Genomic DNA, 144,179 nt, shown 5'->3' on the forward strand with positions numbered 1-144,179 from the left:
ATTTTAATTTCGAACTTTATTAGCTTTTTAGAAATGGATTTATTCAAGAGGCGACTTTGCTCTCGAGATGTACTCCTTGGACTTTTGGTTTCATATCTTTTATCCGCTGCTAAAACTACAATATCACTAATTAATCTACAATAACTCTAGAAGAACTCGATCCGTAAGTTTTAACTTTAAAAAAATTTTTTCTCGTGCCTTTATGACATCTTGGTTTAACTCGGGTCCTGCTTGGTTTTCTTTTAAAATATAAAAATATCCGTTTTAACGATCCGAGTTTTTCCGAGATGTTATAACTGGTATCAGAGCGGGAGTTCTATTCTAGCGTTATACGCATAAGTCAATAGGCTATAAAAAAATTAATAATAATAATAATAAATAAATAAATAAATAAATACATATAAAAGTTGTGAGAGTAATGGGTAGAAATTAAGGGGTATTTATGACCTAGTTTTAACACCTTAAGCTAAGTTTCCGAGACAAGTTTTAATAGTGTTGTGTGCTTGTTAGATATTTTGTTGATGAATTATGATATTATCTGAGCTTGGAAATTGATTGTTCCTTTGCTCTTTCTTTCTTTTGTGAGTCAGGGATTACGAACATTTTTTTTATCTGTCATGGATAAAGGAAAAAGACCTGCCGAAGGGGAAATTGGTACCCTAGAAGAACCATGGAGAGCCTTAGTTAATGTACCAGTCTGGGCAGAGATAGAAGCATTAAAAATTTGGGACAGGAAAGAAGGAGAGAGTGAGCTAGATTATAAGCGTAGGATGGAGATGATCTATAAAAAGTCTCAACATGTTTATGAGGGAATAATAGCTGAGGAAATTGCTGAGTTGAATGAGAGAATTGCTCAATTGGAGTGAGAGTTTGACAGATGGGATAGAGGAATGGATGTTGTAGATAATGAGAGATGTGAGAATGCTGAAGCTAGTGGCGCAAGGGCTGAGATTGTTGAGGAGGATGTTCCAGTGGTCGACCCTAACTCAATTTTGTAGATAGATTTTGATGAGGAGGATTCTGAGGAGGATCTAGAAGAAGATCCCAAGGAAGTCCCCGAAGAAGGTCTGGAAGAAAATACAGGGGAAAATTCCGAAGAGGAGGCTGAAGAGTTTTATGAGGATAGTGCAGAAGGGGAATATAATGCTGATATGGAGGTAGAAGCAACTGATAGGGAAGATATTATGAGCGAGAGTGATAGAGATATTGTGATGTGGGGAGGAGAGCCGACAGAACAAGAAGACAGTATGAGTGAGGACGATAGTGAAATTACAATGTGGGAAGAAATATTACCCGAACCAGAAATTGTTGAGCTTTCAGATTCTGAGGAACAACTAGATATGAGTGACTCCCTACTCATAGAGACACCCACTGATTCTGATAGCACATCCAGTGACGACTCCGGGGATGCTGATTTTGACCCTGACTTATATGAGGAAGATCGGGACCGTATGGATGCGTCGCCTTTTACTATATGATCTTGCTTTTGATTGTAGTATTTATGCTTATGATTTTATATGACTATTTCCACGCTAATAATGATATATGGACATTTGGTCGAGAAGTTTCTTCTGTTTTGTTTTGACAATATGGTTACGAAGAACGGTGATTATTTGGGATTTTGTATCCAAGTATTTTGGAATTTAATAATATGTTATGGCAGAGTATGCGGGTTGAATTATAATATCATCTTGATTTTCTGTTTAATTATTTATAACCTCTTCTCATTGGCTGAATTTGTGAATTTTGATATATTATGATATTGAAATTTTGTGAATATCGAGCATTAGTATAATTAATTAAAATAATTGTTTTTATTTGGCGGAAGCTTAAGAGCCGATTAACAGGCTCAACTTTTTAATTCTACCAACTATTAGGATAGACCTTCTTATCTCTAAGAAGTTATATTAGCCTAAGTTTTGTTTAACCTCAATGATGGAAATAGAATATTTATATATACCTTGTTTATTAAAATGTTGTATACCTTCCATCATGCCTCCATTCTTGAGAAAGAACGAAAATAGAGGTGACTCCGACCGTATACTTCGGAACCTAGTGAAAGCCCTAGTTGGTACAAGAAACCCCAGACAAAAATCCTTGGAAGAGAAGGCTTCATCGATTAGTAAGAGAATAACCCAGAGTAAGCCCTCTACTTATAATGGGAAAGGACAACCTTCTGCGCTGGAAAATTGGCTTCAAGAGTTTGACAAACTCTTTAGTGTAGTTCGATGTCCCGCATAATTTATGGTCGACCAAGCTGCATTTTATCTGGTCGAAGATGCTGACTACTGGTGGACACATAGTAAGGCGAGGCTGATAGTGGAGAATGATGGTGAATAAAGCTGGGAACGTTTTAAGGGAGAGTTAAGGGATCAATTCTACCCACCTCACGTGAGGAAGGATAATGAGGAAGGATAAGTCAAACGCGTTTGCTAGGTTTGAAATGGAGAATTTAACAATGGATGAGTATTATTAGAAATTTATAGAATTTCTGAAGTTTTGCCCCGAGGACGTCCCGACTGAAACAAAGAAAATGCAACGCTTCGAACTGGGTTTATCGTACTAGATTCAAAAACACATTGAGACCGATAGGTACGATACTTTAGACCAGTTATATAAGAGGGCAGCCCAGATAGGAAATGTTATTAGGAAGGAGCAGGAGAAGTTGGCCCATAGTGGGGATAAGAGGAGGGAACCTATGTTCCAGAATGCAGAAAGCGAGAGTAATCTTGCACAAAACCACTTTAAGAAACACAAAACCTATGGGGGTTATCAAGAAAAAGTGTGCTAGCCAGGATAGTCAAGTAAAGGTGGGAGAGGTTCGACATTTGAGGCCAGGGTACAGAAACCACTTTATGACCGCAATGGAAAGGAAAGAATTTATAACTGTAGGAGATGCCAGAAAATCATCCAGGGAGAGATTGTCGGGGAGCATTAGTGGACTGTTCATACTGTGGTAAATCGGGTCATAGAATGTATGAGTGTTATGCTCAATTGGGACAACAAGAACCTCAAGGGGGAATCACCGAGGTTTTCCACAACAACGCTTTGGTAATGGTCGGAGTGGCAATGACACGGGAAATGGAAATCTAAAAGGTGGTGGTTATGGTAGAAACCCTGGGGGTGTCTCAAACCTTAGGTTTCAGAGAAATCATTCCGGAATTCAGCAACCTCAAGGGAATGCTAGGAATGAGAACTTTCGTGGACAACGAGGTAGTCAAGAAGGCGCTACCCCAGTCTTTCACAATAATGGCAGACTATCAGCAGTTAATGCTAGGGAAGCAGCACAAGTGTCCGATGTGGTCACAGGTACTTTTTGCATCAATTCAAAGTCTGTTAAAGTTCTTTTTGATTCTGGTGCATCGTACTCGTTTATTTCTAAGTCTAGAATTAAAGACTTAGGATTGGAAAATCCCGAGAAAACATCTTTGTCAGTCGCTATTCCTTCCGGAGAGACCTTTCATTGTAGTATGTTATTTCGTGGGGTGTCGGTTAATATAGGAAAGACAAAATTCTCGAGTGATTTGTTTTCTTTGGAAATGGAAGGTCTAGATGCAATCCTTGGGATGGATTGGTTGGGTAGATATAAGGCAGTGATAGATTGTGAGGGACAATCCGTAACGCTAAGCGGACCCCGAGAAGAGAAAGTTAAATATAGGAAGTTTCCCAAGGGACCCAAGGTAAAAATTGTGTCGTCCTTAGAAGCAAGGAAGCTAATCAAGCAGGGACAACCGTGGTTTTTCTGTAGTATAAGTAAGGTGGAGGTGCGGAAGGTTCGAGTTGATGATATTCCTGTAGTCCGTGACTTCAAGGATGTATTTCCAGTAGAGCTTCCAGGCATGCCACCGAAAAGAGACGTGGACTTTTCAATCGATTTGGTGCCTAGAACAGGGCCAATTTCAAAAGCCCCTTATCGTATGGCTCCAAAGGAAATGGAAGAATTGAAGGTGCAATTAGAGGAGTTGTTAGAAAAGGGTTATATAAGACCTAGCGTCTCTCCCTGGGGAGCCCCGGTATTATTTGTGAGGAAATAGGATGGAACGATGCGTCTCTGTATTGATTATAGAGAACTCAATAAAGTCACTATTAAGAATAAATATCCGTTACCACGGATTGATGATCTTTTTGATCAGTTGAAAGGGGCAGGAGTCTTTTCTAAGATTGATTTACGGTCAGGATATACCCAGTTGCGCATTAAGGAGGAGGATATTAATAAGTCAGCTTTCCGAACCAGATATGGACATTTTGAATTCACTATAATGCCTTTTGGATTAACCAATGCACCCGCTGCATTTATGGGGTTGATGAATAAAGTTTTTAATGCATATCTTGATAAGTGTCTAGTGGTGTTTATTGATGATATCTTGGTATATTCTAAGAGTCATGAAAAGCATCAAGAACATTTAAGGGTAGTCTTGCAAATTCTTCGAGAAAATGAATTATATGCTAAGTTTTTGAAGTGCGAATTCTGGTTAGAACAGGTGGCTTTTCTAGGTCACCTTGTTTCTAAAGAGGGGATCTCTGTTGATCCGGCAAAGATAGAAGTAGTCCGAGACTGGCCTACACCCCAAAATGTTACGGATATTCGAAGTTTCTTGGGTTTGGCAGGGTACTATCGTCGTTTTGTGAAGGATTTTTCTCGTGCAGCTCGTCCGCTAACATCCTTGATGAAGAAGGAGAAGAAGTTCGAAAGGACCGAGGAGTGTGAGAAGGCATTTCAGTTGTTGAAGGAGAAGTTAACAACAGCTCCAGTGTTGACCTTACCTGATCCATCTTTGGAATATTCCGTCTACAGTGATGCTTCCAAACATGGATTAAGTTGTGTTTTAATGCAAGATAGGAAAGTAGTGGCGTATGCTTCGCGTCAGCTGAAGACTCATGAGGTGAATTATCCAACACATGACTTGGAATTAGCGGTTGTGGTTTTTGCATTAAAAATCTGGCGTCATTATTCTATGGTGTCAAATGCAAGATCTTCACGGACCATAAAAGTTTGCAATTTTTGTTCACTCAATCCGAGTTGAATTTGCGCCAGCGACGTTGGTTAGAACTTATTAGTGATTATGACTTGGAGATTGCTTATCATGAAGGCCGTGCGAATGTGGTCGCTGATGCTTTGAGTAGAAAATCGAGGCACTCAGTCTCAGCATTAATGACCTCTGAGGAGTTGTGTAAGGAGTTTGAGAGAATGAACTTAGAGATAATCCAACAAGGGGAGTTGGAAGCCAAGTTGAGTGCATTGTCCATTCAACCTACATTTTTCGAAGAGATTATGGCTAAGCAACTGGAAGACCCCAAGTTCATTAAACTTTGGGAGCAGATCAGTGAAGGGAGAGCTGAAGGTTTTACAATTCATGAGGATGGTAGTCTTCATTTTAAAGGACAGTGGTGTGTACCGGATGGGTGTGACTCTTTGAAGGAACAATTATTGAACAAAGCTCATAATTCTAGATACTCAGTTCATCCTGGTGGAGACAAGATGTATCAAGATTTAAAATGCATGTTTTGGTGGTCGGGTATGAAAAAGAATATTGCAGAATTTGTTGCTAAGTGCTTAACGTGTCAAAAGGTCAAGAGTGAGCATAAGAGACCTGCCGGATTATTACAACCTCTAGAAATTTCGGTCTGGAAGTGGGACGACATTTCCATAGACTTTGTGTTGGTTTTGCCAAGAACAAGAGCCGGCAATGATACTCTTTGGGTTATCGTGGACAGACTTACTAAGTCGGCAAGGTTTATTCCAATGAATTGTAAGTGGGATATGGAACAACTTGCTCGTGCTTATATCAAGTACGTGATTCGTTATCATGGAATACCTCGTGCTATTGTTTCCGATCGGGATACTCGATATTTGTCACATTTCTGGAAATCACTACAACAAGCGTTGAGGACCACCCTTCTTCATAGTATGTCCTTCCACCCAATGACCGATGGTCAGACGGAACGTGTCAATCAAATACTGGAGGACATGTTGAGAGCGATAGCCATGGAATGGCAAGGTTCATAGGATGAACATTTGGATCTGGTAGAGTTCTCTTATAATAACAGTTACCAAGCTACGATTCAAATGGCTCTGTTTGAAGCACTTTATGGTCGTAAGTAGGGATGGTCATGGGTCCAGGACCCTGTTGGACCCGCTCCAGACCCGCCCCTTTTTTAAGGGTCTGGGTCTTAATTTTTGAGACCCATCGGATCCGGGTCGGATCTGGATCAGGTAAAGACCCGGACCTGGACCCGGACCCTAAACATTTAAATTTTATATTTTGAATTTATTTATCAATTCTAGTATTATGATTTATGACACGGAGACAATGAGACATAGAGTAGGAGTACGCTTCTTTCTCATTCTCAAAAGGCAGCCTCAGTGCCTCACACACTCACAGCCTCACACACCAGTAACTATGTAATTTGTAATTTGTAATATTAGGATCTTGATGAAGTTGAAGAAGATTGATCAAAATTGATTGTAATTTGTAATGTTATGGAATATAAACTATGTTTCTCATTTAGTCTTTTATATTTGATTTTTAATTATGTATTTAGACAAGTGTTTTTACATTTTAGTAATTATTTTGTATTTGAATTTTATGGACTCGAACAAGTGTTTATAATACGATAATAAGTTGCTTACAAAAATACAAAAAGACTCGCAAAGGGTTCAATTTTGACAAATCAAAGAAGCTTTGTATTAGACCCATTAAGGACCCATTAAGAACCCTAGACCCGTCAGATCGGTAGGGTCCGGGTCTGGGTCTGAAAATTTTGGACCCTTAGGGTCCGGATCCGGGTCTGGATCCATAAAAAATAAAAGGGTCCGAGTCCGGGTCTGGCCAGACCCGCTCCAGACCCGCCCCATGACCATCCCTACTCATAAGTGCCGTAGTCCTGTATGCTAGGATGATTTTACTGAATCTGTCACCTTAGGACCTGATATGCTTGTTCAAATGACTGAACAAGTAAAGTTAATTCGCGAGAAAATGAAAGCAGCCCAAGATAGACAAAAATCGTACGCCGATCTCCAACGTCGGCCTGATGAATTTGAAGTGGGTGACAAGGTTCTACTTTGTGTGTCTCCAATGAAAGGAGTAGTTCGCTTTGATGCTCGTAGAAAGTTAAGCCCACGTTTCATAGGTCCTTATGACATTATGGAGAAAGTAGGGAAGTTAGCCTATCGATTAGCATTGCCTAATGCTTTGGGTAAAGTGCACGACGTTTTTCACATTTCTCAGTTGAAACGTAACGTCGCAGCCTCTTCTCATGTATTAGATCCAGAGGCGTTAGAACTTGATGAGAGCCTAACCTATAAGGAACAGCCTGTCCGGATATTGAATAAGAAGGTCCGTAGGACTCGTCGGAAGGATATCACCATAGTTAAACTATTATGGTCCAATCACCGCTCACATGAGGCAACCTGGGAGACGGAAGACTCCATGCGAGAACAGTATCCTCACCTTTTCTCTCAGGTTAGTAAGTTACGGGGACGTAACTTCGTTAAGGGGGGTGGAAGGCGATAGGATTTTCGCGCGATTCATGTTTTGGGTTGCTTTGTGTATGTGGGTATAGTGATTAACTTTGTTTTACTTGTTTTGTGGTTATGTGTTAATATAAGTATGGTTTTGGGGTCAAAACCTTTTTAAAGGGGTAGTCTGTAACACCCCGATATTTTCCCGATATATTTAATAATTCACTAGTAATATATATATATATATATATATATATATATATATATATATATATATATATATATATATATATATATATATATATATATATATATATATATATATATATATATATATATATATAAGATTTATTATTGGGCTTGGTCATGAGATTTGCAATCCTTTTTGGCAAATAGAATTATTTGGGCCCAAACTTTTCCTTAGCCCTAGTAGGAGGGAAAGTGGCAGGTCCTATGGGACTCTTGGGATGTATTTTTCTATCTAAATTGATGAAGAATGTTTCTTTTTAGAGTTTTTAGATATGTATATATGTGAAGAATATGATTGGTTTCTGTGATGGGTGATTTTAAAATTTATATATAAATATGAATGTTCATGTAAAAAATGTGTGTGTGTTTTTTTTATATTTGGTGAAAAAGTTATTTATTTTATTGGCTAATATGAGAAATTTATAATTTTGCTGGAGAAAAAAAAAATATACAAATATGTTTAAAGAAATTATTGTTGAACGAATTTAATCTCAAAGATGGTTCATAAGAATTATATAAATTTGGTCATTTATATTTGATAGGCAATGTACCATTTGGAATTCATTTGTTGATGAATTTTGGTGAATCCCGTAGGGTTAAGAAAATGGTAAAAAAATCTATTTTTTGGACACTTTTTGGCTTGAAAATAGGTTTAAAATACTTAGAGTACATTATGAATGATGAAAATTGGTATCCGAAGGTTTTGACGCCTTCCGGACGCAACGGTGAAGTCGGAATTTCATTTTGGCAGTGTTAACATACTGTTTTGGACAGAATACTAAATCTGAATTTTATTTGATGTTATGTTGTGATGAAGTATGTTGTGTGATCATGAATTGTTTGCAAGTGTGGCTTGATGTTAGATGTGTGTGTGTTCTTCTGCGCCTTGGTTGTGGTTTGAAAAAGTGTGAATATATTATGTACGATTGAATCGTGTAGGAAGTCGATTCGTGACGGGAAGTTGATAGTTTCATTTAAGATTTGCTTTTGCTTTCTTAAGGTACGTACACGCAGTAAAATTTTATACATCGTGGATTGGTTGTTATAAAATAATAATAATAATAATAATAATAATAATAATAATAATAATAATAATAATTATAATAATAATAATAATAATATATTGAATAAAGTGTGAAGGTGATGTTATGCTTTCTTATTCAAGAAATATAATTTCAATAACTTGATGAGTAGAGGTAGTATGACCTCACAAACTTTAAAGTAGACGTAGTATGATGTCGATTGGTGGAAAGATTTTACTCGCGGTTTGTGGGGGCATTATGAGCCACCGCGGGGGTATGCATACTTAACCATAGGCACCGAAGTAAGGCGTGTTGCCTATGGTAGAGACTTGCTTAGGGGTTAGCTCCCCCTAATGTATTGTCTTACTCCAGAAGTTTGGGGTTTGATTCGGCAGTATGGCCGGAAAAGTACAGTAGTATGGCTGACTGACTCAATGAATCATTTGAAATTTATTAAAAAGTAAATATTGAACTGTAGCCGACGTATGGTAAGTTGCCATTGTACTTTATGTTATAATGTTAATGTTATAAGAGATGTTTTTGCTGACGTGTACCTTTGATCTTAACGATCCTGCGATGATGTTTTTTTCCTTTCGGGGTTAATAACAAGCAGTGAGTTAAGGTGCAGGCTGGGGAGTGAGGATTACATCTGAAGAATAAAAGAGATAGAGTACGTAAGGATTTTAATTTCGAACTTTATTAGCTTTTTAGAAATGGATTTATTCAAGAGGCGACTTCGCTCTCGAGATGTAATCCTTGGACTTTTGGTTTCATATCTTTTATCCGCTGCTAAGACTACAATATCACTAATTAATCTACATTAACTCTAGAAGAACTCGATCCACAAGTTTTAACTTTAAAAATTTTGTTTTCTCCAGCCTTTATGACATCTTGGTTTAACTTGGGTCCTGCTTGGTTTTCTTTTAAAATATAAAAATCTCCCTTTTAACGATCCGAGTTTTTCCGGGACGTTACATCAAGATGACAAAAGATCGTTCTTGTATGTATGGAAGCATTGAATCATCAGAATTTATTGATGGCATATTAGAATTTTATAATGTTGCCGTTGAACATCAAGTAAAGACGGAGGAGTTGGTTTTTATTGCCCATATGTCACTTGTGGCAATGTATCAAAGGTAGATAGTGTTCATATCCTTACCGAGCACATACTTCGACGTGGATTTATGCCTCAATATCATGTTTGGGTTTGGCATGGTGAGGAGGGAGTTTACAAAGAGAAAAGTGTTGTTGAGGACGTCAATAATGTGGCTGATGCCAATGAGGATGTAGTAGATCATGTTGATGGGTATGAGACAGATGAAGAGAATGTCGATGAGGATGTGGATTGTGTTGATGAGATGATGGAGGGAGTCGAGGATGAGTTAGGAAAACGTCCTCGTGTTTTTGACTTGTTGACAGAGGCTTTTCAAAAGCCTTTGTACCCTGGATGTACAAAGTTCACCAAACTAACAGTAACTAACAGTAGTGTTGACAATTTTAACAATAAGTCAAAGTTCAATTGGAGTGATGCTAGTTTCACAAATGTTATTAGAAGCGTTAGGTGAGATGCTTCTTGAGGGAAATGAACTTCCTAAGTCAACATATTATACCAAAAAGCTCATGTGTCCTTTCGGCCTAGAGTACCAGAAGATTCATGTGTGTCCGAATGATTGTGTATTGTATCAGAATGAAAACGAGAACTTAGAAGAGTGTCCTAGGTGTGGGTTATCGCGCTACAAGCGTAATGGGGCTCGGGATGCTAAAGGGCCCCTGGCTAAGGTATTGTGGTATCTTCCAATAATACCTAGATTCAAGCGCTTGTTTTCTATAAAGAAAGATACGTTAAATTTGAGGTGGCATGCAGATAGGGTGAACAAAGGTCACTTGTTCACAAATCCATCTGATTCTCCGGAGTGGAAGAGTATTGATAGGTTGCACAAGACTTTTGGGGATGAGGTTCGTAATTTAAGGCTCGGACTGTGTACGGATGGAATGAACCCATTCGGCTATCTTAGTTCTTTACATAGTACTTGGCCGGTACTGTTAGTGATCTATAATTTGCCACCTTGGTTGTGTATGAAGCGTAAGTACATTATGCTTTCACTTCTTATCTCGGGTCCTAAACAACTTGGCAATGACATAGATGTATATCTTGCACCTCTCGTTGAGGATTTGAGAAAGATGTGGGATGAAGGCGTTTCTGTATTTGATGAATATGCTAATGAGGTGTTCATGTTGCGTGCAATGCTTTTATGCACCGTTAATGATTTTCCGGCATATGGCAACTTATCGGGGTATAAGAACAAAGGCAAGAAAGCATGCTTAATATGTATCGATGACATGGAATCCACATGGATTCCTAAGTGCAAACACGTATTCATGCACCATCGAAAGTTCCTCCCACGAGATCACCAATATCGCAAGAAGAAGAAGATGTTCAACGAGGAGGTTGAGGACCGTGTAGCTCATCGACCGTTGACCGGTTATGAGGTTTATGAACAACTTAAGGGAGTTGAGATTGTATATTGTAAAACAGGGCAAGTGCAAGGGGGTGAAGACCGCTTATGGAAAAAAGAATCAATCTTTTGGAAGCTTCCATATTGGAGAGATCTATAGGTTAGGCATTATCTTGACGCTATGCATATAGAGAAAAATGTATGCGATGCCATACTCGGGACTCTCATGAACATTCCGGGTAAGACAAAGGATGTTAAGGCCGTGCGAGATTGATTTGAATGTAAGGGTCTTCGTCCGGAGTTGTCGGCACATGTTAAGGTGAGTAAAAAAAGAAATAGAGCTGATGAAGTTGGCGGTAGTAACAAGGGAAAGGGCAGTAAGAAGAAGATGAGTAATGACAAAGTTTATTTGCCTCCAACTTGTTATACATTGTCCAAAGCAGGGAAGCGGACATTTTGTGAGTCTTTGTATGGCATTAAGGTTCCGTCTGGGTACTCATCCAACATGAAGAGATTTGTGACCCTAAATGGTAAATTGAAGTTGAGAAGCATGAAATGTCACGATTGCCATGTAATGATGCAAGTGTCCTTACCAATTGCAATCCGTGGAATACTACCAAAACATGTGAGATATGCTATTACCGAGCTATTTTTGTTTTTCAACACAATTTGTAGTAAAGTTCTTGATCCCTTTAAACTTGATGTTCTTCAAGTCGACGTGATTGTAACTTTATGCAAGTTTGATATGTATTTTCCACCTTCTTTCTTTGACATAATGGTTCATCTTATTATTCATCTCGTTCATGAGATCAAGCTTTTGGGTCCAATTTTTTTAAGGTGGTGTTATCCTTTTGAAAGACACATGGGTGTTTTACAAAACAAGGTGAGGAATCCAGCACAACCCGAGGGGAGTATGATTCAAGGCACTGTGAGCGATGAGATTAGTAACTTTATAGCCGAGTATTTGGCAATGGCAAGGCCTATTGGATTTCCCACCTCTCGACATGAAGGAAGGCTTTAGGGAAAAGTAACAATTGGCTCCAAATCGATCACACCTCCTCGAGACAGTCTTCTACAAGCACACTTGTATGTGTTGCATCATATTCCGAAGTCCATCCTTTTTTGAGTGAGCATTTAGATATATTGCGCGCAAAATATCCTTGTAAAGGGGATAGCGGATTGATGCAGTTGCATAACAAGACGTTTATTGATTGGTTTCATAATCGAGTAATAAGTGAAAAACTCAAGGGTGTATCTGAAATTGTTAAGTTGTTAGCTTTTGGTCCTCGTGATGATGTCAACAAATATGAGGGTTACGATGTCAATGGCTTCACATTTTGGACTGAGGGTCAAGATAAGAAGTGATCTTATCTACAGAATAGTGGGGTTTCTATTTTAGCGTCATCTACATTTTACGCAAGTGCCAAGTATCAATCACCAGTTAATGCTAAATTGGTATACTACGGGCGGGTACATGAAATATGGGAGCTTGACTACTCTACTTTCACTATTGGTCTTTTCAAATGTAAGTGGGTAGATAATAATCGACAATGCATAAAAAATGACGACCCTTGTGGATTCACTCTTGTAGACTTAGCTCGTTTGCGTGATAGTGAGGAGTCATTCATAATAGCCACACAAGCCAATCAAGTATTCTACATTATAGAGCCGTCTGATAAAAAATGGTTTATTGTTGTACTGGGAAAAAGAAGTATCCTTGGTATAGGTGATGTTGAGGATGAGGAAGAATATGAAGCTTTTGAAGACGCTCCGCCCTTTATCAATCCAAAATCAGTGGATCAAGTTGATGTAAATGTTGGTTATATGCGTGTAGATCACACGGAAGGAATACATTTGAAATAGTGATTCACAAGGTATGAATTTTAAGTTTTTTTAAGCTTTTTTGGCACTTTCGCACATAAAGTAGCTCAAACTTGGTTTGTTTTGCACGAAAGTTTGCACACCACATTATTGGTATATGTTATTGTGTTGAATTGGTTAAAATTGAAATCATAGTCATATTCTTAAAATTACTTTGTAAGTTGCGATTTTAAGGTTTTTTAAGCTTTTATGGCACTTTCGAGCATTAAGTAGCTCAAACATGGCTTGTTTTGCACGAAACTTGGTACAAAACACTATTTGGTATATATTATTGTGTTGAAGTGGTATGGTCTAATATATTTCTATTCATACTCATTCAGGTACTCATCTACAATGCATCTATTCAAAGACGAAATTCTCCCCGAGATTGAGACCTTGGATAATGAGCATCATAGTTATGACACTGAAGAGAACCAAATTGTTAGATACGAGAGTATGGCTCAAGACGCCCACCACTTAACAATGGTTATGATATTGAAGACGCCCAAACAATGGATCCTCCCACTACCACTAAGAAAAGAAAAGGGCGAGATCCTACGAAAAACCTCAAAGTCACTGAACCCATGCATTGGGTCAACCCTGTGGAAAATGGCGTAGGCAATATGGAAAACAAGTGGGCCTATGTATCTGCAAGATTTTCATATTACACGCATGGAATGAGGTTCCAGAGGGTTTGAAGAACTCTCTATGGAATGATACTGTGGTAAGCAATTTTACTATTTTTATTCATTTAGTTTCATTTTAAAATTAATTTAATTGACACTAATAAATGTATATTTTTTTTGGTAGAATCTTTTTCACATCGAGAACAATGAGGAGAAGAAGAATGTGTTTCTTTCAGCTGTAGCTGAAAGTTTCAGCGATTTCAAATCTAAGCTAGTAACTGGCTGGATCACGAAGAAGCGTGCTTGTGCGACCAAAAAGGTCAAAACGGAAAACGGCGGTGGAGAGCAAACACCTTCGAAGATGCCCTATGAAATATGGGGTCACATATCAAAGACTGAATGGGAGGCTTTTGTTGCCAAAAAAACAACTCCCATTGAAGTTGTAAGTATTCCATATTATATTATAGCTTTTGATTTAAATTTACTTCTTTTGATTCAATCATTAAACTAATATATGACATTTTATTTTTATTGATTAATTGAGCCTAAAAACGTACGATGAGGTACGAAAAGAGTGGGTAGATGCGGGTTTATACCCACACCCTCATCTACGACTACCTCTGCATCCATGAATACTCCTGCTGGAGATCGGATGTGAGATTGGTATTGCGGTCTTCATTCATGAGATGCAAGTGGTAAATTTACCATTATTGATCCGGGAACGAAGAAGGTTGCTGATGTTATGGTCAATTTTGAAATTATTAAGTATATTCTTGATTTGTTTTGTATTTTTTGGCTTTGATTTACTTATACTAATTGTTATATATGTTTTTATATGAACAGATGGGCTGGAAGGAAAAAGAAGCTACGGGGGAGTTCACCCCAAGAGGCAATGTTGATGCATTGCATATGGTCTTAGGGAAAGACCATAGAGGGTGGGTAGTCGGAAAAAGAGGCGTCCGCGTGGGGTTAAAGAAGGCATTCGGCAAAGAGTGTGTTGCTACTCAATCCCGAATGATGTCACTTGATGAAGTAGCAACCCTCGGAGCAGAAACTACGAAGGACGTTCTCACCAAAGTGGCACGCGTATTGTAGAAGATGGGAGCACCCACTGTTGACTTGGCAAATCTGATTGTCGACGATCAGCAAAGTCAACATGGGGAACCTAACGCTATGGTCAAGCCAACACCCGAGCCCATTACCCCCGTAGCACCCCAGCCCATTACTACCCCCGATGGGCAAAATCCTACACCGGAGACCATGAACTCCGTTGCTCAAAATCAGGAGTCAACACCCGAGCCAGTGGTAAAGGTACACAGTTTTTAAATATATAAACACTTATTAATTTAAATTGCAACATGTTTTAATATTTTATTATGATGCTTATTATACTAAACGACACAATTTTCAGGAGGCGACTCCTTGTTCTCTTTTGCTGCCTCAGTTAGGTGTTGCTAGTGATGGCGACTTAACTGAGGTTGCATATGGTGTGGCACAGTCAACCAAAGAGGGCCAAACAGTGCATTTCAGGCTTGTTACAAGTGGCCACATTAGTGTGACCCTGGAAACTATTCTAAAGGGGTTTGAAGATTTCTCACTCCCGGTTCCAATGCTAGAATAGAGCCTTGAGAAATTATCAGACGCCCTAGGTAGTTTCATCACATGGCCATATGCTTGGGTCCGATTCACTACCATGGTAATAATCATTTGTTTCTTATTTATTTTTATTTTTTAATTACATGCTTACATTACCTTAATTGTCTAAATTGAAATAGCAAAAGGGTCCAAAGGGCTCTAGGAGAGAGATCGGTTCCTCATCTAAGGTGTCGACTGGATCAAAGTCGATGGCAATCACTCCAATTTTGACTGATGCAGAGCTAAAATATCTCTCTCAAGATTGCAAATGGCTGCACACATGTGTAATAAATAGTACTTTGTGACACTATATTTTTGTAATCAAGATGTCTTTTTATACAATTTTATGAATTACACTATAAAAACTTTAGTTAGGAAGGGGGCTTTTTTATAATTTTCCTAGGACCTACCAAATCTCAAGAACGGCACTATTCAAAACATGCAATTTGTGTAAAGTTTTTAAAAAAAGGCTAATTAATCATATATCGAATTATGTTATTATAGGCACGTTTTTAAAAATGAATTATTACCCTAAATCAGTCTATAAAACAATGTAATTAGATATTTTATTATCAAGAAAAATATTTTTTATTACTTCAACATTATCTCATATACAAATTAAATACTTTTAAAAATTCAAATAAGACAATTACCAAAATTAGAATGGGTATAATTTGGAAATCAAAATTGCGCACACTCCCACTCTCCGAGTCCCACGAATCAAACATTTTATTTTCTCTTTCCACATGTTCATCTAACTTTTCATTTTTTTTATATGTAATTTAATAATATTTTTTTCGTAATTTATACTCGTATTAGATTAAACCATATATAGAACTAATATTAAATTATCATTTTTTTTTTCTAAAAAATGAGAAGGATGAGGGTAGAAGGTGGGATAGACAAAGCGGCATTAACGTGGCAAAGAGAATGATGATAGCATGACAAGTGTGCTTTGTTTTCAAAGGAAGATTCTGGGCTTTAAACGTTCATTAAATACTGCTTCCAAAAATTAAAACAGTTTGCAGTTTGATTTTGCAGTGAATCAAATCAATCAAGTAAACCAAGTAAATCAACTACGAAAAATTAATAATGGGTGAAGGTGAAGAAGTGAAGACTAAGAATGATCCACAAGTCGATATTCAGGTCTGCCTTTCTTCATTGCCCTCTCCAACTCTTGCCACCCTTCTTTGAAATTCTTTCACTCAAAATAACCCTCAATATTACTCTTCCCTCCGTTTTTTAAATTTTAAGTTTTAATATTTCTAAATAATTATTATAATAAATTATAAAAAAATATATAGTGAAAAAGTATATATTATAAAATGAATTAATAAAATTTCATATGATTATATTGTATCATCTATATGTGTATTATTTTGAATCGATTATTTTGGGTATTTTGAGTCAATTAGCAATAATTAGGTATATAAATTTAAGTAAATACTTAAAGGTATGCAGGATTAAATAATTTTTTAGGGGATTTTAAGAAGTAGTCGAGATTATTATTTACAATTATATATAATTAGTGGTGTTCATTCGGGTGATCGGGTCGGTTTCAGACGGGTTTCATTCGATTCTGTTGTATTTCGGATCGGTTATATTTCGGATGCGTGTTACAACGGGTCATACTCGGGTCGAGTCAGTTAGTCACGGTTCAGTTGAAGATCAGTTATTCGAGCTATCGGGTAAGCATCAATTCGGTGTCGGTTGAAGTTCATATCGAGTTTCAATCGGTCTCGGGTTGTCATCAGTTAATAATTGGTTTGGTTCGATTTTGCTGGGTACAAATCGGGTTCGGTATCTTACCACGCGATGTTTTTCTCTCTCAAACTCAAACTCTAAAAAAGGTTGTGGCGCAAAAAAAGTGAAGGAAGCAAACATTACTGAACAAGAGTTGTTTCTTCTGACCAGAATTTTGCTTTCTGATCAAAATATTCAATAGCAGTACACATTAGAGGCCTATTTCCAGAGAAATATTTCAATGAATTTTTTGGTTGAATTCTTTTAGTTCTTGGTTAATTTTTTTTTGTGTTTTTAATTAAAAAATGCATTAAAAAAAATTGTAGAGCAGATCAGATCGTTCTGGTCCAGTCCGTTCTGTTGATTGGTCTGGTTTGGTCTAATAAATTTCTAGACCGGAATTTCTGGTCTGGTCTGATTTTTGTATCAAACCAAATCGGACCGTGTATAGCCCTATTTATATTGTTTCATTGTTTGGATTGGATTCTATTGTTTGTGTGAAACTCTCTTGATTCTTGTATGCTATCACCTCAATTGTCCAACTAAATTTGCTTCGTAAGCAATTAATGAACAAAAAAAAAGGTAAATTAGTAGTTATTGGAAAGCGTATTCATTTAATAATTTTTCGATTTTAAATTAGTTGCAATATTTACTATTTATTCTTATCTTTATTTTGTGACATGCGGATTTTGGATAATTCGTGTCAATAATTATTATTATTGTTAATTTTTATAATTTTATTATGCATAATTAAAAATATTAAAAATATATTAAATTAGTACATTAAACTACGTGGCAAGTATTTTGAAACTAAAAAAATATATTCTATTCGCTTTACATCACTTCTATGTTGCTCAAAAATTATAGCAAAAATAAGAGTAAAATAGAAAGTTAATTAGATAAATATTTTTATAAGAATTTAAAAAAATAAGAGGAGTTATAGCAAAAATTAAAAAATAGTCAATTTCCTTGGACATACTAACAAGGAGAGTAAAGCATATTTCAAGAGAAGTAAATTGCACTTATTTTAATCAAAATAGATTTATCTCTATATGGAAGATGGAAGAATTTGATAGATAGGGCTTTTACAAATTTAATATATTTTTTTGTTTTCTTTACTTTATTAACATTTGTTTTATTTTTTTTTTTTAATTTACAAGTTACGATGATTGATTAGGAATTTATGAATAAAAATATACTTCTTTCGTTTCTAAGTGATTGCATCATCCATAATTAGCAGCCTTATCACCACTTATAAGGCATAATTAGCACAAGTATTAAGAAATTAATTGGAAAATTAGAGTAAGAGAAAATTAAAAACATGTGGATAAAAATAAAAAAACGTGTGAAAAAAATGTGAAAATACTTCTTAAAATCAAAATGTCTCAAAATTCTAAGGTTAAGAGAGGGACTAATGTTCTTTTCCAACGGGCAGGAAAGAGGGGAGATATTTTTCTTCTACAGGCCCAAAGTGAACAGAGAAGAAGCTCATAGTCCAGATGATGTACAAAGAATGTACATTGTGTTACGCCCTGAGTCTGGTGAAAGACTAGTACAGGAAAAACAATCTCCTGATTCTGGCAAAGAAGGTGCTAAGTCTGAGCATACTTCTAGTGCAAACAAAGGTGAAGATGATGATGAAGATAAGCGTCTCAAGAAGCATCCTGAAGGCGGCCATGGAAACAAGGTAATTGACCTTTGTACCATCATTTTGCGACAAAAAAAATACCTTTGTCGCCAAGTTTGACGACAAATATGGCGACAAAACGGCTTTGTCGTCAGCTAGCGACAGACATGTTTTGTCGCCAACTTTGGCGTTCGTGAGAGAGTTATTTTGTTGCCTACTTTGGTGGGCGGAAAGAAATTTAAATTTTAGAAATACTTTTTTTTGTCATCAATATTGTCGCTTAAGTGTTGGAATAAGTAATTCATTCGAATTTCTATAGTTGGGAATTTTCGATTATAAATGGAGATGAATATATGTTTTAGTAATAAGCACAAATCCTTCTCAATCTATTATTTTTAAAATTGTATTCCTTAAAAGTAAGTATTTCTATTTTCATCTGTTTCGCTTTGCAACATCTCGTTTTGTTGAATCAAGTACCAAATCGATTACTCCTTGGCTTGCACGTTTGAGAACGAGGTTATGAGTGGAAGGAAGTATAAGGGCTTATGTTTTGGATCACTTGATGAAGTGATCAAAGTGGGAGACTTTGTGTGCCTTGATGAAGGCAAGGGAGTGCTCATAGAAGGTTGTGAAGCCTGCTCGAATGGTCGAGCTTTATGGGCTCGATCGAGCCAAGCAGGGGCAGCAAGACAGAAGCTACTGGACTATCGCTCAGGTGGTCGAGCGGCTGCTGCTCGGGTCGAGCAACGACAAGCTCCTCACAGTACACGTTTCTGTTTTATGTCCGATTCTTTGTGGGCTTTTGTGGGTTTGTCCTAAGGCTCCCAAATATGTTTTAGGGCTATATAAGGAGTTTTAGAACATCATTAGGGGTTTAAGGGAGGCATATTTAAGAGAGTGAAATTAGGGTTCACACCATAAGAGTTCTTCCTCTTTGTATTTGCATATTTGTGAGAGATTGAAGTAAAGGTTCAATCTTTGCTTTGGGAGATTGTTCTTAAAGCTTTGTAAGGTGAGTCATTAGTGTAATGTGTTTATATTAATGATAAGATACTTTATTTGAGGGGGAGGTATCATTAGATACCTCATATATTCTTGTGTTTTTTCATTGTTGTTGCTTGCTTTGTTTTTGGATGTTTACTTTGCATTAGTTTGTTTATTGTTCTTCATTAAATATAATAGCTCATTACCAACACGTTTTATGAAAATCCTGCATGTAGGAAGTCAACATCGAAAAACAGCCATTGTTGCGTTTCATTGTGATGGGAAGGAAGAGTCTCCCTGATCCTACTAAAAAAAGTAGACCATTTTGGGGGTTTGTGGAGTTGGTCACTACTAAGATAGATGACATTAAAGATGCTATTCGTGGAGGTATGTAAATCTTGTTCTTCGTCTTCTTCCTATGATTTTCATTCGGATGCTATTGCCTTTATTTGCTGATCTTTTCCAATCAATTCAAGTTACTGTAGACATTTAATTTGCATATAATTGGGTGGAATATGTGATGGATACTAAGCTTTAACAAATGTTTAAGTTGATAATTAGTATTTGATGAAAAGTTCAAACTCATAATTGAAACTGAAGAATTTAAGACAGCGGAATTTAGGGTTAATGAATACTGTTTTGTATTACTTTGAATGAATATTACAACCCTAATTTATACAACTGATTACGAGTTAACTAAGGAAACAACTATTCTAGGAAAAGAATATTACCCTAATATTACAAGATAACTAAGGTAATAAAATATTTGTGAGAATAAACTAAAATATACACATTTATTCTAACACTCTCCTTCAAGTTAGGTTATAGGGTTTTAAAAATATACACATTTATTCTGACACTCCCCCTCAAGTTAGGTTATAGGGTTTTCGATGCCTAAATTGAATAACGTAGTCTCGAAGGCTTCAGCTGAAACTCCCTTTGTAAGGATGTTAGCTAGCTGATCTTCTGATCTCACGTGTGGGATGCTGATGATTTCCTTCTCTAATTTTTCCTTTATGAAGTGTCTGTCAACCTTCATATGTTTCGTTCGATCATGTTGGACCGAATTCTCTGAGATATCAATAGCTGCTTTATTGTCACAAAATAACTTGCATGCTCCTGTTGGTGGAAAGTCGAGTTCGTATAAGAGTTTTCTTAGCCATAGGATCTCTGTTATTCCTTTTGCTATCCCTCTGAACTCTGCTTCTGCACTTAATAATGCAACTACATTCTGTTTCTTACTCCTCTAGTAACCAAGTTACCCTTTACAAGAGTGAAGTATCCAGATGTAGATTTCCTACTGTCTTGATCGCCTGCCCAGTCAGCATCTGTGTAAGCAACGAGGTCAAGGTGATGGTTTTTGCCAAAGAAGACTCCTCTATCACTCGTGCCTTTCAAGTATCTCAAGATTCTTACCACTGCTTCCATATGTGGATTTTGTGGTAAGTGCATGAATCGACTCACAACCCCAATTGCATATGATATGTCGGGTCTAGTGTGAGATAGATAGATCAGTTTGCCTACCAGTTTATGATACTTCTAACTTGTCAGCTGGTTTTTCTCCAAATATTGTCTGGAGTTTATGATTTGCAACGATTGGTGTTTCTGTTGGTTTACAATCAAGCATACCTACCTCTGCTAACAAATCTAAGACATATTTCTTTTGATTGATGAAGATTCCCTTCTTGGACCGGAAAACTTCTATACCAAGGAAGTACTTCAAGTTCCCTAAATCCTTCATCTCGAACTCCATGAATAATTTCCTCTTAAGCTCCTTTATCTCCCTTTCATTACTTCCGGTAATTACCATATCATCTACATAAATCATTAGACATGTGATCTGACCATCCCCTTTCTTCATGAACAGAGTATGGTCGGAATGGCTCTGTTCATATCTAAATTTCTTCATTGCTGTGGTAAACCTACCAAACCAAGCTCTTGGAGACTGTTTTAAGCCATACAACGCTTTTTTAAGTCTACATCCTTCTCCTGGAGCAAATTCATCTGAAAAACCGTGTGGAGCATGCATATACACCTCTTCTTCGATCTCGCCATGTAGGAATGCGTTCTTTACATCGAACTAGTAGAGGGGCCAATCCTTATTAGCAGCTATGGAGAATATGACCCTGATGGTGTCTATCTTGGCAACCGGAGATAAGGTTTCGGAGTAATCAATCCCGTAAGTCTGTGTATACCCCTTTGTCACAAGGCGAGCTTTGTATTTCTCAATAGTTCCGTCAGCATGATACTTTATTGTAAAAACCCATTTGCAACCTACCGATTTTTTCCCTTTAGGTAATATGCACCCATGTGCTATTTTTCTTTAAAGTCAAGATCTCCTCTTCCATTACTTCTTTCCACCTTGGGTTTCGGAGGGCTTCTTCAGTATTGCAGGGCAGGGAACTTGAGTATAGACTGGCTTGGAATGCTACAGCTATCAGTGCCAAGTTACTCATCTCTCGATTAATAAGATACCGAGATCTCTGTGATTCGAACTCTGGATCATACCTTCTTGGAGGAACACCTCTTGTGCTCCTTGGAGGTAATTCATATCTGCAGGGTGAATTAATAATACCAGATATATCATCATTAGTTTGAGGTTCAGGTTCAGTTAATATCTTTTGAGGCTCACAGACAACTTCTTGATCATTAGATGCTTCAGACAAGGTAGAGGAGGCCTGAGGAGAAAGTAATACTGTGTTTTTCGTAGCAATGTCTGTGGGATTACCTACTTGCTCTTTGGGGTTCAGATCATTAGTTACAGAGTGTGTAAGCCAGCTCAAGTCATCACATGTAGTCTCCCCCTAAGGACGAAGCCGGGAGTAAAAATAGGACTGCTCAAAGAAGTCACAATCCATTGTGGTATACAACTTATTCTAAGTCGGATCAAAGCAGTGATATCCCTTTTGATTGGTACCATAGCCCACAAAGATACACTTAACAGCACGGGGTTCCAGTTTATTCCGATCAAGTTTGGGTAAATGGACATACACAACACACCCAAAGATCCGAGGGGGTAAGGAGTGGAAAGGGGGAACAGTAGTGTGGGTACTAAGGACTTCGAGAAGGGTTCTGAACTTAAGAGTTTGGAGGGTAGTCTGTTTGTGAGGTAGGTGGCAGAGGCAATAGCTTCAGGCCAAAAATAAGATGGGACATGGGCTTCAAACATAAGGGCTCGACCTATTTCAAGGAGAGTACGATTTTTCCTTTCAGCTATGCCGTTTTGTTGTGGTGTGTGGGGACAAGAAATTTGGTGAATGAGGCCATGGGTGGTAAAGAAATTTTCCATATGTTGGTTCATGTATTCCCCCCCATTGTCGGAGCGAAGTATTTGAGGTTTAGCTTTAAATTGCGTGACAATCATATATATAGAACTTGACAAAAACATCAAAAACCTCAGATTTGTGTTTTAAGAAATATATTCAACACTATCTAGCATCAATAAATGAAACAAAATATGAATAACTTTGTTTACTAAACTCAGGTGCAGGGCCCAAACGTTAGAATGTATCAAAACAAAAGGTTCACTGCTATGATTAGAACTAGGAAAGTAAGAATGTTTGTGACTTTTCGCAAGGACACAAGCTTCACAATCCAAGACTACATTACTTTTAGTTAATGACGGAAAAAGACGTTTCAGATACCCTAATGATGGATGTTGTAGACGTCGATGCCAAGTCCATAACGGATGATCAGAGAACCTATGAGCAAGCAAAGTGTGACCCGTTTGAATCGCCTCATTCACATAGTACAAACCATCTCGTTCAGTACCACGCCCAATAATCTTCCCTGTCTGAGCATCCTGCACAACACAACCAGAAGAAGACATAAGCACAATACAATTTAATTTCCACGTCAACTGGCTAACAGACAACAACTTATGAGATAAGTTAGGAATTAAAAGACAATTGTTAATTTTGAGAGAGGGAGAAATGGTAACGGGCCCAGATTGATCAACACTCACACACTCCCCATTAACCGTTTGAATGTAGGTGCGGGTTTTTGGATTAGTGGATAAAAGATCACAAGGGTCAAAAGTCATAGTATCGGTGGCCCCCCAATCAAATATCCATTGGGATGAAAAACAAGGTTTACATAAGAGACCAAGTTTATGGGTGTCACATGAGGTTTTGGGTTTTGCGAGATTATGGGTGGATTTATAAATGTGCCGGTGGTTATTTGTGGGCTTAGGGTTGTGGTATAAATGAGCGGGATTGGGAGTGTTTTGAGGACTGTGTTGTTTCTAGACTCTTCCCCTTTTCTCTCTCTTCTGGTCCGTCTCCTTTTCTCTGTTCTGTTTCTCCTTTAACGCCATTATTTCCTTCCTTTGTCTCTATAGTGGGTTGGTTCGCTGGTGGGAGGGGGAACGCCGGTGACCAAGTGAGCCTTGCCACTAGTTCTAGCTGACTAAACCTTGGTGGCGACTTTCCTTTGCCGGTGTTCCTCCTACCACTCCGGGAAGCCGATTAACTTGAAACATCCTTCCTTTGTGTGACGGCTTCCTCCACAGTGACTACATCTCAGGTGATTTTTATCCTCTATATCACACCGGAATGAGACATCCGACCGGCGTTTAACAGCCAACCCACTACCTATTTCTGAGGGAATTTTTCCCGATGACGAAGTGTGGGTCATAATTCCACGCCTTGAGATTTCACGCCTAATTGTAGCATAGGCCATTTCAACTGTTAGGAGTGGGTCTTGATTTAACAAATCTTTTTTTCTTTGTCAAAAGTGTCGTGAATCCCGGCCAAAAACTGGAATAATCGTTGCTTTTGAATGAAAGTGTTGAAGATTGTGATATCTTCAGCATGTATCATCGGATTCGGTTGCCATCGGTCCATTTCCTTCCAAATTGTGGTTAGTTTTCCATAGAAGACCTCCAAAAGGTCTTGATTCTGTCTTAAACTGTTGGCTTGAGAACTCAGATCAAAGATCTGGAGTTCGTCCCTTCCACTGCTAAATAGGACTTCAATCTCTCTCCATAAGTTCCTTGCAATTGTGTAATCTAAGAACTGGTTTATGAGGTCGGTGTCGATATTTGAAATCCTGGACAGAACTATAGAGTCTTTTTGCTTCCATGCTCTGTAATTTGGATCCAAGATGCTAAGAGGATCGTTTATGATGTGACTAAGATGTCCCCTGCATTCTAAAGCGATTTGCATCATTTTACACCAAGTTGTGTAATTTTGGTAGGTTAGTTTTTCGGCCAATTTCAGTTCTGGTGATATAGTTTCGAGGGTTGTGTTTCTGTTGAAACAATTTGAACAATTGTTCCATCTGTTCCATGGTTATGAGTTGTTTTGGATCGGTTTCTGCCATTGTTCCTGATGAGGTTGTTTAAGGTAAATGATGATAACCAACGGTGTTGCCGGTCCCCAAAAACACCTTTTGCTCTGATACCATGAAGAATTTAAGACAGCGAAATCTAGGGTTAATGAATACTGTTTTGTATTACTTTGAATGAATGTTACAACCCTAATTTATACAACTGATTACGAGTTAACTAAGAAAACAACTATTTTAGGAAAAGAATATTACCCTAATACAAGATAACTAAGGTAATAAAATATTTGTGAGAATAAACTAAAATATACACATATATTCTGACAGAAGCCTTGTCATGTTGAACTAGAGTATATGTTATACTTTCTCCGTTTTAAATTACTAGTGTTAAAAGTATAACGTATTTTATGGTCAATCAATGGCTAAACTTTTGATTGAACTGGTTCCTTGATTTGGTATATTAGAAGTAGATTTGAATCTCAACTATCCTTCAATTCAAGTGGAATATTTCTCGCACGATATAAGGGGGAATGTACACTGCATCCACACTTTACCCAAAGGGATTTCATAAAGGGGGTATGTTAGAGTATATAACATATCTTGGAGCCTTAACCATTAGCTTGAGTTTTTGGTTGAGTTGGTTCATTGATACTTGCAACATTTCTTTTTATGTGCTATTTATTTAAAAACTATATTTTAAGACGAATCAAACAAAAGCTTACATGACTATATAATTTATTATGCGTAAGTATTGATTACGTAAACTAAATTGTTAATAAATAGTATTACTATACAAATGTTAGCAAGGAATTTGAAACGGAGGCATGTAACTTAATATTCTATCATTTTCTCATGCGCTTAACCTTGTGTCCCATTGCCCCTTACTAAATGCTCAATCACTACACTATTCATCAGAATTACTATTATTTAGTTATTGTCATCAACTAAATAGTATATACTAAATAGTATAATATATATCCAGAGGAATATGATACCAAAACAAAAGGACATAGACACAAACCTACAGCTAGGGCTTTAGGAGAAGGTGTGTACCGCTTACTAAGGCACAAGTACTCCAACAACAAGATGCACACCCATCTGGTGTACAAGCTAGAACTTCCACCTGAAGACAAGAAAAATGAACCTCAAGAAGAGCTTAATGTAGAGCGAGAGGCGTCTTTTATCATCCAAGTAAAGAATCCAGAACAAGGTGGTAGCAGTAGGTCCGACTTTCAAGGTGTACAGAACAAACGCAAAGCCGTGTTTCCTGCGCACTTGCAAGGACAATTTGGAGCTAAGCGGTATGGCCCTGTCGATCCTCCTGACCTACTAAACTACGAAGGATGTGAATTCCTCTTGATATCGGCATCCGATGACATAGAAGAAGAACTAGGTTTGGAGATTCGCCCTGAGATCGATGTTCCTGATCCTAGGTGCTCAGATTTGGTTAAGACCTTCGGTGCAGACGTCGCTCCAACTACCCCACTTTTTGAAGGGGCGTGGTGCTGACCGCTGGCCGCTGGGTAGTCTAATCAATACGTCATCTGTCTCTTTGAGTTTGCACCTTAAAATTTTTGAGTCTTAGAGTGCAAATTCAAAGGAACAGATCGAAGGATTTGATAAGTCGCTAGTTGATCTTTTCTTGTTGCGTTGTAAACTTCAATCCATATGTACTAGGTATAAGGTGGTCTATGACATACGTATCTTGTTTTAATATTAGTGCAATATAATGTATTTTGCTACAGTAGGTTCTAGTTGGAACGTTGCAAAATGGTTTATTTGTATGTATGGTACAAATTCTAGACTTTCAGTTTATTGTATATTGCTTAGTTTATGGTAGAAATTTTGGATGTGACTATAATTTATTGGGTCTTTTTTCTTTGCACCAAAAGTGGGAGTGTTCTTATTGTTAAATGGGGTTTTTGTTAATTTGTGTTGATACATTTGGGATAATTAATGGAGAAGAAAGGTCTTTTGTGTACCACTAGAGTCGTTGAAATGTGAATCGACTCGAAATCCGAACTGAAATCGAAAGTTAATCGATTCGAAAATATGTTTTTTTTTTAGATTTATCGAACCAACATTATCCGAACCGAAGTTGTACGGAACCGATCTACGACAAAAAATTGTAAAATCGAACCCGAACTGCGACTTTATAACCGTTAACCGAGATTACCTGAACCTAATAGTGATCGATCCAAGTCGTACCCGACCCGAATCATGCTCAAAACCGAACTCGATCCGGCTAAAATTGACTTAACCCGAATGAATTTTTAATCAAAATGTTGTAAACCTGAACCAATTTTTAACATAGAGGTATGATCAACTTATACTCAATTATCTTATTAGTTAATCTAATAAAGTAATAGAAATTTTAATAAATTAAATTCTATACATACATGGTTTTATATATTTAGATTAGTAATCAATGGTCAATGTTTATTTAACTATTACGAATCAAATTAGATGAAAAATAATAAAACTTTAATTTTAATTCACAGTCAAAAGTAATAATCACTAACTGATTTGCATTTTAACTATTTTGCTTTAACTAAAGGGAATCTTATCATCAATTAACAAATGTCTAACAACTTAATCTGATATTGACTCGATCTATAGTAATTAGTAATTCGTAGCCGAATTCTACTTGAAAATAATACCTGAACCCGATCTGTACCCGGTAAAACCGAACCAATTATTAACTGATGACAGTCCGAGACCGATTGACTACTCAACACGAACTTCAACCGACACCGAGCCGATGCTAACCCGATAGCTCAAATAACTGATCTTCAGCCGACTTTATACAATAGTATTTTACGGGTATGTTAGGACCCTTCTATTCTAATCAAATAATATTGGATTTGGCACCAAAATAACAAAAATAGGGAAGGAGTACATAGGAGCACATAAAAAACATGCACTCTCTTGACTCTTGAGACATGGTCTCCCTAAAAAAATGCCTCTTAGAAAATCCAACCCATTCTTAAAATATTTTTAAAAATGGCAATAAACAATTTTTTTACAACTTGCGCATGTTTTCTAAAATGACTTTTTTCTTCTCTCACGCGAAACTACTTTCTAAAATTGTTCTCAAACAACTTTTTTGATATTCACAATAGAAAAGGAAGATTTAATGCTAGAATTTGCATCTCAAAATCAATCAAAAAATAGTACAAATGAAATCACAAGTATAATATTTTTTATGGTATGTTTAGTATGAGTTTAGAGTTTGTTAAGTATGTGTTTAAAGTATGTCAAGTAAGGATTTAGGATATGTTAAGAAAAGACTTAGGGTATGTCAAGTAGGTGTTTATGATATGTTAAGGAGGGCTTATGGTATGTCATGTAGGGGTTTATGGTATGTCAAGTAGGTAATTAGGGTATGTCATGTATAGGTGTTTAGAATAATTCAAGTAAGAGTTTATCGTAGGTCAAGCAAGGTTCATTATGTATCTCTGGTGTTTGTGTCTCAATTAACTTTTTAGCTTACCCCATAGGTAGGGGGATTCAAAACCGGGTACTGGGTCGATCCGGATCCGAAAATCCGAGTACCTGGTTATTCAGGTATCTAAAAATACGACCCGGTTCCGATCGGGTTTAAATCGAATCGGAAAACGGATATCCAGTTTGTTTATTTCCTTAAACATGTGTTTTTTTTCTCTTATTTGTTTTAGAATATTTTTTTATATAAAATTCAAATACTAAAAGATAAACTATTAAAATTTAAAAGACTTAACTTAATTAGTCATAATTCATCAAAGACAAATCATGCGGTAGGGATAGAGGAAGTTTAAAAATTAAAATACAACCATAAGTCAATTGATGAAGAAGATGGTGATGAAAAAGACAGTATTCGTGCGCCATCGTCACTACTCGTCGGCCGTGAAGAAGATGGTGATGATTACACAGTTAATAAATTAACACAGGTGATGAAGAAAGTTTTCACTGTGACTTTGGTCATTGATGAAAATATGAAAATGGTGAAGAAGACTAGAAAAGGTAGGTATCGTGTGCAGCTAAGAGATTAGGGTTTTTATTTTCCAAAACAAGTATAAAAAATTATATATATATATATATATATATATATATATATATATATATATATATATATATATATATATATATATATATATATATATATATATATATATATGTCAAAACCGTATACCGGGTACCTGATTTGTTAAAAAACGTGGCTCATATCCGACCCAAATACCCGGTTTAAAAACCGAGTACCCGACCCGGATTACCCGGAATTTGTTAACCGGGTAAATTATCCGATTTTTAAATTCGGATACCGGATTATTCGGATCGGGTTTTTTAAATCGAATATTTTTTAACACCCCTACCCATAAGCCTGGATGATTGAATCTTTTATCTAAATTCTGGAGAACTGAAGCAACTCAAATCTTGGCAACTGGAGAACTTTCAGGCTTCCCAAGAACATGATAAAGAAAGATCATATATACTTTAGTACGTTGGCCTAAATTCGGGATGGACTAGACTCAAATGAATATGGGTCAGACTTAATAATAGTGACCTAATCCCCAACATTAATTGTTCTAGATCAACTACTTAATGAAACATTGATCTAAATACATTTCATGCACATCAAAAGAATGCACATAGTTCATATTCAGGCAAAATTGGCAAACTTTACACAATCGGCAACAATGAACAATCATATGAATGATATGATAGCGCCATTAAATAGCAATTTAAAAAGGTTAAAAGTGTTACAAAAAAGTAAATCCGAATCAACCGATGCCACAAGAAGATCTAGCCGCACTACAATCACGGAACTAAGTGGGCCATGATAGACGCTAGTCATGAAAACCGTATGATATACGGCCCGACTGGTCTACCAATACGCAACAATGAACATTCGTATGATAGTGCCACCGACACTACTAAATTTTTTAGTAATAAGAATGTGGCCCAAACTTGATTGTTTTTATTTATCCTTTCGTCCTAGTGCAAATCTTGTACTCCCTTGTATTCTATTAGTCTCAATTTTATTACACTTACTCGTATTACTTTATTACAATACATCTCATGAAAAATTATTAACAATTTATTTATTATTCTTTTTCTTTTCTCTCTAAGTTCTCACAAGCATTGTTCACAAAAATTAAGAAAAATAAAACATTTTAGATGGTCAATGTATTATTTTATTGGATAATAAGAGGCCATATAAAAAATATTAAAAGACAGTTAGAGGAAAAATATATGGGGATCATAATTCGTAACTATTAAAAAAATATTTTAATAAAATTAATTAGTTGAAATATCTAAGGATAATAAGTAATATAAAAATCTTAAAATAAAGTTAATAAAAGATATATGAAACTAGAAACATTATCTAAATATTAAAATAGGGATAAATAAAGTTAATTTTGCCATGAAATATTTTTAAATAAATAGACTAACCATAATATTTAATTTCATTATAAGGTTAAGTTTTATAATTTTTATTAGTAGATAATGAAATATGTCTAAGTTGAAAATTATTGGACAAAAATTTGAAAATAAAAAATGCAAATGGCATATAAAAAACAGAAGAGGAAGTAGATTCAAATCGGATACAACATTGTTTATAGTATATCACTTGGAACAAAGAGAACGACAAAGATTCACCCCAAAATTTGCACAATAAAAAATAGTGAGGTAATCAACGCAACAGTTAATAATAATAATAATAATAATAATAATAATAATAATAAATAATACTCTTTTGTCTTATTTAATTTATCTCATATTATATTTTATTTGGTCTCACTCTCACATGATTTGTCTTATATTTTTTTTATTCCCATCGCAATTTATTTTGCGTATATGACTGTATTACTTTTATTTTAAACCCTTTTTTATTTTTAGATACTGTACTACATTAACCCATTTTACGTAAGTTTTGGACTCGATATCAAAAACATATAGGGTAAAATGGATAGTAATAATCATAAGAGCTGCACTCAGTGAGTAATATCTGTTGGTAATATAACCTCAAAACAACAAACTCATATAATTTTATATATTAGTTAAACTATTTAATATATTAGTTAAACTATTTAATTCAGTGCGACTTCATGTCTAATAATAATAATAATAAACCCAATAAATAAGAAAACCAACATTTCCGTGAGCTACAACTGTAAAGTCCAGCTCCTGTCACAATTCTCACCTCACTTCTCACTGTCCTTTTCTCTGTGGCCCACACTCCAATTTTCGTTCTTTTCTTTTTTTTTTTTTTGTGCCTTCTTAACTATCAGTTCACATTGCTATGGAAATCTCACAATCTGGTTTTATAACTCATTTTCTTAGATAATCAAAGAATTTGTAAGGTATTCAACATGGGTAATTTGAGATTTATGCCCATGAAAATGGACTTTTTCTGGGTGATTGCTATTTTTTCCATAATTGTGTTTGTTTCCCTGCAAAAAGTTGAAAGCTTTGAGGGATTAAATGTAACAGAGGTTTATGATGCTCAGGCATATGGGTTCTTTGATAAACCCCTTATGGTGGGTCTCACTCTCATTCCATGGGCTGCTACAAAAGGAGCTGGTATTATTCTTCTTTTCATTTGTCTTTTCTAACATAATCTTGCTTTTGTTGATTTTCTTTTGCCCAATAAATTGTAATTGTTTACAAGTTTGTTTCTATATTGCATGGATGATTTCTCTTTTGGATATAATCTTCATTAGTTTGCATTAATCTCAGTATTTTTCATGCATTCTGATTCTATGATCTATGTTGGGCTTTTTGAATGTGCCTTTGGCTTATTAGAGTTCCAAGGATGTGTCTTATAGTAAAGTGGCTAGTTTTGATCTCAAGTGAAATTGTTATTTTGGTGAAAAATTGTTTGGTGAACATGATTGATAGTAGATAATCAAAATGAATGGAGAAGAAGAATTAATGTGGGCGACTACTGGAACTCATCTATTGGTTTATTTAGCTGCCTTAATCTTTTGGAATCAAGGGTTTGCCGATGTTGTTTCCATGTGTGAACATAATTTTACCAGCTTAATATTAATTGTTAATGTGTGCTTATATCATAATTCTTCAAGAACTGATAGAGTAACTATGTCTTGGATAGTGTCACATGATTTGCTAATCGCCTTGTGAATTGCGAATCGAATAAAGCGAATTATGGTCGGTTTTAGGCTATTATTGAACCATTTTGAGCGAATCGTGAATTTAAAAGGCGAACTAACTAATGAATTATGTTTTACTAGTCTTGGATGTTGACTTGTGATCAATAGCAGTCTAGCACATTGATTCCCTTGAGTAAAAATGTGATTGTTAGTAATGTACTGAATTACAATCACTTTTCAGTGCCTTGTGTAACTGAATAATCCCTACATGGATGCACATATTTTCATTTTAGTTCAAGTAATGTTCTTTGTTTGGAAGTCCCAAAGGGCTATTACCTTTGGTTAAGTGCTTAGATGCATGACTGAGGAGACTTTGCAGACTAATAATGGTGTACCATAACCATCAAAAGTTGAGGGTTTTTTATATCAGTTGTAGATCTATATCCGAGTCCAACTAGTCCAAGAATTTTGAATGCTAGATCCCTGACACTCAGGGTAGGTTCTGAGCATGTTCAACATGTTCAACTGCATAGGGCCCCAAAAAATTAAGAGTTCTCAATATTAAATTACGTAGTAATGTTAAGTGTTTAATGATACAAAGTTGTTAGAAAAATATGCCTTCAAAGAATTTGTCAATTTTTGCTCCGCCTCTGCTGACACTGTCATTGGAGAATAATATTTTCTTTCTATGTTATATACCTTATTGGTATTTGATTGCAGTGTGCTTGGATGGATCTGTTCCGGGTTACCATTTCCACCGAGGATTTGGATCGGGAGCAAAAAACTGGCTAGTAGAACTTGAGGTGCGTGAAAACTTGAAATTAGAACGACATGTTGCTGGCATTGCTGTTCTTCAACTGCATGCTCTACAAGTTGGATTCAATAATATCCCCCTTGTTGGATGCACTTATGACTTTGTTGCTTGAGATGATAACAGGGGGGAGGATGGTGTGATACGATAAGAAGTTGTGTGTTTAGAAAGACAACACGGCATGGTTCTTCAAGGCATATGGAGAAGTTCATACCATTTTCTGGGATACTTAGCAATAAACGTTCTGAAAATCCTGGTAATATGCTTGATCATTTAGACTGGTTTTTCGTTTCGTTCTATAGGCTTCTAAAATCTGTTTGATTTATATTTTAACAGTGAATCGAATTGATTTCTGCAGATTTTTACAATTGGAACCGGGTAAAAGTTCGATACTGTGATGGTGGCTCGTTCAGCGGGGACAGTGAACACAAGGTTTGTAAATATGTTTTTAACTCATCGGTATAAAAGGAACCAAAAGATAGAGAAGTGGAAAGAAACTTGTGAAATAATTGTAAAATGTATGCATTCTGACCAGTGTTACCAGGATCGATGGTTTGGCGGGCATACCACGTTCCAGGTCGAACGTCCCGAATCGTTGGTGTATGGCGACCTAGATCGATGGGATTCCCCACTTGGATCGCTTCTTCTGTCGACCCAAAGTAGGAAGTAGCAAGTCGAAAAAAATAAAATAAACAATTTGTGACCCTTTGTCTCTTTAAAAGTCATTCATTGCATACCTTTTCTGCAGGGAGCACAATTGTATTTTAGAGGACAGCGCATATTTTCGGCCGCTATGGAGGAATTGAAGTCGCTAGGAATGAGGTACGCAAATCAGGTAATGTATTTCCTTCGTTTCAGAGAAACACATGCATATTTGGGATCTGCATAAGCTTATTGTTTTATGCTGTAGGCTCTTCTTTCTGGATGTTCAGCTGGGGGTGTGGCATCAATTTTTCACTGTGATGAGTTTCGAGCATTATTCCCAGGCCATACTAGAGTCAAGTGTCTAAGTGATGCTGGGTTATTCCTTGATGCGTAAGCTCTTGTTTGAGTAATCAATTAGTAATAATCATTCATGAATGCAAATTTATATAAATTCATTTTATGAGTTTATTGATAACTCATCAGATCATTATGTGTTAAAAAGATTTATTACATTAACGGCCAGTTGCCTGTTGGCACTAAACAGTGGTAACGGGAATAATCTGGAGTGTGAATTTTCATGAAATTCACAGTGTCATTCTCATGGTGATGAAACTTAAATTATAAAATAGTTATTTTGTTCATAATTTTCGTTTACCACTTAATACCACCTCTCCAAATTATAAGGCGTTAGAATGAAATTTGTGAAGAAAGTGAGATGTTTGAAGTCAAACAAGCATGACTGCATGACCAATAAACTTGTCAAGAGATTTCCAAAATTATACTAACTTTTTATTATTATTCCCACCATTTAATACTAACAACCAAACTGACATATCCCATTAACCCGACAAAAAAGATAATTAGTTGAATAGTACTAACTACGCAAATCATAAGATAGTATACAAGAATGGATGAAAGTACTTGTTCACAATAGAAAGGAAAGAACGAGACTCAAATGATCTGAGCTGAGTTAGTGTGTATTGACACAAATTCCGTTTTACATATTTTCCATTCATTATCGTGATATTTGGTATCACAGACTTGACGTGGCTGGTCATCGCACTATGAGAAAAATATTTGGGGGTCTTGTCCGCTTGCAGGTATCTCATAGTTCAAAAAAATACTTTTTTTCAATTGTTTAAGCTAAATTGCTGTCCTTTTTCAGTTTGATCAGAATAAAATGAAGTTTTTGAGAGCAACTATGACCTATAAGTTCGACCGATTTCTCTTTTCTTTCAGTTTCACCTTTTTACTTCACATTATGTTTATTGTATATATTGCAGGGAATCGGGCCACACCTTCCTCGCACATGTACGAATCGTCTTAGTCCAATTATGGTACGTACTACCTGCTAAAACTATATGAATGGAGTCGATAAAGAGTGACAAGGTTTTTTGTTGACTATGACTTAACTTCCTCTTCCAACAGTGTTTCTTCCCTCATCGTCTAATAGCAGATGTTAGGACACCATTATTTCTCGTTAATGCAGCATATGATGCATGGCAGGTGAGCCGTTTTATCATTTTGATTTTAATTTTTTATTTGCAGAATGTCTTTCAACTGGCATCCGTGTGCATTGTAATATAGTGCATTAAGCACTGCACTGATCTTTGTTTTATGTTCTTCCATTTCGTGTGAGTACTAGTAATTATAAAATTTGGAGTTTAGTCCTAGAATCCATGTGGACATGCTTCCCATTTGATCTTTTGGCTAAAACATCACCCACAAAATGATGAGCTACATACAATTTTATGCCGCGGCATTTTAAGTTAGGTCTATCACACATTAGGACACCATTTTAAGTTAGGTCTATCATAACTGGAACAAACTTATGGCGAATGATCCAGTTAAAGGTGTTCATTCGGATCATTGGGTTGATTTTGGGTTAGGTGTTTCAAATCGATTTGAAATCGGGTATTTTGTTCTACATAATTGTAAATCATTTTGAAGTCGGGTCAAATCGAGTTCGGGTACAGATCGGGTAAATTTCAGGTCATTGGATCTGTATTGAATACTTATAGATTCTAATTTATATGCTTATGTTCAAACATTATTTACTCCTATAATCCTTTTCAACATTAATATCCCAAGTAAATGACTTACTCTCACAATCTTGCTTCAAACCAGCTGCAAGCAAGTTTAGCTCCGGCATCAGCTGATCCTCACGGATACTGGTATCAATGCAAATTGAATAATATACACTGCAATGGTCAACAGATCCGTTTTCTCCAAGGTTCACTCCTTTATTTCCTTAATTGCTTACGACCTACAATTTTCGTTTGTTTCGTCGTTTTCCTGGCTGGCTTTGCACTGAAACAAATAACTGTAAATGAACCAATTTGAAACAGGTTTTAGAGGACAGATGTTGGGTGCAATTAAGCGTTTTGGTAAATTTCGGAAGAACGGGTATTTCATTAATTCATGCTTTGCTCATGGACAAATTGAGAAACAAGATACATGGCTTGCCCCTAATTCACCTCATATTGGAAATAAGGTATCATACTTCACCCTTTTGGTCTAATTGTATCAAATGAACATAAAAAAAATATACATATATGATTGTCTACTTAGTTCTTATTAATAAAGATTTGAAGCATGAATTTGATTGTGGGTATATAGGATAAACCTAAGTCAAAACCGTCAATTGCTCATAGGCCAATAATCATAATTGGGCTTAGAGGTGTGCAATGGGCAGAGGGCCCATTGGGCCCCCGGGTCCGACCCTTTATTAGATGGGCTTTCAACGGGTCGGGCCTTAAATGGGCTGGGCTTTTAAAGGATCAACTTTTACTATATATGGAGCGGGTCCTAAAAAGACTTTTGACGGACCCTAAATGGGCTTTACTCTTCTGGCATCTGGAGTTTTTACAGATCCAATGTATATTGATTGAGTAGAGGCCCATAATGATCGAGACATTGATCTCAAAGAACCAAATCAATCTTTGTTGAAGATTCGAAGAACGTAAAAGTAGACCTGGACAATTTCATGGAAGAAGATTAAGGATGAGGGAGTCATTGATGTGGATAATGGAGATATGGAGGACAATAATGTTGTCCCTGAAGATGATTTTTTAGCAAAAAATGCTTAGCAGGTGGTATTTTGACTTGTTAAGTGATCCTAACATGCAGACGATGTCCAAAACAATGACATAAAATTTGAAGAATTATAATGAACGGGTCGGGTGGGTCGAGGCAGGCCAGCAAGCCCGACTTATTTAAAGCCCATTTTATGTTTTGCAAGACCCGGCCCATTGCACAGGTCTAGTTGGGCTAAATACACCATGGTACACAAAAAAAATCTCAAATATTAGGACTGGAGGAGATATAATTTTATAAATGGCGAAAATAACTTGTGTCTTTTGAATATGCTTCATTTGATTTTAACTTACCAGACGTGTTCCCAGTCACACATTACGATTTGCGACCCCTTTGTATTTTCACCTAAGGTTCACTGAAAATATTTTTCCCGATTAGAATTTAATTTCTGATTCACGTTTTACATAAGTAAACTGTCTAAATTTTACGCAGTGAACAAGTTATAGGTTATGGTTTTATGAATTATGATTAGCTCCAAGAAGCAATGATCTGAGAAATCCTTGTAGATCCAGTGAAAAACATGATGCTTACTTGTCGGAAGCTTTCTACTTTCACCAGCACTCTGACAATAATATTGGGTCACTTGACTCTTCTTTTTTATATGCAATACCTCACCTAGGAGCCACCAGATAGCGTCATAGTGCAAAAATGCTGTAATTGTCATGATTGTGGTACCTAACACTGTGATGTGGTAACGGGGATGTTGTGGTTGCCATACCGCCAAATATTGGCCTAAACTAATAAATATCACTTGGAACAGCCTACAACACGGTTTTTTATCACCTTTTGATGCGGAAAATACTTGTTCGATAAATTTGAAAACCTTTACGATACAGTGCAGCCTTGTTTTTGCTTCATAGCATTGAGTTAATGGAGCAAACTCACGGGGCGGAGAAGTATTTGTTAATTTTGTTAAAACTTGCTTCAATCCAGCATAGTTAACATGAGGTATTCATTGATGCAGGGTCTTGCTGAGTCTGTTGGGAACTGGTATTTTGATAGAGCAGAGACCAAAATTATTGATTGTCCCTATCCTTGTGACAGAACATGCCACAATATGGTTTTTTCACACCTTTAAAACTAACTCCAATTTTCTTTCCCATTTTTCTTACAGTAATATAGTCCACCAAATTACATTTGGCACATTATATCTTGGTGCTTGTTAGAATTTTAAATCATGATTATTCATATATATGATAAGAGTATAGCTCATATTCAGTATCATTATGATCTTTCTTTGGAATGTCATCGCAAATTGTAGTCTTTTTCCTTGTAATAATGTGAAAGGGGTGTAAACCATACAAATATTTAGTCTATATGATTCAAAATTTTCATTTTTACTTACTATACTCGTGTCACATGACATCTCATTTGTATATTTATATATAAAACACTGCATTTTAAGCCAAATTATGGACATATTTAGTGAAAAGCCATCAAGACATCCGCTGCCTAAATCAATTTATAATACAACTGTTACATGGAACGTGAAACGTAGCCAAATTTCAAGTATGTTTGTCCGCAATCTCCAAGAAACGCAACCCAAGTTGCTCAAGGTGGCGTTTTGGTGTAGCAGACTTTTTTAAAAAGTATTTTTACCTTGATTTACAAATTAAATAAAAAAGGAAAAAACGAGATGAAATCTAGATAACTAAAAAAATCCACTTAAAAACAATTTCTTAAAGCAAAAATATCATTTTAACTTAATTTATTTTCAAACATTTTTTTCATTCATAACATATCTCGCACCCAATCGTTCCCGAGTGTTGTGTTCCTTGTTCCCATTTCCTTCCGAACCGAATATCATTCCAGGCAACAATGCCCACAAGCATCAAAGTATTATGTCGTTTATGATGTTACTATCTTAGGATTCAACTTAACATTTAGAAAAATAATAAAAATAGATTGACTTGCACAATTTCCATATTTACAAATTTTCACCAATTTGGCTCCCCCAGAATTTCAATCAAGCAGAATAACACATTTCCAGTTAATCAATGTGCGGATTAAATAGAGCTGATAAAAACAGATAATTCCACGCGAAAAGAAAAACATAAGGAATTAGAGATAAACAAAGACGATGAGAAGTGCATCAACAAGATGTTCTAAGCAAGACGGATCAAATGCTAGTCTTGTTTGGTAGTTGCAGTCACATCTGGTTTTGGCTGGCCAAAATCAGGGCGACATAAAAGCCTCTCGACAGGTACCTTCATCACATCACGCCTCACTCCAATATCGGACACATACCTGCTAACACAGTACATGCTGCATCCCACTGCTGCCAACCCACTGAAGCTAGTGGTCAAGAATCTAAGCGGGGATGAGACGACTGCGCTCACAGCAGCAACAAAAGATGTAGCTTGTCCACTTCGCCCGACGCTGATGTCTGTAACCACGAGTAGACCCGTCTTGCAATAAATGGCAAAGTCTTCACAGTTGTTCTTGAAAATGTTGTAACCACCAAACCCTTTTTCAAGGAGAAAAGAAGCACGGGAAAGAACGTCTTCTAGAGAGTCTGAGCGAGCAAGTGTGCAGGTCCCACCACGTGCCTTTGCGAGGAAGAAAGCAGGAGAGACCCCATATTCAAAGAGATAAAGGTCACCGTCCCAGAGGAAACAGTCTAGGCAGGATGAGATGACACCACTGAGGTTTGATTGGTCACCACATACAGGACACGGGCATTGTGAGCGATCCGGGGAAATTGATGAACTGAAGATAACATTGTCTAGAAAAGTTCCTGTGCCTATTTCCTGGCCTGGTCCTCTTGTAAAGTGAATGACTTTTCCGTCACCTGCATATATGCCTGTCATAGATTACACCAAAGACGGGTAAGCAATTGAAAATTTGAGATAACTAAATCGATGAAACGCGTAGGTCTGCAACCAAGATTCCAAAAGATTCATGTGTGCTGAATTGATAATGGTCGGAAAATGAAAAGAGAAACTGCAAATACTGTGACCTCCATTAGCAATTTGGTTATACCGCAGATATTTTCTATTATTAGGCCTAAGAAGAGTTAAAGCATCATAAGAATGTCAGATTGCTGAGGATACGATATGGGTACTAGAGTTAAAATGATGAATTCATGAATCTGAGTAACGTAAGATCTAACTCCCTATATATAAGCCTAAGCAACCTACTATAATAATCAGAGAACAAAAAAGATCAAAAAGAAGGAAACCTGAACTAAGTCCAACATACATTTTCCTGAATTTACAATCATGCAAAAGACAATAGCTAATCAACTCGCAAGATTTTGAATGAATTGACAAGCTTCAAGGTACTTGTCTTGGTCACCCCAGTGCGTAAAAAAATTTGCACAGAAGCTCGTTAAATATCTACTCAAGAACACATATGCCTCGCATATCCAGCATCAAACTCCGTTAATACCTTCAACTGGTCAACATACAACAAAACCTCAAAATGTGGACGTTTAGAGCAATATCACAGGCTACGGTAAAAATCAAAACCCCCTCACCCCTTAACAAAAATCATATCGAAAGTCGCAATGCAGGCTCAGGTGATATTGGTTACTAGAATCTAGGGGCACAGGAGTGGCAAACACCTCATCAAAATGATAAATCAAAGCAGTTCAGTGTGCCCAAGTATTCCTTGCTGTGCATCATCCGAAACACCTTACCCAGACACAACTAGAAATTTAAGCAGGTGCACCTTAAGTGTCTGCACTACCAAACTATACACAGTCAAAGATACTGATTACAGATTTCGCTGCAACACTTTCATTCAATATCACCACACTGATTCCTTGTGACAATGTTACCCAAGAAATAGAAGGAACAACTACTCCAAACTAGCAACAAAAGCTCAATAACTTAGACAGATTTTTATATATGACCCACCATGCAATACCTTTGAAAATTTAAGGATGATAGAGACTATGAAAGCCCTGCTACATTGGTTCAAAAGGCAAAAATATAGAATAATTTAAAGCGTAATTCCTATTGCCAAATTATTGATGTCTAATTGCATTTATTTCCCATAAATACCTTTTTGTTTTAGCTAATAACAATATATTATTTCCAACACAAGATCCTTTTGCACTACAGGCCCTCAAGAAAATATAATGATATTATGATGTTAATTATTCTACCATTTCCTAGGTTGAAAAAGCACTTCAAAGTGTTATGTCCTATGTCAAACACCGATACAACATTACACTCCTATTTATATCAAAACTCACAAAATACTTTGTGTATTGTACACTTGTAATTAATTTACAATTATTTTTTTTTTCGATTGAAAAAAAGAGGGCAAAGGAGCAGGATTGAGGTATTTAGTGACTCCCATCATAAAATATCGTTATACCTCATGACATGAGTCCACTTAAAAAATTAACATGGAGAACTCCCTACTTCGTGTCCCGTTCCTCCGAATCTAGTGATAAGTATGTACGGTTTCTGGGTCGTTGCCCATAAGTGGTGCACAACATCCATTTAATGGGGTGTCAAAATGAGCAGTCCACCCTGGTTGTTGTGTTAGTAATGCAAGGGCTGCTTGGTCAAGCTCTGCCTTGTGCCACACCACATCTCTCAAAGAGTCAAATTAGCAAAACTATTAGGATTTATGGATAAGAAACTAAAGAAAAGATTTGAATCTAAGCTAAAATAGATATCTTGGAACTGTTCTAGGGACGTACATAGATGTGATAGATAGTACTGAAAAACATAAAATTAGCATTATTTGCATGGAAGAGACAATGGGGGTTAATGGAAAAGTCATGACATTCACAAGATAAAGAAAATCATGGTATTTTGGGTAAGATAACAAACAGAGTATGCGTTTTGAATTTTGATGGATGCATTATTAGCCAATGATGTGGTTGAAACCTGGAAGAGGAAATATTGTAAGTGCCTCACGTGGGAGCAAGGCAACACTCAAAAACAAATTCTAAGAGGACTTAAATGATTTAATGTTCGGCAAATACACTTTAAGAGTCCATGGAGGTTTTGGATATCGAATCAGAAATGAGGAATGAGTCTAATCTATACTGTGCACAAATATATGATTTGTTAGTAGTTAATATGTGGTACAAGAATCATGTGGACGACCATTAGAACTGATATATTGGTTCTAAAACCGGCCCCGATCTTTTGGGAATAAGGCTCCAACGTTGTTGTAGGAAGCGTAAACAACATTTGTGACTTAGAGCAGTAGACTGAATGCTTCTTACTTTTTGACTATGAGAAATGATAATGGTAGTTACCTCAACTCTAAGGAAGGTTATAGTGGGTGCAATTAAATCCGTACAAAAATAAAATATGAGGATAAGGAAAAATCAAATGTGAAACCTAAAAAGAAAAAGTAGATTAGAAAAAAGAGGAGAATGTGGATTCAACATGAGCGAAGTTAAAAAAATTGCATCACTAGTACAACTAAGGTCCGTTTTAGAAAAGCAAAGGATGGTATGGTTATGAAAAGGTACAAGATGTGGTGGAATGAGAAAGTAATGGCCTCAAGAAAAAAAATATTCAGCTATAGGGAAATGTAAGCATAAGACAAGCATTGAAAAATACAAGAAAGTCAAACCCAAGAGAAAATAAGCATATACAACAAGTTGGACTCGAGAGAAAGAGGAAAGGTTTTTTATAGAATGGCCAAAAGCAAGAGACATAGATGGAAAGGTTGGAAGAGAACAAAGACATTATGAGACAAAAGAACAAAGAGGAGAGAGAAGCTTCAAGAAAATGAAGCAAAAGAAACCACACCATTATTCATACAAAGCATGAAAATAATACCATAAAAGATTGAAAAATAAGCAACACAATACACAACAACATAAAACTGGGATGCACAAAACTATTCTAACTACTACATAAATAAGTTTATCATACACACCATGAAATTAAGGGCGAAGGTGACACAATCTGCAAAGAAAAGCATTTTCAAAAACCAATTTGGTTTCCATGGAAATAATTCATCATATAGAGGCTCAAAAATGTTTTCACAAAAAGGAACGAATTGGTTAACTAAATTCTTTAACAAGAGAACAAACAAAAGACTATAGGCTAAGAATTATAGCTCCTATCTACAAAAACAAAAGGGTGCAAAGGCCTATAACAATTGTCATAGTATTAAGCTTATGAGCCACATCATCAAACTTGTTAAGGACAACAATTTCCAATAACAAACTTGATTTTAGGCGAAAACAAGTTACCATGAACAAATGGAGTACTACATGGTAAGTTAAATTTATTTGCACATTATTTTTGTTGATTTGGAGTTTGTTTGCCTGCGCTCGGTACCAAGCCCGAGTAAAGGAGGAAGATGAGCGAAAGGTTAGTAGCAACCAACTCAGCAAAACATAATCACATCCCATGATGTAGTTTGGTGGGAAACGACAAAGGGTATTCCCAAGAAATACATTAACATAGTGCGATATGTATTGAAAAGAGAAGACAAATGTTAAGACTTGTGGTCAAAACAAATTTCCCAATTGGTCTTCACTAGGGCGCTCTAAGTTTCTTTCCTTTTGCAATGATCCTAGATGAGATGACTCGATTAATTCACTGAGACATGCCTTCGTGCGTTGTATGCTAACGACATTGTTTTGGTGTATGAGACTGAGGGGCATAGTTACCCGAAAGGCCAAACGATTCGGGACGTGGGATGGGAACGTGGCTTAAGGTGACTCCGGAACGATAGGGACGATCAACATTTTTTTATTTAAAATAAAAATAAACAATGCATTGTTAAAAATTAACATTTAAATAAATAAATTGCATTACATGAAATTGTTTACAACAATGCAAGTACACATTAATCCTTAAAAGTTCTACCATTTAAATAAAAAATTTATCTTTTTCTCTTACTTGAATCAACTTCACTACCCTTAAGAGTTAAATCAATTAATCTAATTGTTGAATCCTCTAATAATGAACTTTTGGGATCAATATCCCATTTTCTATAAGGTCCTTCGTTGTAGCTGGTTGTAAATCGTGATATTAGTCTTAAATTTGAATGAATAAAGACTAATTTATCAGCACGAGTGGCATTGAGGTGATTCCTTTAAGTGTTGAGAATGTATGAGTATGTGCTCCACGCTCTTTCGGCCGAACAACTGCTAAACGGTTGGGACAACACTTTCAATGCAACTTCTGAAAGTTCAGGTGTTTCCGATCTGTAAGTAGACCACCAAGATATAGGACACATGATTACGGCATCAACTTGCATTGTTGCAAACAATTTTATGCAATGCAATTTTCATGTAATGCAATTTATGATTTAAATTGTAATTTTTATTAACGCATTTATTATTTTTATTTTTATTTTAAATAAAAAAAATGTTAATTCCCCATCGTTCCGGAATCACCTTAAGTAGCGTTCCGCTTTCCCGTCCCATGTCCCGAACCGTTTGGCGTTCTGTGTAACTATGTTGTGGATACTTTAAGGGAAATAATTAAAAAGGACGACATAAGAAGAGATTTAAGCATCGTAACAATTTAGAATAAGTAGAAAAAGAACTGCCTGGTTTGAACATGTGCAACAACAAGAACCAATAAGGAAAATAGAAAGTTGAAACTTAAAAATTTTAAAACAAGGGCGATGAAGATTGTAGATAATATAGAGGGCAGAAGTGAAAAATAATATGAAAATTTTAGATTTTGAGGTTGATATGGTAAAAAACAAAATGAATGGCAAAAGATAATCCATATGGACGACTAATAATATATTGATTCATGAAATATGAACAAGATGTATGACATAGTATCAAAAGAAGTATATGGAAAAGATAGGTACACCACTCAAGTATATGACCATAGTCCAAGATATGTATGAGAAAGAACAAAACAATGATAGAATATATGAAGGAAAATTTTCTTATTTGTAGTGTTTCAAGATGAGATAAAAATCTAAGGAAAACTTTCATGGTGCATGTTGTTTGTTGATATAAGTGGACAAATTAGAGATAAGATTAATGCTAAGCTATAGATTTTGAAAAAAGTAATCAAAAGAGATATTAAACTAAGTTGAAGTAAGAAAAAGTATATGGAACATCGTTTTCGCACGAAGGATTCCAGAGGCGCAACAAAATTAGTTACAAAGAAGCTCTTTTCAAGTATGTGTGTTTCAAGCACCTTAACTTAATCATTCACCCGAGATTTTGATCAAATCAAGGTGAGCCACTACGATTAACGATAAAATTCTATTTGAAACCACATGTCAGAATATCTAGAAGAAATTAAGAATAGAGGTGTAGAAGAAGTGCATGTTAAGAAGGATGAATGGTTATACCCTAAATATAGAGCTCAAAATAAAGACATTAAAAAGAGTCTTAGAGTAAGGACTGGCAAAAAGAATACAAATTTGCACGAGCATGAAGAAAAATAAGGAGAATGTATGGATGATCATTGTAAGGATAGGGATGAATTTGAACTAACTACTCTTACGATGGGGTACATGTATGGTGTGTTTGTCATCTACCGCCGGACACTAGCTTTATAAGCGCGATTTACCTGGTATGATGGCATGGTATGGTACACCAGTTCCATTGTTTTCTACCGATCTCTTAAAATCAACATCAAGACCCTATTAAACACATTCAAATGGTATCTAGGTTCCATTTGCATTACTAATCACTGGCATTGATCTTCATCGTTGTAAAAAAACTATTGAAAACGGAAATATCTTTTATGGCGACACTTTCACATAATTTTGTTTTGGTTCATGTAGAAGATTGGATTCTGTAAGATTAAGGATTCATCAAAGACCTCAATATAATTTTATTATTAATTCTGTTGCACTCACTTTTTAATTATAAACTAGTATATCTAATGTCAACTTTGAGTTCATCTTTATTCACATACCCCAAACCATTCAAATATGCAACCTAAGGCTATACAAAATGTTCTTCCCCAATTCCATATTCAGGCAAAAATTGCTTCTCTATAATCTCAACATCCAAGGGTAGAACTATAAATAACCCAATTCTAAATCAAAAAACAGCAATTTTTCCAAACATGCGAATTCACAGATACCACATTTACCCATATCATCATCACTAAAATTCCTCATAAGGGTTTATCAAAATAGCAGTTACAAAACTTAATCGGATTATTTCAAAAATCAAAACAACCCAGAAAAGATAAAGAGAGAAAAAGAGAGTAAAACCATGATGGGAGTAAAGATATGCATTCCTCCAAGAATAGATGTGATCTCCGGGTTTGAGGGCATCCCTTGAAATCTTGTTGGATAAAACTCCCATTTGATACCCGACTTTTCCTCTCCTGCTTTTACTTTGATGGCGATGGGAGCAAGTAGCAAACCTGTCAAGACAAAATTGTAAAGTACTACGGTTATGAAGTATGATACACCTTTCCTTTTGATTAAGGCAGCAACAGAATTACAGAACACGGTTAGATTAAACAACGGATAATTACGAGTTAATTACGTGTATGAAGAATAAAAGAATGCTTTTTTGATGAGGAAATATTAAAGATGATGAACTTTTGTGTACGGATTTTTATTGCTCAACTTAGTTAATTACTTGGAATGTTTGGTAATTCGAGGTCGACGATTAGCTATTTGTTTTTTCCATTGATTTATATTTGTTGTTTTTATTGGCTTCAAGCTAGTTGAAAAAATCAGCTTTTAGGGAGATATTTGGCTATTTAGACATTTGTTGTTAGTTGTTGATTGTTTTATTAGTGCAACAAGCCAAAAGTAAACAATAAAAGCTACTTCATTTAACTTTTTTATTTTCGCTTAAAATTAAAAGTATTTGTTAAATACTTTTTTTATTTGTTTGACCAACCAACAAATCAAAAAGCTAATGTAAAAGTCAACATTCAAAAATTATTTGGTTGTCACTAGAATTGATTTTTTATAAGAATTTACAATGTAGGGGAATTTAATTCTTCTAATTGCCTAGGAATAAAACAATCATGTTTAAATGGCCGTAGTTTTTTTAAATTAATACAGGAATTTGTAATTACTAAGGGTATTATGGTGATTAATTTTCTACAAGTCATAGAAATTAACTTCCCTTGAAATTTTAATTTTCTATGTTAATTGTTAAGCAAACATAATCCATTTTGACATTTCCTAGAAAGTTCAAATTCTTATGATATTTAATGTCAACCATTCTAATATTTGCACAAATTCGATGATTTTTTGCTCAAAGTAACGTTTGAACTACAAGTGTTGTCAACGATTTTTATACTATTAAACAATATGTAATATTTAAGTGAATATTTTTCTATTAATATTTCCGGTACTCAAGTGGATATTTCTATTTATGAAGATTGTTGATTTTGACATTACTTTGAGTAAAAATTCAAAAATTTAAAGCTTATTATATTCTAAGTTTAGTGTCAACCAAATAAGTTCTAATATGTGCACGAATTTTATAATTTTTTGCTCAAAGTAATATTGAAACTGCAAGTATTGTCGGCGATTTATACTATTGTAATGTGTAATATTTAAGTAAATATTTATCTATCAATCTTTTGAATACTTAAAGAGGATATTTTAATCTTTGAAGAATGCTAATGTTGGCATGACTAAAAATTCATTTTTAAAGCTTAATTACATTCCAAGTCATGATTTTCATAAATGATCACTACAAGGATTTATAGCTCTCTAACAATCTTCATAGCACACAAAATTATTTTGGGGGCCATACAGAACAGAGTATTTCATGTAGACTCAATGATCGTAATCGTAATTTTTCTGATTATTATTTAGCGTTTGTTTTATTCAATTTTATTGAAATTGAGATCCTACTTACAATAAATGAAGGGTTGAGATTGAATTGATATACTTTAATTGTCAATTTATATGATCCTACAAATAAATTTAAATATACTTGTCATGGTATATAAGGTAAATTGAATATTGTTATATTGTTACATAGCTTTTTTATTTGAATATTGTTATATTTGTTTCGTTATGAAAAGCTGGTTTTGTTTCATTTTTCTGTACACATATATAAGTGTACTGATTTTTTCTTTTTTTTTTCGAAGGAAGTGTACTAATTTTTTCACCACATGGATAATTGCAAGTATTCTAATTATATTGATTTTTCATTCCATATAATATATAAGGTAAATTGAATACAAACATTGTTGAGAGATTGTCTCTTAAGTCTAGTAAATTAAAACTTAATACTTAATTACTGTATTCCTAATGCCTTTTTATATTATCCTTAATATATACTTATAATATTCTTAATGCCTATTCTACTTATAGTATCCTTAATGCCTACTTACATGATTCTTAATACCTACTTACATTATCCTTAATGTCTACTTACCGTATCCTTATTGCTTACTTACAATATCCGTAATGCCCACCGAGTAAAGCATGCAATACTTATAATGTCTTAAATGTCTACTTATAATATCCTTAATGTCCACCGAATAATTACTTTACATTTTCCTTTATGGACCGACCCAATTAGAGATGGTAACAAGAATATTAGTATAAGTGTTAAACATTCAACACTTTCATACTTCTAAATTTCATATAACATCAATTATTAATATCTTAATATCTTAAAGATCAATTTCAATTATAAATCACATCGTTTAAAAATATCTTTGTATAAACTATTTATTGTGCATGTAAAATTATTTCATTGTAATATGCTAATTTTATAATATTTGAATACACATTAAAGGCTTGTTTGATATCCATTTTTTAAAGGTCACTAATGGAAACGTCTAACTCAAACCGTTACATATTATTTGTTTCAACTCTAAAGTAATCGTTTACGTTACTTTCAGGAAATGGAATCCTCTAATTTTTTACCGCTCGTAATAGTGGTGTAAGGAATTCCCTTACCTTATTCCCTTTGCTCTCTTCATACCAAACAAATAATAGCAACACCACTTACCATTACCTTACCTCTATTTACACATTCCCTTTTCATTACATTTTAAGTTGTCATACCAAACACCCCCTAAATATATTTGAAAAAATAATTAAAATTTTGCAACCCCCATATAACTAAAAAGTTTCTAAAGTTAAACATTAATTTTCAAATAAGACGGTCTTGATGAGATCACTTCTATTAAGCTAATCTCTTTTCAAAAGAAAAAAAATACTAATCTAATACCCATGAGAAAGTCTTAGTAAATAACGCTAATTTGTGAAATTAACTTTTCTAATTATTTATTTTAATATTATAATTTTTATTTTTTTATGATAATTTACAAATTACAATTATTAATTAGCAATTATCGATGAATACGGACGTTAGTGATCACCTATAACTTAACTCTAAGTCCACAATTATAACCTAAACTCATTGCTTACCATTTGAAGTGAACCCGAACTAATTACAACATAAATACTAGGGCTGTAAATGTGGTCAGAAACCTGTTTTACCGACTTGTTACCGACCGATACCGAACCCGTTTTTGACCGAATACAAGTGACCAGATACCGACCGCTAACGAACCCGAATGGTGACCGAAACCGTTTCCGACCTGTTTTACACATACCGAAACCGACCGGTACCGAACCTGTTTTAAACCGAAAACCGTTTTCGACCTGTTTTTATCATACCGTGACCGACCGATACCGAACCTGTTTTCAGACCGAAACCTGTTTTCGACCCGCTTAATACCCGTTTTTAACCGACCGTTTTTGACCGAATCTATATTGTACCGAACCTGTATTATACCGAACCTAGAACCTGTTTTGTACCGAACCTGTTTTGTACCGAACCTGTTTTGGACCGAACTTATCTACATAATTCTTCTAAGTTGTCAAAATATAATAAAATTTTATATAAAATAATTAAATTAAACTTAATTATATTATTTCTATATGATGAAAATTAAATTAAATATAAATTTTTATAAAATAAATATATAAATTATAAGTTAATATATATTAACTCAGTAATTTAGTAAAGCCTTTTTCTTTTCTAAAAAATTAAGTATAAATTTTACAAAACTCAGAAATTGCAAAATTGCATAAACATAGTTCATACTTTGCAACCAATATAAGTACCAAGTTCAGGTTAATTTGCTGACTAATTAATACTGTATTAAAATCAACATATAACAATATAAACCAATACAAAATATTAACCTATGAAATTGATAAACCACTTTCATTTGGTAAAAAACCCAAACATTCATCATACGAACAAAAACGACTTTAAAAACATCTTGGTAAAAAACCAATACAAGATATGATAATTTGGTAAAAAACCCAATTACAAGAAAAAAATCTTCATAGAGCACTACACTTACCTGAAGCATTATCATCATGATCAGTGTTATTTTCCTCAATAACACTTAATATCTCCTTAAAAACGACTTTAAAAACATCAAGAAGATAAACAGTACATTTGAACATGAACATTCATCATACAAAATACCTGATTTTATTTGCCAACATGAACATGAATCTAGCAACTGATTTAGCAAATTAACCCAAACATTCATCATACGAACAAAAAAATAGAAAACAACCCACCTATGACATGTCTCCAAAGCAAAGCACGCTTAAATCCCAACAATTATACAATTATACAGATATCTCCAAAGCAAACAAACTAATTACAACAATTATACAGATGACACACTTAAATCCCAAAATGATGATAAACCCAATCACAATTTCCACGTAAAGCACGCTATAACCACCTATGACATGTCCAACAGCTTAATGAATGAAATTCAAAACAACAAAAATAATAATAAAACTCAATCAAGATCAAAACTTGCAAACAATTAATTAAAAAAATAAAATTTCAATTCCAATTATAACCATATAATCAACACAAAATCAATCAACTCAGGATAGAAAATTATCCGAAAATGCAGCATTTAACAATGAAATTATCCGAAAATGACAAAAAATTGTAGGAAAAAAAAAACAGGATAGAAAATCAATACTTGAATGAAAACAATTATAAAATTTGAATCTTACAGTGAAATGAGTGGAAAACTGCAGCTCCGTCCGAAGAAACAAAACCCTAACAACAAAATCTGAATAAAATGAAATCTCCATCAAAATCAAAAACTGAAATCAATAACAAAAACAAGAACATGAAACCAAGTATGAAAACAAGAATAAGAAATCAAAAATCAAAATAAAAAGTAACCAAAATAAAACCGAATGATACTAAAAAAAAAAGCACAAAAACGCTAATAAAAAGTAACAAGAACAAGAATGAAGAATGAAGAACTAAATTAAAACAAAAACGAAGAATGAAAGCCAGAAAGAAAGCACAAAAACAAGACAAGAATGAAGAACGAAGAACTAAATGAAAGTCAAAAAAATTCATAAGAACGCAAATAAAATCAAATGAAGATTAAGAACAACCCAGATTAAGAACAAAGATTAAGAACCGCATTTTATATCTTTAGACCGAACCGAACAAAGATTAAGTATTGCAAAATTAAGAACAAAAAAACTCCCTTAAGAACCGAACAAAGATTGAGACCGAATAACTGATTTTTGGACCAAGATTAAGAACACGAAAACGAAACAAAGATTAAGAACAAAAAAACTGGAAGACTAAATCGAACAAAGATTAAACACGAAAACCAAAGATTAAACACAAAAAACAAAGATTAAATACAAAAAACCCTAAATCTAACCCTAAACGAACACATTAAACCCATAAAATTAAACACAAAAACAAATCGAACAAAAAAAAAGTGGAACAAGACTAAATCGAACACGAAAACGAAACAAAGATTAAGAACAAAAAAACTGGAAGACTAAATCGAACAAAGATTAAACACGAAAACCAAAGATTAAACACAAAAAACAAAGATTAAATACAAAAAACCCTAAATCTAACCCTAAACGAACACATTAAACCCATAAAATTAAACACAAAAACAAATCGAACAAAAAAAAAATGGAAGAAGACTTACTTGGACGGTTGGACCGGCTGGAGAGGAGTGGCGGTGGGCCGGTGGCGAACTGGCTGGAGAGGAGCGGCAGGGATTAGGCGCGGGATTTAGAGAGAGAATGAAAAAAAGGGAAGGGGTTAGGGGACGGCGCTGCTGAGTATCAGAGAATTAGGATTAAGGGTTTTTAGGTTTTTAGGGAGAGAATCAGAGAAGGCGCGGAGCAATTAGCGAAATACACTTGGGCTTATCAACGGTTTAGATTAGATCCCTTGATCTAACGGTTCATATTAGTTTTTTTTTTTTTTTTTTTTAATATATTAGAGTATGTTTAATCAATGGTTTAGATTAATTGATTTCAAAATGAAGGGTTATGATTTATCATGCCTTTTGCCAAGTTGACAATCCATGTATTGAGGTTGTGCACCAATGGGATAATCTTATGTGTTTTTTTTTTTTTTTACAACTAAATTTTTTTTTTAAATATGAGTAATTCATTGATTTAATGGTTTCTAAATAAACTTCTTAATTTTAATAAATAAACCTCTTTCTTTCTTATTTCTAAAATATATATATATATACTTCTAATTATGCAACTATTATTTTATTTGCCAAAAAAAAAACAATGTTATAATGTTATTGGTATTTATATAATTCTATATTGAAATTGAAAAGTCTATAAATTACACCCAAAAAGATAATCGTTAGAATAATTCACGAGTTGATTTATCAAATAGAAATAATTAACATGATATGATCAAATATATTAATTAATTATAATCGATTTATCAAGTTGAAAAATTAGACTTATGATCAAATAAATTAATTAACTTAAATCGAGTTGATTAGTTTTCGAAAACCTCATTTAAAATCAAACATATCAACGTAGATGGATTTACATGTTAACTTGTCATGATTGACTTAGATAGGACGAAATAGAATGAAAAACCAATCAATTAACTTAGATCGCTGGCAGCTAGATTGATTAGATAGATTGATCACATTAGCTTAAAATAACACACCCATGGGCTAACAAGGGTCAAGTCGATCAATTAACATGTTATGATCTATTAATTAACTTAGACGGAGTTGATTAGTTGAATTTGATGTCATAAAACTCATAACCTAACGACATCTATAAAACTTGATGTGAGGTTCCACCTTCTATATATCATTCCCATCATGGATAAACGCATGATCAATGACATTATGAGGCAACACGATGCGATTTTTTACCAAATTGGAACAGAATAATTGGAACATAATTGAACTGAATTAAATCATGGTTTAAATGAATTGAACTGAACCGATATCAACCAAATTAACCGGAATATCGGTTTAACTGAATTGAACCGAACCGATACCAACCAAAACTGAACTGAACAGAACTGAATCCCGGTTCAACTAAATTGAACTGAACCGATACCGACCAAAACCGACCGATTGTGACCGACCGATTCAGACCCGCATATCGATTGTGACCGACCGATTACCGATTTTGACCGCCCGGTTATGATCTGTATACCGATTACGACCTGCAAAAAACCGTTTTTGACCGACCGAATGTGACCTGTTTCCGGTAATGACCGGACCGATAAATACCGGACCCATACCGACCGACACCCGCCAAGGAAAAAAACCGGATTCGACCGGATACCGAATAAACCGACCGATACCGACCGGTACCGAAAGACTTATACGACCTGCTTTTGACCGACCGTTTTTTACCGAACCTGTTTTTGACCGACCTGTTTCCGACCTTTTAACCCGTTTTTACAGCCCTAATAAATACAAACACTAAACACATTTCCTTTGTGTTCCTCTCCGACGACTCTACCCTCTTCTTTGCTACGCCGTTTCTCCTCTTCGGGACATCACCACCATTAGCTCAACAATACGTTTCTTGTTCCTGGTATTTCTCTCCTTTAATCTCTATTCGTTTTCATAGGTTTTCGATCAAATTCAACAATTTTAGAAAAATTAAAACGAGTTAATTACAGTTTTGGAATTCTAGCGTATACTTGTGATTAATCCTATTGAAAGATGGATACTTTTCGTTTTGATTTTTACTTGTAATTAAACTTAGGTTTACAGAAATGGAGAAAGAGAATTCTAGCATGGATATTTCAGTTGGAGAAAAAGTCGTTCAAGAACCTACTATTGATAATAATGAAGTGAGTTCAAAGCTCAAAGATGTTAATGTGGAAAATTCTGAAGCTGTTGATGATAATGATGATGATGCGGAACCGTCCGCTGAACAAAAGGGAGGTAATGAGCGGAAATTCTAATGATTATTATGCTACTTTTATCTAGTTTTAACCTATTGTGTTTTGTCTAGTTAGGGTTCCTCTTTTTTTGTCTCCGTTCCTTTTGTTCTAAAGTTGGTAACGATTCACATCATAGTACTAGTTGGAACATGTTATTCATATGGGTCGCCGAGGATACAACCAACAATAATATAGCCAAAAACAAGGTTTTTTGAGGTTATTTTAGGGTGTCCCAGTGTCATGTTGTGTCATGTGATATCATGTCATGTGATTTTTATACATGATTTGTGGGTTGAGTAGGAGTCTTGGAGTAACATAGGTTGATTTAAGGAAACGTAATGTATTTCATGCTGAAGCAAAACCCTAGTTACTTGTGCTCATTTGTAGATTGTTAGGAATGGTGGACACTGCAAATGTGTTTTGAAGAATTGAGATCAAACTTTGGAGAGATAACAATATCAAAATGTAGCCACACTTCCACATTTTGTTCTGCATCTATGGAAATGACACTAGTCATGGCAATACAGATGTATTTGCAATCAACTGATATTAATGGGGATTGAAGATTAAATAATGGAATGTAGAACTGAGTGAGTTGTGTGGAACTTGATGATTTGCTGTCAACATTAAACGACGAGTTGGTTCCGTACGATGACTACTAGTTTTATTATTGCTGATGTGGCATATGTTTTTTAATATTAATGTCTTTTTATGAGTGACTATTGATTTGTATTGAATTTTGTGGGTGAGAAAGTTATTAAGAGCTTTGTTATCATTATGATTCCGTTGAGTTGTGTTAACTGGTTGTATTATTATCATCATTCTCTTCTTCCGTTATGTATTATGTAGTTTTCTTATCGGGTTTGGGAAATGACACACTTTTTGGTAGGATGAAGTTGTTCTTGAGGTCCTTTTTTGAGGGTCCAAGATCCTCTCTTTTTTCCTAAATGGAAATGTCTTTTGTTCCATGAATCGACGATTGGAAATGTATGAAGGGGAAAATGCTTTTATATGAATTTTTTTTGTTGCTAGCTTAGGTTTCATAATCAAAAGTTACTAAATAGAGGAAAGGATATGAAGAAGTTCATTTTATTGAAATTTGAAACAAAGTAGTCTCTCTATATAAGTTTTTTCTATGCACAAATAGGCTTATATATTGTAACCTTATTGAGAAAAGAACAGTGAGGGTGTCACCTCTTATTATGCACTTCTTAGTGCATTCAGTCTACATTTTTGGCATTTCCTTTTAAATATAATATTTTTGGCACACTATATATGTGTTTGTGGCTTATAAAAACTATTCATTTGTTTTTGCAATCCTATGTATGAATATTACGTTATGAAGCCTTTTGAAATGAAACTAATGATGGAATTTGTTATTTATTTATTTGCCAGAAGTTGCTAAGAAGAAGAAAAAGAAAAACAAAAGCAAGTGAGAATCTATGCTTGTTTGTTAAATAACAACAATTTCATATTGCTCTTTGCATATCATTTGGAGGATTAATTTGTTAATATGATGTTCAGGAAAAAGAAAGAAGTGCCCCAACAAACAGATCCCCCATCCATTCCTGTTAAACAACTTTTCACATCTGGGGAGTTTCCTGAAGGGGAAATCCAACAGTATAAAGATGAGTAAGTAACCTTACTTGGATTCTTCACAATCACTGTGCATTATGTGTATTTACCAAAGGATTTATGGATTATTGAAATTACTCATTGTTTCCAAAATATTCATTTGTTATCTTGTTATATGCTTTTTTGGTGGAAAGAGTTCTTAGTGCTATGATGAGGTTTGTCAATTTTTGGTTATTTCTGTTGGATAATGAATGCTTTGGATTTGGAAGTATAATCAAGGATGTGTGAGTGGAAAGATGTTTATGTGTTTTGTATCCTGTATTCTGTATACTTTACTATTTCTTTCCACTATTTAGCTTATATTTTTCATGTAAAATTTAATCATTTGGATTGTAGTAGTTTAAGGGGTGGATAGAACTGGGATGACATAAGTATGGTGAAGTTCTATTTTGAAATGGGGTTTTGTGGGCGCAAGGTGTGGCAAGTTACTCAAATTTTCCAACATCATGACATACATAGTTCTAGCTTTAAGGGCTTTGATTTAAGATATTGGCATTGGTACAATGATATCCCTATTGTGTTGGTAAACAAACCTCATGAAGTTAAAGAGGCAAAATTCCTTCATATTCCATACACATTTAAAGTGCTTTACCAGATTATGTTTATTTGTTGGGACTTGGGTAATAATTTCTAGGCAGCTAAACTGCTAGAGGTAAGGTTCCTTGGCTATGGTAAGCTTTGTTAACCGTAACTCATTTCTACGAAGTTACGTGCCTAAGTGTTCTATTCATATCAGCTATGGAAAATACAAATTTTTTTGTTAAAAATAAAGTGTCCATGTCATATCCTTGTTCGAGTGAAGAGGATTTGAAGAAAAATAAGGAGTTCAGGTGACAGAGGTGATAGACATGGATTAAGGTCTACAAAATCCGGCCTTTTTGCTTTGGATCAACAACATTATTGATCTTTGCTTTAAAGAAATCCTTAACTAGAACATTTTTTTTATGCATTCTATCTTATCTAAATACATTATGTTTTTTGTTAGTTTAGTTTCCATCACTTTGCTTTTCTTGGGGCCAACTTTAGAAGGTTGGTAAAGTGTCATGTCTGCTTAATAGGTGTAGTGCTTTGGTATCAAATTAAATTTTAGTTTGGTTATTTATTATTGAGCTTAATTTTGTGAGTGCTCACGCTCACTATCGATCGCAAGCCTTGATTAAGGATGAATATGAGTGGTAACCACTCGAGTAAAACCTAGCCACATACTCACATCTCATGATCATAAGACGTGCCTTGGTGCATGTTGTTTGTAGAGTACATTGCTGTGGTAGATGGGACCACAAAGGGGGTAAATTCTCAGTTAGAATGATGGAGCTAGACCCGAGTGTTGGGGTCTTGAGGGTTTAAATTATTTCGAAGTCAGAGGAAGTACATGAAATCTCACTTTAGCACCAATGAGTAAGTAGAGACACTATCAAGTTAGAAGAGAAAAAATTTGAATCAAATAGGTACTTAAAAAATATTGGGTCCATATTCTAAAAGAGTGGACATATCAAAAAGAGATGACCCATAGAGTTGGTATTATGTGATCGAAAAGTGCCTCTAAAGCTTAAGGGGAATTTTTCTCAAAACCAATATTTAACTAGATCAAAATATTAGCCTTTTAGAACAAATATGGTAGGAAGATAGGATTAGTGAAAATGCAAATGTTTAAAAGGATGAATGGAATACTTTAGAGATAGAATTCAAAACGAAAATATAGGAAAGAGCTTAAGAGTCGCAATTATTGAGAAAAAGATGAAACAAAATTATTTAATATTGTTTGGGCATGTACAAAGACGGGGTATTATTGAGCCACTAAGGAAAATAGATTTTGAATCTTGGGGATTTTGCAAAAGGATGAGAAAGTTTGAAAAACTTAGAGGGGAAGGATGGAAAATAATTTGAAAGATTTAGATTTACAAGTTGAAAATCGAAATGAATGGAGAAGAAGAATTCAGATGCGATCATATATATTGGTTCATGTAGGTTTGGATCAAGGTTTTGGCCTTATTGTTGTATTTTTTATTGAGCATAATTTCTTGTACTTGATTCAATTTGATAAGATTTTGTGTTGAGTTTGAGTTGATCGTGAGCCAATTACTCTTAATTAATTTGCCTAGATTATTCACAATAATGTTTCCTTTTATTTTAATAATTGATTACCTTATGTATCGGGTATAAGATTCTAATTTGATAAGCTTGTTAAGAAATTTACCCATAATTAGTTTAAAATTTAAACCTAAAAATAATTGAGATTTGATATTGTAATATTCATAATTATTTAAGTTATTGAGCTAGTCAAAAGTTTATGCGTATTTCACTCAACTACTTAATGTATCCGGTGAGTTTAGTCTCTAGTCAAGTGTTGGCCCCTACTCTCTTAGCGCAACACAATGGTATCAACAATTGTTGTGTGCTTTGTGTTTGTGTCACGTTAGATGCACTTTTCAATTCTAAATTTGTCTTGTTCTTATCTCATACTACATGTTTAAGTGTAGTTTGGGCACACAAAACAAGGAAAGATGTGAGAAAGTGCAAGTGTTTTTTTAGATGTCCGGGTAAATAGTTTAGATTGTGTGATCGTCATGTCAGTAGGTATAGTGTGAACATGGGTAAACTTAACCATTATATGTCCAAAAGTGTCCATAAAAATGGTGTACTTAATTAGATATTTCTCAAAATTGATAACAACACACTTTAAAAAGCAGGGAAGTATTATATACTATGTCACTTGACTCTTCATAATTTTTTTTTGTGAGAAACTATATGATTTAGGTGTGAAAATATTGCAAGGAGTGATAACACTTATAAAGCATATTTGTCCTTCTAGGGTTTGAACTGTCAACCCTCATGCCTTGTTTGGGTTGAATCCCAAAGAAGGAAAACTATCAAGATTATCTATTGAAATCAACTTATTTGGTGTTAAAACAAAGATGGTTTTGCACTCTTCATCTGTCTTTATAGTGTGGAAGTGTTTTTGTAGTTGCAAAACTCTTATCAATAACTCATAGCTTTGAAAAGTTAACTCAGTTAGGTATAAAATCTAATACTATTTTGTAATGCAATGGATTTGAGGCCATTGCAAGGTTATTGGTTTTTGTCTAATAGTGGTTGTGTGGACAACTAATGTGGGGTTTATAGAGTAAATGAGCTCTCACCTACGAGGCTAGTCTTTTGGGAGAACTCTCTTGCTTGTCCTATAACAATGGTATCAGAGTCAACTTGGAGTGGTGTTCAACCGAATGGTGGCCTGCACTAAGAGGCAGTCGTGATGAATGAGTATCCGACTCGGAGTGGTGATCCACAAAGTGGTGGTCTAGCTTAACTTAATTGTGGCCAACGTGCCCAGGAACAACGAGGATGTTGGGCCTTATGGGGATTTGAATGTACTGGAATGGATTTGAGGCCATTACAAGGTTATGGGACTTAGTCCCACATTAGTTATATGAGCAACTAATGTGGAGTTTATTGTGCAAATGGGCTCTCTTACCTACAAGGCTAGTCTTTTGGGAGAGTTCTCCTATTTGACTCATAAAACTTTTTGTTATATAACTTGCCCACCATAATGATAATTGGAACTCCATATGGATAGCATGGCCCTATTACATTGCCAATTTTTGCATGAATTTTCCCTATGTTTATGTATTGTTTTTTTGAGGCTTCATTTTGTGAATCCTTTTTCTTTTACAGTAATAAGAAATTAAGATAAGGTTTTGATGACGATGAGCTTAAATTCTTGTCTCTTGAACTAATTCTTGTTTGATAAATTTTATGTATTTGTCCCTTGAAGCTTTTTTTTTTGTCCTTTCCTCAAGTGCTTAGACTTAAGGCATTGTATTTACCATCAGAACTTAAATTAAATTAATTTGGATTAGGAGAAAATTTATCTATTCTATGTACAAAAGTACTACTAGAGTAGCTGGTGGATGAGGCACAATCATACCGTTGAGGATTTCAAATGAAAATGTACTTGTAGACTATTTGGACCATGAGTTAGATGAATAAATTTTGAAAGCACTGCTGTGGGGATGTTTATTGAGTACTGTAAATATTATTGCTTTTGAGAAAACTTAAAAGTGTCGAGGTTATATTTTTTTGTTCAGCTATGATATGATTGATTTAGAAGTTTAGATGAATATTGTAGGAAAATGTTTTCTATGATTTGTAGGAATGTAAGTATTATTCTTTATTCATTGTGCTAATTGTCGTGTAGCCTTTCTGAGCTAGGGTCGAATTGAAGCCTCATTACTAATTACAGGCTAATGTCAATATGTCTGAGCTGTCATTGCTCCAAAGTAGGTGGGGACTTCTGAGGAGTACTATGTTAAATTGATTATGTCAAAGGGATGTCGTAGTGTAGTTTGGTTGAGCTATTCTTGATGTCCCTTATCTGTGAGTTGCTAGTGATTTATTTTTCCTAAAATCTACAGTTAGTTTTTATTGCTTTGACTTCTACATATATGAGTCCGTTCATCAAGTACGAGTTATGCTAACAGTATAACGATTGGCTGTAGTTTCTGTTCTACTGGATTTATGATATTTCATGGTTATTACCATATTACCATACACTAAGCTTTTGAACTCGGCTAAATTATCTTCCTTATGATGTGGTAGTAACTTATGGAGGGTGACATCTGAAGAAAAGAGGGAGTTAGAGCGTCTACAAAAGCCCATATACAACTCTGTTCGGCAAGCTGCTGAAGTTCATCGACAGGTATTTCTGCCTACATTAAGGATTTTTTTATACTAGTATGATTTTGGGCTTATTTAAAACTATTATTGGTTTTAATGGCTATATGTATGGTCAGGTTCGGAAATATATCAGAAGCATTGCGAAGCCAGGGATGTTGATGACGGACTTGTGTGAGACTTTGGAAAATACAGTTCGTAAATTGATATTGGAAAATGGACTACAAGCTGGCATAGCCTTTCCTACTGGTTGCTCTTTGAATTGGTAACATTTTTGGCAGCATAGTCAGAATTGTTGGCACTTGTAGTTTTATCTTAAGAACCATTCATTGATCATTTTGCACACCAGGGTTGCTGCCCATTGGACACCAAATTCTGGAGATAAAACTGTGCTAGGAGAGAACGATGTCATGAAATTAGATTTTGGAACTCATATCGATGGTAATAATTTGATATCATAGTGTAACTAGAATTTTCTGCAATTGGCCTCAATTTGTTATTGCTCATATTCACTAGATGTGGATGATCATGTATTCCTCTTCTATATTTGCATTACAGGATACATTGTAGACTGTGCGTTCACCTTAGCATTCAATCCTATGTATGATCCGCTATTAGAGGCTACACGTGAAGCAACCAATACAGGGATTAAGGTAAAATGTTACGTCTTAATTAAATGAGTCTGCAATAGCTATTTGTAAAGTTGATTTTCTTGAGCACTATGAAAACGACTAGAAGTGAATTTCTTTTTGATAGTTATTCATCCTGATGTTATTTATTGGTTCCTTGTGACTATAAAGTGGAATTTCAGAATATCGGAGTTAAGTTGCAAGTCTTGTCATTGAGGTTTATAGTTTTTTACTAGTGTTATTGCAACTAGAATTGGTGGCGTTATTACCTTTTTTGTAAATGATAAACAACTACCTTCTCCCTTGCAAAAATACAATTCATAGTTTCTATGATAAAATTCTCTAAGGCTGAAACCAAAAGCTCCTAAGACAGACTAATGAAAAGAAAGGTTTTTGACAAGACAAGAAACAAACTTCCCCTTTGATGCCAAAGAATAAGAGCTATTTACTATCCTCCATGATTAGTATTTTTAGTTTGTGTGTTTCTGCTTTTCCTACTTAAATATTCTTGCAAGATCTCTATTATGAACTAAATTAGCCAAGACGGTAGATCTTGACAGATTAGTAGAATTAGAAAATTGAGCAAAATTCTGTTATAGGACAAACGGGAGAGCTCACCCAAAAGACTAGCCTACTAAGTGAGAGAACCCATTTGCCTATAAACCCCACACCAATTGCACTTTACAACCGATGTGGGACAAGTCCCATACCTTGCAATGGACCATAACAATTGACCCCCTATAAGGCCAGCGTCTTCGTTGGGTCACAGCTGGCTTTTCCAAGGCCACCCACTCCGAGTCCGGCTCTGATACCACTGTTATGGGACAAACAGGAGAGCTCACCCAAAAGACTAGCCTACTAGGTGAGAGAGCCCATTTGCCTATAAACCCCACACCAATTGCACTTTACAACCGATGTGGGACAAGTCCCATACCTTACAATGGACCATAACAATATGTCATGAAGGGCTGGGAAGGGGTAGTATAAGAGTTGGTAATAATACGTAGCAATTAGTTAAGTTGGGGGAATAAAATATAGAGATGATTAGTATAAATAGAGGGGAAGCGAAGGGAATTAACATTCATTCAAGTAATAGTTTTGAGAGGAGTATTATACTCATTGGGAGAGAACAAGCGTCTCGAATGCTTGTATACTATCTTTTGTAATTGTCCTTTGTTTACATTCAATCTTTCCATATACATTTACATTTTCATACAATACATTACATTTTTATACATTTCTCTTTTGTCATTAGTAAAATCAGTCCTATGGCTAAGTCAGTCCATAACAATTGGTATCAGAGACGTTCGATTCTTGGTGATCGAAGACACGTCGGAGGTCGAGATATACAGAATCTGCATTCTGATGGTGTTCTTGAGTCCAAGAAACAGCAACATTCTAGGTCCGAGTATTGCTGGAGTGCGACAATGTCAGTAATCCTCCAATACTTACGTCTTTGAATCGTATGGAGGAGTTAGTTGCACGGATGCACAACATCATTGACAATCAGTCTTGGAATATGAGAGAAATTTCCAAACAATAGAACAATGATCTTGAACAGATCAGAAACAAGTACTTACAGAAAAAGAAAAAATCAGATGAGATTTGGGAGGTTTTATTCATAAAAATGTCTGCGCACGATTCAAAAGTAGCTCATCATGAAAAGAAAGCTGTAGATCTAGAAGACTGTGATGACGTCATTGAGAAGGAAGCAGAGCATGAGGATTCGACTAAAATTGAGGTTGCCAAGTGTACTATAGTGGATCAAACTGTTGTAGATATAGTGGACAATTTGGTGAATCTTGAAGGAGGAGAAAACAAAAGCTCGGTTAGAAAATTTAACAATAGATACGACTTCAAGCGTGGTGTTCGTAGATCGGCCGGAAAATCGAAAGATGTATATTTAGGATTTTGGAAAAAGAGATAAAAGAGGAGAGGAAGAGTGAGAAGACGGAAGCAAAGATCTACTAAGAAAGTACCGGTTGTTTTTCCGATGGTACAGTTCACTTGCGGTGGGTATGGTGGTGCGGCGGCAATGGCGAACCAAGCTGCGACACCAAGGGCTAATGTTAGGGTTAGGATTTGGAACTTTGGGTTGTGCAAATCGGGATCTAGGAGTCGTTGTAAGAGACGGCAACGACGTTAGAGAAGGCGGGGATGTCGGAGAAGGCGGCGGCGGGACAGGAGGTGTTGGAAGTGGCGGCATGGTAAGGAGCAGTTTCGTGGTTATGGATTAGAAAGAGTGTTGAGGGAATGAGTAGTACAACAACAGTTATGTCGGTAATTTTTAATAAAGAAGGTAAGGGCAAGAAGGGAAATAGAGAAAATTTTGGGAGGTTCAAGGCAGTGACTCACTCACTCATGCTGACATGAGCAAAGCTTCAAATCTGCTTTTATTTTTTTCTATGTCAACATATTCTACCCTCCCACATTAGATCAAGCTACCATTCTTACTTAAAGTTGACATCCAATTCAATTTTTACCGACCTTGAGGACAAGGTGGATTTTTTAGGGGCCGCCATGTCATGAAGGGCTGGGAAGGGGTAATATAAGAATTAGTAATAAATGATAAGTAGCAATTATTTAAGTTGGGGGAATAAAATATAGAGATGATTAGTATAAATAGAGGGGAAGGGAAGGGAAGGGAATTAGCATTCATTCAAGTAATGGTTTTAAGAGGAGTATTATACTCATTGGGAGAGAACAAGCCTCTCGAATGCTTGTATACTATCTTTTATAATTGCCCTTTGATTATATTCAATCTTTCGATATATATTTTCATTTTACATACAAATTGTTATATTCTTTACATTTTCTGTTCAATCTTTAGCAATTTCATCTAATGGCCAAGCCAATCCATGACAAATTCTTGTGTAAAACAGAATGTTTTTGAAGAAAAAGTATATATTGAAGATAGAAAGCAGTGGGGAGAGAGAAGTTTGGGAGGCCCGCTTCTACGATTTCATCTATATTGAATTGAGCATACTCCAAGCTCCCAAAGTGTAGAACACAATTTGTAATTTCCAAAAGCATGAATAAAAATCCTCTCCCCTTGAGCTTATATATTACTCAAATCCTATGAATTTGATAACTGAGTTTGTTCTCGCATAACAAACTCTAACCAAAATATTTCGTGATATTTTCTTTCATGCTCTTTTTTGCTAGAATTACTTAATACCCCTCTTGCAAAGTTTAATTTAAGTGTGTGGTATGGAAATAGTAGCTTTCTTAGTTTTGACCATAGTACAAAAATCAGTTACGACAAAACGGATTTCGTAGTCAATGCGGATGTTTTTGCGGTCAATCATCAAGTGGCCTATGTTTTGGTCGCATAAACTAAAAAATTTGTATGATACTTTGATACGGCCTTATTTTTGCACTATGGTTTTCACTAAGTAGCTATATTAATTGTAAGTAGTATCCTTTACCTTGATACAAAACTCTTATGCAAGCTGTTCTCTTATTCATGTCTCCTTTGTTTTGCTTGTTTTTTTCAATTGATGTCAAATCAAAAGCTAGGAAAGAAAAATATTGGAAAGTTTCAGACTTTCAGAAATGTTTTTGTGCTGTGTTAGGAAGCTGGAATTGATGTACGGCTTTGTGATATTGGGGCTGCTATTCAAGAAGTAATGGAATCATATGAGGTTGAAATTAATGGCAAAGTTTTTCAAGGTGAGATGAAGTTTTGTGATATATTTCCTTGTCATGTAAGTTTTAGTCCTTTTTTCCGTACATTTTTTTGGGCAATCATCACTTAAAAGTTTATAATCTTCGAATAGTTGTATTGCTCTTTCTGTGTTTTTTTCTTCTCATGTACTTTTCATTGGTTATCAGCTTGTTGCAGATGGACTTTCCCTTTTTTGAATCATATTATCAATCTGGTTATGTTGAAATAGCGTTGGTGATGTAAAGCATCTATAAAAGCTGTGAACAAATGCAGTATAAAATAAATTAGTTTTCAACCCCTGCCAAATTTGACTTTGTTTATTAGTAAGCTGCTTGTGACTACCATAAATAGCTCTTGTCGATTTGAATCTGAATAACTGATATACATCTGTGGGTGCTGCTGGATTGACCTTTCTAAGGAGAACGAAACATAATTGCTGCTGTCTGTTTATAATTGATCTTTGATGTGAAAACAGTTGCTAATATAAACTAAAGGAAATTCAAGCTATGAGTTCATAAGGAGTATTCTTTTGATATTTATGGCCGAGTATTATTTTATCTTCATATGATAACTCAGTCAAAACTCAAGTGATAGTCTAAAACTATGTTCTTTTCTTGTGGCCATTTATTTGGGTAACATTTCTATGATGTAGAATACAGAAGTACAAATCATTGTTTCCCTTCAACGTTGTGTTTTCTTCACAAGTTTTGAAATATTCTGACTTTGACTGGCAGTTAAAAGCATCCGTAACCTGAACGGGCATAGCATTGGCCAATACCAGATTCATGCTGGAAAATCTGTACCAATTGTGAAAGGTGGTGAGCAGACGAAGATGGAAGAGGGTGAATTCTATGCTATTGAAACATTTGGATCTACAGGTAGCATTCTAATATTTACAAAACCAATTTGCTTGTGAGTTGTGACAACTTGGTATGCACCTGTAGGGTGGAATGAGGCAAAATTGTTTGTAACATTTGGATATTCAGGTAAGTGGTAACATTATGTTTGATCATCTGTGACATGTAGGTAAAGGGTATGTGAGAGAAGATCTGGAGTGCAGTCATTACATGAAGAACTTTGATGTCGGATATGTTCCATTGCGGTTACCCAGAGCCAAACAACTATTGGCAACCATTGATAAAAATTTCTCCACTCTAGCTTTCTGCAGGAGATATTTGGACCGCCTTGGGGAGACGAAATATTTGATGGCACTGAAGAATCTTTGTGATGCTGGCATTGTTCAGGTAAAATATTGTTAAGACCTTTATAATGCTTTAATAAGCATGTAGTCCCAATTTCCAAGTTTGAAGACTTTTCTCTCTTTGTTTCATGTGTCAGTACTCAGTACTCTATGGTTAGGTTATTTGTTGGTCTCAAAGAAGTAGATTTTTAAGCTGCTTTGTAAGTTTTGATCTCTCGATTTTTGGAAGATGCTTTTGTTACAAGTTTTTTAAATTTACTTTGGTGTTGGCTACTTAGGACTAGAGGTGTTCATTTAAATATGGTGTTTTGGATCTAATAGTTTTTAGGTTTTTGTGTACTTAATTAAACATGTTAATATGCTTTACTTCGATGTAAATGTCATTTTGGAGTCAGGTTAGGGTCATGTTGGTGTCAATCAGATCCAAATTGAACAACTTTTCTTTGCACCGCTCAACATTACTCTTATTTGAGTTGAGGACTTTAGGCAGTTTCAAGATAAATATTGGGTTTGGTGTTTGGCAAACGGTTGTTGGCTGGAGTTATTGGTTGTTGGAAATATTGGCTAATTCTAGGTGTTTAAGCTAGCAGTTTAAGCCACTAGTTTGGTAAAAATTAATTGAAGATAAGTGGGTAAGAAGCCAAAAGCTAGTTGACTTAAAACCCATTTACCAAACACTTTTTTGGTTGTGTGACCAACTAAAAGCAATAGCCAACAAAAGCCAAGGAAAAAGCCATTTGCCAAATAAGTTGCATGAAAAGTTTGTATTTGAAGCTAGCCGGTCTAAGAATTATTGTATGCGTTTTTCAACCAAAACTAAAATTTTCAAACATTAAGGAGAAACCTGACTTGGACAAAGTTTAAAGTTTAAATTTAATTTCCATCACATTGGTTGTATCTGACATCATGCTGATCCTTCGGAGAAGATGAACCTAAGCTAATTTGAATTTTTCCCAATTGTTTTGAGTAGACTGATATTTTCTATTTCTGTTTTACGTTTTCGATCTTGTTGGAAAGCTTATTATTTATGAAATAGAAAGCAATATTCATGACGAAGTTTACTGGTGCAGCCCTATCCCCCACTTTGTGACGTGAAGGGAAGTTACGTATCTCAGTTCGAGCATACAATCTTACTTCGCCCTACTTGCAAAGAGGTTGTATCAAGAGGTGATGACTATTAATGGATCTGCAGCTGGGTGCTGATTTATACTTGTTATTCAGATTTAGCTACTTCATACTCGACATTTGATTGTTCGCTTTATGTTGAAACACGGTAACTCCTTACGGTGCTTTTTGATATTACAGTATACTCTGTTCTTTAGGTATGTTGTTTACATTTTCTTTCGTCTTGTAATGCTAATTATTAAAGTGTTATAGTTGATATTGACTTGATCGGAGAACAGAAAGGAGCTTATTTTTTGGTTATTCTTCTCATGCATGAAATAGCGAAACTCTGCCCAATGTTTACTACTCTCTTTCCTTTTTAGTGAAGAATTTTGCGTAATCATCTATTATCTTCCTCCTCTACTATTTTTCTATAGTTTGTATGCTGTTTACAAGTTGCAGAGATTTCCAACATGGAGCTTGAAATTGCTGGTAGAGACTTTGCAGAAGTTATAATGTGCTGGATTTTGTTCTTTTTTTCGATGAAAAGCATAACATTGTTTTCTTAATTAGAGCTATCGACACACAACATTGAGTTTGTCGAGGGAGCAGAATTGGGCTGATGAGGACTGATAATCAGCCAAAAGTTTAGTAGAGAACATATTGGGGGGACTAATAATATGCAAGTGAGTGTTAGCTTCATTCTTGGTGATTTTGGCCTCTTTATGTTTCTCCTTTTCCATAGTGTTCCCAAGGCAATAGCCAAATGAATCTTTTTGAGGGCCTTGATGGAGAGTTGTGGTTTCGTTTGAACTGTCCTGATATCAAGATACTTCACCACGACCTACTGAGTCTATTCTGTTCGTAGAAGCTTTTGGAGTTCTAAAACCCAAATTTAGCCAGTTTCAGTCGTCTAGGCGGTCTCATATTTGGAGATCAGTTGGTAAAGCCGTAAAGATGGTTTCTGTAAAGATGGCTTCGCTTTATTATATTTCAAAAATGGTCAGTGATGAACATATTCCTTTTCATTTTGCTAATTTGATAGATTTGGATGCCCTAAAAGAACTGATTCATGTTTCTTTAATTATAGAGAAAACATATTTACACTCAAACAACCTGTATAGCCCTTTTGTTGGGAACTCAACTCCCTTTCCTTCAATCCTAATTATGTTGAAGAGGTTGTTACTCATTAGTCATTAGTGTCTCAGACGGTCAGACCCTCCGTCCCAAAGAGAAAATAGGCCTTGGTTTAGCCTCATCTCCTGTAACCTTCAAGATTTTGCATTTGGGCAACCAAAGGCATCACTTTTTCACGCAGTCATGTCAATTGTATTTGAGCTACTTTTTGAAAGACGATCCTAAACAAAGTGCCTATATTATGAGATGAGTTATTTAATCCATGTCATAGCACAACTCTTGGTTAGACTTAGACCGTCTCAACAATTTGTGATTGCATTTTCCTTTGATGTTTAAATAGATATTTTTTCAACCGCACAAATGTTTTCTCTACTTTAAAAGAAAATTAAGATAAATGTTCCTTAATTGCCTGTTTAGATATTGTATTAAATTGTGAAAATAATAATATAAATATTTTTTGTCACATAACTTTAGCTAAAAGTCAACTCAAGGCAAGGGAGTAGGCCTATTAAACAGATTAAGCTGGGTCGAGTTCGGGTTTAGATTATATATAAACAAGTCATAAATCCTTTGATCCAAGCTTAACCCGTTTAGTTAATTGGGTTGAAAATTACAATCATGACTCGACCTGCAACAGATCAGGTCGACTTGATTCGACCGACTTACCCAAAGTTTTTGGTTTCAATTTATGGTTTTTAATATTAGCTGGTCTTGGACGAGACCCCGTCTCAATATGAGACGGATAGCCTAATCAGCCAAATTATAATTTTTTTCAATATGCGTTCAGTTTTTGATCTATATAAGGTCATAATTGATACATTTAAGGTTAAAATTGAATTTTTTTGTAAGTTATAATTGATCATAATTAATCACTTTAAGATCTGAATTGATCATTCTTTGATCAAAAATTGAAATTTTTTATAACAAAGAAGCCTTGAACTCTTGGTCGTTTCCAACAACATTCATTGAATCAATTGGCAAATATAATTCGAAACCAGAACTTCTTCTACCTTCACATCCAAGATAAACAAACATTACACCTACAACTTTAGTTTCAAGTCCATTATGAACAGAAACTGTTGATGAAAGAGCAATATCACTATTATTGATCAATGATTAATGAAGTACAAGCACCCTTAGGTTCCATTAAAACTGTCATGTATGCATTGAATAAGAATACTTGTATTGTGCAATGTTTTAACATTATTATTGATGGTTTTATTGACCATTTATTTATTGTTTGAAATTCATCTATAGATTGATAAAATAATACCATTTTATTAAATTTCGTTCTAAAATTATGAAAACAGAACCATATTTAGGTAGAAATTGATCAATTTAACGTCAAAATTGATCACTTATAAGTCCAAATTGAAAATTTTTATTTTAATTGATTTGTTTAAGTTTTACTTTATGTTGAAATTGATACCTTTAAGGTCAAAATTGATACCTTAAAAGTCAAAATTGATGAATGCCCAGAAAATGGAAAAACGAGGGAAAGCATGTGATGCTGTTACACGCGCGAATTGGGCTGACCCAAATTAGCGGTCTTATAATGAGAGCGTCTTGTCCAAGTTTTTGTGTTTTAACATTGATTACGTCTAATTTTTTAGGTCTTATTTTAAACTTTTTTTTTTTAAGTTTTTATTTTGTATGGACTATGAAAAATAAGAAAATATTAAGTGAATTAAGTTTAGGTTATAATTATTGATTTAACTCAAAATCAAGTCATTTAGTTAAATGGGTTATATAGGATTTTTTTAGGTTCAAAATTTTGACATGAACCTAATTCTTTTAATAAATAAATCAGATCGGGTCAACCCGTTTAATTAATTGGGTCAAAAGTCTCAACCCAAACCAATTTATTGCGGTTTAGGTTCAAGCCGGGTCAGACCTACAAGGGAGTAAAAGTAAATTTTTTGAGAAATTGAGAGAAATGCGTGGATGAGATAAAAAGATAAGTTAAATTTGTGGATTAGAATAAAAAAAGAGTGAAACTTGGTAGAAATGTTCTTAGGCACTAGAGGAGTATGGAACCTTCAAAGCTCCAGAATAACCCCAAGAGTTAGGGGTTTTTCTTTAAGGTGAGTCTTCCAGAGCATGGTGGTCTTATGAGTTCTCGGAAAGGCTAGATTATCTAAAAATGGGTAAGTCTATACCAGGGGCAATAACGCTTTAAAAAACTCTTATATAGGAGCATATTCTTTATAAGAGGGATTAAATCACTCCTATAATATAGCCTTATGTGTACAAAATTTTTGCACTAGTCTCCATGGAAAGGATGACTCGACATTATGGATTGTATATAAAATTCAAGAAGTTGGACATGTAACTTAGTTTTTTCCAACAAGTCATAGGATGGTTCTAGAGTCCTTTAGGAGTAAGGTGCTTATTTGTACAAACCAATTAAGTGAATTGAAGATATTTCCAATAAACACTCTTACATACACTCTGCTCGAGTGAGTTAAGAACTTACGTCAAGGGGACGTAACCTTGGGACAAGGGGACGTAACCTTGGGACAAGGACACGAGTTATGTTATGTTCAAATATTAGGGCTTCTAGCATATTGGTCATGCTAGAAAGTTGAATAACTAGCACAAGTTATGGGGAAAACGGTTGATCAAGACTTTACGTCCTTCAATAGTAATACCGCAAGTGCACGGCGTAGCGTAGTACGTCGGCAAGTACAGGTCGAATCCACAAGGAGTGGGGGTTAAGTTAATAGTTTCTCGATTGATTAGTGTGTTCCAAAACGTATAATATGATGTTTGGAGATAGAAATAATTAAAACAAGCAATTAAAAGTACTTAAAGCATAAAAGTAAATAAGGATACAATGAACTAAAAGCAAGGATAAAATGACCAATAAGCTAAGAGGCATAGGCTAGGCTTTCTCACCAAAGTAGTGTTTACTAAACGTTAACCTAAGGTCCTGGATATTTTGTTATGGGGAAGAACGTATCATAAGTACTAATGTTCTCTGTCGAACAACAAAAGCTTCCTAAACATATTCAACTACCTATTCTCATGGAGCTAAACATAATTTAAGACATGAAGCACACATTCAACATTTCCAATCAAAGCATCTACCTATTCTAATGGAGATGTCTTAACTTTTAAGCATAGATTATCGTTAAAAATCGACTCTCGCCCTCAATTCAACGACACTACAACATGATAGCAAAATCCATCTTAAACCATAAACAACACAACCAAGCCAACGGTAAAGAAAGCAATTCAAACTACATACATGGTGATGATGCCTAGCCTAAGCCAAAACAAACTACTCACTCATACTCATATTGAAATTGTAGATTGCAAACAACCCAAGAATCGTAGATGAATAAAATAAACTAGAGTATCCTAAAGAGATGAGTGCAATATAAGTTGAAGAACTACAAGCATGAATATATGAAACTAAAGGCAAACAATCAAAGATAACTAAATGACATGAATTGAAAATAATATAAGTAAGGATATAAGTTACTCTTTTAAGTTCAATCTAAGGATGAACAAGATGATTTGATGATTCAAAGAAATACCTTCCAAAAAGCTTCAATAATAGTACATCAATGGTTGAAGAATTCCAAGTTACAAAATATTACAATAAAGGATGTAGTTAAGATTGTATTTGGAAATTGAAAATACTTAATTGAATTGAAAGGGAAATTATGCTAACACTAATTCTTAATTGAAATAAAAGCAAAGCTATGAAGAATACATAGATATTACTCAAAATGAAAGGTGAAAACTGAGATCATAACTCCCTCTTCCTGTTCTCTATTTATAGGCTTCAAAAACAAGTGGGGGTGGTGGTTTCATGATTACTCCACCACCCCTAGGTTGTAGGAGGGGGGGTGCCACCCCTAGTAGATAGGGTAGGGTGGCTGGCAGTCTTGGCAGCAGAAATTAGAAGCAACAAATGTAATTGGACCTCGAATGATGCTTAAAAAGATCGCACATGCTGCTGCCGCTTATTTCGCTCGACCAGTCGAGTGGATGTACCGTACACCTAGATTGAATCTTGCTGATGATGAGAAGCTCTGGAAGTTTGAATGCACTTCGCTCGACCCGATCCAACTTTGCTCGACCGGTCGAGCGAGCTTCAGATATGTAATACTCAGCTTCTGACTTGAGCAATGTTGCTCGAGCCTATTCTGGTCGAGTGGATCTATTTTGGCTTGTTCTTGTTGCTTGGCTCATGATGTTTCACTTCTTTGATCCCCTCGGTGTTTAGGTGAGCAATGTACGCAACCAAAGGGGCTAGTTTGTGCTCGGTGTTGATGATTAGATCCCGAAATGAAATAAAATACCAAGCAACAAAACAAGCGTAAAATCCAATAAACCAATGCGATAACATGTAGTTTCCTCACGCTAAACAAGCCACTTATAGGGGTAAAAATAAAGATAAAATGTAGCTAACAACGGTGGAAAAGTATAACTTCGCTAAACAACAATGCTTATCGAATGGCACATTGGGCGTGACTCCCTTTTATGAAGTGAGCCAATTGGTTTGCATGTGATATAAGTTTGACATGTATTAGATATAAAAAAGTATCTACAAACTTATTTTCAACTTTACGTTTCAACAAAACTTAATTCTCCCTCTACAATCCACATAGTATGACGCTTTGAGTTTTTCTAAATTGAAATATAAATTGCTATGTTGCATAGGGATTTATTGTTACGTAACGTAGCATTACATTTATTACCCAAAAATACAAATGCAATTTATTAAAGAAAAAAAATTTATAACTAAACAATTAAGTAACCTAGCGTTTTGTTTCAAAATGATTTATTGTATAACTTAGCTTAACGATTTATATATGAATATAAGGGGACCAAATTTGATTTTTTAGCTCCCACAATAAGGTAATTATTTGAAGAAAAACTAATTACATATACAAAACACATCATTTTATACGCTTAAATTATAACGATGGCCAAAAAATATTGAACGATTGCGTGTATGTGATAGAATGTAAAAGTGTTATGTAACAACTATTAAAATTACGTCTACAGATATTGGCTAATAGTGAGATGGAGGTGGTCGGGCAATGGGGTTGGTGATGCGAAACCTAATAATACGCGAGTACCACCTCATATGCTTGGCTAATACTTGACCTATGAATGAGGTATCCTAAATGACATGTTGCACTTGATCGCAATGTAGAAAAATAGATGTGTAAAGCGGAATTGTAAGAAACTATTTCTTAACATCTAAACAGAATCGCATGCATATCATAATATGAATTATCAAATAAAGTAGAATATCATACCCTTGATGCGTGAATTCCACGTTATATAATCAAATAAAAAAAAAACTAAAATAGAGATAATAGAACGTCAAATGTCGTTCCTCTAATGTTGGTCCACAAACATCAAATAGATCACCACCCATGCTAGTGTGGAATAAGAAAAACCCCTTTTCTCATTACTTTTTAGGTGAACAATATGAGTATGTAGAGAATACTAAAAATGATAGAGCTTGTTGAAAAGATGAACAAAATACATTTATTTATACACAATGTATCACCTCTTCATATACTCATTACATGTAACCTTTACATGTATTGATCATGATGAAATAAGTTTGTTTTAATTTCCAATTAAAACACATAATTAAAGCAATAGTAACTCTTCACATTTCAAGCAATACTTATGATGATTAAGTACATGTTTTAATTCATAATTAAACATATATTCAATCTATGTATAACTCCTCATACTTTAAGTATCCAATGAGCGTCTTATGTTCTAGGTGTAAATAGTATCCAATCAATTACTTATATATGTGACCTCATAGGACCCGATTATAATAGTAGAAAACTAATCATTTTAGATACAAATCATAGTTGGTTTCTAGCAAAACACTATGACCACCTAAAAAAATCGAATGTATTTTATCTCTATATTTCGTCCCATTTATATATAGTAATTACACTTGGACAAAGGACACTAATTTCCTTCACGCAACATATATCCATTGTCTCATGGGATATAATTTGTTTCTATGGCGACGATTAAACTGTACATCTTGAAGCTTGTGTTAGTTGGGCTTGGAATCAAAAACTAATGCATGACCCGACCTGGGAGATATAACTCAACGATGTCGTAGCATATCAACGAAATTGTAGAACACAATATGTGTTGGTTCTCAATGCATATGGTGGGCAGAAGGGCCAACCCTATCCTCAATGTATAACTGCTAGGTCATCTATAAAAAAGGATAGATTATCAAAAAAAAAGTACTAATTGTTATATAGATTAGTAGAAATGGATATGACCGGCTCCTATGTTTGTCGATTAAGTGCATCTCGATTATAAGTGATTGATATTTACATGTCGACTCGAAAGATACACTCGTAACCAACTACGTAAAAATGCAAAATAAACATTATTAAAGTATAAAATAAGTGAAAGGGTAAAAAAAACATTGGTAAAATCATTCAATGACTATTAGGGGATCTTGAAAAGATTAAAAGCGGAGTAAGGTAAAGTTAATGACGGTAGTTGGGTTTGAATACACTTTGTATTAATTACAAATGAATACGTAGGCTCTTACTTATACAAGATTAAGGACACTAAAAAGGAAATAAGAAGAATTACATAAATTAAAGTCCATAAAAAATATTCCCTGAAATATACATTCCTACGCTCCCCCTCAAGTTAGGTCTTTGGGTCTCCAATACCTAACTTGGACAATGTTTGCTCAAACGTTTTAGATGTGACGACCTTTGTAAGAAAGTCAGCTAGTTGATCTTTCGATCTCACAAAGGGAAGACTGATGATCTGCTTCTCAAGCTTTTCCTTTATGAAGTGTCTGTCGATCTCAACATGTTTGGAGCAATCATGTTGAACTGGATTTTCAGAAATACTGATATCAGCTTTATTATCACAAAACAGTCTGCAAGCCTTCTTTTGTGGGAGGCCCAATTCACTAAGGAGCTTCTTTAACCATATGACCTAAATTATTCCTTTGGAAATACCACAAAATTTTGCCTCTGCACTTGACAGAGCAACAACCTTTTGTTTCTTGTTTTTCCATGTAATAAGATTTCCTCCTACCAAAGTAAAGTACTCGGAAGTTGACCTCCTATTATCTCGGTCTCCTGCCCAATCTGAATCTGTATAGGCTAGAAGGTCTAAGTGATCATTTTTCCTGAATAGAATTTCTTTGCTACTTGTTCCTTTCAGATACCTTAGGATTCTCATAACTGCCATTATATGATGTATCTGTGGTCGATGCATAAACGTGCTCACTACTCTAACTACATAAGAAATGTCTGGTCGTGTGTGAGATAGATAGATCAGTTTGTCAACCATTCTTTGTCCTTTGTCTGTCAATTTTTCTTCTTCAATTATCTGAGGACCATGATTAGCTATAATAGGTGTCTCTGTAGGCTTACAATCGAGCATGCCTGTTGCTGCTAATAAATCAAGAATATATTTTCTCTGGTTATTGAAGATGCCTCCTTTTGATTTCAATACCTCAATGCCAAGAAAATACTTCAGCTGCCCTAGGTCTTTCATTTCAAATTCGCGTGATAGTAGCTCCTTGAGAATACGATTTTCTTCCTTATCATCCTTGGTAATAATCATATCATCCACATAAATGATTCGGCACGTAATATGATCATTTTGTTTTTTAAGGAATAAAGTATGGTCTTAGTTACTCTGTTTAAAGCCAAACTGCGTCATTGCTGCAATGAATCTTCCGAACCATGCCCTTGGAGACTGTTTTAGACCATATAGAGCTTTGTTCAACTTGCATCCTTCCCCTGGATTGTAGTCACTTGAAAAACCCGGGGGAGCCTTCATATACACTTCTTCAAGTTTCCATGCAAGAAAGCATTCTTCACATCGAACTGGTGTAATGTACAATCTTTGTTTGCAGCAATTGAGAATAAAACTCGGATTGTATCAATTTTGGCCACTGGAGAGAAAGTCTCAAAGTAATCTACCCCATATGTCTGAGTATAATCTTGCGCTACCAATCTGACCTTATACCGCTCAACAGTACAGTCAGCTAAGAATTTGATGGTATATATCCATCTGCATCCAACTGTCTTCTTACCCTTTGGCAAATCACACTTTTCCCATGTTTCATTTTTGTTAAGAGCAGAGATTTCTTCTTCCATTGCATTTCTTCAGTTCGAATCTCGAAGGGCTTCTTCAACATTATTAGGCACAGTACTAGAATAAAGAGAAGTATTAAAGGCCACAGCTGTTTGTGAAAGAACTTCATTATTCTCTCCATTTACTGGATATCGAGATCTTTATGCCTCAAATTCAAGGTCATATCTTCTGGGAGGGATTCCCCTTGTACTCCTAGGGGGAGCTTCTACTTGCTTGGTACATCATTACTATCAATAGAATCAGGGTTATTATCAATGACTTGTTGAGGCTCAAGGATTACCTCTTGTGATGTAGCATGCTCATTAGAGGGGATAAGGGTGGTAAGAACAGGAGATACTGTGTCTTCAGTAACAACATCGATAGTCTCGCCTACTTGCTCTTTTGGATCCTGATTAATCACAAATGGGTATATTAACCAGCTTAGGTCATCACTAACTTTCTCCCCCTGAGGACCAGGCTGGGAGTAGTAATAGGTGTGCTCAAAGAACTCACAATCCATGGTTGTGTACATCTGATTCTGTTGAGGGTCAAAACATTTGTATCCCTTTTGATTTACTCCATAACCAAGAAAAATACATTTAATTGCTTGAGGGTCAAGTTTAGTCCTGTTTTGTTTTGGAAGATGGACATAAGCTATATATCCAAAGACACGGGGAGGTAAGGAATGAGAAGAAGGACGATGGACAAAAGAACCCAAGGTATCAAGAGGAATTTTGTATTGGAAAGGCTTAGAAGGAAGGCAACTAGTAAGATAAGTAGTTGTGGCAACTGCTTCAGGCCAAAAAGAAGCAGGGGTATGAGACTCAATTAAGAGTGCTCGGGTGATCTCAAGTAAGGTGCGATTTTTGCGTTCGGCAACCCCATTTTGTTGTGGTGTGTCAAGACAAGATGTTTGGCGAAGCATTTCATGGTCAGAAATGAATTGTTTCATAGCCAAGTTAATGTATCCTCCCATTGTTAGAACGTAATATTTGTGGTATAGCATTGAACTGAGTGCGAAGCATATTATAAAAAGTAGCAAAGACTGAAAAAACCTTAGATTTGTGTTTCAAGAAATACACCCAACTCATACGAGTACAATCACTCACAAATAACACGTAATAAGAGAATTTATGATCACCAAAATTAGGAGCAGGTCCCCATACATCATAATGGATTAAAGAAAATGGACTAGCAAAATGCGTGATACTATAATGCATGATACTAGGCAAGTAGGAGTGTTTGTGACTTTTATCTAGACACAAGTTTCACAATTGAGGGACATATTACTGCTTTTGAGGGAGGGAAACAAAATTTGAAATAAGCTAAAGAAGGATGACCCAAACGCCGGTGCCACATCCAGAGTTGATGATCAGTGGACCCACGAGTAAGCATAACTTGATCTTTTTGAGTTGTTTTATCCACATAGTACAAGCCTCCTCGTTCAATACCACGTCCAATGATCGTCCCGGTCTGAGTATCCTGCACAATACAGGCACTAGATGTCATCAAAACAGTACAATCAAGCTCTTTAGTCAATTGACTAACAGATAAAAGTTTATGAGTTAAGCTGGAAATTAGAAGATAATTCCGTAGATTAATGAAGGGAGAGATCTCAATAGTACTAGTTTTAGTAACAGCAACACAATTCCTATTAACAATTTGAATTTGCCTACGGGTGGTTGGGGTGGTATGTATAAGATTAGACGAGTCGTAAGTCATGGTGTCAGTTGCCCTGTAGTCAAAAATCTAAGGTGAACAATGTGGTTGACTAGGTAGGTTTCGGGGTGAATGTTTATTTTTTTTTTTGGTAGAAAAGAAATAGGCATGTGTAGGAAGGGGGGTGCTCTCAACTAATGGGCCATTTGAGGCCCAAAATTGTGTCTAGAATGCTGGGTACTAGGAATCATAGAATGGGGCTGTTGGGTAGGTACATTGGGTTTGGGCTTTTGGGTAGAGTAGGAACCGGGTATGGGTCTGGGCTTTTAGGCATTATAGGCCATGGGTTTGGGCTGATGGGTAGGGGCTGTGGGTTTGGGCTTTTGGGTAGAATAGGAACCGGGTATGGTGGGGTCTTTTTGTGACAAAGTCAATTCCCCTTTCCCATAATTTAATGTACTTACTGATTTACTCTTTTCTCTCTCCTCTGACTTATTTTTTTTCTCTGTCTTCTGATTTACTTTTTTCTCTCTCTTTTGATTTACCCTTTTCTCTCTCCTCTGAGTTCCCTTCCCCACCTTTTTTTTCTCTCCGCTAATTCTCTTTCCCCATTTTGTGACAAAATCAATTCACCTTTCCCATAATTTGATTCTCCCGTTTCTTTCTTCTGATTTCCTTTTCCCACTTGATTTTCCCTTACTCTTTTTATCTGATTTGCTTTCCCTATTTTTGCCTGTTACATAATTTGCTTTCCCATTTTCAGTTTTTTCTTGTTTTGTTTTCTCACCATAGTTGCTTGGTCTGCAAATGGAAACGAAAGTAGCCTTACCATTGTGGTTTGTATTGGTACCTAGTATTGACTCTTTATCATTGATGACTTGTTCTTGCTGTGGTTGAGGATCGCTGGAAAGAGTAGTGATGAGGTTGGCCTTGCCGCCGAGCCAGGAAACCGTGGCCTTGGTGGCGGCTTTTCCTTGCCTGAGCTCCTCCCAGTCCACCACTCCGGGTACCTGATCAGTTTAAAACATCCATCCTTGGTATGTCGTGAGCCACCACAGTGACTACACTTAAGACAACTTTGATCTTCACGCTGGGATGAAGAATTTTTCGCTCGATAATGAGCACCCAGACCACTACTAATCTCTGAGGGAACTCACCCCGATGAAGATTCGCCACTCATAATGCCTCGTCGTGTGATTTCACGTCGTATGGTAGCATATGCAACATCAAGGGTTGGTAGAGGGTCTTGGTGGAAAAGATCATGTTTTCCTTTATCCAAATTGTCGTTAATACCAACAAGAAACTGATATAAACGTTGCCTTTGTATAAATGAATTAAACAAAGTGATATCTTCTGCACATTTCATAGGGTTCGACATCCTCCTATTGATTTCTTTCCATACTGTTTTTAATTTTCTAAAATATATTTCAATGGTGTCTCTTCCCTGTTTTATTGTTGCAGCTTTTGAACTCAGATTAATTGGAGTTCATCCTTTCAACAACTAAGAAGGGTTTTAATTCCCTTCCAAAGCTCTCTTGTTGGTGTATAGTCTATAAATTGATTAACCAAGTCTCTTTCAATATTCTCTATTATCCATGAGATGACTTGGAATCCTTTTGAGCCCATTGTTGGTACTTGGGGTCTGTGGGTGGTACGAGTTCGGCTGTGATGTGATTGAGCTGTCCTCGACCACCAATAGCAATGTGCATCAATTTGCACCATTTTGTGTAATTATGAAAGTCGAGTTTCTCGGTGAAATGTACTGTTTGTGGGTTTGTATTTTCTATTTGGTTTCCGGTTTTGTTGATTTCCGGAACATTTGAAGCACTAGTTTCATTTGCTCCATGGAAATGAGTTGATTGGTAGAGTCGTTGCTTTGTTCGGCCATTATCGGTGAGTAATGGTAAGTAATGAGAACCAAAAAAGGTTGACCCTAGATTTGAACCTTATGGCTCTGATACCATGAAAAGATTAAAAGCGGAGTAAGGTAAAGTTAATGAGGGTAGTTGGGTTTGAATACACTTTGTACTAATTACAAATAAATACATAGGCTCCTACTTATACAAGATTAAGGACACTAAAAAGGAAATAAGAAGAATTACATAAATTAAAGGTCATAAAAAATATTTCCTAAAATATACATTCCTATAGATCTAGCCTAGGTACATAGTTCCCTGAAATAATCTTTGATCACGTCAATCTAAGTGATGATCCCACTATAATACTGATTTTCTAACCACAATCTTCGATAACACTCCCAACATAAACAAAAATTAAAAACCCTAATGTCAAATAAATAAATTGAATTAGTGAAAAATACCTTAAATTAGATATTCTTATAGATTACAAGATGTTAATAGACGAATTTTTCACCACGGAGATTTTCTAGAGTGCGCTTACACCAAAAGTGTGAAATTTGAGAGATAAAGACTCCAAATTCAATAAATGTAGAGTAAATGGGAGTAAACTGATTCATAAACATGATATATTATTAATGAATTACTGACTGGTCTCTCTCTTCTCACACCGACTTAAAGCCTATGGTTAGACTTGCCGCCATTTAGACATGGATAAAAGGCAAACTAGCATGTAGAAGACGCATACACGACTTGCTAATGGCCTAACATGGCACGACAAACCAACCACCGCCGTGGACCAAGAGCATGTCACAATCACCATTTTGTGAGATTTGCATGGTATGAGACGTGACCCATCATTTTTTACCAATCCTAGAGAAAAAAGTCATGTAGCAAAAAAAATTGTGTTGTGGCTTACCACACATCTCCATATGATCCCATGACCCGCCTGCTTGTGCCGTGTTAAGGACCATGCTGCATGACATGACCCATTACAGAACATGACCCTCTTCAACATGCTTTCAACGTTCCAACATAATAGGAATTTCATGGCTATCTCTGTAGAACAATTTTCGTTGTTGATTACCAACAAGTCAACGTCACTCTAAAGCATCTCGACTAGGGATATTCAATGGGCCGACCATTTTGAGCCTTTATTCGGCCTGTTTTTTGAAGGGCTTCATAAGGGTCGGGCCTAAAATGGGTCGAGCCGAAATGGACTCTACAATAATTAAAATAAAACGGGGTAATAAGGGTCAGAAACGGGTCTTTGTAAATAGTATAATTAATGGATGGTTTAAATATTATAAATGACAATGTCAATGGGATTTATTAATATTTTTTCAATTTAACTATTATAAATGATGATTTAATTGTTATAAATTGATAAATGGGGATTAAAATATTTTTTGGTAATAAAAATGGGCCGGATTGCACCGGGCCGGGCTTTTGAATCTCGGACCCATATTAAATTTTAAAGGGCTCTCATCCAATCCGAACCATATTTACTTAAGCCCGACTAGACCCTTATCCGGCCAATTAAACACCCTTAATCTCGACTCTCATAACACCTCATGTCTCCGAACTCTTTGTATATCAATCATAAGGTTGCAATGTTCTATCATTCTTTTTGTTATTTGGAGGTAGACTAAAAAACTTTTACTTGCAAAGAGTGATAAGAATAAATTTTCTCTTTTGCTCAATAGAATCAAACTCTCATCATGATGACACTTAGGGGTGTTTGGTTCGTAACTTTTTCATTGGCTTTTTAGTTGGTTTTTGGCTTGTTGGTTGGTCAAACAACAAAAAAAGTATTTGATAAATGACTTTTAAGCCAGTTGAAAAACTGAATTTTAAGCCAAAATGAGAGTGCTACTCCAGCTAGCTTTTTTCTGTTGGCTTGTTGGCTTGTTGGCCTACTTTTACTCTAATAAACAGCCAACAACAAATAACTAATTGTACCAAACATCTCCATAAAAAACTAGCTTTTTCAGCTAATTTAAAAGCTAACAAAAGCCGTCAACACTTTTAAATGGTAAAACAAGCCAACCAAAAAGGCCAACAACCAACGACTAATTTCTAAACACCCCTGAGATGCCTGGTCGTATAGCAACATACACGTCAACTTATTACATGAACTTCAAAAGATAGAAAGAAAATTGAGTCGATAGAACGAAGTAAAGAAAGGAAGAAATGGCAGCTGCAACTGCAAACTACCTCTTAAAAGCAAGAGCAACCTTTCTCCTTTCCTGCTACAACCATAACTTCAACCCTCGTTTACTCCCATTTTCTCTCTCTACAATCTCTTTCCGCCATCCAAATAGCAGACGCCATTTTCGCTGCCTTTGTACAGCCGCGGATGCATCAACTTCTTCAACCGTCATCGATTCGAATGCTTCTTCTTCTCCTGGATCCGAAGATCCGGACATGGGTTCCGTGAAGGAGTCGGCGAATTTGCTTGATATTAGGGTTGGTAAGGTTTTGAAGGCATGGAGACATCCTGATGCTGATTCTTTGTATGTCGAGGAGGTTGATGTTGGAGAAGATGAGCCTAGAACTATTTGCAGCGGCCTTGTCAAATATGTTCCTATTGATGATTTACAGGTTTTACTTCTTCCTCCACCATTGATGAATCTATTTAAGTTTAGGGTTTGCAATTTAGTAGCTGTGTTGGTAATTTGGGTTTTGCTTAGATAATTATTGAAAAGATTGCTGGGAGTAATGGTATTAAGATTTAAATATTTATGATTCCTTTATAGAATATGTTACGAATGGATCCATTACTTTGTGCGTGATTGTTGAAAAATAATAATCCTCAATTTTCCTCTTGCATTTTCAAGATTGTTGTATGGTGCTTTTTATAATCCGTATGTAGAATGGAATAGACGAAAATACTAAATGAAGCGCAATTGGAATGTGGAATATGAATGGAATATAACTGATAGAACCACTTGTAAGTTTAATGTGAGAAGCGAATTGAAATTCCTAGGAGTAATCGAGCGCATGCTGGTCTTGGTTTGAGGATGGGAATTGAGCTTCTTTGTTACTCTGGCTCTAGGAGGGTCCAAAATGAGTAGTGTGTAGGGATTAAAGGACGTGATATGCAATAATACAACCAAAACCTACAGGAAATTTCAGAGTATCCTGTGTTGCCAGAGGCAAAAACTATGTTTTTAAGACAATTTTACAGCGTCACAGTGTCTTGTTGTGTTAAAAGATCTGACACACGATGTATGTGGCCAGTAAGAGTGTGTCGAGGTCACACAGTTGAAAGTTGAAATTTGTGCCTGTCTCACTATTTTCAATTTTTAAATTCTGCAAGTTGTTTCAGTTTTTCTATATACTTTGATTCTCAAATATTCACCACTATGAGTTTGAGCTCGCCCCTAACAATGATATTTCCTTTCACATTGTGTTTCTGTCAAGGGCAATCTCATATAGCTGGATAGAATATCGATGAAGTTCAGCTTAGTTCCATATACTTCGAATCAGATAAAGAACAAAACTTTTACTGGGTCAAGTATGTTATCTCAAGTAGCTTGTTAGTTGGGTGGTTTTAGTTTTGAATCTTAATCATCAAGGAAAGGGATCTTCGACAATTAGCAGGTAGTTGGTGAACCCCTTGCTATCTTGATGTATCGATCTCTTTCTGTTTTATGTTATTTGAAAATCCCAGTCAATCAGTATGTTGATGTATGTGAAAGTTGAAACAATCTTTTGTTCCATAGTTTGAACCTTTTTATGTACTGATGTTTGCATTAAAGAAGCAATTATTGATTCTTCTAAGTGTTTATTTTTTGTAAGTTGCTTTGCTGCTATGTGCATTGCGCAAGCCTCGCCAACATAATATAGTAGCAGTATATAATGCTGATCCAGTCCATCTTTTTGCTGTTCTAGGATATGTATGAGATTTGATGCTTGTATACAACCTTTAAAGTTTATTCCTCAATCAATGTGCTTTAGGTGTATTTTATTCTTTGATAGTAGGTCTAATATATATAACTAAGTGGAGTTTTAGATGATAAGATTGACAAATCAAAATCAAAAGATAGGGAAAAATGTTTAGAATTAAAGAATAGGACAATTATTGCTGTGGAATTCATATTAAGTTTGCTTAGTAGTTATTTCTAAGTTTTGTAGATCGGGCATTGGAGTGTGATTGGCACTTTAGGGCTGATAAGGTGAAGGCGATTGTGACTAGAATTGATGTCTCTGTAAGGCTATAAGCTGTTGGTGGCCAACTACATTATTTATAAACTGCACTTTTTCTGTTCAAAAACAGAAATTGAAGTTGCTCTACTTTTCTATAAATTTAATTCCAAGTGCGGAGCAGTTCAATCGCACCTAAATTTTAGAAATGTAATACCCTCTACTATGTGACTAACATCCAAAATGATTTTTTGGTGCTCGCTTCCAATGTATGACTTGTGAGCCAACAGGCTGTGTATTTCTTCAAAGCTTGCTCCTAATGATGAGTACTATATTTGATCCTAATTATAAACGATTTTGTCTACAACGACCCTAGTATTGTTTAATTTCAAGTTTTTGTAAACAACTATCTTATAAGTTTATTTTTATTTTCTAAAGTAACTACCTAATAAGGATTGTCCTTTTTTTTGTACAATTTTCAAATTTCGAATACTAGTTTCAATGTCTTGAGCTGTCTGCTTTGTAATTTCAATAATATCAGTTTCCACTTTTCGAATACTAGTTTCAATGTTTGAATTGTGGGTTGAAGTAATAGTAGTACTTTTCCAGCTCATGTTTTAGGCTTTCAAAGTATATACTTCTTTCCGGTTGTCTAAATTTAAAGCTTCTAAATTGTACTGTGCTTAATTTTTGCAAAAAAAAATACAGGACAAAAAAGTAGTTGTCCTGGCTAATCTGAAACCAAGAAATATGCGTGGCATCAAGTCCAATGGTATGCTTATGGCTGCTTCTGATGAGTCTCACGAGAATGTTGAGCTCCTTGTGCCTCCTGAAGATTCAGTCCCAGGAGAGAGAATTTGGTTTGGCTTGGAAGAGGACAAGGAAAATCAACCTGCTCCTGCCTCTCCAAACCAGGTTTGATGTTTCTGCATTATTTCTGTTTAATTAGCTTTCCTTACTTGAAATTTTATTATCTTATGCTAGCTTCAAGTGTATAAGTTTGGCCCAAGTGCTTGAGCTTGAGGAATTAGTAATAAGACATTGTTGGGCGCTAGAACTATTTATATCTTTCGGAGTAATTCACATCTGAAATTGCTGTTGGAACTTTTTAGTTTGATGCCTGAGAATAAGCCAATGCTAATTGGTTATTTTCGTGATAGTTCATGCATCAATATGTACTATAGAAGTTAGTGGCAAAGAGTTTACAATAACAACAAAATGTATAAAAAATAAACAGGAATTGGGTGCTGAATAGGAAGTTTGCTTACTCACTCTAAATATTGATCACAATAGGCAGTGTTGAAAGGTGGAAGAATTCCTTTTTATCTATTCCAGACTGTACAATGAGTATGTTATAAATTGCCTTAAAATGGTTCATAGTTGAAAATATCAACTACAAAAGCTGTGAGGTTTCTTTAGTTGGCATCGCGTCAATTTTTATTAGCGGATGACTTCATCTTCTGTTGATGAGCCCTGATGAGGTTAACACGAAGTTTGTCCAGTACTGCATCTCTTTCCACCAAGAGTTGTTGCAAACGATCAACTGATGTGGTATTAGTACCAAATACGGATGATGAGGGGTGGGGTGTGATTGTATAAATCTTGGAAGGGAGATAAGTTAGTTGCCATGTGAGGCGAAGTGCGATAACAAAATTCAGCCCAATGCAACCATTTTGCCCATTGCTAGGTTTGCCATTAATCAAACATCGTAAATAAGTTTCCAGTGACGGGTTGACCACTTTTGTTTGGTCGTTGATTTGCGGGTGGTAAGTGATACTTCTTCTCAACGTTGTACCTTGTAATTGAAAGATATCGCGCCAAAAAATGCTTAGGAATACCTTTTCGCGGTCTGACACGACATGATGGAGGATGGAAAGCCATGAAGCCTTACCACTTTAGCAAATAGTGCAGCTAAGCATACACTTGTCTGTGAGTGGAAAACGATATTAGAACCTGAAGTAGGCTTTTAAAGGTGGTTCTTTTGTTCGGATGAGTAGGCTAATATCATTAAGAAATGTCAGCAGAAACAATGTCAGATTCAAACCAGACCCTGAGCATGCCAAAACTATACACAAATACTAGAAGCTGCCCAATGAGCAAGACATGAGCAACAGCATTTTACTTCCCTAAAACAAAAATTACAAGACACGCTACCGAAAGTATTGGCCAAATCCAGAATAATGTCTACCAGTAGCACTCTTAATACATGAGAATTGGTTTCATCTAAAGTGGTTGTAAGGGTAGGTGGATATATATATATATACATACATATATATATATATATACATACATATATATATATATATATATACGTATAAATATACATATATATATATATATATATATATATATATATATATATATATATATATATATATATATATTTGAAATTGAGATAGATGTATATAAACCTAATGCTAGGTTACATATTACTCCTTAGTCCTCAGTCCTCAGTCCTTGATTTCTTGAAATTCGCTTGTTTGAAGAATTTATGTGAAACTTTTTCTTCATATTGGAATAAAAGTTAAAAGGATGAGGGAGATAAGCGTGTGCTATTGTATTCCTTGTTGTACCCTTTTGTTTTGACCATTTTGCATGTTTCTGGACAATTTGCAGATTCAGAAGAAAAAGGTGTGGGAATTAGTGCAGCCTCATCTCAAGACGGATGCTACTTGCATAGCAATGCTTGATGGAAATTACATGAGGACTTCTGCAGGTCTTGTAGTTTCCAAATCCCTCAAAAATGCAAATATATCTTAATTGAGTGGAGCTCTCCTGCGACATCCAGCTCATTTTTGGTCTTATTCATAGTTGGTTCATCTAAGTAAGACGAGCCTTTTCAACTCCATTTTGCTATTTTAGCAACTTCTATTTGGTAATTTTTTGTTATATTACCTCTTTTAGTCTTCCTTTAAAATAAGCTTTATGTCCCTTTAAATTTTATTCAGTGGGTAGAGTTACTTTATCAATTTTTTATTCGGAAAAATAAGACAAAAATAAGTAGATGGAATATATATATATATATATATATATAAAAGAGAAATTAAGAAAGGAGAAGTAACAAAGTTAACTTACCAATGTAAATGATAACTGAGTTTGAATTAATGGAATAGATGAAAACGAGCTTATCCGGTTTGCTTAGTGGTAAGGAAGCTAGAAATTAGATGATTTTGTTTTTATGAATATTCATAATCTACCCATATTAATCAAGATAAGATTTCTACGTATGCCAAGCCTTGAGCTCGTCTTAAATCTCTTCCTGTGAAGATGCTCGATTGCCAATCTCTTTCTGAATAGGTGATATCTATATGTATGATGCCATTGCAGCAAAATTCAAAGAAGTTGGGTTCTGGGATCGCAATAAAATTGGTCCTAGAAGTTTTCTTCCCCCAATTGATGATCACCTGAGGTCCGGCTTAAGATGGTATTCGAGCTCCAAAGGCTCTGAAATACTCATCCGTTCACGCGTTGCTTGGTAATTGAATTTTCGGCCAACTTCTTGGTTGTTTATTTGCTTTTAATTGTTCATGTGTCAAATAATCTAATAAATTATTAGAGAGAAGGAGCACACTCCCTCCTATGGTTAGGGTTCCGGTGGACTAATTCTGTCACTGGCAATACCCAGGTCATTATGGTAGCGCTTAGGTGTGGAGTAGGCGGCAAACACTATTTATCGCTTCGCCCACTCCCATGGTCTACTGTTGTTCTTTCCCATACCCCAGTGCTGATGTACGTGTGATTAGGAAGAACACACTTAAATGTAAAAGTTTCTAGTTTGTTTCTATAAAGAATAGAGAAGAATAATTAGATATAAAAAAAGAATAGTAGAAGAAAATTGATAAGAGCCAAATCACAAGACAAACTCAATGATTTGGAATTTAGGCTAGAGATAAGAACACGCTCAATCTACCCTAAAATTAACACTCAAGATAAACTCAAAGTGATAATTGGAGTTACTATTTCTTTGGACAAACTCAAAGAAGAAAACCAATGTATAAACTCAAGGTTTAAAATGATTAATCAACAACTTGTTTTTTTTTCATTTCATAAGGCCTCTTTATATCGAGCTAAGTACAAGCTTTTAGAATGCTTACATATACAATGAAACACTTAAATTTAATGAGCAATAAAAGCTAGAGAATGAAGCACTAAAAGTCTAGTATATGAAGCATCAAAGGTCTAGTACATGAAGCACCAAAAGTTCCTTATTAAATGTACTAACTATGTTGATTTTTAAAAAATCAACTATTTATAGACTCTTTTTTTTCTACCTTCTTTTATTTTAAACTTCAAAATAGACTTAAAATGTTGGACAACCAAGAGTAACTTTTGGGTCAGCTACATATCCCCAACATAATTCCAAGTTAAGCATGTGACAAATTCCGGTTTATGAAAAAAAGATTTATACCCGAGTGTCTCAAGAACCAAAGTAATGGGTTAACGAACACTAATACTCGATCTTGGATCAAGTGGGCATGGCTCCTGGTGGTAGTCAAGGTGGTTGTTTTCTTTGGTTCCAATGCCAAGAGGCTGCTAACTATGATATCTCCTTCTACGGGGTAAGGGCTTTTCTTGTGAGGGCTCTTCTTTTGAGGTAAGTCTTGGCTGTTCCGATGATGGTTCCCAAGATTATTAGATTCGAGATTATACTTGGGATCGAATCGAGCTCTTGTGATCAGATTGTACTAACTGTAAAAAATTTGCAATGATTTTGAATAAATAATATGTTTAGTCATTTCTAATGTGAAATAACCATTAATATTTATTTATTACCCAAAAGGTTTGAAATAATTTTCAAAGTACACATTTAGATTTTTTTTTTTTTACTTTATTTTCGTTTCTTATCCTTTTTAAAGGTCATATATAAAAAAATATGTATTATTTATATATTAATGATATATAAACATACAAAGTGTTTATTAAAGATTAATCAAGAATGTGTGCACACGTGTGTGTCATACATAAACAAAATAAGTGTATATAATCAAAATGAAGAACAAGATCATACTATACTGCTCATACATTTGTTCTCTCAATCTTTTATTTTTATATATGCTTTAGTGAAGTTAATGAGTGATAAATACTAACGCTTTTAAGTTTCATTAATCATTATCCTTTTTTTAAATTCATAAGCGTTTTGGGCGTGTTTTACTATCGTTTTGGTCTAATTTGTACTTTAAAGTGAAACATCCATTCTATGTAATGTTGGTATATTTTAAGAATGTGATAATTATTGAGTGTTTTGGGTGTGGTTCATGGTGAACTAAATGAGTGGTAGAGCTAGAGGAGCTATTAAGTAACTTAGAAGTTGATTTCAAATACTATTCATTATGTTAAACATAATTCTGCTTTGGAATCATCCAAACACCAATCCAATTGGGTTGGTGTAATTTGAATCGTAGAATTGAACGTATCAATTCTACGATTCGCGATTCGAATAACAATGATAGTTTCAGTTCAAACCCATCTTTGTCTATAATGAGGAATAAGGAATGTAAGTTGTATGGGTTTGGGTGGGTAATACCAGAGGAAGGGTGGTGGGGACAAGGTTTGCCTCCACTGATGGTTTTGGGCAGCTGCTTTCAATTGGTTTGATCCTTAATGAAGCAACATGGAAATGTTCACACCGAGTTTCATTGGTGAGTCTAACTCCACTCGATGATTCAAATGATAACTTATAGATTAAAAATAAAACAAAGTACGGTTAATGGATGAACATATGATAAAAACCAAAGACAAGGAAAATGGGGAGAGTATTATGGTAATTCGTAGAATAATCAAAATTGGCCAAAAAAATTAAATTCTCTTTGTTTCTATGAAGTTGTCATTATTTTTATTTTCACTCGTCCTTTTTAACTTTGTAATAATTCTATTTTATATATTTTTTCAATTATTTTCATAATTCTTATCCATATATTTTTTTTTTCAATTTCTCTTATTTTAATAGTCTTATTCATATAATTTAGTGCTCTTTACCAATATCTTAATACTTGTATGATTAATAGAAATATAGAACTGTCTTTATGTGTAAAAATTCAAAACTAAAAAATTATCATATGGAATTTCGGTATGGTTTTTTTACCTATCTACTCGGTAAGAACACAACACTACTTGAAGCATATTCGTAGAGCATTTATTTGGTGACGAATATTGATTGTAACAACTCCGTAAATTCTCTTTGGAACCAGTAGCGAATCTAGGGTTCGGAGTAGGGGCATCAATTAATGGCGAAATTTCAACATAGTTTTGTTTGTAAAATTAACAATTATTTTACCCTTACTTGCTAATTGAGACCAAAAGTAGGCCGGTCCAATTCGTGAGTGTAACAACATCACACGTTTTCTGGGCATTTATCAATTTTGACCTTAAAGGCTATCAATTTCTTACTTAAACATATCAATTAAAGTAAAAAAATTTCAATTTGAACTTATAAGTGATCAATTTTGACGTTAAACTAATCAATTTCTACCTAAATATAGTTCTGTTTCATAATTTTAGAATGAAGTTATATAATATGGTATTATTCTATCATTCTATGGATGAATTTTCAAATAATAAATAAATGGTTAATAAAATTATCAATAATAGTGTTAAAACTATTAACATATCAAATGTGAACTAAATGATATACAATATATCTATACAATTTAAATACTTATTTTTTAAAACGATAATTGAAGCTTATACGTTTAAAATTGAATTAGATCATAAAATATCAATTGTCAATTTATATGTCATAATTTAACTATTAACATATTCAATTTGAACTATTTACAAATATATATATATATATATATATATATATATATATATATATATATATATATATATATATATATATATATATATATATATATTGTACAATATCACTATTATTAATCGAGGATTAAAGAGTACAAGTACTTTTATGTTCCATTAGAACCATCATGTTGCATTGAATAAAAGTACTTGTATTGTACAATATTTTAACACTATTATTGATAGTGTTATTGACCATTTATTTGTTGTTTAGCTTTCATCCATAGAATGATAAAATAATACCATTTTATTAACTTCGTTCTCAAATTGTGAAACAGAACCATATTTAGGTAGAAATTGATCAATTTAACATCAAAATTGATTACAAATAGGTCAAAATTGAAATTTTTTATGTTAATTGATCTGTTCAAAGTTTATTTTAAATTGAAACTGATACCTTTAAAATCAAAATTTGATACATTTAAGATTAAAATTGAAAAATGCCCAGAAAATGGAAAAAAACGAGAGAAAGCATGTGAGGTTGATACACGCGCGAATTGGGTCGGCCCAAATTGACGGTCTCATTATGAGGCCATCTCGTCCAAGACCAGCAGAATTTTAAATACGACATACTATAAAAAGAAATAAAACAAAATAAATCAACTGACCTAATAAAAAGAATGAGACAAAATAAATAAATAAATAAATAAATACGATAAAATTACTAAAATGAGAGAGTATTTATCTTCAAAAGACTACAGTATTAATTTTACATTTGTACTCTTACCAAAAGAAAAGTCTACTTTAAATTTTTTTTAAAACAAAGCCTAGGGACACATGACCTCGTAGGCTCCAATGTACGTCCCCCACTGTTTGGAACTACACATTTTATCAAATGTATATGAATATAGAGTTCTTTATTTGGGTTACTTGATCAATTTAGGGTCAGATGTTTTAAGTCGGTTAAAATTAAGTATTGCGTCCACATACATTTATATAATTTAAAATTTATTTTGAAATCAGGTCAAAGACAAGTTCAATCATAAGATCAGGTAATAAAATATCAAGTCTATTTTAAATAGGCCTTCCAAAAGCTAATCTGGGTTTAGATTGAGATTTTTGACCTATTTTATTAAATGGGTCCTCCGATTTAATCTGTTTATTAAATGGGTTAGTTTCCGATCGAAATTTTAAACCTGAAACAAACATGTATAACTCATTTAATTAAACGAGTTGATCATATTCATGAGTTAAATCAATAAGTATAACCTAAACTTAATTTATTTAATATTTTTTGTTTATCATCGTAAATGCAAAAATAAACAATTAAAAAATAAAAAGTTTACAATCAGGACCTATAAATTAGATGTAATCAATGTTAAAAACCTTCAAATGAAACTATAAACGGATTAAGTGGTACAAAATTAGGTTATCCTGATCTGCTACAAGTCAAATCATAATTGTGTTTTTCGACCCAATTAACTAAACAAATTAAGTTTAAATAAAAATTTTCTAACCTGTTAATATATGACCCAAACTCAGATCCATCATCTTCTATTTAACGGACGTAATTTTAAAAACACCTCTAAATGTATTAGTAGAGTCTACATGTTGGAGGCCAATGTCTTAAATCTCTTCCGTGGCCGTATAAGTTGAGTTAAGGTTAAGCTATAGTTAAAGACTTAAAGGTAAAGGCCAAACATACATAGTTATAACTATTTACTTTAATTACACATTTGATTAGTGGTATTAAATGATGGTAATAGAAATAATTTATCATGTAAAATTTCATCAAAAGTTTCATGTCATTTCATGGTGATGAAACTTTAATCACAAAAAGAGTTTTTTATTTACAAATTTCCAGTACCATCTAATATCATATCTCCCAATGATAATGCATTAATGAAAATATGAAGAAAATGAGATGATTGAAATTGGACAAGTATAGGTCTCAAAGTAGCCAAGAGATTTTTCAATCAAAATTATACTAATTTTTATTCTCATTTCTACCGTACAATACCACCTATGAAACGGGTAGAATGTGTAGGCTTAAATTGTGTACATGTAAATTATATACTATATACCACTTTGTAATATTGGCAAATATATGCTTTAAAAATATTTTGTTAGGCTTAGACCTTAGTAGTGTACAAAATAAATATTTTGAAGAGTTAAAAATTGAAAAAATGATATTAAATGTGTGAATAACATTAAGAATGCGGATACATGTAATTGTAAACGGAATGAAAATGGGTAAACACTAAACATAGAGGTGTTCATTCGGGTAATTAGGTCGGTTTTGAATGGGTGTCATTTGGTTCAGTTGTATTTCGGATCGGTTATTTTTTGATTGCGCGCTGCGGCAAGTCACACTCTGGTCGGTTAATCACGATTAGGTTGAAAAATCAATTATTCGAGCTATCAGGTTGGCATCGTTTAATAACTCAGTTTTACCGGGTACAGATCGGGTTTCTTTTTAAAAAAAAAAATACAATTCGAATACGTATTATTAATTACTATCGATCGAGTCAATATTTAATTAAGTTGTTAGTCATTTTTAATTGATGATAAGATTCCCTTTACATAAAGCAAAATAGTTAAAATGCAAATCAATTAGTGATCATTATTACTTTGTTACTTTTACTTGTTTGACCGAAAATTAAAATTATAAAGTTCTATCAATTTTCATGTAATTTGATTAAAAGTAATCAAATAAACATTGACTATAGATTATTAACTCTAAATATATGAAACCATGTATTTATGAAATTTAATTTATCAAAATATCTATCACTTTATTAGATTAAATAATAAGATGATTAAATATGAGTTGATCATATTTTTATGTTAAAAATTGGTTCAAGTTTACAGTTGTTCGATCTAAAATTCATTTGGGTTAAGTCGATTTTAGCCATCGAGTTCGGTTTTGAGCATAATGCGGGTTGGATATAACTCGGGTCGGTCATTATTAGGTTCGGGTAATCTCGATTAACGGTTATATGTCGGTTACAGCTCGAGTTCAGATTCTCAGTTCGTTTGTCAACCGCTTTGGGTACTGTTAGTTCGATAAACCTAAAAAAAAACACATTTTTCGAATTGATTTACTTTCGGTTTCCATTCGGGTTTTGGATCAGGTCACTTTTAAACAATTCCAAACATAAATAAAGCGACAAAAATCTTTTTCGGCATGACAGTCAGCACTCCTACCATTTCTAAGCTCAGAACTAAAGATGAACAGCAAACCATCGCTTTCGACAGACCACCACCACTGCCCCCGGTTTCAACTAAGTTAGAAAACATCTCAATGGCAGCACTGTTGCAGTTTCAAACGAATGCAGCAGCGAAGATAAAGTAGAGATGAAACTTTGAGTGATTTGAGGAGACAAGTCATGGATTCATCCTCATCATCATCATCACATCAAGTCATTCCGCTCATTAGAAGCTATGATTAGAGTCTAGACGGCGAAGAAACGCGGCAACCCATACCCATAAAAGAGGATATGGCCAAAGAGTCCCTCGGCTCGAGAAAATCCTCAGACAAAGAAGCTCAACTAAAGAAAGTTGGAAAAAGAGGATTGTGTGTGTGCGCATATAGCTACAAAAGAAAGTCAAGGAAAGAGAATCGTACTCAAACCTTGATTCAAACCGTATGAATAAGAATAGGTGAGAGTGTGTATTTATGTCCAAAAAGAAAACATAGTAACTTCACCAAGGATCGAAATGACAAATGTGGCAAATTTAAAGGAGCAGAGGAAATATTGTTTGATATTGTGCTACTTATTGGCTTATTACCGACTTCCACAAGAGCGTATATTGTGAAGCTACTCAAGCTATCCGAATCATATCAAAATTACCCACATATAAAACACCCAACAAAAAGCATAAGAACCAAGTAAGTTTATATTATAGAAGTATAGAATCAAATAACAACTCACCATGCATGTAATTTGCATTGGGAGGGGCTTGGGAGACAGCAAAATCCCACAAGTTTATGATATCAGAAACATCAAATATAACTAATGAGAACACCACTCAGAACAATGGACTAAAGTTCATGCCCAAGGGGTATACTTGTACAATACAAATAAGCAAAAGGAGAATTGGATTACAAGTAATACTCATCTCAAAGATCAGCGAAAACAGAGAACAGATTTCCGTTGATGTAATCGTTATCGACCAAGCTGACCAAGTAGTAGCTGCCTTGCACCTGTCAAAATGGCAGGCATGTATGTTAAATGAACGTACTAGCACCGTCTTCAGCAAACAGTAGTACATGATCATTGGCGGACGCATTAAGGGGTCTGGGCTTGGAGTTTCCAGGCCCCACCAAAAAGTATAAATTATATTGATTTTATAATAATTAGCGAATTACAGCCTTAAGTTTAGCACTTTTGAGAATTACAGCCTCAATTGTTTTTTTTCAAACTACAACCATCAAAGTATCAAAATTTACAGGTTCAGGCCAAAAACACATAACTTTGATCACTTAACCTAAAATTTCGACCATCAAATGGTAGAAATTCTGCGTTTTGGCCTGAACAAGTAAACTTTGAGACTTAAGTGGTTGTAATTCGCAAAAGTGTTAAACTTTAAGGCTGTAATTCGCAAATTATTCCTGATTTTATATATAAAAAACACTGAATGTTTTAAATAAAATATGTCATGGTTCCACCATTTCTTATGTTTTTATTTGATTATTATAATCAATTTTAAGGACCTCCTATAATTAAAATCTTGGTTCCATCACTGTATATGATAATAAACAATCAAACTGAAGGAGGAAAATGGGTTTAAAGGCACGAACCTCCTCAAGCAATTTCTTGGATGAGTCGCCTTCTGGGTATAACTGAGCCCAGGATCTAGACCAGATTTCAAATGCCTCGTCTTTCCAGATCATGAAGCTGCTAGGATCCACAACAGTAGGTTGTATAATCTCCTTGGCAGGGAACACACCCCATGTCACAGCATTCACGTCGGTCTCGGACACATTTGAAATCCAATCTCCTCCCTTATTCACTGCCATGTATGTTATGTAACTGAGACTTTTGCATTTCTCAACAAGAGCATCTAACTTCTCCTTTGAACAAAATAATTCAACATAGGCTTTCTGGTAAACATATCCACCAGGTCCACCCCATCCTGCAGAAAACATATTAATTGAAGGCTTCATTATTATATGTTGTCGAAAAATAATGCGCGGAATTTCTAAAAAGGAACAAATTTATGTACAATGCAAAAACGACGCAAGATAGCAGTAACAGAGGTAAACAAAAAAAGGAAACCACTTTATTGGCCGTCTACACAGGGGTCTTTGAGGGTGTGCGAGGTGATCAACTGCACAAGGACCCCACTTTCTCCCGCATATGAAAAAGTTAATCAAAAAAATGTTAAGTTTATTAATAAAATAAATATATTTACTATAAATAAGGCGCAAAATAAAAGTTTTGCACAGGGACCCCAAATTTTTCAAGACGGCTCAGCGTCTACATTAACAGCTCCTCGTACTTAAAAATCATCTCCATTACAACCTGGGATCTTCGGTGTTCTTTCAAAATTAGGAAGTTAAAAAGCACGATAAAGAAGAAAGCTCGAACACACCAACACTTCACATTTTCCAAATTCAAGACTTACCAACAGTAGGAGAGTCTGATCGTTCTCCATTCACTGCAGGTTGGCTATTGATGGTGAGAAATCCCTTTGCATTAATGTTAACCAGTTGTTGATCTATGATCTTTGTTTCAGGCTGAAGGCCATCTAATTCAGACCAAGGATTGCTTCTCAGCTTACCAAGGCAAAAATTCTTGAATTTCTGGGATAATACGAAAGCAAATAGTCCAACAAGACCACAATATTAGTTTTAATCATCATTTCATCATTGTTTTAAGCAGATCAACAGAAATCAAAGTCTACCTCGTAAATATCTTCAACACTTTGCAATGGAACAGCCCACTCTTCTTGCAGTTTCTTATCACGTGCACGTGGTCTCATAAACTGTTCAGCAAAGGAAATTAGTGTTATAGAGCCAATAGTCTCAAACCCATCACAAGTTTTAGATTAGCAAAGCAGAGGTGCCTGCATTTAAGCTGACTATAACACAGAATCAGCACATCCCCAACAAGTTCATTAGGAAGTAACTACAATGAAACTTTTGAAAAGATTTACGGGCCCATGTAAAGTCACATTAAAACCGACATCCACAAACTTATCTAGTATTGACTGATGTCAAAGCAACAACAGAAGTCACAAGGATTTCCAATACTAACTTTGTACGAGTATAACTTTACACAGTATCTATCACAAGATTCCAACATGCACTTCCGGAAAACATATATAGCTAAAAGAGTCCAATAACATATTACCAAATTAAGCCAGCTACCTAAGACAAGCAGGACGCATAGAGACAGGGAGAATGTTGGGGGCAACGTTTTGAGGAAGATTGAACATAACTAAATAATACATCGATAGAATCATAAGGCTTTATCAAGTTACCTGATGGTCACTTAGTGCTCCATAGGAAGCATTGCGGGCATCACCCCATCGCCCATGTGGGTATTGATCCCAACCCATTGTTCTTGTAATGTAGCTTTTTGGTCGGTTAGCCCTGTATCCAATTGGAGAAATTTTAAAACAAATCACTTATCGTAGACATAAATTTGTAATATGACAGATTTTAAAATAAATTCACATACCAAAATATGGGGCGGACATCTTCCTTAACACGTTTAACATTTGCTGGGCGTTTCCAAGGTAGTGGTCTTTGAATTTTGGACTCTTCAATTAATCCAAGATTCTACAGCAATTAAAGTGTACAATATGAATCAACAAAGCCCAAACATTCAATTCATTATATCAAAGAGGATATGAGAAGCAACCAGCAATATTCCGAGTGCAGACTTCTCCATATTCAAAGTATAGAGGTGCAGCTGTTTGATTCCACTAGCCAAAATCTTCTTGCACATTTCAGTTCCCAGATGAATACCATAGTTTCTCACTGCTTCATCATTATCCTTAATCGGCTCCAACGCACCCATAATCTCTTGTGGAATCTACACCGTATTTCCAATTAAAATCAAGCAATTTCGCAGAAGCAAGACAAATAGCTCTCGTATATAATACGAAAAAGAATGTACCTTTGTTTTGCAGAAACCAGTCATCCGTATGAAGCCTTTGTAGTTATTAATGGGCATAATTCCAGGAACAATAGGGCAGTTAATTCCGATATGGCGGCAGTCATTAACAAACTTGAGAAAGACATCGGTGTCATAGAACAGCTGAGTGACAATAAGATCAGCACCTGCATCAACCTAAGCCATATTCAGAAAAACCAGAGTAAGCGCAAGCATAAATACACACCTAGACGAAATGATAATTTATGCATTGCTATCGTTCAATTCAAATTGAAAAGGCTATTACAATTAGATTTTGTGTAAGAAAAGAGTTAGTACCTTCTGCTTCAAGTAAGCAAGATCTTTCCCATATGATTCTGGAGTTGCCAACCCATTAGCTTCAATAACATCAGGATGTGCCTCTGAAATTTATCAAAATACAACCGCAAGTCAATTAGATATGAGGAAGAAAAGAACCATTTACATTATAGCATGTAAAATATAAATCTAAAAAGTTACTTCATAGTCCATATAGTTAATATTTACTCCCTACATTCCATGATTTTGATATATATACTATTTTAGTCCATAATTTTTTATATTACCCTCGTTTCGACATAACCCCAACTACAATACTCCACTAAAACTTACAATCTTTTCTCTCTTAGACTAGAACCTATAATTACTCCACTAAGCGATATCATCCCGCCTATAAGACCTTTCTAAAAACCTAATTTTTGTGCAAAACCCTTTAGTAGCAAACTCTAGAGGATAGAGGAGCATAGACGGTAAATTTGTCAAATCGCTCTACCACAAAGTTGTATTTGGATAATGTCTAATTTCGATAGAGCTTGGTATGTACCACAGTTCTACTTAATCCCTTTCAATTTGCCATAATTCCCATTTTTTAGTTGTCTTGAGTTTGATACATTTTTATTTATGGACATCAACACGGGTTCTCCCTACAAATCTCAACCACAAACTCAATCTCTCGCTAATTAGCTAGATTACAATACAATTAAATTCAGTAAAGAAAACAAGATCCAAATTGAAATTCTAAAACACATTCAACCCACATTAGTATAATTTACTCCCAAATCAAAAAGTTGAGATAATTTACTGAACCCACCAGGATATCCAGCAACAGTAATCCCAAAGTAATCACCATACTTACTCCTGATATGATTAACCTGAGATCATAAACAAAAACAATAATCAAATCAGATCAAGACATAAAAACCCAACAAGATTAAATAAATCTTTAAAATTCCCAATTGAAAAAGATGAGAAAGAAATTTACAAGATCAAGAGCACAACCAAAGCCTCCTTCAACTTTAACAAAGGAATCCTGACCATGAGGAGGATCCCCACGAAGAGCAAGAACATTTTGTAAGCCATTAGATTTAATAGTATCAAGAGCATGATCAAGCTTTTCAACAGGCATATTAGTACAAGTAAGATGCATCATAGTTTCAACACAAACAATGTTTTGCATACGATTAGCAATATCTAAGGTAAGATCAGCAGTAGATCCACCAGCACCCCAAGTAATATCACAAAATGAAGGGGAATGAGCCACCATTCTCTCCATTCTTTCAAAGAGATTTTCAACACCATCTTCAGTTTTTGGTGGAAAGAATTCAAATGAGAAAAGGGTTTTGTTCTCTGATTCTGCTGCTTTGATCTTATCAATTACCTTCATTTTAGGGTTCTAAAAGGTTTGATCTTCGATGGGTTTTGGATGGTGAATCTGAGAATGGAGGGAGAAAGGAATGGAGTGGAACGAGGAGAGTGAGACGAAAGGAAGGACTATAAATAGAAAAGGTAAGAAAAAGAGGGTGGTTGTGTGACAAAATGTGAGTGGATGAATGGCTAAGATATGTTAATGTATGAAGTATGAGATTTGGAATTTTATTTTAGGTTATTTTAAATGTTGCCACCTACTACTAATTGCTTTGTTTATTTCTTCAATTTTGGTGGACCAACACCCAAAAATTGACTAAAAAATTGTTAAAAAAAAACAAAAGAAAAAAAGAAATAAGAGTATTTAGCATATGCTGGTTGGTGAGAAGCTGAGATTATGATAGGTGGCTGTGTCTATTTGTTAATTTTATGCTCATTTTTTTATTTGTCCTCGGCTTTTTAAGAATTATTTGTGAATTATAATCATAAAATTTTGGCTATTTGGAAATTACAGTTTTAATGTTTTTTTTTGTGAATAACAGTCATTAAAGTATCAATGTTTATAGCATTAGGGTTAAATCACATGATTCCGACTATTTTAGTGGTTGTAATTTTTAGTTAAGTGGTCGAAATCCTACAATTTAACCTGAATGTTGTAGACATTGATGCTTTGGTAACTAAAATTTGCAAAAAGAACAAAAAAAGTGTAACCGTAATTCGCAATTTATTTTTTTTAATTAAATTTCTTTTATTTGCACTTAATTCTTTTTCTCTCTCCTTTCTATTTTCTCTCTAAAGTTAACTCTATCAATTCAATTTCAACATTTTTTTTTAAAAGATCCTAGTAATTCATTAATAAAAATGACATACGACATCTACAATAGAGTAATAGTCGATCAAATTGTTCTTGTATGGTTTTGTAGGATAATTAATTAAGAACTTAATCCCCTGATTTATAATTTAATCAGGAATTATGCATTAAGATCTCCGGAGAAGATAGTCGTTCCTATAAAATGCAACAAGGGGTTAACAGGGTCCGGAATATTTTTCCGGGACCCACTCCGACGCCCAAGTCCGTATCAATTTGAGACAAATTGCCTAATAGGTCCTTCCAGAAGCATTGTGGTTGCAAGGCGGTTCACCACTTGGGACCTATTTTGACGTGAGGTCCTTTGTGATTAATATCTGACAAATGTTCTTTTGAAGATTATTTGGAACAATATTAATTACTCTCTTAGATTTATGATTGTCCAATTTAATGTTCTTCTGAAAATTAATGTGGCAATCAGATGCAATAACTCTTTCGTAATAAATTATTTAGAGTCTTTTGTATCTCTCTTGATAGTTAAATTCATTGCCTCATTTATGTTCTCAGTCCATCACTGTGCATGTTGAACATTCCTTCTGTTATTTCATCAATCCCCAAAATTCCCTTGCATGCCAGTGTAGTTGTCTTGGACATGTCAAGTTCTTCTTTATTTTAGTGATTTTTCATTTATTTTATATGGCGATATTGCTTCTTTTATTAACATGTATCCCACGAGCTTTTAATGACCTTCTATAATGGACAAGTGTCTTCCAATTACACGTAACATTCCCATGCACTAATACTACTAATGTACGTTCAATGCTTCTTCAATCTTCCAGATGAATGTTGTCAGATTACCTACTAATCTTACTAATTTCTCCCAAATTAACATTAAATTAATCCTTCCAGATAGTTTTCTGCCATAATTACTTCTGGCTAATATTTTACATATACACATATACATAACAATTTTAATCAAACAAAAAACTATATAAAAAAATCACCATCATTATAAAGTAGATTTAACACCGAAATCTTCCCTATATCACATCAATGTTTAATATTGCCTCCTCAGAGGGGATCGTGACTTTGAAACAATTTCAACATTGAAAGAATATGGATGGTGAATTCTACATCAAAAATCTTGAGGTGAGCAACGATTCCAAGATTATCGCTATATTTTTTTTTTTTGGAAAAATTGCAAGTCCCACCAAACATGTGATTGGGTCTAGGCTAAGTTGCACATTTTGTGCAAGTTATTTATTTATTATTATTATTATTAAGGAAATTTCACATGATAGCATTGAACTTTCATGAAACGCAAGTGACAACATTTTTGTAAGATTTTACCACATGATAGCATCCATTATATGCACTAACTGCTGTAGCATTTTCCTTTAAATTCTTGGTAATTTCCGTTTAATTTACCATTTTGACGTTTCTACTCTTATAAAGTGTTGGCTGTTGTCTTTATAATTTGCCCTAAATCATTTTTATGCTCTCAAATGTTTAATCACTATTTTGACGCTTGATTCATCAACACTCTTAAATGTTGTAATAATTTTGTTTTCGTTCAAATTGTTGACATTTTGTTAAAATTACCTTAATGTGTCGTTGTGTAGTCATATTTATTGCTTGTAAACTTTCAATTCAAAGAAGTTGATGATTGTGTGTAAATTTAGTGGTTTTTAAAAAGAATAGTGTTGTGAAGGTTTTAAAAAGGAGGGGCAATATGGGTAATTCAATAATGACGACACATTGAAAACGGTGGCGACAAATAAAAAGTATAAATAAATATTATTTTTGAAGTTATAAGTTTGCTTTAAATTAACATGTGATCATAAAATAGACTTTATATTAAAGTAGACAATTATAAAAATGTTTTTCCAACTCAAAGATGTTTTTATAAAAAAAAAAAAAAAAATTGGGGCAAAATCACACCTACTATGTATGAAGCATCAATTGTTTACAACAAGTCTTCACACGTTTTTGGAATAAAAAGAGAAAATTTTAGATCCAAAGATATAAATAATTAGTAGTTTTTGCTAAACCCTTGAATGAAGTCAACATAATTACTTACCCAAAAAGATAGGAGTTTACTTCTAATTACATGCTTTTGATACACACCTCAAGAATATATGAAGTAGGTGACTGCGAAGGATACCAAATCACTATTATGGATCACCAACTTCCAAGTAAATATCTTATGATTTTATTTTATGGCAAATGTCTTAATATTATTGTGTTAATAAGCCTCTTATTTTTTCAATTTAGAAGTTATTTATGATTGATATTTGTTGGACCCTATAAAAATTTGGTAATTGGTATTAAATTTTAAAAATGTTAATGGAAAGTTATTATAATTTTAAAAAGAATTTTTCTTCACAAGTTTAATAGTCAGTTCTCTTTAATAATCTCATTTTTTTCACAAAATTTATTCTAATGTATTAGGAGTATCATTTAAAAAGTGGTATTAAATGGTAATGAAAAATTATAAACAAATAAATTTTTTTATAAACATTGTTTTATTACCATAGAAATGACATGATACATTTTTTAAAAAATAATAATTCAATACATTTTCATTATCATCATTTATAACAAGAGTAAATAGAGATGCTTATGTGTTCATGTATGGGTGAATAAGAGTAATTCTAATATTTTATGTTCATACTTCATATAGGAATTCTTCTGTATTCAGAATTCACGATCCGTTTAGTTATCAGTACTAATTGATAGTAATTATAATATAAATCTTCATAATGTATCATGTCATTCTCATGATATTTAAAATTTAGCCTTAAAAAGTTTTTTGTATACAATTTTCCATTACCACCTAATACAACAATTTCAAAGGGTAATGCAATGAAATGAATTTAGTGAAAAAAAAATAGATTATTAAAGGAGAAAAATATGACCATTAAACTTCTCAAGAAATATTCCTACTAAAAATACACTAACTTTTCATTATCATTTCCACTATGTAATACCAATTACAAACAAACGTGAGATTAACAAATATAAAAATACTTACATTTTTAAATTTTCTCTTTTTATTTTTATCGTATTTACGTGTTTTGATTGGTTTATTCATATAAAGCCAAAGTATATACACTATTAACTCTTTTTTCCATAATAATACAAATTTGTCGAAGCTGAGCATTATATAATCATTGACAATGTCAACAAGTCTCTTGTATTGTCAGCGATTTTATCCTGTTCCGTATTAGAAAAATATTATTATCATTATTATTATTATTATTATTATTATTATTATTATTATTATTATTATTATTATGATGCATCAAATGTATAATAAATCTTGACATTATTGTAAATATTGCTATTGTTGGAACTGGTTATCGCCATGGGTGACAAATTGGTGACCAAATTCTAGTTGTCAAAGACAACGAGGAAATATATGACAAGAGAGTATAACAATAACAATAATATTGTAACTTTAACTTTATAATTATATGAAGTGGCATAATTGATGAATAACCAAAGAAAAAAAATACAAATATCAACAATAACAAATTTGCCACAAAATTTATGATGAGACCCCTTCAATTTTAAGAATACAAACAAAAAAAATAAATTATTGCATAAGACAATTTCATTGTGCAAACACGTCTTTATACATAAATTAAATAGTTTAACAAATACAAATTATGAGAATATAAGTACTTTATGAACTGTTTATTAAAGATCATCTCACAAAAATAGCCGAAAAACAATTATAAGTAAACGTTTTGTGGATTGTGAGGGTGGATCCTAAAAAAACAATTATTGGTAAGCTTGTGAATTCGTACACCACAACTTTTGATATCATGTAAAAATATTTGTATGCACCTAAAATATCACACATGAACCTGTCGGTGATTATCATTTTAGTCTTTAGACTACCAAGTGACTCCCTGGCCCGGCTTATGTTGGAATGATGCAAACTATTGGTCCATTATTTCCCATCAAAGAGATTTGTGTGTGTATAATCAATCGCATTTTATTATATTAATGTCATTAAACAATTCTCATCTACATTCCCAACTAGATGGAAATTCGAGTCGAATACATCATCTGCAACTATTACAAAATATTATCATATAGTCCATCATAATCCGTATAAATTTATCTTGATTCGAATCACAAAAACCCATCTATTTTTCTGACGACATAACGCACACCCCATTGTATTAAAATAGTTCCAAACTAGATGATGCTAAGCTACATAGTATATAAGGGAGAGCAAACCATTTCACAGGCAAATGCAACACTTTCGAAATTGTCAAACACGCCTTTTGTTTTCTCCTCTCAATGCACACTTTATAAACCTTTTGAATTTGGGATGATATTCAAGAGAATTTGAAAGATTGACGGAGATGTAAATCATTTTATACATGCGGATTGACTTAAGTGGCGAACAGCCACCGCGGTGCTATGTGATAGGAAATTTCCAAGCAAGTTAAGGAAAATTCTACAGAGTGACAATCAGACCTGCTTTGCTATATGGGACCGAATGTTAGCCTGTAAAGAAGATTTTTGAACATAAATAAAAGTTACAAAAATGCGTATGCTAAAGTGAATGTGTGGACACACATTGATAGATCGAATTAGGAACCAAGAGTTTAAGGACAAACTAGGGGTAGCCCCTATTTCTAGAAAAATGACCGAGAATAGATCGAGGTGGTTTAGACATGTACAGAGAAAGACTTTCGACGCCCCTGTGAGGAGGCTTTCTATAGTAGAGGGTAAGAAGAGTCGAGGAAGACCTAAAAGAACTTGAGATGAGCAAATAAAAATTAACATGCATGAATTAAAACCTTTCTGAAGACCTAATTAGAGATATGAGTAGTTGAAGACGTCATATCCATGTTTTAGACTACTAATTTTCTCTTAGATTACCTTTTAGTGTTCTTGCCCTCTTACTTTTCTCATTTCTTTTTATTATTAGTATTATTGTTTTCTTTATTTTGTAGTGGTTTTACTTATTTATCTTATTCATAAGCATTTAATTTATTTTTCCCGTGTAGATACGTGTCTTTTATCTTTTTTGAGCCGGGGAACTCCTTTGGCCGCGCTCTCCTTTATAGGTATGAGTTGCCGCCGTCCTTTCCTCCCCAGACCCTATTCATAGTTTTTCTATTAATGGGATACACTGGATAGGATGATGATAATGGTGATTCAAGAAAAGGAGAAAACTTCCAAGATTCACACAAATAGATCGATGAACAGAGTTTTGTGACCATTATGGGGCATATGTTACTTAACAGTTTATTTCCTATAAACGGGAAAGAATGATAACAGACAACACATGGGCAATCAATTGATACAAGAGTTAAAGAAAAAACTAATGCTGACCCTTGATTATGTTCAGTTTTTCCCTTAAACTGAGGATCATGGTCATCATCTGCAGGGGAAAAAAAGAATTGGGTCAAAATTTTCCTTTTCTACAAAGCCGAAACACAAAAGACGGGAAGAGAGAAAAAGAGAGAAGCTTCAACAAAAAATAGGTTGTGATCTGTCCAACGAATCTTTTGAAGCCACTGTATCATTCCCATAATTTCTTTTGAAGTGTGGTGGGAAGAGGAAACCAGTTTTCCACCCCATCAATGATCGTCTAAGCATACCAGTATCACCGGCAGCAGAACACAAGGCAAAAAACATACAAAACCCCACTCTTCCCCGTGCACATTAGCTCTATGTTTAAAGGGAAACTTTTCAAGGTAAACCTGAAGTCAAGCAAAACACAAGCATGACTTTATGTTCTAGTGAAAACCTGAAATCACCCTGAGCTTTTATATTTTATACAAATAAAAAAAATTCCTACTAAATGAGTATTAGCACTTCTCTTCCTCCAAGAACCCTTCTCCTCTTCCAGCTTTCCCTGCTCCCGCTCCACCCAAGCCTCACAGCACAAAGTTCATGGCTCACAACTCTATGTTTTGAGGTACATACCCTGCCCCAGGAGATTTGCTGCACAAACTTGTTCTGCTAAAACAAATCTGCATCACAATGAATCGATAAATTTTACAGAACCATTAAATCTAGAATTAAATTACCACCGATACCACCCACTATGTTCAGAGCTCCACAACTACCGCTATCCCCACAGGACGATATCCAAAACATGGTTATCTGCACAATATATCATACTTGACTGATGACACATCACGAACTGCCTAAATCATCCGACAATGACATTAAAGACACAACAGCAACCAATCACCATCCCTTTAATTCTTATCTTCCAGCACAGATTTGGAACCAGAAAATGACAAAGAAACATAACTGCACACTGGAAGCATCAAAGCAAGGCCTCAACAAGGAGTGGATCAAATAAGTCACAAAGGTTATCAAAGAAAATGACATTCAGACCAAAAAGTGCAGATTTCAACCACCAAGATTGAAGTTCTGGATCCTTGATGGTCAAATTCAACCATTACATGACATTTGATCAAGTTCTGGATCCAACTACTTGGATTTGGCTAACAGTAAAAGTTTGTTTATGGCAGTGATGAGACAGAAACAGCTGCTTGCACATTTCATTACATGACATTTGATCACATCAAGACATCTTTTACCTGTGGCGTACTTCCTCCACCACTCTACTTTTCTCCCACTCCTAGAAGTTGCTTTTTAAGAGTGTAGTGTGAGTGGCAAGACTATCACATGGAGAGGAGATAGAGAGAGATGATTAAGTATGTTTTTATGGAAATGAGGCAGAATAAAAGAGAATGCGAAACAAGGAAAGTCGAGCAAATCAAATGGATGGAGGAATACTACTTAGGGATAGAAATAGTACCTCTTTGTCATGACTCGGGTCAAAAGACACTTCCTTTATTAATTGTAACAGATCAACCGAACCCGTTAACGAAACCGATAGTATGGACACTTCGAGTCTACCCACTAACTCCCAAAAAGGACACTTCCTTTATTAATCACAAATCAAAAGCTAATTCATTATTACAAGGGTGGCTCTATATGTATAGCCTAAGCCCCCAAAAGACAACTAAAAAATAACAACTATTCTAATTACAAAGTATAAAGTCGAGCGAATCAAATGGATGGAGAACTATTTAGGGATAGAGTACCTCTTTTAGCTATCTCATTGCAAAGTTGCAAACTACAAGTAATGTTTTTCTCTCCATTTTTCTCTCTACCATTGGAATCTCGCACCCATCCACTTTTTCTCTACAGTTTCATTTTAGTACTCTATTCAAATGTTCTATATTCTGTCTTTAATTTATTTTTGGCAATGATCCCATAATATTTCCCCTAATTGCATCCACAAATTCGTTCTCTTTTTTCATCTAATCTAAATGTTTCTTCGAATCATTGTTTTTTTTTTTGTCTTATTTTCCCACGAATCTACCAAATTTATATAACAAAACCCAAGCAAAGGGAGAAGCTCTTTATCAAAACCAGGATCATAAGCATCCAGCATACAACAGCAAGACTCTTTTGGCGCAACATCAAAGAAGGTGGAAATTTCGGAGGAAAGAGACATTATGACGAGAAAATAAAACGAACACTTTTTTTAGCAAAGGAAAAACCATCATTTTCCTCTTAGTGAACTACTATTCTTTTTAAGGGACATGTATCTGGTCCAGCTATGCTTTTCACAAACTGTTTTGGGCACTGTCTAGTGCTTGACCGGTCAAGCAGCACAGGCCAGTAATTGCTCTCCACAAGAAACTAAAAATATGCAAATTATTTAGTAATGTCTTTGGCACAAGATCTTGTTGCCTTCATGCCTAACTCCAGATGAACAAGTTTGGATCAGCCTGACCACCCAGGAACAGAAAGGAACATATGATCTAACACAAAGCGAGTATTCAAATCAGTAATGAAAGCATCTAGGTGGCACTTGGGAATGCTTTACTCGGTATTGCATACTTATTTGATCATTTACATGCATCATTGTGTTACCTTGGACCTTGGTACATGGCATCTCAAAGTATTTAGTAATCTATTAATTCCATATTGAAAGAGGATCTACTTGAAAATTAAATGAGAGAATATACATACCAAATAAAAACATTAACAAGTAAGTTTGATTTGTTTCTTTCAACTAGTGTAAAGCATTTTTAAACTATATTAAAGTATTAAAAAAGGAAAACAAAAATTCAAGGATTAATTATTTCTATTAATGATAGGCAAAGTGATTGATTGAAAATTTTGAAAAGAATGATGATACAGAACTAAAAAGATATGCATTAAACAAACCATCACATATGATGTTATCATTGAAGCAAGGCACAAGTTGTTTAAATGAGCCAGCAATAAACTTGTACTCACCCTGAACTACAAAAAAAAGCTACAAAATTCCCAATCTTCTTTGGACATGTCAATGAATTCAGCACATCCATCTTCAAACATGATCTGTAATATAATAGTCGTATGTCAAGATCTTTTTTTTAGGAACGCAAACTCAACAAAATAATGTTATGCAGGAAAAGTGAGCCTCACCAAGTGCTTCTTCGTAATGTTATCAAACCGCTTTATAATACCAAATGACCTGTAGTAACAAATACATTGGTTCTCAAGAGGCAATAGTGTTGAAGGAAATTGGATTGCTCTTCGGATAGAAAGCAAACTTTTGCATGTCAAATTTCCAAGCTTCACATTTAATAAGGTCCATAAATTATACTCCCTCTGTTCTTTAATAAAGTTCCCACAAGGAATGTTCACGAGATTTAAGAAAAATAGAATATTTTAGATAGTGGATATATTATTTTATTGAACAATAAGTTTGATGAAAAATAAATAGGGACCATAAACATTTAAAAAATATTAAAAGTTAGTGGAAAAATTATGGAGACCACAACTAATAAAAAATGTTATTATTAAGTTAGTGGAAACATGTGGGAATCATACGGAATATAAAAATGTTAAAATGATATTAGTGGAAGATATGTGGAGATCGTAAGCATTATTAAAATATTAAAATGAGTATGAATAAGATTATTTTGTCAAAAATTTGTGATATAAATAGAAAGATTCCTTATGAGAACAACAAATGGAACACCCAAAATGGCAAATGGGAACTTCTTTACGGAACGGAGCGAGTAGCAGAGTAGGGATGACAATCGGGTATAATTATACGGGTTTCGCACCGCATCCGTCCCAATTGGGGGGTATGGGATGAATTTGGTGGGTAGTGGTGAGTTTGGGTATGGGTATGAAAAGTCCTACCTGGGTAGTGGGTAGGTGGTGGGTATGAGGTCTTACCCCCCCATAACTACCAACCCAGCCTCATAATCACCCACCCCATCCCTTAGCCGCCCGCCCTATGTTTTCAATGTACTAATTTAGATCAATTTTATATATTTTTATTAAAAACTAAGGAAAAAAAATAAGGATATTAATTTGATTTTATTACATTGTATGCTCTAAACAAAATTAGATGTACAATTAAATTTGTAAAGATTTATAGAGTATATAATGCGGACTTAGAGTGAATGTGAGGCGTGTAAGGTGGGTGTATACCCATGATGGGTGTACCCAGTTGTCCATAGTGGGTAGGATGGGTTTGAATGCATACCTAGATGGATAAGCGTGGGTATGAAAATTTTACCCACCATTACTAGTGGGTAGGCGGTGGATATGGGTATGGTGAGAGCATACAGCATCCACCCGCCTATTTTGTCATCCCTAAGCAAAGTATATACAAAAGTACTTCATAAACTTCATACAGTTCAAATGGGAAACGGGTTTAGGTTCAACAAGTACCTCCTATTATCATAGCGAAATAACCTGACAACTTCACCGATGCAATCTCTGGAGTTCCCTATTTGATTTGTGGCGGTTCACAAAATAGATTACCATTAGGGAAATACACTTTGTGAACTATCATAGACACTTGATTCTTTAAAAGGTAAAAATAAAAAAGAACTCATAATAAACTAACTATATAGACAAATTAGATGTCCTTACCTCCATAAGAACCTCCATTCTGATAAACCTTTTAAAAGGGGGGAAATGGAAAAAAAAATTAGACAGAATATTAGTCCATAAAACTTATTAAAGCGGTGCAACATAATAAATATTGCAACACTAGAAAAATTCACACATATATGCGCAGAAATATTTGAATTTATTCAAAATTTAGACAAGAATTAATATATGACTGATAGTTGATAACCAAGAATATATATATATATATTATATATATATATATATATATATATATATATATATATATATATATATATATACATATTATAGTAGCCATTAGTAAATCAATAAATCATTTTTCAATCAGAAAACTAAAAGCAAAGGCAAGAAAGAAAGACACAAGAGATGAACACAACAACAACAATGCCAAAGCCTTAAACCAGGTCGGCTACATGAACCAGAACTCAATCCCGATGGCCGTCCACAAAAATATCCTCCTTCTTTCCTTCCGATTATCTATGATCCCATTTATTCTCAACTCGTAGATTACGGTTATTTATATCCTTCTTCACTCAAGTCCTCTTGGTCATCTTGCTCTTCTTTGCCATCTTTTAAATCCTCCTAAATTCCAATTTTCTATCATCCTTATTGTTTCGCCAAGAATCTGTCGCTACACATGGAAAAATCACCTAAATAATTCTCTCTCATCCATCCTCAATATCTGTCACACTTAAACCCTTTCTTATGTCTTTCTTTTGAATTCTAACCTTCAAAGTATGACTGCTCATCCATCTGAGCATCTGGATTTCGACAACCCATTCTTTCTACAATGATCTTCCCTAAAAGCTCAACATTTTGACTGATATAGTAAAGTCGATCTAATGATTGTCTAATGGAAATTATCCTTAGGCATTTAAACTTTGAGCACACTTTTCTTATGTCTTTGTTTTGAATTCTAACCTTCAAAGTATGACCCCTCATCCATCTAAGCATCCGCATTTCGACAACCCATTCTATCTACAATGATCTTCCCTAAAAGTTCAACATTTTGACTGAGATAGTAAAGTTAATCTAATGATTTTCTAACGGTACTTACCCTTAGGCATTTAAACTTTGTACATAGTAGGAATTGCAAGAAAAATGAGTGTCCAGCCAACTTCAAATCTACAAGCCCTGATCCGTGACAAGATACAATCGGCTTGAATTTAATTGTACAGATATCCATGCAAGTACTTCATCTTAATTGTTTCAACTTTCAACTCTTTCTAAAAGAAAAATGGTAGTCATACTACTCTCACTCATCAATTTTCTTTTATAATTCATAACTTTAGTTTACTTTATCTGTTTCTTTCTGCAAGTTCAATAAGAGAAGTTGCTTGTTCATCCCGGGAGTTAACACACTAGTTGCATTATGCTTAGAGTTTAATGTGAATCAAAGTCTAAGTTGATGCAGAGCACTCGAATCTTAGTCATGAGGAACAACATCTTACATGATGTAACAAAATATTGTGAAGTATTATTAGCGCATCAAATGCAGCAACATGGTTCATAGTAAAGTTACAAGTTCTTTATGAAACTCAAATGTCTAGGGTGCATTAGCTTCATTGAATTCGGGTATCATGTATGGTTAGCTAGATTCCAAACCCGTACTTAATATTTTTGTTAGCAGTTGCTCAATGAGAGCTTGCTAAAGACAAAAGAGTGCAATGGCAAACGAAGCAAGAAAGAAGCAGAAGATCAGGGAAAGAAGGAAATAAATACAGAACGTAGAGGAAATATAAGTGCTTGCATTATTCTTACTAGAGGCACGAGACTTGTATTTATAAATCAATAGAAGCTACAGAAATCAAAAGAAAATAAATCGAGCTCAACAAACTAATAGAAAATCCAACAAACAATTGATTTAACAATTTCTCCCGCCAATTACAATTAACTACTTTTCCCGCTCAAAACAAAATTTCAAGGAAATCAAATTTAAAAATTTTTAGCTAATACATCCTATTATAGTTTAGTTTTATAATTTTTACAAAATCTAAACAAGTGGGATTCATCCTGAAAACCCATATAATATGGGTTTCCCATATCTTAAGGGTGACTTAAAACCTCACCCTTGTCACATCCTATAATCGTTTGGTTTTATTAATTTTCAAAATCTAAACAAGTGGGGTTCATCCTGAAACCCCCTGAAAACAGATATAATATGGGTTTCCCATACCTTAGGGGCGAGACCTAAACCCTCACTAGGGATGGGCATTAAGGGTCTCGGCCGGGTCTAAACCCTACCCGGACCCTAATATTAAGGATCCAAAAAATTAGACCCTGAACCAAACCCTTAGGGTTTGGACATGGACCCTCAGGGTATAGACCCATACCCTAAAAATTTATAAAAGTATTTCGTGAGTGAGATTAGGGTCTAAAAAATAGACCCTAATTGGACCCTAATCTAAACCTTTATTAGTCTAGGTTCCTAAAATCCATAGAAAATTACTTAAAACATTCTAAATCAATAATAATTTCAAAACCAAACTTAGAAATAAACTGTACAGCCAAAATATTAGCAATAAAAACCTGCAAAATATTAGCAAATTGTACAGCGAAAATTAAGTTTTTTGAGATCGAGTGACGCAATTTCCGAGCCTAATACACATAAACAAACTCATAGAATCTCAAAAAGTACAAGAGTAGCAATCATTACAAGTCATGAACCAGCTTCAGAGATGGCTGAAGAGCCAGCGACATCATCAATTCTCGTATTAACTACTAGTTGTGCGTATCATTTCAAAGAGAAAAAATAAATGAACAAATATACCCTAAAACTGGAAGTATTTCACGACAGTAGCAAAATTAAAGGATACTCCTCAATCCTCATCTGCCTAATCTTTTACAGAGCATTATAGCATTACAACACTATAAGAGGAGAGAGATGGGAAAAAGAGGGAATAAGAGGCACATACAAGGCAGTGCAGTAGTATTAAAAAAATGATCAAACCCTAAATATGCTCTCCAACCCAAAAAAAAACCAAAATAAAAATATAAAATATAAAAAGGGTCCAAGGGCCAGGTTCGTGTCTACCCGAACCCAGACCCTTAGGGTCCAAAAAAAAAAAGACCCTTACCCTTAAAAAAGGGTAGGGTTTAATAGGGTCCAGGTAGGGTCTTGGACCCTTCCCCATCTCTAACCCTTACCCTTGGAATCAGATTATTAATACTCAATTGTTTAAATAGAACAATAAAACTGACATGACTTGTTCCAAGTGAAAAAGCCCATCGCTCAGCCAATAGATCGTCGATAGTCTCTACAATTAGAACAGCAAAAATGCCCTTTGGATGCCACCTATAATACACTGCTTTTTTGTTCAAATCACCAGCTTACTTTTCAAGCGAAGGAATATCAATCAAAATTAATGTCAGATGTTGTATTTTAAGCGCATTATACCCATTACAAATTTAGAAGATAAATGGGGATGAATTTTTGGGGCTAGATCTGCCTATCAAGGTGCAACCGACATGCAATATTAATGCTCTTGACAATGATCAACAGACATAAAAGACAACTGAACATAAATAGGAACCTCAGTCTGAATGGCCAACTGTTGGAGAAGAAAGCCAATGTCCTTTTCTTTTTTCTTTACATTTCCCTCCAAAACAGAAGGTTTTGAATTTAATGATCAAAACCAAACACTAAGTATTGAGTATGGATTCTAATTTCTAGGTATCAACTATCTCATAAACTCAAACCCACAGGAAAGGTATTGAAACCCATACCTCATACCAGCCATTGAACCAAATGGATCCTAAGAATAAGGCAGAGCACTCGAATCTCTGCCATGGAGAAGTAAGAATCATTGCAAACAAGATTAAAAGAATATTGGACCATGTAAAAGCTTCTGTAAACTGAACCTCAACCAGAAATTTGAAATAGCTGCATCATCACACAGCAAGATTTACCTCCCAAAATCCTAACTACCAAGTCTTAGTCTCTAGACTTAACTTATCAAGGTTACAGCTCAAATATCGGCAGACCATAAGCACAGTTCGTTATATGTTATCACTTCAGAAGTACATCAACATTAAATGAAAGAAGTTGGTTTCAACAAATTCTAGATGTAGGCCAAGGTTCTACACCCCACTATCCTAGCACGAGCAATCTGAAATTAAATAGAAAAAGTATATCCCTCTTCATAAATCAAAACCACTTAACAAGAAACAGACCATCAAAACGTACATTTTTTCGCAATAATATTGCTTTCACTTTGGAAGATGATTCTGCTACCTGGCGTGCGACAAGTTTCAACGCAGCATCAGATGAAGGCATCTTCTTATTAGGTTTGACACCAAGTTTGCGTCTACAGCCAGAAGCACCACAATGACAATCTTGATCTGCACCAAATTGAACAAACCTGCTAAATTCATTAGCTTGGCTTACCTTATCATTGTCCTAACGACATAAACAGAATTATATTGGCACACATAGCAAATGCAAGATGGGACAGTCATTCAATACGTACTGGTAATCATATGTCAGATGCTCGCCCTTTTTGATGTCACGTGTGGCAAATATACCAATCCTTGTTTCTCCATCCACGCTCCTAACGAAAAAGGTCCACGTCAGTTCCAGAAACATAGATTGCTTTTACAAATTGGTTCGAGGATCTTAAGACAACCATTTCTGCATTTCCGTGTTGGGACAGCAACTGTGATTGATATATCTGGATTTGTTCCCCTTTTCTGTGGCGTCAATAACCATATCCCGGTTGACCTCACAGAGATAAAAATTTGTTTCACCACTATGCTTCATTTTCCATAACCTCTCTTCGCAAGTTTTATCATCAATAACTGCATCACTGACAAAGGTTCTTCAGCAAGTTACACAAAATGATGAAATGCTAACATAACAAGAAACGCACGTGTAAGCACCTTCTCCTACATATTCTATGACAAATTCCCCTCGCTTAATATCTTCATCAGCCACAATTCCTGATCCACATTTTTCAGTCTACAAGCAACATGTATGCACAATTCAAAAATTCGCTTTATGAGTACACTCAATCAGAATAAATGATGATAAAATGGAATAGCCAATTAAAACCCTAATCACAAGCATCCTCAAGCAAGTATACAAAAGCGACCTTTTTATACAATGGGATGTTGAACATATAGATATTAATACAATCACAAGCAAAATGAAGTCCATAATGATTTATTTTGAGCATATGTGTGTTGTGTCACATGTGTTATAAGAATTAAAAACTCAAAAACGCAGAATGTTTCCTAAATTTATTATATTTTCCCATCTTAGTGCCATTTTCAAAAATATATACAATGCTCACACAAAACCTAACTGCATGTTTCCGAAGCGTCCTAACCAGGTATAATGGTAGTATGAGGCTAGAAGTAATTTTTATGATATTTTGCATGGAAAGCCCCATGTAGGACATCCATGGGATGTTTGTCCAACTCTAAAACCTCCTTTTCTTCATATGGTTCCCTTCCATCAAATAAACAAAAACTATATTGAAAAGCATCACATTATTAGAATAGAGCTATCACCATTACTGAAATTAATTATTTGATGTCAAATGGGACTTAGAGGTTGTTATTAGCAAAAAATTTGCAACGAAAGGATATACCTGCACTAGTTTCATCTTTTTCACAGGACGCTGCTGAAATGGTTTGTTAACACAACCAGTTCCACATTTACAGTTTGATGAACAGGAAGAAAGTAGCATCCTACAGAAGACAAATGAGTTAAATAATCAAACATATCTTATGCGATCAAAACAAGCCGAGCTCAAAGACAATTAAGTTTATCCAAAGAACAGTGAATCAAAAGAGTCAGATGTTATCATAACTGTGCAGCACATTACTGATAGTTATACACAAGTTCTCACTTTACACAGCAGCATATGTCAATGAATCCGTATGTCAATAAATCTATTGTTCAGGCAAAAAGAACAAAACAATTACTTATGTTGTACATAAAAGAAACTATAATTTAAAAAAGATACCACAAGTGTGGTCGTGTTTTTTACATTTTGCATCCTTGTGTGTAACTGTCTATGACAAACTCACATCTCAAGATATCGATTCAAGAATCAAGATCAAGCAAGTAATGCAACATAAAAGGGTGACAGTGAGGCAGACATATTTTAATGAGTCAAGCCAGCATAGGCAAGGCTGAAAGCTCATAATAGGCTTGAAGTTTTTTATGGCTATTATCTATACTTCCTATAAATTGGGGCTTAGTTATAGTCTAACTTGTTTTGTGATTATAAAAAACATCTGAACTCTAACCAAGAACACTCAATTTGATCAAAAGGAGAAAACACTACATATCTATAGGTACACCACTGCAAACAACCCCCACACCCCTCTCTTCCTCACAGCCATGATGTGACTTTATCTTAAAAGATTCTAAAACCCTAACTTACATTTCAAAAACGCACATCTTTTTCTTTTTTTTCGTTGTCTATGCAACACGTCGCAAAGCCATCAATGAACCACCACAATCAGCATCTTTTGTCGTCACCCTACTTATCATTGTGTTGTTTATGGTAGTAAAGCAAACCCATGAGTATTGCTATTATACAATGTCATTAATAAAAGTGAGGGCTAAGAGTTGTCGTCCCTTTCATGGTTCAATCATCGATTAAAGAACTACTATGGAAAACAACTTAGTTTATTGCTCATAAAGAGAAATAGTTGGCCCTTTAAGCTTCTAGCTAAGAGGTTGGCAACGACTAAGGTAGCCAAAAAGAATTTTCATAATTATATAATGCACGCTTGAGCAAAGCGAGGTTGATTCAAGCCGCTAACCAAACGAGCTCACATTTAAGTCTCTTGAGCTTGAACCAAGCTAAACATGAAGTACACTCAAGCTTGGCTCCAAGCGGCTTATGGCAGCCTACAAATGTCGATACAGACAAACTAATAAATTTCTCAGTAGATTAGCAACTAAGAATACAGGTAAATTTTCCAAACCCTAGCACTAAAAAAGACAGTTGGACAATTAACAAATATGAAAACCACATGAAAACACTACTTCATATGCTTAATCATCATCACTAAAGAAAAAGCATTTAACAAGGTAAATCAAATACCAAACTTCAATTATGTTGATCATAAGAACACTTCTGCCATTTTTCCAAAGGAGAACCCAATCCAAAATTTATCTATGATACATACAATAAGTGTAGAGAAATTCATATAACTTCTATCTATATTCTATAGTATCCATATGACAAATAACAGCTATTAAGCGACAATATGGTTAGCAGCAATTAATGCTTGCAAAATTTCCAAAGCTTAATAAAAACTATTGCCTGGTTCCTTTCAGCAGCTATTAAGAGTATATGCTAAACAGTATTATGATTCAAAAAGCCTATAGAGCATAAAGATAACAATCTGAGATCTAAATATCAAAGATTACAGCTAAGGTAGAAAATCTAGTAGTCGGCCCTACAGCAAGAAGCCATCACAATACACACATAAAGACAAATATCTATGTTCATCAAAATGAATTATAAAACCTAAAAACAGGCCTGAACATGAAGAGGCCATATAATTGTATCTCCATTCTCTAGCGCTCATCCAACACAAAGAAAGCAACAACAAAGGATACTTACCCACAGTGGCAGTCTCTACCACAGGAAGTATTAGATCCTGGAGACTGATTGCACGAGCAAAAGATGCCATCATCCTCATGACGCCTCTTAAGCTTCTTAGTAACGTATATATCTGGATTTGTTAAGATAAATACACGGAAATGAAGAAAGTAAAACTCGAAGTATGTGAATGTGTAAGAAAGAAATCAGAAAAACAAGCATGGATTTTAAATGAAACAAATATAAACGACCTATAGTCATCCTTCAACTCAAGGAAATAAAACATACAAGCTTTTATTTACACGTTTGGATGGAGGGATTGAGAGGGGTGAAAATTTGTTTGTTTGGATAACAAGTGGGGAGGAGTAGGGATTTAAAGGAATATTAATGAATAACATGGGAAAAACTCAACAGTGTTGGTTTATTAACTTGACAAAAGTCTATTTTACTTGTAAATTATATACATCTTTATAATACTCTAGAAATCAAGTGAGACATTACTTACAACAATGTATACAAGCTCATAAGTCATAAAGGAGTGAGAAAGACTCATGATTTTCCTTCCAAATCTTTCAAGCTTTGGAAAAATTTTGTTTATTAGAAATAAATGCACAAAAATCCTTTCAATACCTTTCATTCCTTTCCCTCTTAAATTGTTATCCAAACAATGCATTAGTGATTTGTATAAAGCTCTTGAACTATCTTGGCTAACTACATGTAAATCAAGATGCCCAACCATTAAATTTAGCATATAGCAATTTGTTTAATCTTAAGCACAAATCCCTTGTCAAAGAATGAGAATTGCATCAACTCCCCTTGGAGAATTTTCCCAGTAATACAAATGCAGAAATAACAAAGCATGAAAATCACAAGTTTGAAGGGGTACTGCGTTTGATAAAAACATAAGGAGCCGTCTGGCGTTTATTTATCCAATCAGGAAGTCTAAACTCCACAGGATTGCCCAATTGCTTTATCAACTTGTTGAATACATTTCCAACCCCATTCCTCTCTGCAGACTGATAGAACACAAAATATCAAATTATAAATCCATAACACACAGTAAAAAATTTAAAAATTCAAGAACAGATCATAAAAGACTTAATTAAATTAAAGAATAACTAATATCGAATCGCATTTCTTTTTCCTATATGATTATCCAATTATTTCACTCAAATTATGAATGCATAAATTAATCCCCACAGTCCCTTATCTTCTCACAACTACTCCTGCCAATAGAACCAATTTCTTTGAATCCGAAAACAATAGCTAGCTAAAATTAGGGTTTTTCACATCAAATTTCCATACAATAAAAACAGAACGCATAGTCAAGAAACTGTAAATTGAAAAAGTTTCCTCGAGAAAATCCAGGATATGGAGAATTGTCCTATACAAGTACTAATATCATAGAGAGAGAGAAAACAAACCGTTAACCGCATGTTGGGGAAAATTGGGATTTCTCAGATTTGAATTGCCTCCGACCAACAATTCCTACTTCATTGGGCGGATCCACACTTCAAACGCTTCAGGGCACCAATATATGAAATAAATTTTATGAAAATTTTTTATCTTTATTTTATTAATTTCAGTTTGAATTTTTTTTTTTTTATTTTCTTACTTAATTAACTCTGTATTAATAAATTTAATTTAATTATAAAATCAAAATAAAAAAATAACAAAAAAAAATGAAGGGAGAAACAAAGGGGTAAATTAGGAAAGTTTTGATTTTTAACTCATGTTCATCAACTATACATATGGAATTGAAGGTGGGTTGGTTTGGAGGTGGGCCGTCGGCGTTTATGGGCCTGGTGGCCTTGACTTCACGATTCACTGGTTCACGGCAGCAGTAGCAGCCAGTAGTGGCCTTGCGAAGTGCGAATAGGCGAACAACAAATTGAGTTTTAGGGATTTTAGAGTTTTCTCAGTAAACAGCAGTGACGGGTGGCAACACACGACTGGTGAGAGATGCCGGCGAGGGGTGGGTGGTGTGGGTTGTCACTCGTCCAGTCATGGGTGGCCGTAGGTAACTGGGTTTTAGAGTTCTGTTTGTAGGTGTGTAATGGCGAACCGGAGAAGAGAGGAGGGAGAGAACGCACACGATTTAATTTTTTTCCTTTATTTATTTTTTTAGTGGCCGTTTTAGCCTAATCATTTGGCTGTGTTCAGGAAACGGAATGAACTGTTCATAGATTTCCTTTGTGACTGTTTGGTTCAAGTTAAGGAATCAAATTATGAGTTTTTAAATTTTTATATTTTTTTCAAAAATAACTAGTTATTATATGATAAACTTGAAAAACTTATTTTTAAAAAAAATATCATTAACCTGTATCATCTTTTCCTGTAATATGAAGAAAAAAAATATAACTCTAAATAATATCTTTCTAGTTCCATTGATTACAAATCCAAATAATCACTTGTTTCTAGATCAAAATTCATATCAAAAGTGTTCTAGTAAGACCCAAGTCTTTGCCAATAGTCCTTTCTAGATAAAGTTCATGCCAAAAGTAGTAGTTTGTGAACAACACCTAATTCAAAATCATACCTTTAATATCAAAATCTTGCCTTTTCTTGATTAAATTTTAAGCAATTGGAAGATGGAAGAAGTAATTTGTAGGAGAAAAAAAAGTGTGAGTACTAATGTGAATGAATTAAGGGTAATTGGTTTAATTTATAGTAGGTAAGTGAGATTGGTTATAAGATTTAGAGGGAGAAATGGGAAGTTTTTTTATTTTTTTTATTTTTAAATTTATGAATTTTTTTTTTTAGAATTATTATTACTATATTATTTATTATTATTATTATTATTATTATTATTAGGGTTTGAGAGGAGAGAGAGAAAGTGATGGATAATGAAGTGGGGAATAGGAATGGAAAAGTCTTGGGGAGGGTGGGGAATGAATGTGGCCCAAAATTGGGTAAACCAAAAAATAAAAAAAGGGAAAGGGAATGATAGAAAGTGGCAAACAAACAACAACAAAGAGAATTGGGTTTGTCCATTTCCTTTCCCTTTGATTATTACACCCAACAAAACAGCCCCTTAGTGTCTAGGGGCACGTACGCCCTCGTGTCCCCATTTAAATCCACCTCTTAATTTACTTCTATACCTTGGTTGTGAAAAGTCTCGTGTTCGATCCTTATTACGTGTATCTCATACCTTTCCCCCTTCCCCTTTCCCTAACCCTATAGCCAAAATGCATGGTAATCTGGTGGGTAACTTCTAAAAAATGACTCGTTTTTAGGACGAATGTGATGATGATGATGATGATGATGATAATAATAATAATAATAATAGGGCCAAATCTAAAAATATAAAGGATCACATTTTCGGCAAAGGGGGGTCGGGCTTCTCCCGGTCCCCCATGTAGCTTCGCCCCTAAGTACAAGTAAGCACCAATAAGGCGAATAATAAACATTTGCAAGTCGCGCGGCGCCACCTTCATGGAAGACAAGAACAATGCAATATATTTATTAAAAAAAAAGTCACACCACCTTCATGGGTAGTAAAGAGTTAAAGACTATGCAAAGAGCCACCTACATGGATGGATAAGAGGAAGATTGTCCATATAAGAGGTGGAAAAAAAATTAAGAAAAAATTTTTTATTTACATGTTTCTTATTTTTAGTACATATGTAGTTGTTTTCTGTTTTTATTTGCATATAGTTGCTTCTTGAAAGATGTAGAACTTTTTGAGCAAATGAATTTAGACCTAAAATTTACTTAAAACATATTGGGATATATTATGACTTATTTGGTAGAATATTATGATAGGCTATCTTAGGTAGTTTACTTATGTAATTATTTCATAGAATATGTGTTAAGCCATTCTTAGGTAGTTTCTTAAAATTGGTGAATTCTGTCTCTATATAATGTTTGGTTATTGACCTAATAAAGTTAAGTCATTTTTGTGTGTTTAATCAATTCTCTCATGGTATCCAAGCCAACAAATTAACTTTTCAATAATGGTGGACGATCCTTCCTCTCTTGCTCTTTATGAAATTCATGGTTTCCGGGATGGTTGGACCGAAAACAATAAAGCCGGCAAAACCTCGGTCACGGCTGCTGCTGCTGCAACTTACAAATCAGTAGTTTATGTTTATTCTTGTGCATATGTTGCGTGTGGCAGTCCTTCTGTTCTAGGTTCAAGTACTATGCCACATACAGCTCCATCAAACAATTCTCATGTCTTTACAGCTGAACTGTGGCAAGCAATCATAGGGCTCTTTGGTGATAATAATATACCTGATATTAGTTTGATTGGTAAGTTCGATATCACTTCATGGATTATTGATACCGGTGCTACTCGTTACGTAACCGGTAACAAATCTTGGTTATTTGATAAGCATTTGATACCCAATTTACTTTTGGTATCTCAACACAATGATAATTTACAAACTTTTGTAACTTTTACCTCATCTACATGTGCCATACAAGACCCAATGGAGAAGTTGATTGGAATGGGAGTTAGGCAAGATGGACTTTACTATTTTAGCCAACCGGTAGTGATTTCTGCAGTTGAAGCCTCTTCAAGTATCATGTTGTGGTATAGGCGAAAGATACATCCTTTAGAGAGGGTTTTAAAGTTACTTCTTCAAATTAGTAGCAATAAAAGTAGTTTAAATAAAAGATGTTAGGTGTGTTTTCGTGCTAAGCATCCAAGAAACAAGTTTTTTTTTAAGTGAAAATAAAAGCTCTAGGATTTTTGAGAAAATTCATTGTGATTTATGGAGCCTTATCGACATGTTTTGTCGTGTGGGGCACAATATTTTTTAACCATTGTTGATAACTATTCTCGAGCTATTCTGATTTATTTTTTGGTAGATAAAACAAAAGTGTTTCGTATGTTTATGTCTTTTGTAGCTTTGGTTGATCGACAATTTTCTTAAACAATTAAAATTGTCAAAACGATAATGGCTCTGAATTTTTCTATTTGTCTGATTATTTTTTGGCGATGGGTATTTTTTCAATCATCTTGTGTGAGCACCCCACAAAAAAATGGGCGGGTTGAGCACAAACACAAACACATTTTGAGTGTTGGACGGGCCTTGTAATTCCAAGCTAATTTGCCTATTTATTTTTGGGGGGAGTGTGTCCTTAGCTTGCTGCAACTCATCTTATTAATCGTACCCCCACTCCTCTCTTATAAAATAAAACTCCATTTGAAATTCTTTCTAATAAACCTCCCTTATTTGATGTCATTCGTACTTTTGAATGTTTGTATTTTGCTCACAATCAAAAACTCGATGGGGATAAATTTGCTAGTAAGAGCCGAAAATGTGTGTTTGTGGGATATCCATTTGGAAAAAGGGATGGAGATTATATGATCTTGATACTAAGGATATTTTTGTTTCTCAAGATGTGAAGTTTTTTAGGATGTTTTCCTTTAGTTGTCCAAATGATGTGAAATTTAATTCCGAGAATTTCATTACTCAAGAAAATATTCATATTGATTTTGCGATCTATGACTTGGGTAATGTTGTGTGTAAGGAGGAGGATGAAATACTTGGATCTAAAGACCCACAAGAAGATGTTGTAATAAGTAATTGTGTGCAGGACCCTGCATACGTCCAACCAGATTCAGCTTTAACTGCTGCTTAGCCATCTAAATCGGCTGCTAGCACGGATCATAGGCCCACTGATGCAGTTTTGGGTCATGGCTTTAGGGAAAATTTTCCAAACGTCAAGTATCGAGATTTTGTGATTCACACGATGTTTACTAATACTCTGTCTCCCTTGGCTTCTTCTTCTAGTCACTCCTCTGGTAACCAGTATCCTTTGGCACTCTATATTAATTGTGACAATTTTTCTGTAATATTGTAAGTTTATTGCAGCTATTATTAAAGGCAATGATCTAAGATCTTTCCAAGCGGAATGAGGAAATTCAAGCTTTGAAAGCTAATAGTACATGGACTTTGAAACCTCTTCCCCCTGGTAAGCGTGCTCTCGGTAGTCAATGGGTTTATCAAACCAAGTACTTGTCTGAAGGTGCCATTGAAAGATTGAAGTCTTGTTTGGTAGTATTAGGAATCATCAACATGAAGGCATTGACTATAACGAAACATTTGATCCAGTTGCCAAAATGACAATAGTTCGCACCTTTTTTGATATTGCAACTTCCAAAAATTGGAAACTTCATCAAATGGATGTTTAATGTTTTTTTACACGATGATCTAGATGAAGAACTCTACATGAAGCTTCCCCTTGGGTTTAAAAGTTCGGATCTTTACTTAGTGTGTCGATTGAGAAAGTCATTTTATGCTCTCAAACAAGCTTCTCGTTGTTGGTTTGCAAAACAGGTAACGGATCTGAAAAAGTATGATTTTCTTCAATGCTTTTCGGATTACTCACTCTTCAATTTTACTAAGAATAATGTTCAAATTTAATGTCTTAGTATATGTTATGATATTGTCATTTCTTGTAACGATTCCGCTGCACTTTGCTCTTTCAAGAGTTATCTTAGTGATTGCTTTAAGATGAAGGAGTTAAACCCTTTGAAATATCTTTTAGGCATTGAAGTGGCTCATAGTTCTATAGGCTTGTTCTTATGTCAAAGAAAGTATACTCTTGATGTTATTTTTGATTCTGGATTGTTAGGCGCTAAATCGAGTGGGTTTCCTGTGGAACAAAATCATAAACTCGGTTTGGCTACTAGGGAATTTCTTGCAGATTCAGAATCTTATTGTAGACTTGGGGATCGATTGATTTATCTTGTTGTTACACGTCCAGATTCACGTCCAGATTTAGCATATTTAGTTCATATTTTGTCTCAGTTTATGCAAGCCCCTCCCATTTGATCACTGCGATGCAGCTCTTCGTGTTGTTCGTTATTTCAAAGACACTCCGAGTCAAGGTATTCTTTCACGTGCCGACTGTGATTTAACTCTATAAGGTTGGTTTGACTCTGATTGGGCCGCTTGTCCAATTACTAGGCACTCTATTACTGATTGGTTTGTATTTCTTGGCCAATCTCCTATCTTTTGGAAAACAAGAAAGCAACATACTGTATCACGATCTTCTGCTGAGGCCGAGTACAGGGCAATGGCCTCGATTACTTGTAAGTTGAAATGGCTTAAAGCTTTATTGTTAAGTCTGGGTGTTCATCATACAAAGCCAATCCTGTTGTTTTATGACAGTGAATCGGCCTTGCATATAGCAAAGAATTCGGTGTTCCATGAACGAACAAAAAACAATGAGATCGATTGTCATTTTGTTCACGATGCTGTCAAAGAAGGCTTGATTTCTCCAGTACATGTTTCGACTAACTCTCAATTGACAGAAATCTTTACAAAGGCTCTAGGCAAAACTCAGTATGACACTCTCCTTTCCAAGTTAGGCGTTTTCGAACCTCATGCTCCAACTTGAGGGGGGTTTTAGGATATATTATGACATATTTGGTAGAATATTATGATAATCCACAAGTAAAATAAATCCTTATTTGTATCTTGGTTTTAAGCTTATTTTATTTTATATTGGAGTTATTAAGAGGGTTACAAATAACACATTTGTATCGTTTGAAAACTAAAGGTACAAATAACAGTTATTTATATCATTTGTTTGAAATCAGAAAAACAAGCATGGATTTTAAATGAAACAAATATAAACGACCTATAGTCATCCTTCAACTCAAGCAAATAAAACATACAAGCTTTTATTTATACGTTTGGATGGAGGGATTGAGAGGGGTGAAAATTTGTTTGTTTGGATAACAAGTGGGGGAGGGGTAGGGATTTAAAGGAATATTAATGAATAACATGGGAAAAACTCAACAGTGTTGGTTTATTAACTTGACAAAAGTCTATTTTACTTGTAAATTATATACATCTTTATAATACTCTAGAAATCAAGTGATACATTACTTACAACAATGTATACAAGCTCATTTCAAGTCATAAAGGAGTGAGAAAGACTCATGATTTTCCTTCCAAATCTTTCAACCTTTGAAAAATTTTTGTTTATTAGATATAAATGCACAAAAATACTATCAATCCCTTTCATCCATTTCCCTCTTAAATTGTTATCCAAACAAATAATTAGTGATTCATAAAACTCTTGAACTATCTTGGCTAATTACATGTAAAATCAAAATACTCAACCATTAACTTTAGCATATAGCAATTTGTTTAATGTTAAGCACAAATCCCTTGTTAAAGAACCTTGGAGAATTTTCTTAGTAATACAAATGCAGAAATAACATAGCATGAAAATCACAAGTTTGAAGGGATACTGCGCTTGAAAAAAAAGATAAGTGTTGGGATGAGTTATCCCACATCGATAAATTGAAAATGGTGTGCACGCTTTATAAGCTATTAGAGACCTTTTTCCCATTGCCATATGGTTTTGGGATGGTATATATCTCATTGGCTTATGAAGTGTGTGCACTTGTGTTCCCCGTTAATATGCTGGCATTCACAATAAGTCCAGCCTAATTTAACAATAAGGACCCAGCTGGCGTTTATTATCCAATCAGGATATCCAAACTCCACACGATTTCCCAATTGCTTTATCAACTTGTTGAATACATTTCCATCACCATTCCTCTCTGCAGACTGATAGCACACAAAATATCAAATTATAAACCCATAACACACAGTACAAAATTTAAAAATTCAAGAACAGATCATTTAACAGACTTAAATTAAAGAACAACAAATATCGAGTCGCATTTTTTTTCCTATTTGATTATCCAATTATTTCACTCAAATTATGAATGCATAAATCAATCCCCAGTCTCTTATAAGTTCTCGCAACCACTCCTGCCAATAAAATCAATATCTTCGAATCCGAAATCTATAGCTAGCCAAAATGAGGGTTTTTCGCATTAAATTTCCATATAATAAAAACAGAACGCATAGTCAAGAAACTGTAAATTGAAAAAGTTTCCTCGAGACAATCCAGCAAATGGAGAATTGTCCTATACAAGTACTAATATCATAGAAAGAGAAAGAGAAAACGAACCGTTAACCGCATGATGGGGAAAATTGGGATTTCTCAGATTTGAATTGCCTCCGACAAACACTTCCTACTTCATTGAAGTGCGAAAACGAACTGTTAACCGTCGGCGCTGATGAGCCTGGTGGCCTTAACTTCACGTTCACCAGTTCACGGCAGCAGTAGTAGCAGCCAGCAGTGACCTTGCGAAGTGCGAATAGGCGAACAACGAACTGAGTTTTAGGGATTTTAGGGTTCCCTCAGTGAACTGCAGTGAGTGGTGGCGACTGGTGAGAGATTCCGGCGAGGGGTGGGTGGTATGGGTCCTCACTCGTCCAGTCGTGGGTGGCCGTAGGTAACGAGTTTTTGTTTGTGGTTGGGTAATGGCGAATCGGAGAAGAGAAGAGGGAGAGAACGCGCACGATTAATTGTTTTCCTTTTTAATTTTTAGTGTTTAGGGGCACGTAGCCCGTCTTGCCTCCACCTCTTAATTTACTTCTCCACCTTGGCTGTGGAGAATGGAGATTCTTGTATTTAATTCTCACCATGTGCATCTCATACCCTTCCCCTTTCCCTTTCTCTTTCGGAAAAAAAAACACTCATTTTTAAGATGAATGTAATAATAATAATAATAATAATAATAATAATAATAATAATAATAATAAGAAGAAGAAGTCGAACCTAAAAATGTAAATGATCACATTTTCGGTAAAGGGAGGGTCGGGCTGCTCTCGGCCTCCCATGTAGCTTCGCCCTTAAGTACAAGTAAACACCAATAAGACGAATAAATAATTACAAGTCACGCGCGGCACTATTTTCATGGAGGACAAGGACAATGTAACTTCTATAAATAAAAAACTTATCAAGTTGCGCCTCCTTCATAGAAGGTAAGAACCATGCAATCATATATTATACTAAAAAAGCCTTAAAAATTATAAGTTCCACGGCTAAAGAGAGTTTGTCAAATGAAACTCATTGATTGGCTAACGGAAAATGACATGACATTGATCTTGACTAATATTTCTAATATTAAAGTATTTTTCACTAACATTTATTTATAGGTTAAATTGAGTAAATTAGAGATTATAATACACGGCATAATATATTGTTGGCATTATATTAATTCCAAATGTCACAACTAAAGAAAGTTAGTCAAATAAAACTTATTTATTGGCTAAAGAAAAATGATATGGACTTTGATCTTGACCAATATCTTTAACATTAAAGTATATTTGACTAATATTTATTTATAACTAAATTGACTAATTAGAAAATATCATATACTACATAATATATTATTGATAATGTAACACCCTAAAATTTTGGGGAAGTTTTATGATTTAGTTTACCATAAAAAGGTATTTTGTTAATTCTTATAGGTTACTTTAAACTAAAAATATAATTTTCAAAGTGGGTCAAATAACATAATTATAATAAAACAAAATAAAATATGTTAGTTTTATTTAATTAAGGAGTTAACTAAATTTATTATTATTAGACAAAAAAGTAACTAATTAACTAAATTGGTTTGTGAATAGTAAATGTAATATTTAGTACATGAATAGAAAGATCATATGAATAATTAGGCATTATTAGTAAAATTGGTAATTAATTTTATTATAAAATAAAAACCTTTCACTTCATATTCCTCATTAATTCTCCTAATTGAACATAATAATATCTAAATTAATTATAATCAGTTGATGATAAAAAAATAAATTAATAAAAAAATAAACCTTTCAATTATATCTAGGTAGAAAAGGAGATGGGTGGAATATTGCTTTGAGAAAAATTCCCACGGCTCTCAAGATGACATATCACAAAGATTTTATTATTTTTTTTCTTTCTCTTTTGTTTTATTTCCTTTTCATTTAATATTCCAAATAAAGTTATGATTAAAATGGGTTTGGGATAAAAAAAAATGGTCATCAAGGTTTGGTAATTTTATCAAGGTCATATACTTGGGTTGTAGAAATTGTTTTATACAAAGCCATTGGAGGATTATTATTTTTAAGGCTATTATCTAATTCTTTATATCTTTTGTATTTGACATTTATATAAAGGTAACTAGTTTCTCCTCTCTTTTCTTAATTCACATAGACTGTTATATTTAATTATATAAAAATTTAGAAATGCAAAGTATAATTATGATAGTTATAGTCATTTTTTAGGAGCCAAAATAATCCATGTTGAATTAGGCTAATATTACTGTTAATTGAGGATGTAAACTAAGAGATTGTAGTAATCTGATTTTTTTTAATGTTGTGTATTATCTTTCTACTGGTTTATAAGAAATTTAGGGGTTTTTATGTTTTACTATGTTTGGTTAGCTAATATTTTTTTAATAGTTTTCTTTTATATGTATATTAATTTATTATATAATTTTGATTTTCCTTTTTAATAAGGTTCAAAATAGATGGTGAGTCGATCTTCCTTTTAGTGTTAAAAAAAACAGAGTGTTTATTTATTTGCATCTAGTTGCTTCTTGAAAGATGTAGAACTTTTCGAGCTAATGAATTTAGACCCAGAATTTACTCAACACATAGCTTTATACAAAAAGATATTATGTTTTAGTAATCTGCTTCAATATTTAATTTTGTGATTCTTTTCTTCAAATTTGCAATATTATATGTACTAAAAATGCATACAAATCTCACTTGATTGATAAAAATTATATATGGATGAGAAAATAATTTTAATAACAATTTCTTTCTCATATAAATTGATATATTTAGTTATCTTTCTATATAATAGTCTGAAATGACAAAATAATTTCCAATGAGAAGAAGAAAGAGAAAAGAACCAAAAACTTTTTCTGCACGATTTCAGATTTTAAAGAATCTTTACGACCTCGGTTAAGATAGAAAGAAAAGAATCAAAAACTTATACACAATTTCGCATTTTAAATAATCTTTACAAGTTTTTATTTCTTGCTCTTCTTACCATAAGTTAAATTCTTATCAAAATCTCATTAACATGTATTTAATTTAATAAGAATAATGAAAGAACAATGTATAATAAGTTTTGAACTCCAAACGTACATCTTTTACTATTTGTTGTTAAACACTGCACAGTTAGAAAAAAATAAAAAATAAAAAATAAAAAGAGTTGAAACATTTTTGTTGTAGTGTTGACACATGTTACATATTTCTTTTCATTAGTAGATTGTAAATATTGTATAGATTTCTAATAATTTAAGATGTCAGTGAAAATACTATTTTTACCTAAACGATTAAAGTGTAATTCCATAATTAAAAAAATTATATCTTAAATAATTAAGATAGAAATTTAAGTAAATAAGATATAATATTATAATATTTTATAAATCAATCAAATTAATTTATATAGAAATATCTTTTATTGCAGGCTATAAATATTCAGAAAGATGTTTTATTGTAGGCAAAGAAATAATCAGAAAGGTCTTTTGATTATACGCTAATAAACATTGCAAGACTAGAAAAGAAAAACAATAAATTTTTTTTAACTAGAAAATAAAAAGTGTAAATTTTTTGTTATCAAAGTGATGACACATGTTACCAATTTCTTTTCATTAGTACAACTAGTTTGATTTTTATACCAAATCACGGTTTATGAATTATTTAAGTAAAAAAATTACTAATTAAATATCTTTAATTAAGTTATTATATGACTCTATTACTAATATATACTCACATAATCATAAAATCATGCACTAAATAATATACATTATAAATAATTAAATTAAAATAATAGAAAATTTCAACACATATAAGATATTATTAATAATAATTTAAATGTTGAATGTCTTTCAAAATCTTAAAATAAGTTTTCAGCCTAGAGAACATATTCTTTTACTATAATAATTAACATATAACCTAATTTATTTATTTATGTATTATAAACCTGTCAAATATAGGTGATAGCACTATCAATTTAAATTTATTTATTGATATCTTATCTTAATTATTTACTTGAATAATTAATGTGTAATCTATTTTATTTGTGTCGTTTTTTAATATAGCCATTTAAGTATAAACAAGATTATATATGAAAAAGTATTTCAAAATTATTTTCTTTTCTTGATTAATTACAAAAATATTTTAATGAATAAACTTTTTACATGAATAATTAATGTGTTATTTGATAATTACCCATTGTAATTAAAATATACTACATATAATTGATTGTATATTTTTAAAGAATACTCCCTTTGTTCTTTTTTTTTGTTCACTTACGTTTTTCTGCTTCTGGAGAGAAAAATTTTAATTGGAATTTTAAAGTATATATTGAAGATAAATTATATTCATGTGAGATCTTATTAGATCTGTCGTGAAGCAAATTTTTATTTTGGAAAAATTACCTAGAATAATCGAATCTTTTCATGATTTTCATATAATAATCCTATCTATTGATTAACCATGAATAATCCCAACGTTAGGGGTATTGCCTAGAATAAACTCGAGTAACCCGATGACATAATAGGCTATTTACCAAAAAAGTAAACTAAAAATTAACGTACAATTAAAGAAAAATTTTAAATTTACATAAAAAATTTTGAATAACAAAAAAAATCAGAAAATTTTTAAAACATTTTTTAATCATTTTTTCGACATTTTATTTTAATTTATCTTTTTTAGAATAAAATTTGCTATGAAAAGTCATCCGGCAAGTCATCCGGTTACCGTATTTACTCTAGGAAAATACCCCCAAAGTTGGAATTATTTTTGGTTAATTAATAAGTGAGATTATTGTAGGAAAGTTATGAAAAATTTGGATTATTCTAAGTAATTTTTTCCCTTTTTAATATATAATTTTTACAATTTTGTATGATGCGTGCTTAGAGATATTAACACTCAAAATTTTACTTCAAAATGTGTGCAAAAAAGTAAAGTGGAAAAACAAAAAGGAACGATGAAAGTAGTAAATAAGGTATAGTTTTAAAAAATTAATCAATTAAACAAATCTAATCATAAATATCAATTAAATAATTCTAATCATAAAGGTGTTACATGATAAAAAAATATTTGCCTGTATGAAATAGGGAGAAATTTTTTATCATAAAATTGGCATGTATTTTAAATTAATTGTATATAAGATAGACAATATAGATCTATCGATAATGTATAAATAAATGAAGTACATTATAAAATATAGTCTTATCTTACTCATCCAACTAGATATGCTAGTTTTAAGTAAGTTGATCAACTAAATAGAGTTAAAGGTACTAATTGTTTTCTTATTACTCCCTTTGATTTATTATTTTTGTCCCATTTGATTTGGACATGTTTGTCAAAATAATTATTAAAATCTTAAAATCTTTAATTGTGCATAACCAAAAATTATAAAAAGTTGATATTTTTAATCTTTATGTTGAGATGAATTAAACAAGACTCAACTTGATTATGTTTTAACCTATAGATTAAAAATATAATACAAATTAAAAGTGAATTGTAAATAGTTTAAAAAAACCAAAATGAAACAATATTGCTGAAACAAAAAGAGTAATATTTATGATTTGTGGTTCTTTTTAGATTACAAAGTAGACTAGAAAGGGAAAATTATGTGATAATCTATATTAGGTACTTGACTGAAGAAGGCCGTACTTGTGAGAATGTATTCTAGCCACTGAAAATTCCTAATCAATCACCGTCTGTTAAATTCTTACACATAGAAGTGATTTATATTATAAATCACCATTATTTACTTAGACTATTTCAACCCTGAAGTACTTGATCTAAAAAAATTATATTTGCTTCAAATGAGATAAGACAACTCCTAATCAATTTGTGATTATAATAATAATAGTAGAATTCTGTTGGTAAAGAAAACAAGGCTTTGCGTCTACTAAACCAATTCTCTTCTTCAAGGGGAAAATCAACGCTTAAGACTTAACACGCCATTGTTTTCTCTCCCCTCCATTCTTTTTCTTCCCCAATTCATTCTCTCCGTCGGCCGAACATCCAGGTTTTTTGGCCTTCTCTTTCTCGATTTCGTGATGGAAATTCCTTCATGTTCTTCAATTTCTTCTCAATTTCAATGTGTAAGCTGATTTATTATTCTCAATTTCCAGGTTAAAATTATGCACTTTTTTCTCCATAGTCTGATCAAGGCAAGAATTCTTCAAAAATTGTAAATACGAAGCAATTAGGTTTTATTTTATGTGCACTTAATTTGGCGATTAACATAGAATTAGATTAGTATTTAGTATGATCAACTATGAATAACTTGAATTTTAGGTGATGAAGAACTTGTTTGAGAGAACTGGTACTGATAAATCGTCGTCTAGTACTAGTTCCTCTTCAATTTTCCCTAAATTTAAACACGATCACAAATTATCATCATCACCTAGGGCTTCTTCGTTTTTGTCTGGGATTTTTGTATCAACATTCTCAGTTTTTGAATCTCGTGCTGAGGAAGGAGTAAATTCGAATTCGAATTCTCCGAAAAAGGGAATTATAACTAACGCCAAAATTAGTTGTACTGGTAGTAATGGGTGGGCAGCTGCCGTAAAAAGAGTTATGGCAAGCGGGTCAATAAGAAGGATTAAAGAGAATATGTTCGGGTTTTGTAAGTCGAGTGTTATTTCCTCAACAAGTAACATTTGGATGTTGGGGGTTTGTTATAAACTCGATGATGCTATTGGCGGTGATCCTGTTACTAGCAATGGTTTTGCTGCGTTTGTTGAGGACTTCTCCTCGAGGATTTTGATGACATATAGGAAAGGTTAGGCTTTATTTTGCATCAATTGATCCTAATTTAGTTATTCAAAATGTTTTGAGGATTATTGTTATGTTGGTTGTATCTTAGGGTTTGATCCTATTGGGGATTCAAAGTATACTAGCGATGTTAATTGGGGATGCATGCTTCGGAGCAGTCAGATGCTTTTCGCACAAGTGAGTTGGATTGATAGTTTTTGATTTATACCTAATTAGTAACCTTTCTTGGTTACCATAGTAGAATTTTTTGCATTTTTTTTACCAATTGTCAAATTTTCAGGCATTGATTGTTCATCGATTTGGGAGATCTTGGAGGAAAAATGTGAATAAGGTGTGTTTTTGAGTTCGTTCTCGTACGTCAATTTATTTGAGACACGATAAAAATAATTAGTTTTCAAAAATATATGCAGAAATTAAATTAAATTAATATTAGTTATCATTTATCAAAAAGGCATAAGGTAATGAAAATAGAGGTCTGTTTATTTCTTTATAATCTGAAAGTTAGAATACTAATGGTACATGTATTATGCAGCAAGTTGAACAAGGGTACCTTGAAATCCTACACGAATTTGGTGATTTTGAAGAATCAGCTTTTTCAATCAATAAGCTTCTAGAAGCTGGGGAGGGTTATGGTCTAGCTGCTGGGTCATGGGTTGGCCCTTATGCCATGTGTCGTGCTTGGGAAACTCTAGTTCGTGCTGAGAAAGTGAAAATCAATAAATTACTACCAATGGCTGTCTATATTGTCTCTGGTGATGAAGATGGTGAACGTGGTGGAGCACCTGTTGTTTGCATAGAAGATGTATATAGTTGCTGTCATGAGCATTCAGGTGGTGCAGCTGATTGGATGCCAATTCTTTTGCTGGTCCCTCTAGTTCTTGGGCTTGATAAGCTTAACCCCAGGTTTGTTATGAGTTTAATGCATATATGCTATAGTTTGTAGGAAGTTCCATGCTTTATGGTATTGCTATTTTTTTAGGTAGATTGTCAGGCTGACAAAATATAGTGGAAACTAGTCTTTATATCTTAGTAGAGATGGGTGGTTCATATCTTTGGTTGAAGGAAATTCATACTCTTGAAGTCTACTTTAAAATTTGAATAATAAACAATTTGTGTTCTGTTATGAATATAATTTCCATCTCTGAAGTTTTTGTCTTGGCAGCAATATGATTGACTGAAATGCTTGTTGATGATGTTTATATTGAGCTCTTATTAAGTCTGGTGTAGTGATGTGGGGTCATAATTGTTTGTGTCAGTTTAAGCAATAACTAGGAACTGAAAACAAAAGGGATAGGCCAATTAACTTGAGACAAGCTCACTAGTTTGATGGGGTTTACAATTCCACTCTCAAAGCTCTTACTAGCAACAGAAAGTATACTTAGTGAAAGGGACGTGCTTCAAACTTTTCTCAAGATGAATTCACTAAGAATTCAAGGTTTTTTTAAAGTTAAGCATACCCATTCATATTGCTTGCTATGTTTATTCCTAGAATACGTCAAGAAGATTTTTCATGCCCAACCTGTAATGGCCTCTCCAGAAAAATGCCTCTCATGTTCTAATAGTTTTCCCCCCTAAATTCCTTTGATTAAGGAAACTAAAATCTGAATCAAAACAACTACACAACTTCGAATGTAACATCCCTAACCTAGAGTTATAACTTGTTCTATTCTAAGCAAATGTAACAATCTCCTTTTAAAATTATAATCTTTCAAGGCTAATCAACATGTTATAACGATTTCACTTGAATCAACTTAATGATGGACCTTTTTCTTGTGTAACATCTAAATGATGCCATTGATGAGTGCTAAAATATTGTAACTTCTACATGCAATAAGTGCATTTAGACACCATTTCCGAATAAATTGATGTATGATTTCCATTTTACTAATTGTGACCTTTTCTGGGATGTTGGGGAAGATTGAAGAAATGGATTTTGTTTAGTTTTTTGAGAGCAGATGTATAAATACAATGAGGTTGAAGTTGGTGAATTCTTGCATCTATGTTGCCTAATATTGTTGATATGATGGAGAAATATTCATTTTAAGAAGCTAGTGACATTGTTTGTTGGGAATTCTGGTGATTAAAGTCATGCTTTTGTCTCAATGAAGACTTGTTTTTTGTGTTCAATATTCACTTTGGATAGTTAAAAGTTTGGTGATTTTAAAAACCTAGCCGAGAGTATTTTGTTTATAATTAATTCCATATGATGGGATAATTGTTGGAAAGAATGGGGTAATATTATGTGATGGCAGAGGGAGGGGGGAAGAACAGTTGAAGCAGGGAAAAGCGAATGGATATAGGAGCAACGGTGAATGGGAAGAAGAGGAGGTTATTTAGGGGTAGGGAAGGGTTAGATGTGTTCGTTCGAATCATCAAGTCGATTTCGGATCAAATGTTTTGAGTTGGTTTAAAATCGACTCTTGCGTCCACGTTTTTTTACATAATTTTAAATTCATTCTGAAGTCGGATGTGGTTATAAGGTTGGGTAAATGTAAGGTATTCGATTTATTTTGAACACCTCTAGAAGGGTGTTGTTGTGAAGCCCCGGTGGTATGGATGTGTTTTTATTTTCTTTTTTTGTTTTTTTTTTCATTTTCTGCCATCCGTGCTGTTAAAGAAAATCTACCAACTGCTTGGGTTTATTGAAATATAATCAGTAGTCTGATTTATTTTGATCGGATAATTCATCAAGTTTTCCCTATTGAAGTTGTATTTATATTCAATTATTGTCAATTGTAGTTGACACTATAAGTTGCTCTCCGATAATGTTCTCCATCTACCTTGATGCATTCCTCTCAATTACTAACTAATTATGCTAGTCACAAATTACAATTATGCTAAGGAGATAAGCATGTGTGTTTCTTTCTCAATAAAAACATATTTTTTCTCAAATTTTCTTAACATGCTAATGAGGGTGAATCTGAGTTTCCTATTTGCCTCATGAGTGGATACACCGACTAGATCATATTTTTTCAGCTTTGGCATTTATATATTTTACTGAAATCTTCCTTCCATATTATAAGGTTTTCTTAGATGACACATGGTTCCATCTTTTTTTTTTCAAAACACAATTACTCAACTATGGGATTATGCTAAATGTACCAATAAAATAAAGCTATGATTAAAAGCATACATTATTTGATGCAAGGGAAATGAATTACTCCGATATTCTGAATTGAAGTTCTTTTTTGACTTTTTGCAATCTCAACTTCAACCCTTATGTTCTTTATATATATATATATATAGGAAGAAGTTCAAGTGAGAACCATCCTTATATGAGAACCGTGAGAACTAATTTGCCTGACAAAAAAGTGTTACTTGTTCACTAAAAAGGTGTTACTATTAGGCAAAAAAGTGTTACTTGGTTTGAAAAAAAAAGATGATACTTTTAGGCAAATAAGTGTTACTTTAAGAAAAAAAATTATGAAAAAAACTCACAAAAAGGGGTTACTTTTTACATAAAAAGGTGTTGCTTTTCGAAAAAAACGTGTTACTTTGTATTTATATTTTTTTTCTGAAAGTAATACTTTTTTTCTAAGATGTACCAAATTATTTTTAAACAAAAGTAACATTTTTTTGTCCAAAAGTAACACCTTTTCTGTGAAAAAGTAACACATTTTTATCGGAGAGATTGGTTCTCGCGGTTCTCATATAAGCTTGGTTCTCATTGGAACTTGACCATATATATATATATATATATATATATATATATATTTATATGTATATATATATATATATATATACATATATAACGAGAATGTTCTGTATGAATTTGGGTTAAATTTGGCTTGTGGTATCCTTGGATTCATTGTCTGACTAACGGTAACTTTCTTCTAGTAATTATATGTCTAAATTGTCATCAATTTGCCGTAATAAAATAAGGAATCAATACGATACGATAATACCTTGTTTTTCGCACTATGGTACTAATACAAGTACCAAAAGGTGATCTTGAAACTTTTTGTTTCTTTGCACTATGGTACAAATATATGTACCAAGAGGATGTCTTGAAATTCCTTGCTTTATATGAGTATATAATACAAATCATAATTTGTAGAAATCAAATTTTGTCACTAAAAATTAGTTCTGATTTAAAATTATCAGTTTCACTCAACTATCTGTTTTGATAGGATGTTTCAAGTAAGAAGTAATAATCAGTTGCGATTGGAAAATCATTTTTGTTCTATACAAGTAAGGTGAAGAGAACAAGACCATACATTAAAGCAACTAGTATTTTAGAATTAGATTGCCTTAGTAAATTTTTGCTATCTAACTTGCAATTTTCTTTGATTTCGTGGTTCTTCAAATTTAATTGGGTTTTTAACCTTTTATTGTATTAACTGTCAGGTATGTTCCTCTACTGGGGGCTACATTTACATTTCCCCAGAGCCTTGGCATCTTAGGCGGGAAGCCTGGTGTTTCAACTTACATCGTTGGTGTGCAAGATGAAAATGCATTCTACTTGGATCCACATGAAGTTCAACCGGTAAATGTGCCCTTCAATATCACATCATGCATTTGTTTGCCTGCTTATTCCTCATGGTATTTAAGGAAACTAGTCAATTAGTTGGCCTGTTCGCAAGCTGAATTTATTAGTAATTTGGGAGAGTTAAGGGAAGAATACTGTTATCATGGCAGATGAATACAATTTTGCAAATACCAAACCAGCTGAGGCAGTTATGGTTATGTGTTTGGTGGATAGCGGGCAGCTATGTTGTGAAAAATCATACTTCTCAAAACAGTTGAAAGCAATATCATGTGCACAAAGACGTCTCATGATTTTTATGTCAACAACTTCCCAGCTTCTCTCCTAATTTCCAAATGCCAATATCATTGGATGTTTTAATGTGTTTGGTTGATTGTTTCTTGACGACTTTTGACTGATTCAACCTTGCTCAAGTCCCCTTTAAACTCTGCATCTTTGATTGTTTTCCTTGTATCCATTTAAGCTAGGAAGGCTCTGAATTTAGATAGGGAGGTGTTCATTGGTTGTATGGAAACCTTTGGGAAAGTCTTAGTTATCAGGAGAAGAAGTTAAAGTTGAGGTAGCAATTTGATTATGTTCAGTTGAAGAAGGTATATATGACATGCATAAGCTCAAATGGATGCACTGAGTCACTGACTATGGTAGTTATTGAATGGTGGTCTATCAATGAATCAGAAAATACATTCTTTTCCAAATAGGGCATAGAACACTTTTGGGAATTGGAATCATTCTCACTCTAAAGACGAATATTTTGAGCTATTCAACAAGGCAGGAAATAAATAAAATGATGGACTCCTAAAATCATAGGCTCCTAGCTTTTATTGAACATAATTTATTGTAAGTGTTCCTAACTGAAAAATTATAATCATCAAGTACAACCTGTCTCAAATCCTACATGTAAAGTAAATCCTCAAACAACCGTTTTCTATAGGGGCCCCTTTTCTAGCTCTCGCTAAAGGAATATGATAAGCGTAGATGGGAATGATTGTACGTTAGTATTTGTTGTTTTGTGCCGAATGTTGGAGTTTTTATATTAGCTGCTACATTTAAATTCTTAAGTTATTAATGAAAAAAGTTGAGTTTCTGTTATCTTTGTGTTCTAATTTTTGTTTACAATTTACAGTTTTTGTTGTAGCTACTATTATATGTTGTTTCTTCCATTAAATCTTCAAAAACAAAAAAAAACAAGAAAAAGGAAATTTGAATTTTTTAACAATTTTTTTTAAATAGCAAACAAGATAATATATAATACAATCATGATCTTAAAAATTGCGTTCCAGCAATTCATAAATCTGCTGACTAGTGAATTGCGTTCCTGAATTTAAATTGTGAACTGAAGTGTAGTGAGGCTGCCGGCTGGTAACACTGGTTTTAGTGAGATTTGATGATCATCAAAGTGGGGCATAAACTAGGTGCTGTATTTTTTTTTCAAAGTTTATTGTTCTTGAATCCTCGTGACTATAATGTGAGGAGTGTAATTGAAGAAGTTATAGGTGTAACCCTTCCGGTAAGTTCTGCTTGCAGGTTGAGGTTTTTGACGTGCTTGACTCTTTCAGTTCAATCTTGTTCTTCTACAAAGAAATTAAGCTTGAAGGCTTTTATGCAGATTAAAGATTTGAATATATTCAGGCTAGAGGTATTCGGAAAAATCTTGATTGGAAGAGGAGAAAATATGTTTGAAACTGCATTACTTAAACCGGATAAATGTTGAACTTAAGGAATTCTTTTGAGTTGCTAGATAATTTTTGATGTGAAGTATATGTCAAAGTTGTTTACATATGTGCTTTCGGCAATCACTTGGTCTCAAATTTGCTTGTTAGTCAAATGAGCTTTGAAATATTGCTAATGTCCGTTATTAACTTTACAAGAGTTTTGACTTTTGTGTTTTGACCAAACTCGTTGATGAGTATCTCGTGAGTGTATCAAAATCACGTAGCTAATTGACTAGTGAAAGGCAATATATTAATCATTCATTTTCACTTGAAAGTCTATGATCAATATTGCTGGCTTATATGGAGGTGAAGATGGTGACTGCTTGTTTTGAGATGAGCATTCAATATCATTGTCCTCGATTGTGCACAGTGTGATTTACATATCTCATTCAAGTTAAAACTCCAAATCACTTGTTACATAATATCAACTGGGTGTTCTGTGCTTTATACTCAACATTTGAAGAAAGAGGAATTTTGAGGATATATCTGTAAGAAAAAGATGAGACAAGTTTGGGGCTTTGATGCGAATGTGAGTGTGCACATCTCAGAAGCTTTTACTGCTGTAGACAATGATGCATACAACTCTTGTCCAAAAATCTGCTAGTTAAATGCTGTCATTGGTTGTTTGTTTTGTATGAAAGCAATTTGCATATACACGAGAAAGAAGCTAATCTAATGTTTTCGTGATTTGGGGAATTATAACCATCTTGCTTTCATTGCTTTGCATGAAAGAGTTTTAGTAGCTTTGATTTGATCCTAAAGAGTCTTTTGATTTAGAAGACTTGGCTGTATAAAGACTACTTCTTGATCTTTTATATTATTTATACAGATGTACACAATTAAAGACTCCTAGTTTGCTTTTCATCAGTAAAGAAATGATTGCAACGACACATAGCAGAATGTGGTAGGAAATTACTAATATTAACGTAAAGATCATTCTGTTAGATCTAGATGATTGTGCGCAATACAAATTACAATACATGCCATTGTGGTGAATATTGATGATATGCAACATTTCAAGTTATTGACCTGTTTTATGATACATAAGTTTGTTGTATTTTTCTGGAACACCATGCTTGAAACGCAGTTTTGAGGGATGATATTGATGATATTGTGAGGTAGTGTCATGAACAGTAAGTTGATGATGAATTCTTGAACTGCTCAAGAGCTGCGAATGGTTGACATGTGTGTTTAAGTTAATTACTTAGTACAGCAATGGCCTGTGTTGCTTTGTACCATGTCTTGTCTTCTTCCTTACTTTTGGTCTTCTTCAATGGAGTTGTATGCACTTCATACTTGTTAGGCAACAGCAATTCACATGAAAATCTGGATTTTCTTTACCTCGACACTCTAATTATCTAATTTCTGCAGTCTGGGATTCATTTCAGAGTGAGCAAAATGCTGCTGTTGTGGATTTTGCTTTTTTTTTTTTTTTTTTTTTTTTTGTTAGCCTTGTCTCATGTTGATTTAAAGAGTAAATTGATTAATGGGCTCTTTACTTTTTACTGATCGTTGTTGAAATTAAGCTTGATATCCCTCTCGAACTGCTCTTATATTGCCTTTTAGGTGGTTAATATTATGAAGGACCAGGCAGAGGTAGATACTTCGTCATTCCATAGCAAGTAAGATTTCCACTGATTTGGATATCCTTAATGTCTTTGGTGGCTTTGTTACTCATTTTTTCTCCTTGCACCAGTGTGATCCGGCAAATTCATTTGGAGTCTATTGATCCTTCATTGGCAATTGGATTTTATTGCAGAGACAAAGGTACTGTCTTGGCTTCTTAATCCATTTCATGTTAGTATTAAGTTTTGTGTTCCTTTCATTTAGAGTTGAACTGCTGAAAAAAATAATTTCATTCTTTACTATGGAGGCCAGATTGTTTCTGAGGCCTACACTATTTGTATATTAGATTATCTAGGGTAACCTGAACTAATAACCCTGTCTTCATTCAAGCCAAAGTGAGTTCTATCGTGTTACTGACTGGCCACCTATAATATAAATTAATCTCGACACTTTGTGATTTTCCATGGATGCCATTGCCGGACCATTGTAATCAGGTCTACAGCCCTTTTTAACTAAAAGATACATCAACTTTTATCCAAACAAGTGATATCATTTCAGACTCATTGCTGCTCTTCCACTTAAAGGGAGACCTTTGGTTGAGTATCTAACCTGTTCTATTTACCGTTATAGAATAAATAAGAGAACTCACCCAAAAGATTAGCCTAGTAGGTGAGAGAGCCCATTTACTCTATAAATCTCACATTATTTGCCTATTCAACCGATGTGGGACAAAGTCCTATAACCTTATAATGGCCTCAATCCATTGATTACCCCATAAGTTCCGACGTCTTCGTTGCTCACGGTTGACTTAACCCAGGCCACTCCGGGTCGGCTCTGATGCCATTGTTATAGAATAAACATGAGAACTCACTCAAAAGACTAGCCTCTCACTTAGATGAAGTGAAATGGAGTACGCTATTTTAATGTGGACTAAGTTCATACAATACTTTTGCCTCTCACTTAGATGAGGTAAAGAGGGGTCAGATTTATGAAATCTTATCATTGTAAATACAAATAGATGTTTTTAATAGACCCTTAATTGCCAAACACCATATGCGTCTTCACTTGAATAAGAAATGCACACGATTTAATGGCCTCTCATCATGATCCAAAACTTGTAGGCAATATGGTCATTGGTGACTTGTAAGATTATTGCATCATCTAGGGTCACCAACTCATCTGCAAATCTAGCTAATATTTAAACTCGTTATTCTGACTGAATGCAATACGGTTCGAGACGTGACGGGTTCGCAAATCACTATCTGAGGTGACTTCGGAATGATGAATATATTTTAGTATTATAATTTACTCTTAATAATTAGATTTTAAAAGATAAAGAAAAGAAAATTAAGGGAAGATAGTACCCTTTTTGCTAGTATTCTTTAAAATAAGGAAAACAAAAGGAAAGAAATAGGAAAAGCTAAAGCAAAATAATAAAAAGTAAAACATAAAAAGAAATGGAAAGGGAGCACATTAATTTTAGCAAGAAAGAGAGTTTATTTGTCCGCCTGCAAGGTGGTGGACCAAGTGCAGTAAAAAATTAAATTTTAGAAACTTATTGTAAAAGTAATAAGAGTAAGAATTATAATATAAGTGGTGTGTAGGAGTGTTCAAGGGGTCGGGCCCCGTTTTCAGGCCTTCTCCGTCCCATTTTAGGAGGGTTATGGGAGGGTTGTGCTGATATTGGCTGGGCGGAAAATAGGCTTTATTACTATTAAAATGGACTGGATTCTAAATGGGTTGAAATATGGGCTGAAAAGGGGACTTTGAAACTTTAGAAAATGGGTTCTTCTATGGGTTGCTAACTTAATGAGTTAAAAATATTGCCGTTTTGTTGGAGTAATCAATTTGAAATGGGGTTGTTAGAATTTTGTAATACCTTAGCTATGGAGGCACAGTTCATGACGGTTTAGTAAATTAGAAGAACTCCCGCCATTAATGGGGTTCAAATGTTCATGATGGTTTAGTCAAATAGAAGAACTTCATCTCATCTTGAACCAATTTTCAAGGTTACCTTACTCTTGATTTCCGTCATCAAAAGTAATTGGTGTTTGAATGTGACGAATTACAACGTAATTTGGAGGCTGAACTTTTATCAATGCTAAGCGTTACAACAATTCGAATCCAAGACTTTTCTTTAGACTTTTATCAAGGCTGAAAGTAACTGATATTCGCCATCGAAAGAAATTTGCAATTGGTTGAGTTTGACTGAGTTTAGAACTGATTGTAAGATTCATGCAGTGTATTTATGTTTTTTTTTTTTGGAAAATTGGCCGGGCCAAGCTGAACTGGGCTTTGGAGCTCGATTTTCTGTTAATTTCACCTTTTTCAAAACCCGTATCCAGCCCGACCTATTTTTTTTTGCAAAAAACCCAACCCGACCGTGTGCAGTCCGTTCAACTCCCCTACTGGTGGGCCAAGTGCATTAAAAAAACAAATTAGAATATTTTCATTTGTCCACTTTTAAAGTGGTGGACCAAGATCAATAAGAAAGAAACTTTGTCAACCCTAACACTGTACTAAGAGTAAGAATTCGGCAGCATCTTTCATGTTCTTCGTTCTTCTCTTCTCTCCATTAAAACCTTAAGGTAAGCTCCTTATTTCACCTTTTTATAAGTTTTTTTTACTGATAACAACAATCTTCACTTCATATTTGCTCCGATGAACCGGAACGGGGTTGCAAGTGATCTAGGTCGCGTTTGACCAGCGATCTGGGACGAGCGTTCCAATCGTAGACTGGAGCTTCGTTCTATGATCTGGGTAACATAGGTTTAAACATTACATTGGGGATTTCGCCTTCTTTGTATCTGTGATATGTTAAGATCCTCAAATGAGACAATTGAAGTCACCTTAGAGTCCAAGACTAGCGGACTGTTGATTTTTGGAGATTAAAGAGTGAATGCATAAATGCATGTTCATACTTTCATTTGTTTGTTGACTGTTAGATGACTTTTAACTTTCAAGGACAGGATGTGATTTGTTCATTGTTGTTGTATAGACGGAGATGCACACATTTACGCTCATCCCTGTTTATTTGTTTGTTCAGATGATTTTGATGATTTTTGTTCACGAGCTTCATCGTTAGCCAATGAATCAAATGGTGCTCCACTATTTACTGTAACTAAGAGCCGTAACACTCCTAGGACATCAAACCAGTGTGGTATTGATGAAACCCGAGAAGATGATTCTTATGACATAGTGCATTCAAGTAATGATGATACGCACGAGGATGAATGGCAACTTCTCTGATGATGGATTGATGTTACGTGTGTGGGGATTCAAAATGTGAACTTGTTAATATTGATGTTGATCTCTTGATTGCTTTAGCTTCTAATCTCACAGAAAACGTTTTATTTTAATTTAAATTCCTTTTTATTGTTGGAAGACAATGGAACTTGGTCATCTGAATTCAGATAGTGAAAATGTTGACATCAGT

At 34.3% G+C, this 144,179-nt stretch overlaps 8 protein-coding genes across 19 annotated transcripts in view; 5 read left to right on the plus strand and 3 right to left on the minus strand.

The window, feature by feature from the left end:
• The first annotated feature begins 16,328 nt into the window (after positions 1–16,328).
• Positions 16,329–26,738, plus strand: LOC130806854 (uncharacterized). Its single transcript, XM_057672076.1, has 4 exons — positions 16,329–16,456; positions 18,489–18,740; positions 19,901–20,051; positions 25,933–26,738. The coding sequence occupies exons 1-4, from the start codon at positions 16,403–16,405 to the stop codon at positions 26,457–26,459; spliced, it is 984 nt and encodes a 327-aa protein (XP_057528059.1). The 5' UTR covers positions 16,329–16,402; the 3' UTR covers positions 26,460–26,738.
• Positions 26,739–31,091: 4,353 nt separating this feature from the next.
• Positions 31,092–37,943, plus strand: LOC130806299 (pectin acetylesterase 12-like). The gene is made up of 12 exons (XM_057671315.1): positions 31,092–31,514; positions 32,765–32,847; positions 32,982–33,111; positions 33,214–33,287; positions 33,604–33,690; positions 33,766–33,890; positions 34,540–34,600; positions 34,784–34,837; positions 34,929–35,006; positions 35,628–35,733; positions 35,849–35,994; positions 37,561–37,943. Exons 1-12 carry the CDS (start codon positions 31,304–31,306, stop codon positions 37,672–37,674), a joined length of 1,269 nt encoding a protein of 422 aa, XP_057527298.1. The 5' UTR covers positions 31,092–31,303; the 3' UTR covers positions 37,675–37,943.
• Positions 37,944–38,530: 587 nt separating this feature from the next.
• LOC130806300 (protein LEAD-SENSITIVE 1-like) lies at positions 38,531–51,643 on the minus strand. 2 transcript variants are annotated; one of them, XM_057671317.1, is made up of 4 exons: positions 51,458–51,643; positions 50,502–50,547; positions 45,726–45,880; positions 38,531–39,399 (listed from the first exon to the last, which is right to left on the minus strand). In XM_057671317.1, exons 3-4 carry the CDS (start codon positions 45,817–45,819, stop codon positions 38,723–38,725), a joined length of 771 nt encoding a protein of 256 aa, XP_057527300.1. In that variant the 5' UTR covers positions 45,820–45,880; positions 50,502–50,547; positions 51,458–51,643; the 3' UTR covers positions 38,531–38,722. The 2 variants fall into 2 exon arrangements, with proteins under 2 accessions (XP_057527300.1, XP_057527299.1); XM_057671316.1 differs by having other exon boundaries at positions 50,502–50,560.
• Positions 51,644–53,217: 1,574 nt separating this feature from the next.
• LOC130806298 (methionine aminopeptidase 2B) lies at positions 53,218–66,909 on the plus strand. Of its 3 annotated transcripts, none has more exons than XM_057671314.1 (12): positions 53,218–53,345; positions 53,520–53,701; positions 55,096–55,132; positions 55,225–55,332; positions 59,932–60,031; positions 60,126–60,271; positions 60,356–60,447; positions 60,565–60,659; positions 64,211–64,307; positions 65,037–65,180; positions 65,329–65,546; positions 66,574–66,909. In XM_057671314.1, exons 2-12 carry the CDS (start codon positions 53,530–53,532, stop codon positions 66,682–66,684), a joined length of 1,320 nt encoding a protein of 439 aa, XP_057527297.1. In that variant the 5' UTR covers positions 53,218–53,345; positions 53,520–53,529; the 3' UTR covers positions 66,685–66,909. The 3 variants fall into 3 exon arrangements, with proteins under 3 accessions (XP_057527297.1, XP_057527295.1, XP_057527296.1); XM_057671312.1 differs by having other exon boundaries at positions 53,528–53,701; XM_057671313.1 differs by having other exon boundaries at positions 53,224–53,345; positions 55,099–55,132.
• Positions 66,910–81,471: 14,562 nt separating this feature from the next.
• On the plus strand, positions 81,472–88,242 carry LOC130806255 (uncharacterized). Of its 2 annotated transcripts, XR_009040275.1 has the most exons (4): positions 81,472–81,981; positions 84,235–84,441; positions 86,143–86,401; positions 86,854–88,242. XR_009040275.1 is itself a non-coding variant. In XM_057671266.1 (3 exons), the coding sequence occupies exons 1-3, from the start codon at positions 81,571–81,573 to the stop codon at positions 86,284–86,286; spliced, it is 762 nt and encodes a 253-aa protein (XP_057527249.1). In that variant the 5' UTR covers positions 81,472–81,570; the 3' UTR covers positions 86,287–86,665. The 2 variants fall into 2 exon arrangements, 1 of the variants encoding a protein (XP_057527249.1); XM_057671266.1 differs by lacking the exon at positions 86,854–88,242 and having other exon boundaries at positions 86,143–86,665.
• A 5,904-nt stretch (positions 88,243–94,146) lies between these two features.
• On the minus strand, positions 94,147–99,291 carry LOC130805335 (methylenetetrahydrofolate reductase (NADH) 2-like). The gene is made up of 11 exons (XM_057670082.1): positions 98,671–99,291; positions 98,500–98,560; positions 97,710–97,792; positions 97,395–97,568; positions 97,137–97,310; positions 96,954–97,054; positions 96,754–96,865; positions 96,175–96,255; positions 95,896–96,073; positions 95,069–95,403; positions 94,147–94,471 (listed from the first exon to the last, which is right to left on the minus strand). Exons 1-11 carry the CDS (start codon positions 99,070–99,072, stop codon positions 94,388–94,390), a joined length of 1,785 nt encoding a protein of 594 aa, XP_057526065.1. The 5' UTR covers positions 99,073–99,291; the 3' UTR covers positions 94,147–94,387.
• A 5,750-nt stretch (positions 99,292–105,041) lies between these two features.
• LOC130805336 (histone-lysine N-methyltransferase ASHH3-like) lies at positions 105,042–119,459 on the minus strand. 8 transcript variants are annotated; one of them, XM_057670084.1, is made up of 14 exons: positions 118,787–119,459; positions 118,249–118,378; positions 117,993–118,073; positions 117,384–117,495; positions 115,389–115,488; positions 114,676–114,754; positions 114,423–114,594; positions 114,267–114,347; positions 113,984–114,158; positions 109,798–109,825; positions 109,594–109,651; positions 108,331–108,379; positions 108,160–108,243; positions 105,042–105,268 (listed from the first exon to the last, which is right to left on the minus strand). In XM_057670084.1, the coding sequence occupies exons 1-13, from the start codon at positions 118,796–118,798 to the stop codon at positions 108,166–108,168; spliced, it is 1,155 nt and encodes a 384-aa protein (XP_057526067.1). In that variant the 5' UTR covers positions 118,799–119,459; the 3' UTR covers positions 105,042–105,268; positions 108,160–108,165. The 8 variants fall into 8 exon arrangements, with proteins under 8 accessions (XP_057526067.1, XP_057526066.1, XP_057526073.1 ...); XM_057670083.1 differs by having other exon boundaries at positions 105,042–105,863; XM_057670085.1 differs by lacking the exon at positions 105,042–105,268 and adding an exon at positions 107,176–107,678.
• A 12,624-nt stretch (positions 119,460–132,083) lies between these two features.
• The window catches only part of LOC130805337 (cysteine protease ATG4), a 12,192-nt gene continuing 96 nt past the window's right edge, over positions 132,084–144,179 (plus strand). The window contains exons 1-9 of the mRNA XM_057670092.1: positions 132,084–132,227; positions 132,334–132,986; positions 133,071–133,156; positions 133,260–133,310; positions 133,512–133,882; positions 137,327–137,465; positions 140,744–140,799; positions 140,874–140,944; positions 143,790–144,179. The exon at positions 143,790–144,179 is cut by the window's right edge and continues 96 nt beyond it. Coding sequence (XP_057526075.1) covers positions 132,503–132,986; positions 133,071–133,156; positions 133,260–133,310; positions 133,512–133,882; positions 137,327–137,465; positions 140,744–140,799; positions 140,874–140,944; positions 143,790–143,992 — 1,461 coding nt within the window. The 5' untranslated portion in view covers positions 132,084–132,227; positions 132,334–132,502 and the 3' untranslated portion in view covers positions 143,993–144,179. The remainder of the gene's footprint in view (positions 132,228–132,333; positions 132,987–133,070; positions 133,157–133,259; positions 133,311–133,511; positions 133,883–137,326; positions 137,466–140,743; positions 140,800–140,873; positions 140,945–143,789) is intronic.

Source organism: Amaranthus tricolor, chromosome 2 (genome assembly GCF_026212465.1).
Source record: "Amaranthus tricolor cultivar Red isolate AtriRed21 chromosome 2, ASM2621246v1, whole genome shotgun sequence".
Classification (NCBI taxonomy): domain Eukaryota; kingdom Viridiplantae; phylum Streptophyta; class Magnoliopsida; order Caryophyllales; family Amaranthaceae; genus Amaranthus; species Amaranthus tricolor.

Coding starts and splice junctions, on each gene's coding strand:
- LOC130806255 (XM_057671266.1), top strand. CDS start 81,571: ATGGCAGCTGCAACTGCAAACTACCTCTTAAAAGCAAGAGCAACCTTT. Junction 81,982..84,234: donor TTCCTATTGATGATTTACAG/GTTTTACTTCTT, acceptor AAAAAAATACAG/GACAAAAAAGTAGTTGTCCT. Junction 84,442..86,142: donor CTCCTGCCTCTCCAAACCAG/GTTTGATGTTTC, acceptor GACAATTTGCAG/ATTCAGAAGAAAAAGGTGTG.
- LOC130805335 (XM_057670082.1), bottom strand. CDS start 99,072: ATGAAGGTAATTGATAAGATCAAAGCAGCAGAATCAGAGAACAAAACC. Junction 96,074..96,174: donor GTGTTGAAGATATTTACGAG/GTAGACTTTGAT, acceptor GTATTATCCCAG/AAATTCAAGAATTTTTGCCT. Junction 94,472..95,068: donor CCAAGAAATTGCTTGAGGAG/GTTCGTGCCTTT, acceptor CCATTTTGACAG/GTGCAAGGCAGCTACTACTT.
- LOC130806299 (XM_057671315.1), top strand. CDS start 31,304: ATGGGTAATTTGAGATTTATGCCCATGAAAATGGACTTTTTCTGGGTG. Junction 31,515..32,764: donor GGCTGCTACAAAAGGAGCTG/GTATTATTCTTC, acceptor ATTTGATTGCAG/TGTGCTTGGATGGATCTGTT. Junction 35,734..35,848: donor ACAGATCCGTTTTCTCCAAG/GTTCACTCCTTT, acceptor AATTTGAAACAG/GTTTTAGAGGACAGATGTTG.
- LOC130806854 (XM_057672076.1), top strand. CDS start 16,403: ATGGGTGAAGGTGAAGAAGTGAAGACTAAGAATGATCCACAAGTCGAT. Junction 16,457..18,488: donor ATCCACAAGTCGATATTCAG/GTCTGCCTTTCT, acceptor TCCAACGGGCAG/GAAAGAGGGGAGATATTTTT. Junction 20,052..25,932: donor TAAAGATGCTATTCGTGGAG/GTATGTAAATCT, acceptor ATATATATCCAG/AGGAATATGATACCAAAACA.
- LOC130806298 (XM_057671314.1), top strand. CDS start 53,530: ATGGAGAAAGAGAATTCTAGCATGGATATTTCAGTTGGAGAAAAAGTC. Junction 55,333..59,931: donor ATCCAACAGTATAAAGATGA/GTAAGTAACCTT, acceptor ATGATGTGGTAG/TAACTTATGGAGGGTGACAT. Junction 60,448..60,564: donor TTTTGGAACTCATATCGATG/GTAATAATTTGA, acceptor TTTGCATTACAG/GATACATTGTAGACTGTGCG.
- LOC130805336 (XM_057670084.1), bottom strand. Junction 114,159..114,266: donor CATCTGACATATGATTACCA/GTACGTATTGAA, acceptor TGAATTTAGCAG/GTTTGTTCAATTTGGTGCAG. Junction 108,244..108,330: donor ACATTACGAAGAAGCACTTG/GTGAGGCTCACT, acceptor ATTATATTACAG/ATCATGTTTGAAGATGGATG.
- LOC130806300 (XM_057671317.1), bottom strand. CDS start 45,819: ATGGGAGTTTTATCCAACAAGATTTCAAGGGATGCCCTCAAACCCGGA. Junction 39,400..45,725: donor ATATCTTTACTCCCATCATG/GTTTTACTCTCT, acceptor AATCTATGACAG/GCATATATGCAGGTGACGGA.